A 130,601-nucleotide genomic window follows, 5' to 3' on the forward strand; every position below is an offset into this window, starting at 1 on the left:
GCAGCCATGCAGAAGATTGACAAGCGTGTGGGGGAGGTAGAGGAGAGAGTGAGCACTGCAGAAGACCATATAGTGCAGCTGCAAAAAGCAGAGAAAAAGTTCACTCAAGCAATAGCTGAATTGGCGGCGAAAAATGAGGACCTTGAGAACAGGTCCAGAAGAAACAATATTCGCATAGTAGGCATCCCTGAAAAAGCTGAAGGGAGGAATCCAACGGAATATATTGAAAACTGGCTGTTAGAGACTTTTGGAGATATGGCGCTAACAAAAGTGTTCGCGGTAGAGAGAGTGCATAGGGTCCCACCGAAACCACCTGTCCCTGGAGCGAATCCCCGTACCATGCTCGCTAAAATTCTAAATTATAGAGACAGAGACATTATCCTGAGGAAGGCCAGAGACATGATGGATCTGACAGTTGAAGGCCAAAAGATTGCTATCTACCCGGACTATTCTACTTTGGTGCAGAGACAACGGATGATGTTCACGGGTATAAAGAGACGGCTGAGGGAGCTGGGAGTGCAATACTCTATGATGTTTCCAGCAAGACTGAGGGTGGTGGCGTTTGATAAAATTCACTTTTTTCAGAAGCCGGAGGAAGCTACCCAGTGGATCGATATCAATGCTAAAAAGCTTAAAAGAAAAGGAGACTGAGACTGTGGGAAGAGTCTGATTTTGGTTATCTATTTGTCAGTGGGCATAGAGTCATGTGATTGACAAACTAGGGGGTATGGGTGGTGAAGAAGGGAGCTGGATTGTACTCAGTTAAAGTGAGAGTGTAATGGCTGCTGGGAAGGAGGGAGGAAGGGTAAGCGGCATATTTTAAGTGTATGCAGGCTTCTTGCGTGTGTAAATAATTCTACGTTAAAATACTTTGAGACACGTTATTTTTCAAAATGTCTGAAATCCTGTTATGTACAGTGGTGGGAGGATGGTTGGGAAGGTAATGCCAAACGGAGTGTTCGCTATGGGCGATGATGCCCCACTCTTGAAAAGAGGTGGAATGGTTAGATGTGAGGGGGGAAGGGTGGGAGGGAGAGATGGGAGGGGGGGGAGGGAAGTTAGACAGCTCGTGCTCAAAAAAGATGATACTTTGAGTGAAGATGAGCCAAGTGATGGGGGCCCGTTTTAAGATTTTGTGCTGGAATGTGAGAGGCCTAGGGGAGAAATCCAGACGTGCCGCGTGTTTGCAACATGTAAGAGACCAACGGGCCTCAATGATTTGCTTGCTGGAGACGCATTTGGTAAGGGAAAAGGTAGATGTCCTGAATAGACGGTGGATCCAGAAGGGATATCATTCTACCTTCTCCACGTATGCAAGAGGAGTCTCAATCTTGGTTCCAGCGGGAGTTCAGTATGAGGAGGTGAAGGTATATGTGGATGGGGATGGGCAGTACGTACTAATACAGTGTATATTGTATGGAGTGATGTTGTGTGTTGCCGCGATGTATATTCCGCCCCCCTACTCTAGCAGGAAAATTAGAGAAGTAATGGAGCGAGTGGAAAGATGGGGACCGACACCGTTAATAATTATCGGGGATCTAAACAACATCTGTGATGAATATTGGGAAAAAAATAAAAATACTCAGAATAGGTCGGAGGGACACATAACAACATTTGGCACCTATATACAGGAGATAGGTATGATTGATCTTTGGAGGGTCAGACATATTGGAGAGAGAGGGTACTCATGTTATTCACCGGCGCATGCCACGCTCTCTAGGATTGATATGGCTCTGGGTAACAGGATTTTGGACACGTTGGTTGGGGAGGTGAGATATCTGCCAAGGGCCCTGTCAGACCATAGTCCAATTGAAGTAGAGGTTAGATTGGAGGGGGCACGTTCGACAAGTGGGAGAGAATGGAAGATTCATCCCAATTGGTTACAGAGTATTGAGTTGGAAAGTATAGGACGGGAGGTGGCGGAATTCTTTCTCTTAAATGATGGAAGCACTGATGCTCTTACAATCTGGGATGCAATGAAGGCGTATCTGAGGGGACTACTGTTTAGGGACATTAGTAGGTGTAAGCGGAGGACGAGGGAGGCGGAAAAAGCGGCAGTTGAGGAGTTGAAGGAAGCAGAAGACGGGATGGCCACACTGGGAACCCCTGAGGCAGAGAGAAGGATGAAAAACGCACAAAATCATTTGGAAAAAATTCTGTTAGGCAAAGCTGAGAGGAAACGGGATTTCCAAAGGGTATTGTTTTATCAGGAGGGAGAAACAGTGGGACATATGCTGTCGGTAGTGGCTGCTGCTCAGAGAGGGTCTTCATATATACACTCTTTGGAATCTGCAAGTGGAGGTAATCTTGAGGGCCTTCGCGGACTTCTATGCAGATTTGTATTCCTCTCGGGTTGGTGAATCGGTCGAGGACACATTGACTTTCTTGGAGGGTCTGGATCTGCCGAGACTGAATGAGGCAGATAGGGAGAGCCTTGAGGCCCCTATCACTGAGGAGGAATTGAGTCGGGCATTGATGTCTATGGCTAATGGGAAGGCGCCTGGGGTTGATGGGCTACCCGCTGAGATCTATAAAGGTTTGGCAGAAGTGTTGATTCCTAGATTAAAAATGGTACTGGAGGAAGCTAGGTCCTGTGGGTGCTTGCCAGCCTCTATGAGAGAGGCCATAATAGTGGTTATTCCAAAGGAGGATAAGGACTTGGGGAAACCGGAGTCGTACCGCCCAATTTCTTTACTAACTATTGATGTCAAGCTTCTGGCCAAAGTGTTGGCTCTCCGCCTCTCTAGTGTTATTGCGAGTCTGGTGCACTCGGACCAATCTGGCTTTATGCCTGATAGATCAACGGCGATCAATTTGCGGAGATTATATGTAAATTTGCAGGTAGAGTCTGATAACTGTGGTCGAAGAGTGATTGCATCGCTAGATGCGCATAAGGCGTTTGACAGTGTTGAATGGGGATACCTCTGGCAGGTGCTGGAACGTATGGGGTTTGGTCCGCAGTTTGTGGCCTGGATACAGCTGTTGTATTCATTACCGTCGGCTAGAATTAGAGTAAACGGGGAGCTGTCTCGACCTATAGAGCTGGCTAGGGGTACTAGGCAGGGATGCCCGCTCTCACCCCTCCTGTTCGCGTTGGCTGTAGAACCTCTTGCTGCTAAGATTCGGCAGTCTGATAGGGTCCCTGGGTTTAGGTATGGGAAAGTAGAGGAAAAAATAGCGTTATACGCGGACGATGTTTTGCTGTTCCTGGCGGATCCAGACGATTCACTAAGAGGGGCAATTGAAATTGTTGAGAGATTTGGTACTGTGTCGGGACTAACAATTAATTGGGATAAGTCGGTTCTTTTTAGGGTGGATGACGTTGGAGAGAATGTGAGTGAGGATGTTGGGGATGAGAGGCTAAAGGTGGTTTCCCAATTTAAATACCTTGGAATATGGATTTCGGTGCCAATTGAGGAGTTCCTGCAAAGGAATTTGACTCCTGTTATGGGGGTACTCAAGGCGAAGGTAGATGCCTGGAATAAACTACATCTATCGGTCGTCGGTAGGGTAAATCTTATTAAAATGGTCCTGATGCCAAAAATTCTATATGTTCTACATAACGCACCAATTTGGATCCCTCGGGGGAAGTTCAGGCAGATTAATGCCCTCTTTAGAAGTTTGATATGGGGAAGACAATATCCACGTATTAGCCTGGAGACACTTCAGCGACCCAAGGAAGATGGTGGATTGGCTTTGCCCAACCCGGAAATATACTTCCTTGCGGCCCAGAGCCAGCATTTGAAGGGCTGGGCGCGAGGGGCGTCATCCAGTGCAGTACAACATCTAATGGAAGAGGTGACGGACCGACGACCGGTGGTCAGGTGTTTGGAGGATGGCTCCTTGGGCGCTTTGGGGAGAGTATACCCAACCCTGTTCCTGATTCGCAAATTATGGAATAGACTAAGGCAGATTTGCGGGGTTACAGGGTTGACTAGATTCACACCGATATGGTCTAACAACAATTTAAAGGAATTTGAGGCCTTGGGGGGACTGATGGAATGGCAGAATAAGGGAATTTGCTTTGTTCACCAGATAATCCAGCAGCAGGCATTGAAGTCCTTTTCCCAATTGCAGGTAGAATTTGGTCTGCGATCCACAGGGGAATATCAGTATGCGCAGATGAGACATGCCTTTAGAGCTCAGAATAAAAAGGTTGATATCAGTGTTCAAGATGATATAGTGTTGGAGTATGTGTGTGGTGACGGGACTACAAGGGGAGTTATTTCCACTCTGTATAAGGACCTTATGCACATGTTTTTGCTAGATTTCCCTATAAAGGCGAGAGCTAAGTGGAAGAGGGACGTGGGGCCGATGGAGAATGAAACCTGGGAATCGGTGATGGAGTGGGTTCCGCGACTATCCTTGAGTGAACCATATAGACTCTCGCAGCTATATATTCTGCATAGAGTATATAAATCTCCGGAAGTGCTATACAAAGCGGGATTGCGTGCCAATTCTGAGTGCCCGAGGTGTGCGAGTGAGAATGCAGGAATATATCACATGATGTGGACGTGTCCTAGGCTGGCTGCTTTTTGGGTGATGGTTTTGAGCCGGGTTGAAGTAGCTTATAAGTGTAGAGTTCTTAGAGATCCGATAGTATGCGTGCTGGGATATGTGGAAGAAATTGGAGTTGACAATACTTGGAAGATTGCAATCGCTAGGTTACTATACATGGCCAGGAAAGTAATAGCACGAAATTGGATAAATGCGGAACCACCTGCGAGAAGGGAATTTCTCCAATATGTTCAACATGGTCTAAAATTGGAAAAGGGGGTGTACAAAAAAAGGGGGAAAATAGAAATGTTTAATAAGATGTGGTCTCCTTGGCTTGAATTGGAATGAGGAGTATAGTCGTCGAGTTTCTTAAGACCTGGATAAGGATAAATTGCACGAGGCAGAGAAGGCCTCAGTGGGGTGAAGATTGGGATTGAGCTGTCCTAGGGGGGAGGGGGGTAGTTGGGGTAATGTTGGGGTTTATTAAATAAGAAAATGTGTATGTGAAATATTGCAATGTAAATGGCATTCTGATGTTCTTCTTTATATTGTTAATAAAAATCTATTTAAATAAAAAAAAAAAAAGTTAAAGGAGGGTCTGTGTGCCTTTATAGAATAATACACTGCTCAAAAAAATAAAGGGAACACTAAAATCCCACATCCTAGATATCACTGAATGAAATATTCCAGTTGTAATTCTTTATTCATTACATAGTGGAATGTGTTGAGAACAATAAAACCTAAAAATGATCAACGTAAATCACAACTCATATCCCACGGAGGTCTAGAGTTGGAATGATGCTCAAAATCAAAGTGGAAAATGAAGTTACAGGCTGATCCAACTTCCGTGGAAATGCCTCAAGACATGGAAATGATGCTCAGTAGTGTGTGTGGCCTCCACGTGCCTGTATGACCTCCCTACAATGCCTGGGCATGCTCCTGATGAGGTGGCGGATGGTCTCCTGAGGGATCTCCTCCCAGACCTGGACTAAAGCATCTGCCAACTCCTGGATAGTCTGTGGTGCAACGTGACGTTGGTGGATAGTGTGAGACATGATGTCGCAGATGTGTTCTGGATCAACACATTAGCTTTTAGGTTGAACTTGATGGACTTGTGTCTTTCAGCCTTAAAACTGTGAAACTATCCCTGTATTGATAATGTGTGCAAAACTGTAAAGCGCTGCGGAATATGTTAGCGCTATATAAAAAATAAAGATTATTATTATTATTATTATTATTACGGTTCAAGGGTGTAGGCCAGGGTTCCTTTGGAATTGGCAGAGATGAAGTGTTTTGCTCCAAGTCTATCTGAAGAAGCCTTTTCGAGCCAACGGTCTCAGAAAGACCCTAACATTAAGGAAACAGTATTTGTGAGAAACTAGGGTTTCTGTCCTCATGCGGTGTGCTTAGATAGTGCTGGTCTGCCTGCCAAATCTAACAGTATGGGAGTCATTAGTAGGATGTAAGCCAGACACTGTGCACCACCTATGTGTGACCAGCGCCCTATACAATAAGCATAAAATTGTTAAGCTGCCTAAATGGCGCTTCCATAAAGTTTATGCATCAAAGAGAAGAGAAACGTGGAAGCTATATGCCATAAAAATCTGAAATTTTATTAATACAAATTAAAACAATAGGACTGAAGTAAAAATGTAGTCAAGATAGGGACAATGGTGCAAAAAGTAGCCACATTAAAAGATACAATGCCACAGCAATATAGAATATATGTACTATGTAATATAGTAAATCCTAGACAGTTCAACAACTGCAGGACTGAGGGTATATATATATATCATCTTATATATGTGTATATCATCTTAAATATATCCCCAGTCCGAATGTAATAAAGTTATTTGTATCACATGCAGGAGTTCAAAAATAAGTATCCTTATTCCCAGATCAAAGCAGTGCCAGTGTCAATATCTTACAAAGAAACATGCCAAGTGGCAGACAATTCAGGCAATAAGGGCTAGGAGAAAGATAATGAATGTTGGTGGTATATGGGCACCCCGACGCGCGTTTAGCTTTTTCCAGGGGAAGCGTCCTACACAAGTCTTTTTCGTGTGCAGTTTTAATACTAAGCAATCACCCCCTCTTGAATTGGTAGGCTGTGCCACCTTAGTATGACACAAAGCAGCTTAAATTATATTGGGGCCCTTTAAAGAAGAAAAAGATGACAATGCGGCCCTTAGACTAAGAAAGGTTGTGCACCCCAGATAGTCAGCTGATGGTGTGATGTACTGAAGGGACTGTATAAAGAAAAGCTAAGAGGAGTGATGTTCTGAAGGAGAATGCAGAGATAAGTGATGTAATGTCAGATGGGGCTGTATGTAGGAGGCTGAGAACTCATGTACTGCACAATGGGGTTGTGTATATAGGGGGCTGAGAGCAATAATGTACTGTAGATAAAGGAGTGTATATAAGGGAGTTAAGAGGAGCGATGTACTGCACACTTTACATACGCTGCAGTATGGCACCAACATATTCCGCAGTTCTTTACAATTCAGAGAGGACTTGTACAGACAAAATAAGACATTACTGAGCACGCATAATCCAAAAAATACCAAGAGGAGTGAGGGTTCTGATCGCAAGCTTACAATCTATGAGAAAATAGAGGAGGCGCAAAGATAGATGGTAAAAAGTGCTTGTATTATAGCGTCCAGCCATCAATCTAATAGGGTATTCAAATATAAAGGAGCAGTATGGGGCTGTATATAGAGGGACAGAGAGGTGTAATGTACTGCAGGATGAAGCTGTATACAGAAGGGCAGAAAAGAGTGATACATTGCAGGATGGGGCTGTATACAGAGGGGCAGAAAAGAGTGATACATTGCAGGATGGGCAGTTTATAAAGGAGGTGAGAGGAGTGATATATTGTGGTGGGAGCTGTAAGCAGAGGGATGTGCTTTTTCATGTGACAAGGTAGAAGCTAAAGGAACAGGAGTCATACCATTTCCCATGAATGGCAAGTTATTCATTTAAATGATGAGAACTTTGCCATCCGCGCTCGGCCATGCCCTTTCCTGAGAAACTCCCAAAATGTCCCTCTTCAAAATGCTATCAGAGCTGGCTGTGACTGGCATAAAAATTACTAAACTTGAATTCTAACAAAACTGTTTAAAAGGAAATCTGTGATGTCCATCTACATCAGTGGACGGCATGACATGGATAAGCTGAGCACATTGATGCATGGGTTTGTTGGAAAAGATGCAGGATAACCTGTGGTGTAACTAGAGTCCAATGGGCCCCGATGCAAAACTTGGACCTGGGCTCCCACCTGCATGTTAGTCAGATGTATGGGCTCTTGTAGCATTCTAGGTCCTGTAAAGAAAAATGAATTCGCTCTCTATGTAATAATGTCCCCAATTCTGTAATAATGTCCCACATCCTGGACCCCTTCCTGTAATAATGTCCCCTGTCCTGGGCCCTTTCCTGCTATAATGTGCCAAGTCTTGGACCTTTTGTAGTGATAATATCACCCATATTGGGCCCTTTCCAGTAATTATGTCACCTGTCCTTGGCTCCTTCCTGTAATAATGTCCCCATCCTGGGCCCTTTCATAGTATAATGTCCTTCATCCTGCCCCCTTCCTGTAATAATGTCCTCCATCCTGGGCCCTTTCATAGTATAATGTCCTTCATCCTGCCCCCTTCCTGTAATAATGTCCTGCACCCTGGATCTCTTCCTATATTAATGCACCCCACTTTGGGCACTTTCCATTAATAATATCCAAATTCCTGGGCCCCTCCCAGTAATACTGTCGCTCATCCTGATATAATGTTCTCCATCCTGGGCCCCTCCCAGTAATACTGTCGCTCATCCTGGTATAATGTTCTCCATCCTGGGCCCCTCCCAGTAATACTGTGGCTCACCCTGCTATAATGTTCTCCATCCTGGGCCCCTTCCAGTAATACTGTCGCTCATCCTGGTATAACGTTCTCCATCCTGGGCCCCTCCCAGTAATACTGTCGCTCATCCTGGTATTACGTTCTCCATCCTGGGCCCCTCCCAGTAATACTGTCGCTCATCCTGGTATATTGTTCTCCATCCTGGGCCCCTCCCAGTAATACTGTCGCTCATCCTGGTATAATGTTCTCCATCCTGGGCCCCTCCCAGTAATACTGTTGCTCATCCTGGTATAATGTTCTCCATCCTGGGCCCCTCCCAGTAATACTGTCGCTCATCCTGGTATAACGTTCTCCATCCCGGGCCCCTCCCAGTAATACTGTCGCTCATCCTGGTATAATGTTCTCCATCCTGGGCCCCTCCCAGTAATACTGTCGCTCATCCTGGTATAATGTTCTCCATCCTGGGCCCCTCCCAGTAATACTGTCGCTCATCCTGGTCTAACGTTCTCCATCCTGGGCCCCTCCCAGTAATACTGTCGCTCATCCTGGTATAATGTTCTCCATCCTGGACACCTTCCAGTAATACTGTCGCTCATCCTGGTATAACGTTCTCCATCCTGGGCCCCTCCTAGTAATACTGTCGCTCAGCCTGGTATAATGTTCTCCATCCTGGGCCCCTCCCAGTAATACTGTTGCTCATCCTGGTATATCGTTCTCCATCCTGGGACCCTCCCAGTAATACTGTCGCTCATCCTGGTATAACATTCTCCATCCTGGGCCCCTCCCAGTAATACTGTTGCTCATCCTGGTATTACGTTCTCCATCCTGGGCCCCTCTCAGTAATGCTGTCACACATCCTGGTATAATGTTTTCCTTCCTGGGCCCTCCCAGTAATACTGTCGCTCATCCAGTTATAATGTTCTCCATCCTGGGCCCTCCCAGTAATACTGTCGCTCATCCTGGTATAATGTTCTCCATCCTGGGCCCTCCCAGTAATACTGTCACTCATCCTGGTATAATGTTCTCCATCCTGGGCCCCTCCCAGTAATACGGTCGCTCATCCTGGTATAATGTTCTCCATCCTTGGCCCACCCAGTAATACTGTCACTCATCCTGGTATAATGTTCTCCATCCTGGGCCCCTCCCAGTAATACTGTCACACATCCTGGTATAATGTTCTCCATCCTGGGCCTCTTCCATTAATACTGTCCCCCATCTTGATATAATGTCCCAATCCTGAACTCCTTCCAGTAATAATGTCCCCAGTTCTGCTGCTCTTCTCCAACACATTTTTTTTAAATCCCTCCCCGACAAGTAGCATCCTCTTCCAGTGCCGCTGTAGAGGCCGCCTGCTGATTTTGGCATGCTTGCCACGGGAGGTACTGTCTGCTCCTGGCCTCTGATTGGCTGGCAGGGTGTATTGGATTTGCGGTGCAGGGAGTCAGCGGGTTTCTGCACCACAATACATTTCACCTGAATGTGGGTTCTCTAACACTCATCCAGCTGAAATAGGCAATGCTGATGGTGGCCCCCTCCAGCACTGGTCCAGGTGTCCCCTCTGTGATCATTACACCCAGGGGCGGTCCTACCAGTGATTCACATCTCCATGCAGTTATGCAGGGAAGACAGTGAGTCAATAGTAGGACTGCACACTGGACTCCTACAGATATCAGGGAGTTCACTGACTTAAATGCAAGTTTTACTGAAACTTTTCCCACAAATGTCTATGAATCTGGTCATCCCTCCTGCTGCACCCCAGCCTGGCGCAGAGCAGATCTCACTGTCAACATCACAGATTTCCTTCAATGAATTTTGTGTAATTTTTATGTTACAAAAGTGATTGAAAAGATCCAGATCCATAAAAATAAGTAAATATATATATATATATATATATATATATATATAAGTGCAGCGCCCCAGGATCCTGGTCGTTGCAGTAGTGTCATTCTTCCACCAGGGGGAGTGATATTACATCTGAAGTCAATAAAGGAGATCTCTTTACCAGGTATCACAAACCACACAACACACTTCACACTCCAGGCCGCCAGGGGGAGCCATGTTTCTATTTATTAGGGCACTCCTCACAATTAGGTAAAACTGGTGGTTTGGACAGGAAGTTAGACAGAAGCGAGCTGCTGACAGGGGTGGGATTCTGTCAGAGGCCTAGACAGAAGGACACGGAGCTGCACCTGCTTACCAATGTGGCAGCATCCAAAGAAAGAGACATTGAAGGGAATTGCGTTTCTGAGAGTGAGAAACAAAGTCATAGCAAAAGGAGAGGAAACCAGAAGGAGTTCTGCCCTGTAAAAGGCTGCCTCCTTTCTGAGGCGCAGAAGCCGGTAGCCGGAACATTGAGGGTGTCATCGTCTCCAAGCCTGGCTCCAGAGACCGGCAGGACAGCTAGTTCCATATTAGTTGCCCGACCTTATACCCAGGAGGCACGTTGGCAACTGTGGGGGCCGGGGCGTGATAGGGTCCCTGTAAAAAGCCTCAGGCCATCAGTCATACGGGTTTGTCCTATCCTATCCATCAGGGGGACAGAGAGAGAAAGAGACATAACATCTAGAACACCTACAACAGTTGTGAGGACCTTACCGAGACGCACAGCAGGGAGGTACTACAACACTCAGGCGCTAGAGGAAGGCTACTGATTTCCATCTGGATAAGGGGACTCTGGATTTGCCTTCGGACCGGCCACACTCTGCTAGCCCTGTGATGTGGTGTTCTGGACTGTGGATGCTGAAGCCTTCAGTAAAAAGGTAAAGAGACTGCAACCTTGTGTCCTCGTTCTTCACTGCGCCTCACACCATCCACACTCTGGGAAGCCCTGGGGACATACTTCACCTGTGGGAAGGTACACCATCTAGCTGCCATAACATCACCCCAGCGGACCCCTAAGCAGCATCAGTCACCCTGACCGAATACCACAGGTGTCGTCACGAACATTATCCCTCTAAAGACTTTTCCCCCATTTTACAACGGACGCCCTAGGGCCACGGACCGGGTCAGCCACCGTGACATCCCCCTTGAGAACCGAAGTGCCCGACTCCGAGTACCCCACTGCCCTAACGGGGGCGCTCCAATATTTTGGCATCACGAACAGGATCTACTTAAGCCTGAAAATCGGGTCATGTGCGCCTAAGAACTGTGCCAGAATTGTATTTGAACTGTTTGTGCCGAAGGACTGTGTATTGCCATTTACCGCCAAATTTCCCGCCAAACCTGCCGCCATTACAGCACCACGAGGAGTGCAAGAGAAAAAGAAGGGCGTGGCGTTGTGGGCATGAACGAACTGGAAAGTGCGAAAAATAATGGCCGCCCAGTCCAAATATCTTTGTACCTTGAGGACGTGTCCATTGTTCTGTCCCCACATGAGGCGAATGGAGGTGTGGTTGATTAATAAGAGTTGTGAGAGAGAATCGTACCTTCGTATTTCCTCGATATGAGGCAGACAGGACCAATGCTGCTCAGCGTCCGAAGAGATGATGCACACCAGGAATTGTCCAATCTAGACTTGTTTATTTGGAAATCTGGACATACAGCCGATAAATGGTAATACAGTACTTTCTCCAGAAATGCAGGTGTGGCACCCCTAGGGGTATTTGCCACAAAAATAGTTACTGACACTAGACACAAATACTAAAATAGAAAAACTGCACTACCACCTCCGGCCAGAAGGGGGAGCTCCAGAGACTCCCCTTAATCCATTCTGGTCTGAGAGAAGAAATGGCAGTTGGGCTAAGGAGCTGAAAGTGAGAGGTCATACAGTTGAATCTCTAACAGCCCTGTGACTGTTACCAGGCCTAAATCACCGGCCTGAGGAGAAGAGGGATAGAGAAAAAGGACATTGTGAGAACCGGGTAGCATTAATCACTACCCAGAACAGGCGCAAAGACGGATACCGGATCCGTGGCTGTATTCATTATATATAATACAGCAACCGGAAAAACGTGAGGTGATATCAGCTTCACTAGGGCCGGACGCAGCAACAGACACAGAGTTCAGCGGTACTCCCAGAGGGGGTAAACCGATAAAAGGACTCGGGTTGCCCGTCGAACCAGGACCCGGAGGGGACAGATTGGGCCGGCAGCCAGTTCACATACAGCAGCAGGGCCACACAGAAATTGCGCACAATAAGAGGCGAAGACCCCGGCAGGGTCAAAGTAACTCAGAGTTCCCATACAGACTCCGGTGACAGGACTGGTTGTAAATCCTTTTATGTTAAAGTAAACTGGTTAAACGTTTCAGTGCCTCAGTCTTTCATTTGGACAATAGCCATCTATCCAGGATCGGGATCGTCACCGCTGGGAGAACCTGCTGCTGATCAAGTAAGTGCCTGTCCCCTCATGATACCCCTTACACTGTGCATTGCCTGAGGCCACAGCACCGGGTCAAGCCACCCGTGACATCCCCCTCAAGAGACAGACTCCATTGGTCCGGTGCTGGGTATCCCGGTCTCCTGGGCGTCACACAGGTGTAGACAAGGTACAGTAAGATGTAGCACCAAGTATGACTGCAACTGTGAGCAGCAAGAGAGAGTGTGGTCGAAAGACTGATGCCTTCCTAAGCCGGTTAAAGAGCGTCCTCTCACAACAGAAAGTAAAATGAAAATGAAATGGCTGCCAGAGGAAGAGAAGACTTGACCCCTGAACCAGAAGTAAAGACATGCCCACAAGAATAAATGAATAACAAGCTGCCATATGGAAAAAGGCCATTGGGTGGCAGCAGAGTAAAATACAGAGTAAAATATAATAACATACATGGAACAGCACACTCCCCGTCTGAAATTCCATAAGGGCTTTCACTATATTAATGTCCTTAAAATAATGTCCAACAACCTAGAAAATGAAACCAAACATGCATGCAATGCAATAACACAACTTTAAACAAGATAAAACGTTAAGTCAGTTTCTGAGATAATCCAAAGGAAAACCCATCTTCGGATCAGAGAAGCCGCACTAGGCCAAACTATCTCTGACCCACTGTAATCCAATGGACAAAGTACTAGTGCGGTGTTCTGTTCATAGTTTATCCTCCCAGAATGTCCTCGATAGTGAGTATTTTTTGGCAGACGTGCCAACCATGACAGTCTTTGTCTCCATATGAGATGAGATGAGATCTTGCAATGTGGACGAACCTTGCAATAGTCTTGACGAATTTCATCCAATTGGAAAAGCGTTTGAAGCGCTGACAACCGAGGGTGGAGGTTGGTTTAGCATTCGTGGCCAGAGCACTGACCTCGGAGCGGACTTCTGGATCGTCATCCGGATCCTGGATGCTGAAGACTTCCTGGACAAATTCACTTCCCTTCTGTTTCAGCAGAAACTTTGGACCTGAAAGCCAAGAAGAGTTAGCAAAAGAACTTATACACATAGGTCTAGTGGCATGGTCGGCTGGATTAAGTTCAGATGGGATATAGTAACACTGTTCAGGTTTGGAAGACCTTCTTATTCTCTCAATGCGGTTACTGACGTACACGTAGAAGCGCCTTGTTTGGTTGTAGATGTAACCTAAGACAACTTTACTGTCACTGTAGTATTGTACGTCATCTATGTGAGTGTCCAGCTCATGCTGAATGAAGTCTGTAAGTTCTACTGCAAGCACGGTTCCGCAGAGTTCAAGCTTGGGAATAGTGTGGTCAGGCATGGGAGCCAACTTAGCCTTGCCGAAAACGAAACCAACGTGATCTTGATTGTCGGATCCCGTCACCTTCAGGTAGGCAACAGCTGCAATGGCCTCCGTGGATGCATCCGAGAACACATGGAGTTCCGTCTTAGTGCTAGCAGCAAGTGAGATTCCGGCGTAGCATCTCGGTAAATGGATTTTATCCAAAGCACACAAAGACTGCTTCCAGGTTTCCCATTTCGATTCCTTTTCAGGAGGTAGTGGGGTATCTAAGTCCTTGACGGTTTTGGATAGCTGTCTCAGAAGGGATTTACCTTGTATGGTAATTGGTGCAACGAATCCCAGTGGGTCATATAGGCTATTTACCACTGATAGGACACCACGTTTAGTGAATGGTTTGTCTGCACAGTTGATTTGGAAACCGAAGGCGTCGGCTGACAGGTTCCACCTCAGGCCTAAGCTTCTCTGCACAGGCGGACGGTCTGGTCCTAGGTCTATGTCCTTGAATCCAGGTGCGTGGTCACTTGACTCAAAGGCTCTCATGACAGCCAGGCTGTTTGAAGCAATTTTGTGCAGTCTAAGCTTAGCTCGGTACAGCATATGTTGAGTCCTTTTAAGTAGGTCGATTGCCGCTTCTTCTGTAGGTAGAGATTTTAGTCCATCATCTACGTAGAAGTCTTTCTCTACAAAGTCTCTGGCATCTGTTCCATACTCGGACTCTCCTTCTAGTGCGGTTCTCCGCAGGCCATATGTTGCCACTGCGGGTGAAGGGCTGTTCCTGAATACGTGCACCGGCATGCCATACTCCACCATCTCTTTGCTGGGGTCATTGTCCTTGTACCACAGGAACCTGAGGAAATTCCTGTGGTCCTCTCTGACTATGAAACAGTGGAACATCTGTTCAATGTCGGCAGTGATGGCAATGGACTCTTTCCTGAACCTCATCAACACTCCTACTAGGTTGTTTGTCAGATTAGTACCTGTGAGGAGGACATCATTGAGAGATACGCCTTGATGTTTGGCGCTTAAATCAAAGACGACTCTAATTTGTTTAGGTTTCTTTGGGTGATATACTCCAAATGAGGGTAGGTACCAGCACTCCTCGTTTTCCTTTAAGGGAGGCGCTGGCTCCGCATGGTTGTTATGGAATATTTTGCCCATAAAGGTGACGATGTGTTCTTTCATCTCCGGTTTATTGCTTAGTGTGCGCTGGAGAGAGTTGAATCTGAACAAGACTTGTTCACGATTGTTCGGGAGCCTTACCCTGGTAGCTCGGAAGGGTAGGGGAAAAACCCAGTGATTGGTCTCGTCCTTAAGGAACTCATTGTCCATTATTCTGATGAATTCCTTGTCTTCCATAGACGGGGCTACTTTGTTGTCATCCTTAGTGGTACGAAACACCGATCTTCCCAAGTCGTCTGCATAGGGAGAAGGGATAACATCAGGCAGCTGTACAGGATCTGGAAGCTTTTCCTTCACCTCATAGTGATGAGGACATGGTTTGCAGAAAGTAGTGCGTCCATCTCGGCGTACGTAGGTCTTAAAGGAATGGACTCCTGTTTGGTCCAAGCATACATTTCCTATGACTACCCACCACAAGTCAAGTCTCTGGGCGTAGGGGGCGTAGTCAGGACCATTACACTGTTGGCGGACCTTATGTATCCTTAAATTATTTCTGCCGAGCAGAAGTAGGATTTCAGCATTTGTGTTCAAAGGTGGGATAACGCTGGCTAAGTGCCTTAAGTGTGGTTGGTGGAAAACAGCTTCCGGGGTAGGGCTCTCATCTGGTATTTGATCGCATTTGATTAGCGTAGGTAGGGGTATTTCTATGTCTTCATTGACAGGAGAAGCGATGAAACCTTGTGCTCTTCTGCCGCTAGTCTTTATGCGCCCCGAGCAAGTATTCAGAGTGTAGGGCATTGCTGGTCCCTTGATTCTAAAGGCTTCAAAGAACTTAGGTCCAGCTAGGGAACGATTGCTCTGATCATCAATGATGGCATACATTTTTACTGCCTTCTCTGGTTGCCCTTCTCTGATTAGGCATATCCTGGCACAGCATTTAGCACTTTGATTCTCCCCACATACCTCTGAGCATGAGCAGGAAACAGCTGTGGTGGACTTGGCGTGATTCTGTGGCTCCCCGCCATGGCTTGTAGCTGGACTAGAGGTAACTGCGACTGCTGGATCGCTGGTGGCTGAGGCTGGGTGCAAGGCTGATGGGTGTCTGTCACTGTGACACTCTTCACACTTAATGGGAGATTTACAATCTTTGGCCATGTTTTCTGATGAAGCGCAGCACTTGAAACATACCCCAAGTTCGCTGAGGATTTTCTTGCGCTCCTGCATGGTTTTTGACCTGAAGCCTCTACATTTGTTCAGTGAGTTTTTTTTGTGAATGGGACACTCACGATTGAAAGACTTATCCCTTGACGGAATAGTGTACTGCTTATCGGCAGTTACTGCAGGTGATGGCAGGTTAGTCTTTCTGACGCTTACACTGTTCCTCGAGTCCTTGCGTCTATGTGTGATGCTTTCATACCTTGATGAAGGTGTTGCTGGAACTGCAGTGTTAGACTCCAGGAAGTCGAGGCTAGGGTCGTTCCTCATTTGGGCTTGTTCGTCAGAACTGAATGAACGGATGAAAGGTGACGTCATGTGACCTTTTATACCTGGAGACGCACACTGCCCACTTCTCTTGCAGACTATGTGGCAGCCTTGAGACGATTGGGTTCACCCCATGGGCAGTGTCCAGGTAGCACAGTCCAGACAGACGAGGGTCGCTTTTAGCAAGTTCCAGCTCCATAAGCAGGTCATTTGAGTCCAGAAGCTTGTGAGCTTCCTTAACCCCTTCCCGACCTTTGACGCCACGTAGGCGTCATGAAAGTCGGTGCCAATCCGACCCATGACGCCTATGTGGCGTCATGGAAAGATCGCGTCCCTGCAGATCGGGTGAAAGGGTTAACTCCCATTTCACCTGATCTGCAGGGACAGGGTGAGTGGTAGTTTAGCCCAGGGGGGGTGGCTTCACCCCCCCTGGCTACGATCGCTCTGATTGGCTGTTGAAAGTGAAACTGCCAATCAGAGCGATTTGTAATATTTCACCTATTATAACTGGTGAAATATTACAATCCAGCCATGGCCGATGCTGCAATATCATCGGCCATGGCTGGAAACATTGATGTGCCCCCACCCCACCCCACCGATCGCCCCCCCAGCCCTCCGATCTGACCGGTACACTGCTACGGCTCCCCTCCGTCCTGTGCTTCGCTCCCCCCGTGCTCTTGTCCGCTCCCCCCGTGCTCCAGTCACCCCCCCCCGTGCTCCAATCACCCCCCCTGCACTCCGATCCACCCCCCGTGCTCCGTTCCACCCCCGTGCTCCGTTCAACCCCCCCGTGCTCCGTTCCACGCCCCCCGTGCTCCGTTCCACCCCCCCGCGCTCCGATCCACCCCCCCCATGCTCCCCCCCACCCCATCATACTTACCGATCCTGCCGGGGTCCGTCCGTCTTCTCCCTGGGCGCCGCCATCTTCCAAAATGGCGGGCGCATACGCAGTGCGCCCGCCGAATCTGCCGGCCGGCAGATTCGTTCCAAAGTGCATTTTGATCACTGAGATATAATCTATCACAGTGATCAAAATTAAAAAAAATAATAAATGACCCCCCCCCTTTGTCATCCCCATAGGTAAGGACAATAAAAAAATAAAGATTTTTTTTTCCCACTAATGTTAGAATAGGGTTAGGGGTAGGGTTAGGGGTAGGGTTAAGGTTAGGGGTAGGGTTAGGGCTAGGGTTTCGGTATGTGCACACGTATTCTGGTCCTCTGCGGATATTTCCGCTGCGGATTTGATAAATCCGCAGTGCTAAACCGCTGTGGATTTATGGCGGATTTACCGCGTTTTTTCTGCGCATTTCACTGCGGTTTTACAACTGCGATTTTCTATTGGAGCAGTTGTAAAACCGCTGCGGAATCCGCAGAAAGAAGTGACATGCTGCGGAATGTAAACTGCTGCGTTTCCGTGCAGTTTTTCTGCAGCATGTGTACAGCGATTTTTGTTTCCCATAGGTTTACATTGAACTGTAAACTCATGGGAAACTGCTGCGGATCCGCAGCGTTTTCCGCAGCGTGTGCACATACCTTTAGAATTAGGCTATGTGCACACGGTGCGGATTTGGCTGCGGATCCGCAGCGGATTGGCCACTGCGGATTTGCAGCAGTGTTCCATCAGGTTTACAGTTCCATGTAAACCTATGTGAAACCAAATCCGCTGTGCCCATGGTGCGGAAAATACAGCGCGGAAACGCTGTGTTGTATTTTCCGCAGCATGTCAATTCTTTGTGCGGATTCCGCAGCGTTTTACACCTGTTCCTCAATAGGAATCCGCAGGTGAAATCCGCACAAAAAACACTGGAAATCCACGGAAAATCCACAGGTAAAACGCAGTGCCTTTTACCCGCGGATTTTTCAAAAACGATGCTGAAAAATCTCACACGAATCCGCAACGTGGGCACATAGCCTTAGGGTTAGGGTTGGAATTAGGGTTGTGGCTACAGTTGGGATTAGGGTTAGGGGTGTGGGGGGGTTAGTGTTGGAGGTAGAATTGAGGGGTTACCACTGTTTAGGCACATCAGGGGTCTCCAAACGCAACATGGCGCCACCATTGATTCCAGCCAATCTTGTATTCAAAAAGTCAAATGGTGCTCCCTCAATTCCGAGCCCCGACGTGTGCCCAAACAGTGGTTTACCCCCACATATGGGGTACCAGCATACTCAGGATAAACTGCGCAACAATTACTGGGGTCCAAATTCTCCTGTTACCCTTGTGAAAATAAAAAAATGCTTGCTAAAACATCATTTTTGAGGAAAGAAAAATGATTTTTTATTTTCACGGCTCTGCGTTGTAAACGTCTGTGAAGCACTTGGGGGTTCAAAGTGCTCACCACACATCTAGATAAGTTCCTTTCTGGGTCTAGTTTCCAAAACGGGGTCACTTGTGGGGGGTTTCTACTGTTTAGCCACATCAGGGGCTCTGCAAACGCAACGTGACGCCCGCAGAGCATTCCATCAAAGTCTGCATTTCAAAACGTCACTACTTCAATTCCGAGCCCCGGCATGTGCCCAAACAGTAGTTTACCCCCACATATGGGGTATCACCGTACTCAGGAGAAACTGGACAACAAATATTGGGGTCAAATTTCTCCTGTTACCCTTGGGAAAATTAAAAAATTCTGGGCTAAATAATTATTTTTGAGGAAAGAAAACGTATTTATTATTTTCACAGCTCTGCATTATAAACTTCTGTGAAGCACTTGGGGGTTCAAAGTGCTCACCACACATCTAGATAAGTTCCTTTCGGGGTCTAGTTTCCAAATTGGGGTCACTTGGGGGTTTCTACTGTTTAGCCACATCAGGGGCTCTGCAAACGCAACGTGACGCCCACAGAGCATTCCATCAAAGTCTGCATTTCAAAACGTCACTACTTCACTTCCGAGCCCCGGCATGTGCCCAAACAGTGGTTTACCCCCACATATGGGGTGTCAGTGTACTCAGGAGAAACTGGACAACAACTTTTTGTGTCAAATTTCTCCTGTTACCCTTGGGAAAATAAAAAATTGCAGGCTAAAACATCATTTTTGAGAAAAAAAAAATTATTTTTTATTTTCATGGCTCTGCGTAATAAACTTCTGTGAAGCACTTGGGGGTTCAAAGTCCTCACCACACATCTAGATTAGTTCCTTTGGGGGTCTAGTTTCCAAAATGGGGTCATTTGTGGGGAATCTGCAATGTTTAGGCACACAGGGGCTCTCCAAACGTGACATGGTGTCCGCTAATGATTGGAGCTAATTTTCCATTTAAAAAGCCAAATGGCGTGCCTTCCCTTCCGTGCGCCCAAACAGTGGTTTACCCCCACATATGGGGTATCAGCGTACTCAGGACAAACTGGACAACAACATTTGGGGTCCAATTTCTCCTATTACCCTTGGCAAAATAGGAAATTCCAGGCTAAAAAGTCATTTTTGAGGAAAGAAAAATTATTTTTTATTTTCATGGCTCTGCGTTATAAACTTCTGTGAAGCACCTGGGGGTTTAAAGTGCTCAATATGCATCTAGATAAGTTCCTTGGGGGATCTAGTTTCCAAAATGGGGTCACTTGTGGGGGAGCTCCAATGTTTAGGCACACAGGGGCTCTCCAAACGCGACATGGTGTCCGCTAACAATTGGAGCTAATTTTCCATTCAAAAAGTCAAATGGCGCGCCTTCCCTTCCGAGCCCTGCCGTGTGCCAAAACAGTGGTTTACCCCCACATGAGGTATCGGCGTACTCGGGAGAAATTGCCCAACAAATTTTATGATCCATTTTATCTTATTGCCCATGTGAAAATGAAAAAAATGAGGCGAAAAAAGTACTTTTTCATTTTTACAGATCAATTTGTGAAGCACCTGAGGGTTTAAAGTGCTCACTAGGCATCTAGATAAGTTCCTTGGGGGGTCTAGTTTCCAAAATGGGGTCACTTGTGGGGGAGCGCCAAAGTTTAGGCACACAGGGGCTTTCCAAACGCGACATGGTGTCCGCTAACGATGGAGATAATTTTTCATTCAAAAAGTCAAATGGCGCTCCTTCCCTTCCGAGCTTTACCATGTGCCCAAACAGTGGTTTACCCCCACATGTGAGGTATTGGTGTACTCAGGAGAAATTGCCCAACAAATTTTAGGATCCATTTTGTCCTGTTGCCCATGTGAAAATGAAAAAATTGAGGCTAAAAGAATTTTTTTGTGAAAAAAAAGGTACTTTTTCATTTTTACGGATCAATTTGTGAAGCACCTGGGGGTTCAAAGTGCTCACTATGCATCTAGATAAGTTCCTTGGGGCGTCTAGTTTCCAAAATGGGGTCACTTGTGGGGGAGCTCCAATTTTTAGGCACGCAGGGGCTCTCCAAACGTGACATGGTGTCCGCTAAAGAGTGGAGCCAATTTTTCATTCAAAAAGTCAAATGGCGCTCCTTCCCTTCCAAGCCCTGCCGTGCGCCCAAACAGTGGTTTACCCCCACATATGAGGTATCAGCATACTCAGGACAAATTGGACAACAACTTTCGTGGTTCAGTTTCTTCTTTTACCATTGGGAAAATAAAAAAATTGTTGCTAAAAGATCATTTTTGTGACTAAAAAGTTAAATGTTCATTTTTTCCTTCCATGTTGCTTCTGCTGCTGTGAAGTACCTGAAGGGTTAATAAACTTCTTGAATGTGGTTTTGAGTACCTTGAGGGGTGCATTTTTTAGAATGGTGTCACTTTTGGGTATTTTCAGCCATATAGACCCCTCAAACTGACTTCAAATGTGAGGTGGTCCCTAAAAAAAATGGTTTTGTAAATTTCGTTGTAAAAATGACAAATCGCTGGTCAAATTTTAACCCTTATAACTTCCTAGCAAAAAAAAATGTTGTTTCCAAAATTGTGCTGATGTAAAGTATACATGTGGGAAATGTTATTTATTAACTATTTTGTATCACATAACTCTGGTTTAACAGAATAAAAATTCAAATTGTGAAAATTGGGAAATTTTCAAACTTTTCGCCAAATTTCCGTTTTTATCACAAATAAACGCAGAATTTATTGACCTAAATTTACCACTAACATGAAGCCCAATATGTCACGAAAAAACAATCTCAGAACCGCTAGGATCCGTTGAAGCGTTCCTGAGTTATTACCTCATAAAGGGACACTGGTCAGAATTGCAAAAAACGGCAAGGTCTTTAAGGTCAAAATAGGCTGGGTCATGAAGGGGTTAAGGTTGATCCTTGGAATGTTCTACAGTCTCTTGAATAGGGACTTTTCTATGGCTTCAGCGCTGCCGTAGGTTCTTTCCAGTCTCTGCTAGGCTGCAGCGAGACCTTCTTCAGCTTGCCCCACATAGACGGTCCTAAGACTCTTAATACGATTTGTGGATTCGGGACCCAACCATTTTACCAGGAGGTCGAGCTCCTGTTCCACGTATAGGTTGAGATCAGCAATGGCGGCCTTGAAGGTTGCTTTCCAGGCTCTGTAGTTCTCTGCACAGTCATCGAATTTTGATAGGCTAGTGCTGTTTAGCTCTCTGCTCACCATGAACCTGGCAAACTTGGACATGTCCGATCCTTCACTCCTTAGCTTGTGGTGACCCTCGGGCGTATAAGCTGTGTGGCATGGAAGGGTGAATTGTTCTCGGGTAGAATTATGTCACTGCAGGGTTGAGCTGTGGTTTAACCTCTGCAGAATCTGATGACTGCTGCTTGAACTGTGGAGGCAGGCTGGAGTGTGCCTTGCGGTCGTCTTGCGGTGATGACTGCTCCTGAGGGGGTGCATCACGGCGTTGGTCTTGGGTCTCTGTAGAGGCTGTGGGTAATACTGGTGCCATAGGTTGGGCTAACTTGGATGTTTCCGCAATGTTGGGTTGAATGTCGCTAGAGAAGGTGTGCGCTGCAGGTATCTGTTTCTGCACGTAGTCTCTGGTACGAACAGCTGGGTCGTCTTCTTCCTGTGGTCGCAGGCAAATTGGGTCGAGGTTTTGCTTCAATGCTTGCTCGAGTATTTTTGCTGCAGCTAGTGCGATTTCTTCCTCCATTTCTGTTTGAAGAATCTTTGCTCGAGCCTCTTTCTACTTTCCTTGCTTCTGCTTTTGCCTCTGCTTGAAGAATCTTTGCTCGGGCCTCTGCTTCTGCTTTTGCCTCTGCTTTTCTGGCTTCTGCTTCAAGAATCTTTGGTCGGGCCTCTGCTTCTGCTTCCTTTTCTGTGTATGAACGTCTTAGTTTGGATCGCTCTGCATTTAAACGGGCCTCTAGAATTCTGTCGCTGAGGGCTGAAGTTCTTGAGCAGGATGATTTGTATGACTGAACAGAGTGTTTAGATGAGGCTGACCTGTGCGATCTAGTTTCTTGCAGATGGGCGATACGAAGCTCCGCTTTATCTTTGGCATCTTGCACGGCGGCGTCCCTTCCTCTGTCAGTGGAATCTGCCTTGCTTAACTCTGATAGGGCTTCGTCTATTTTAGAGTCTTTTAGGAAGGCAGCATACTTTGCAGACAGTCTCTTGTATCTGCCGTGGGCCACGTCTAGCTGTCTTATAGTGTCCTGTAAACTTGCTGCATCATCTTTGTGGTGTTGGACGCTTGACATGAGAGAGGCGACCCGTTCCCATAGGTCGTCCAGGTTGTCACTGAACTCGTCCCTTGTGGAACAGTAATTCTCGAGGACCTTTAATGTTGGCTTGATGGAGCGTACTGGTCGTGGACCTGGGTCTGCTGCGGAAGCGAGCTCTGCTTCCCGGTCTTCATAATGGACAGTATCGGGTTGTATTTGCTCTGTTTCAGCATTGGGGAACTGCGTAAGGTCCTTTTCGGCCATTTTGATTTACGGTACGCTGTCTCTTTAAGAAACAAAACTTTTGAATCGGGGGCTGGAAATCGCGGTGCAGCTTAGTTGCGACCCCCTGATAAGATTCCCAACGTGTTTTTGGAGAATTGTCGGGTTCTGCGGTCCAACAATCTGCAGCGATGTGGTATAATACACAGAGTCTTTATGTACAATGCAGTCTGAGGTGATGCTGCAGGAGATTTCTTAGCAGAGCAAGGCTGCAGTATCTGAGCAGGCAGAGCGTGGGCACATGGATAGGGATATAAGGATGATTCTAGCCGGGCTTCAAGGCAGTCTTTCGACTGTTCTGTCCCCACCTGAGGCGAATGGAAGTGTGGTTGATTAATAAGCGTTGTGAGAGAGAATCGTACCTTCCGTATTTTCCTCCACGTGAGGCAGACAGGAGCAATGCTGCTCAGCGTCCGAAGAGATGATGCACACAAGGGATTGTGCAATCCAGGCTCGTTTATTTGGAAATCTGGACATACAGCCGATAACTGGTAATACAGTACTTTCTCCAGAAATGCAGGTGTAGACAGGGTACAGTAAGATATAGCACCGAGTATGACTGCAAGTGTGAGCAGCAAGAGAGAGTGTGATCGAAAGACTGATGCCTTCCTAAGCCGGTTAAAGAGCGTCCTCTCACAACAGACAGTAAACTGAAACTGAAATGGCTGCCAGAGAAAGAGAAGATTTGACCCCTGAACCGGAAGTAAAGACATGCCCACAAGAATAAATGAATAACAAGCTGCCATATGAAAAAAGGCCATTGGGTGGCAGCAGAGTAAAATATAACAACACATAAAAACATGTGGAACAGCACAACAGCACCCCTCACCATCCACCATCTACACTCTGGGGAGCCCTAGGGACACACTTCACCTGTGGGAAGGTATACCATCTGGCTGCCATAACATCACCCCAGCGGACCCCTAAGCAGCGTCGGTCACCCTGACCGAATACCACAGGTGGCGTCACAAACACTATCCCTTTAAAGACCTTTCCCCCATTTTACAACGGACGCCCCTAGGGTCACGGACCGGGTCAGCCACCGTGACATCCCCCTTGAGAACCGAAGGGCCCGGCTTCGAGAAGCGGGGCACCCCACTGCCCTAACGGGGCGGTCCATATATCTATATAGTTTATTATGAACACATAATATATGTCCCAGCTTTGTTACTGTGGTGACCATGTGATCAGCAGTTACTGGGAGCAGCTCCTGTATCGCCTCCAAGCTGATCTCAGTGATGGGCTCCATGAGAATCTCAGGGCCAGCTCCATTCACACGGCTGCCGGGACTGAGCTCTTCCATCAGGCAGGCAGGGTAAGCCCCAGCGGAGCGGACAGAGGCTCGGGCTACCGACTCTCTCGATCGCAAGGCGTGGCGAGGCCGATTTTGACCGGGTCGGCCGACATTAGTCTCATCTGTATGGGGAGGGGCTTCGGTCCTCAGACCCCGCCCACACTTCAGCAGCTAGGAACTGTCCGTGTAAACAAATCTACTGAGCGCGTCCCTAGCAACCCTCTCGCCCGCTCTTTTCTGGTAGGCTGAAGGCGTGGCCCCTCCGCCTGGCAACATTTTTTGCACGCCGATTGGTCAGTACTTCTGGCGGTCATATGACAGCGCGTTTTGATTGGATAACGCGTTCAAACCCGTTAGTCCCGCCTTTTCCGCTGAACTGAGCGCTGTCCCTGGGAAGGATGACATAAGAGGTGTGATCGTGTGAGTAGTCCGCCGTGCGGAGGGGACAGGGGACACTGTGCAGTGGTGCGGGGGGGGACACTGTGCAGTGGTGCGGCGGCCACCCGAGCGTGCCCCCCGGTCTGCGCACTGACCCGCGCTGCAGACACTCGGTGTGCCCGTCACACTGCTCCGCTGGCCGCCTGGCTCTTTGTGTGTGATGCAGGCAGCGAGTCCAGTGTACACAAACGGTCCACAGCTTGTATGGGGACTACAACCTCCAGCATACAGCTGTGCGGCACGATAAGGGTGGTAGTCTCTGTGCCAGCATCTTATGTGATCACATCGTGTCCCACCGTTACTGGGATCTCCAGAGAAGCTGCCCTCTGACTTGCTGATCGTGGGGTCGGTGGAAGCTAGGGTTGAGCGACCTTGACTTTTTTAGGGTCGAGCCGGGTTTCGCGAAACCCGACTATCTCAAAAGTCGAGTCGAGTGAAATCGGCCGATTATGGCGAAAAGTCGAGGATCGACCGAAACACGAAACCCAATGCAAAGCCAATGGGAATTTTTTTTTTTTCTCTCTCTCTCTCTCTCTCCTCTCTCCTCCGTCCTGCCCCTCCGTGTAAGGGGGATACAGGTTCCCTGCTCTGCCCCCCGGTGTGTGTCCCAGCGTCGGACCCCCGTATGATCCGTGACTTATTACTGATCGAGGATTGGCGACGATTTGTTTTCCCCAGAGAACTCGTCCTGAAAGTGCCGTGCTCCAGGTTTATTATGGGAAATGCCTTCAGCTACGTTCCCACCCGGATTACCGGCGTAACGGCCGTGGAGGCGGATATGAAGCTCGCACCGCACGTCAGTGGACGCTGAGTGAAGACGCACAGGGGCTGGCGAGCTCTATAAATCCCATCCACTTTGCTGGAACTGTAAGAACAAAAATGTGCAGCATCATAAAACGCACCAAAATCTCATCCTTGTAGCCTTAGAGCACCACTCCAGCCTGGTTTTTCTTTTTCAGTGCTGGAGTGACGCTTTAATAAATGTATGCCCGCTATTCCCGGTCATACACTCCCTCTCTGGCGCCCTCACTGGTTCTCTTGTAGTCAGAAGCTACAGCACAAGTTCTCAATTAAAGTCTATGAAAACCAGAACGAGGCTCATAGACTTATATTGAAAAGTGACTTCCGACGCACTGCAGCTGCCAGCCGGTCACCGACGGGAGCGACGCTGGACAACAAAGGCGGCAGTGCCCAGGAATTACATTTACAGCACCACTCCAACTATGCAATAAAAAAAAAAATGCTGGAGTGTTGCTTTAAAGGGAATCTATCAGCAGCGTAACGTTGGGGCAAAGAGAAGCCGAATCCTAGGATGTATCACTTAGATTACCGGGTGCAGCCGTTCTCACACAATCGGAGCTTTTAAATTTAGCAATGAAGCAGACCGGAGAGAACCCCTGTAAGGACGACCTGCCGCCAGGTTAGAAGAGGACAGTTTTGCTCTTATTTTATTCCTACTGCTCTCTGTGCATTGTTTGTGTATGTTCAGAGATATGGTACTTTTCATTTAGTGCTAATTCTTAGGGCTCGCTCACTGGCGTAGGTTTTCTCATGTGAGAAGATCAGACTGATTATGCTAGAAGAAGGTCTGAGGTTGTAGGTTGTAAGGCGATGTGCACACACTGCGGATTTTGCTGCGGATCCGCATCACTTTTCCATGTGGTGTACAGTACCATGTATACCTATGGAAAACAAAATCCGCTGTGCCCATGCTGCGGAAAAAAACGCACAGAAACGTAGCGGTTTATATTCCGCACCATGTCAATTCTTTGTGCGGATTCCGCAGCTGTTTACACCTGCTCCATAGTAGGAGTCCAGAGGTGTAAAACCGCAGGTGGAATCTGCACAAAAACCGCGGTAATTCTGTGGTAAATCCGCAGTGCGGTTTACCTGCGGATTTACCAAAATCAGTGTGGAAAAATCCGCACACCATTCTGCAGCGTGTGCACATCTACTATATTATTGTCTAAGGGTCACTTCCGCCTGTCTCTCTGTCATAGATATTCATTGGTCACGGCCTCTGTCTGTCATGGAAATCCAAGTCGCTGATTGGTCGTGGCAAAACGCCCACGACCATTGCCACGACCAATCAGCGACGGGCACAGTCCAGCGGCAACATGGCCACTCCTTCCTCCCCACAGTCAGTGCCCGGCGCCCGCTCCATACTCCCCTCCAGTCAGCCCTCACACAGGGTTAATAGCAGCATTAATGGATCGCGTTATGCCACGGTGTAACGCACTCCATTAACGCAGCTATTAACCCTGTGTGACCAACTTTTTACTATTGATGCTGCCTAAGCAGCATCAATAGTAAAACCATCTAATGTTAAAAATAATAATAATAAAAAAAAAAGATTATTCTCACCCTCCGACGTGGCGTCCTGTCCTCGGCAGTGCAAGCGGCAGGTTCCGGTGCTAAGGATGCTATGTGAGAAGGACCTTCCATGACGTCACGTTCATGTGACCACGACGTCATCACAGGTCCTGCGCTCATACCAACCCTGGACCGGAAGCTGCCGCATGCACCGCACACAGGCGACAGGACTACAAGGGGTCCCTCGGAAGGTGAATATATGTTTATTTTTTTATTTTAACTCTTTTTTTAACCTGTTACATATGTGGCTGTGCTGTATACTACGTGACTGGGCAGTATACTACGTGGCTGTGCTGTATACTACATCGCTGTGCAGTATACTACGTCGCTGGGCAATATACTACGTGACTGGGCAATATACTACGTGACTGGGTAATATACTACATGACTGGACAATACACTACGTCACTGGGCAATATACTACGTGACTGGGCAATATACTACGTGGCTGGGCAATATACTACGTGGCTGGGCAATATACTGCGTGACTGGGCAATATACTACGTGGCTGGGCAATATACTACGTAACTGGGCAATATACTACGTGGCTGGGTAATATACTACATGACTGGACAATACACTACGTCACTGGGCAATATACTACGTGGCTGGGCAATATACTACGTGGCTGTGCAATATATTACGTGGCTGTGCAATATACTACGTGGCTGGGCAATATACTACGTGGCTGGGCAATATACTACGTAACTGGGCAATATACTACGTGGCTGGGCAATATACTACATGACTGAACAATACACTACGTGACTGGGCAATATACTACGTGACTGGGCAATATACTACGTGGCTGGGCAGTATACTACATGTCTGGGCAATATACTACGTGGCTGGGTAATATACTACATGACTGGACAATACACTACGTCACTGGGCAATATACTACGTGGCTGGGCAATATACTACGTGGCTGTGCAATATATTACGTGGCTGTGCAATATACTACGTGGCTGGGCAATATACTACGTGGCTGGGCAATATACTACGTAACTGGGCAATATACTACGTGGCTGGGCAATATACTACATGACTGAACAATACACTACGTGACTGGGCAATATACTACGTGACTGGGCAATATACTACGTGGCTGGGCAGTATACTACATGACTGAACAATACACTACGTCACTGGGCAATATACTACGTGACTGGGCAATATACTACGTGGCTGGGCAATATACTACGTGGCTGGGCAATATACTACGTGGGCTGTGCAATATACTACGTGGGCTGTGCAATATACTACGTGGACATACATATTCTAGAATACCTGATGCGTTAGAATCGGGCCACCATCTAGTAGCCTCATAATCACCGAGGCAGGTTAACGATGCAACTGTTTGTTATTCCTTACGTCCATGGTCTTATGACAATTCCGGGTAGATAGCCACAATGCAATGCCCCCCCAGTCCACAAGATCCTAACCTGGGGCCGGTAGTTCCACTGCCCCCATTCCAGGCGATACCCACTGTCTCCCAACTTTTGTTTGGCCCACAGCTTTTGTGTCTCCTGCTAGTCTAGTCTGTAGTCACAATCCGTGGTCCTCCAGATGATGGTTTCCATAACCGTAGCACGTGTATCCAGCTCCTTCCAGAGGGCAAGTAGATGAAACCATATAAACTCATTTATATTTGCTTATGATACGTATTTGCAACTTTTTGCATGTGTCAGTACATGATAAAATGGTTGACCCATTGTTAGCTATGAAGAATAAATGTGCATCTGCTTCGTCTTCAAGTGCGCCCATGATGCACAGACTCTGCGCGCGGTGCACAGACTCTGCGCGCGGTGCACAGACTCTGCGCGCGGTGCACAGACTCTGCGCGCGGTGCACAGACTCTGCGCGCGGTGCACAGACTCTGCGCGCGGTGCACAGACACGGCACATGAACACTGCACATTTGCTCCCAGTTGCAGTCGTATGAAGCGCAAATGGTAAATGAGTCTGGGCAACAACAGATCTTATTATTTTTCTGATTTGTCCTGGGCTGCAACTAGTATGGAACGAGTGTAGCAAGGGCGATATTCATCAACATGTGGGATGACGGCATAAGTCACATGGTGACTAGGTATGAAACAATACGTTCAGATAAGTGCTTATCCAAATAACTATAGCATTTACCAAATAGCTGCCTCGGGAACAGGAAACCTATGGCGCTCCCGATAATCCGCTGTCCGGTGCCGCAGCTGCATGTGTCGTGCCTGCTTGTTGGGCTACACATATCACATATGTTAAATATCCAACAGCCCTATATGTGGTTTCTCCCTGGGAGAGGTTCAGGAAGGCCACGAACATACATTAGATAGTTGGCTGCGCAGCAGATTTCCTGGACATCTTCTTTACAGTACTTTATCGTTTTTGATGAGATTTTATCACTTAATGCTGCAAATACTCTCAATGGGTTTTACCCTTTGCAACAGAAGGGGCTCATGTACATGACCGATTTTTTTCTTTTTTTTTTTTCTTTACGAGAGCTATCCATGGTTCTCACCGTTAGCACTCATACCTATGATATTCTATGGGTCTGTGCACATGTCCAAATTTTTAATCGCACTGAGGAATCTGCGGAAAAAAAATGGAGACGCCCGATTTTGATCCGTGTATCGGATCAAAATTGACAATGCAAGTCTGTGAATAAAATCAGACCGCACTCGGATGACATCGATTTTCATGGACTGACAAAAAGAACAAGATGGTGAAATTTTTTTTTTCCTCCATGTCCGAGAAAAACTGATCAAGCTCTCATCAGAATAACCGGACCGGGTGTGTTATTTTACGCAGTTAGTGCAGATATTTCCACTGAAATTCTGCAGCATATATTATTGTTCCTTTGTAAATGTATCCTTAAAGGGAAGCCGTCATGGCGGATGACGCTATTACCCTGCAGATACAGGGTTAATCTGCTCATTAGTAGTGTTAGAAAGGTGCCGAGCTGCCATACTGAACTGCGGCACCTGGGAGAAAGTGAACTTTATTCCTCCTGAGAGCCGCTGGCTTTTAGTCATCTGCATATCTACAGTCACCGCTCAGCACTTTGACTGACAGCTCGCGGTGCAACGTACCAGTGCCGAGCAGGCCGTCAGTCATAGTGACAGGGCATGATTACAGCCACCTCTCGCTACGGACTGAACGTTATGGACCGCTCCAGCTTCTACTCGAAGACTGAAATCCCGCCCTTCTCTGTTGGTGTACCTCAAGGCTCTGTCCTTGGACCCTCTTTCTTCTCCATCTATACCTTTGGCCTATGACATCTTATCATGTCCCATGGCTTCCCGTACCACCTAAAAGATGACAACACTCAGATCTACCTCTCTGGCCCAGACGTCACCTCTCTGCTGTCCAGAATCCCAGAGCGTCTATTGCCCTTATGCTTCGTCTCATCATGGTTCCCAAAGCTCAATGTGGACTCATCAACTTTCCTCCATCACAATCTGCCTTGGAGTAACCCTCAACTCTACCCTGTCCTTCAAACCCCATATCCAAGCTCTTACCACAACCTACTGCTTCCAACTCAAAAAATGTTTCCAGAGTTCACCCTTTTCTCAACCCCTAAATCTACTAAAATGTTAGTGCATGCCCTCATCATCTCCCGCCTCTACTACTGTAACCGCAGACTTGTACTATATAATAAGAATGTAGCATCATGCGGTAGTGGACCAAAAACCAGTGTTGGTCGCTCAGAAATGCACCAGCTCTGCTTTCCTTGCAGCCGTGGGGTACAATTGTCTAAACATGCTAAATCGAATTTTCTGTGCAATGAAAAATAGTTTTTTGCGCAGACCCCGTCATATATTAGATTGTGAGCGGGTTACTGGTTGTCACTGCCATTCTATGACATAACGACATGTAATCCCCGTCTTTCTTGATCTTCCCATAGAGCGTACTGCCCTCCTCTCCGTATTGTCAGCGCGTTCTTACATACTGGTAAGATCTGTCGACACCCGGCTGACACATCGCGCAGTGACAGCTGTGCACGCACGTGACGGCGCTGCTTTCTTCTAGTCTGCATCACGCCTGGCTTCTCACTCTGGCTGTGTGGGAAGACGCACGGCAGGATTCTAATTCTTCACCTTCTGTCATCAGACTCGGACCATTTCTCAGTTTGGACTGGTCCCTTTCTCCTGTTACTTGTGTAGATCAGTGCAGGAAAGCTTGGACGCCTCAAGAAAATCAGTCTTGAGCAGTTTGGATTTGGAGCATCAGGATACCTAAGGGTGACGTATCCTCGAGGTTAGTCCTCACAACTTGCTAAATACTTAAGAAGGTGAATCTTTGCGTGTGGCCATGTTACTGCTGTGTGATAAGGTGCCCCTACCCTGCTAAGGGTTCACACTGCACCTCCAAGTGCCCCTAAGTCTTATATGAAGGCATGAAATGATATATATTCGGTTTTTTTTTTTTTTAGGGAAAACAGTCATTGGTTGCTTCATTTGAATAGAACTGATCTGCAGTTTTCAGCAGCAGCCACTACAAAGGGAACAGAGCTGTGCTGTCACCCCACTAGGGGCGATAACAGATGATTGTTAAGGGTCAAACCTCCAGCCATCTGATATTGATGACCTATCCTGACAGGACATCAATATCATAAGACCGACATGCCCTTTAAGAAAATGATCCAGTAAAGAGATCCCATTTTCTAACATAGTATAGCGCCACCTGGTGTTCAAAGTGTATACCAGTGTGCAGGTCCATGTAATGAATTGTGGACACACATGCTCCGTCATTTTCACTACAGCCAGGTTTCTGGTCACTGGATCAATATAGAATTATACGGCCATTGTGATATGAATTTTCAAAGTAAGTACATTCGCCTCACCAGCTTTACGAGATCTATTTAATGTATGCGGACTGAATTATGAACTCTGATGACAGATCTGCTTTAACATGTCTCAGCAATACTGTAAATAGTATTATAAAGTCATGTGATACGTGCGACAGATATTACATGACCAGTACAGTTCTCATCTGCTATGGGAACGTTTTATTTCTTTAATCCGTCTTAAATTATTTGTAAATTTCATTGTTGGGCAACTTGCAAGACACGTTTCTTGGTTATTTGTTGATTATTTTCACCCATAATGTTATTTTTCTGTCTAGGGACCACAATATTTTTAAAGATGGCGGCTTCAGTGGTACCACGATCCCCTAATTCTCCTCTGCACAGTGTTGCGCTGCTAAGCAAGTCCTTCCCCCAGCTCCCCAGCCCAAGAAGAAGACGACATGGTGGGCGAGCGAGGAGCCACTGGAATACAGCCAGCCTGACAGGTAACACTCACCACCGGTCTTAAAGGGGTTGTCCGGTCCAAATTGATAAGTCTACAGTCGCTCTGTGTGACTGCAGACTAATGAATCCCCCGGTGCACGCGCTGTGCGCTCCGAGGATTCGTCAGCTTCTGACCCGGGACTGGAGGGTATGTTTGCATTGTACATGCCCTCGTCCAGGGCATGGCCTCGCTCTCCATACACTTGTATTGAATGAGGTCGTGTCCCATCTAGTGACGTGGCCGTCCAGTGGGCATGGTCAACTAGAGGACGCGGCCTTGCTCCATACACCTATTAAAGAAGACCAGTCACTTTGCAAAAAAACCTAAATACCTTAGAAAAATCCTTGTCTAATTCTGCCACTATTTTGCGCTGTGCCACCACATTCCAGACATATTCACATTTCCTGCTTTTGGAGTACATTATGTGAAATTTCTGATTCTAGTCCAACTGGGCGTTTCTTCAGAGTCTTCTCTGGGGGTGTACAGTTTCACCCCTTCCTCCCAGATGCTGCCAATCACAGCCCAGCAGTGTCTGAGACTTCTAGATCTGCTGTAATTGGCAGGGTATTTTGAGAGGGGTGAAAGCGCACACCGCCCAGAGAAGATACTGAAGACATGCCCAGTTGGCCTGGAAATGTAGATTCCACATGTTACTCCCAAAGAGTAATAAGTGTGAATAGCTCTGCAATGGAACGATCTAGATCAAATCGAAAAAAGAGCTTCAGAATCAGGTGAGTGCAGGGATTTTGACAATGTATTTAATCTAATTTTTTAAGTAAGTCAAAGATGCGCTTTAAAGAAATTCGGAGTATCCAAAACTAGTCCTAACTGAATTTATAGTCCGCAGATACCATTTACATTGACGTCCTAGCAGGTTCCTGCCTATGAAATCTCATTATGTTATATATTTTTTCACAGGGGAAGACTGGAGCTCTTACAGTCTCTTTTCCACTACTAGCAACAATCTTTTGCGCTCACCCAGCGGTCTACCTACCCCAGATGACACCATCCACTCTCTACCATCATGTGTACGGAGCTCAAGCAGAGCTGTACTGACTGTGAACACCAAGACAACACAGGTATTACAACACACATCTAGGATCCAAGCGGTAACGTTTCTCCCTGCGGAGACTGATATGCCAAGGCGAGGAGACTTTTAAGCCTTGCAATGCTCCTCTGGGAAATAGGCAAATTGTCTCTTCAAAGCGAAAGAGGACTAGAATTCTAGTGCCACCTATTGGAAGTAGCAATCCTAACAGTCAATATCGACCTTGGCCTGTCAGTCTCAGCATGTCAGTCTCAGCAAGGAGAAACATTAACCCTTGGATCCCAGTCAGACGCCTCTCACCCAGCCAATACAGATCTCACACTTTGCACTGACGATAGGTAAGTCATGTGGCAAGGCTCGTTAAAGAGTCGATATTGATTGCTACTTCCTATATGTGGTGCTGGAGTTTTAGTCCTCTTCCTCTCTGAAGAGACCATTAACACATATCTAGGTATGCCGCCTGATATGTTACATAAGAATGGCGGTATTTGTTATATGAATATGCACACAACAGTCCGGGCAGCTCATTTATTTTCTTTGAAAACCAGTAGAAAATGTGATTCCCAGTTGAGTTCACTTGATGATGCAGAGCAATTAAGCAAGGATTATTAAAGACTTTTGATGTGGATTATGTATGCAGTGTGGGAGTCCAATAGGCTTATTTCCTAGGACGCTTCTAAGAACACTTTCACACATTTATTTACTCTATTTAAAATTAGCTTTTTAATTTCAGGATTAAACAACTTTCTAAATAGTCTTGATAAAAAAGTTTCCATTTTGCCGCTGTAGAGTCTGTGCCACTCCTTCATGTAGCTAAATGTTCTGCTGTTTCTGGCATAGATTAGTGATAAATTAATTTATTGGTAAAACCCCTTTAACCAGCTTAAATATTATATGCAAACAAGTGGAAATTGGCTTAATGACTAAATGCATCGACTTATAGCAACGTAGCACTTAAGAAAATTAGGATGGAAAATGTCTATTCCTTGATTCTTTAAAGGTTACAGAGATGACAAAACTAAGCAGTGCACATGAAAAATGATGCAGAGGCACCAATATCATCAGAAGATCGTAGAGTTTTGTTAAACCCCATAATTTGTGTTTTGTTTTTTGTTTTTAATCCTGGATTTTCAGTGGAGATCCCACCTCGAAAATCCACAGTGAAACCTCATCACTGACTTTCTCCACAGTAGTCATCTGTGTCTGTTCTTCATGAAAAAAAAAATGAGTGATTGATTAGAGATTGTTTTAATTTTCAAGTGTTCCTTCATCCGTTCCCCTTGTTTTGTAGTTTTCATAAGACTTCACTTGTTCATCCATCTGTTTATTCGTTCAAGCATTTATTCATAACTTGGTTTATTTGTGTTTCTTATATTAGCACGATATATTGTTTCTTTATGCATTTTAGGGTTTTCTTTTGTGTTTTTTTTTAAGGTTTTGATGGCAAATGATAAAGCCTGCAGAATGTTTGGGTACAGTAGTCTTGAGTTGATTGGCATGGGCCTGCCCATGTTGATCCCTGCTTCCAGCCACAGAATTTCTGAGACTCTGGAAGAAGAGCTGATAGAGGCGGATGGGATTTCCCGAGTACCTGGAGAAGTGGTAAGTGATATATACATATTCATATTTTTTTTTTTCTGAAAAAGGCAACTATTTGTTATTTAATACAGGTTAGTCTCCTATTCACTGATTTTCATGACCATTTTTTAATGATAAAAGGGGTTCAGGTCAGCAGTCACTCTGTGTGACTGTAGACTCGTGAACCCTCACACCGCGCGCTGTCAGGATTCTCTGGCACGTCACCGCATACTTGCGCGTCCTATCAATTTGCATGGATGAGGTCACATGCCGACTAGACGTGCGCGGCCTCGCTCAATACAAGTGATTTAAGTGTGGTTGTTGCAAATGGCATGCTTACAATCACATTATCGCCCGCTCCCAGCATCCTGACAGTGTGAGGATTCACGAGTCTACGGTCACATAAAATGACTGCACCCTTAAGTCCCGAGCCTGGACAACCCCTTTATTTTCAGTGCAGCGGTATTCTTTTGCACACTTGGCGCACAAATAAGAGATGCATGTTGACGATCGTAGCAGCAATTTGGTTTGTTATCATTTTAGTCTTTAAAATCAACACTTTTAACAAATAACTTTGCTTTGTTTCGTGAAAATGTGCTTTTGATTCAAAAATATATTTTTTTACTTCCTCTGCACAGGTTGAAGCGGTGCGAAATGGGGGAGAGGTGATAGTGTTATGTCTCTGGATACGAAAAGTAAAAAGCCAGTGCCTGCTGTTTCTGGATACAGTACAGATCATCAGCACAGTTCTATCTTTTCAACAGGATGTGAGTCTCTCTAAGCTTTTTTTTGCACAACTACGGCGCACCATTATCAATAGCTCCTCCGTTTTTGAGACATACGTGGGACATATCCCTTTCTATACAGTATGTCACATTTTGCCAGATTTTGTATATCTCCCAATTTTTTTTATTAGGTGTGTAAACAACCAGAGTCCCCTAAATTGACACCAGATTTCCATAATAAACCAGTCTGTGCTAACGATAAAAAGAAAAGTTTATTACCCCTTTTATCTTGGGTGAGCAGAGCTGCAAAGTGGTTACCACCTATAAAACAAATTGGGAATGAAATACTTTAGTGGATGTGGTCTTTGCTAAGAAGGTCTGGGTTGGAATGCTCTCTATCTGTTGTATTCGGTACTTTGGCAAGAATAATGGTCCGTAGGAACATGCCACCACCTTAAGACTGTCGCGCTTCTGGCATAACCTATTAGAAATGTGCATATTGCCGAAGACAGGTTGTATTTAAAGGGGTTGTCCAGTGAAAACAAACTGACTGATCGGTGTGTGGTGGGTTCCGACCGCTGGGACCCTCACGGATCGTCAGATAAGGGTGTTTTTGTCCCAAATGAATACTTTTATTTTAGTTACAAAATGGAGAGCCAGGTCAGACTGTTGACCACCTTTCCATTTATTCTCTAAGGGGTTGCCGTAGAAAGCTGAGCCCCAAAGGGAATGAATGAAGATGCCGATGAGCATGTGCACTTCTGCTCCATTCTATGAGGGTTAAGAGTTCCCCGTTCTGCCAAACACATTGTCAGATTCCCACCGATCAATGTGTTATTGCCTATCCTATGGACAGTTGATAACTTATTTTCACTGGAAAACCCCCTTTGAGTGTGTCGTCTGCTACTTGGACACTTTCTTCTCAATTACTGTATTCCACCATGGAAATAAAAAAAGCCTGTACTCCCCTTTGGTGCTGGACCTCCCCAGTGATGCCTGAACCGGGTCTCCTATGGATTGCCTGACAATCTTATGTCGTGTGAGCCCTGCAGCTAATCAGTGATCACTAATGGGTAGTGTCATGCTCCCTTCTATCAGACAAAACTGTCATCCAGAGGACATCAGACAGCAACAGTAGTTCTCACTTCCTCCGGATGTAAGTTTCGTCTGAAGGAAGGGATTATGAAACTGTCTCACTAGTGATCACTGATTTTCTGCAGGGCTCCCGTGACATAATACCATTACGGAAGCCCCAGTGCTGACTTCACTATAGCAGTACCAGAGGAGCGTGCAGGCTGTTTTTATTTTACATGGGGCAATTTGGTAACTGAGTATTGCACAACCCCTTTAACCCCTTGACATATGACGTATTTATACATGGTATCTCCCCATTTGATGCGGGCTTATGATGAGCGCATAACTTTTCTGGCACATTACATCTGGTTTCATTGTAGCCTTGGACACCGGAATGCCTCTTCGAGGACCATCAGGGATCATAAAGAGAGCATCTGCCCTCTGGAAGGGGGCGGTCCTAGAAAGGTGCAACCTGTTCAGAGATTGCTCTAGAGGGTGAACGGAGAGAGTAGGGCGATTTCCTCATTGAGATGAAAACCGGAGACTACCTTGGAAAGAAAGGAAGGAACAGGCCGCAAAACCACCTTATCCTGGTGCAGAATAAGGAAGGATGAGCAACATGAAAGAGCTGGCAGCTCCGAAACCCGCCTAATGGAAGTGATGGCTATGAGAATAAACATGAGAATTAGAAGTAGGCAGACTCAATAACTAATGGCAGAGGTTAGGGGACAGAAAGGAAGAATTGCTGCGGAGAGTGTTAGTCTGCAGAGCAGAGCTTACCCATAGGAGAGCTGAGGAACCGCAAGCTGACGAGGGTTCTGCGAGGCTGAGGGCTCAGGAAGGCCGGCTGGAGAGGCTTCTGAAGTAAAGTGGGCAATCTGTCTCAGTCCAGATGCCGAAAAATGGCGCAGCAGGGGGAAGAGGTGGGCCTCGTGTGAGGAAAGTAGGTGTGCAGTGCCGGGCGACACTGAGGGAGGAGGGGGGGGGTGTCCCTACTGGGTGCTAAAAAAAAACAAAAACCTGCGCGACAAGGAGGGGGGTGCGGGGATAAGCGCCGTAACTAGGCCGCACCGAAGCTTAGGTCTAAATTAGTGAGTGAGGGCGTCGCGGAAAGGTAAAAAGCTGTGGAAAAAAACTGCCCAGACAAACATGCTCACACACATGCTTCTGCACCCCCAGAGGCTGCCCCGGATTCTTCTGATAATATGCTATGGACTTTCTTCTTATCGCCTCTGGAAACCTGGAGTCCTTAATAAAGAGATGGAGAGGAGAGGACATCTGTGCTAAAAAAAAAAGGATATCTTTCCATCCCTGAAGATGTCTCTGAAGAATAATCAGACGTCTGCACCTCACTGGCTTGTGGGGCGTCTGTACTTCCTTAGACCATAAGACTTTGGTGGGCGAGCGGGCACGAGTAGGGGGCCAGGACCATTCTTCAGATCACCTGAGCACTCTTGATGTGTTAGGGGCTGGGGTTCTGCCAGATAGACATATGAGGATACGGGGTGTCAGTCCACATCATACTCTCTACTGAAGTACAGTGTGACTGTTCATGCTGTATCCCTCCAGAGATAGAAGAGAAGAGGACCTTCTGAAAAAGAAAAGGTAAAAAGTTACTGAAAAATGACAAAAACCAACGTAGATATGGGTCTAATGAAAGACCCGTCGTGTCCACCTCCTACTGACACTAAGCTAAAACCAAATATCCTAGTGCTGGTCGGTGGGGTGTATACTGCGGAGGAGGAGGTAACTTTTCTTTATCGCTTCATTGGGTGACACAGGTAACCATGGGTGTATGCTGCTGTCGCTAGGAGGCTGACACTATTCAAAAAAAGGAAAATAGCTCCTCCGCCGCAGTATACATCGACCGACACGCACCAAGTACCTCAGTTTGTGCTTAGCGTCTGTAGGAGGCGGACCTGGATCTGTTCCCAGATCCGCAGCTAATCCTTTTTCCTTACAGGTATTGTTGTTTTATTAACATTTTCCCTTTGTCTTTCAGATACAGCTCAGGGAAACGGTGTAATTTCTCACCCTGCCTTCCCATATTATGCGGCTGAGCGAGCAGTGTGGTGTCACCCACATCGCAACTCTCAGGCTATGTTCACACTTTGCAGATTCCACTGCGGATTTTTCCGCAGCAGAATTCCAAAATCCGCAGTGAAAACCGCAGCGCGTTTTCACTGCGGATTTATCGCGGTTTTTACTGCGTTTTCTTCTGCGGATTTTCAACTGCAGTTTTCTATTGGAGCAGCTGAAAATCCGCAGAAAAGAAGTGACATGCTGCGGAATGTAATCCGCAGCGTTTCCGCGCGGATTTTTCTGCAGCATGTGCACAGCGTTTTTTGTTTCCCATAGGTTTACATTGAAATGTAAACTCATGGGAAACTGCTGCGGATCCGCAGCGGTCAAATCCGCTGCGGATCCGCAGCAAAATCCGCAAAGTGTGAATATAGCCTCAGGCCGCAGGCAGGACACTATCCCCTGTCACCATCACGGGTGCTCCAGGGCTGATTCCGGTGGCTGGTCCTTGCCATTTCCCTCCTCCCCCTCTCCTCGGAGAGGGATGAGAGGAAGACGGTGGTCACCAGTGGTGACCTCCCCCCTTTTCTGAAGGGGTTGATGCCGTCTTCTACACTGTTCGGAGACAGTGTGGGAAGAAGAATTTTCATCTACAGCGACCCTCTCCACAAGGGCCCCTGGACGATCCTCACCTCATCTGCAAGTGGAGCCGGACATCTCTCAAGGTACTAGCAGTATGTCGCGCATTATGCGCTCCGTCCGCGTTCCCTTCGCGGGTATATTGCTGCCCGGAACCTTCTCTTTCTCTGCCTCACACTTTACCCCCGTCAGGATGCCGCACAGAATATGGCGTCACTGAACGACAGCGGCCTTTTTTTCTTCATCCCCCTCCTTCTGCCCTGGCCAGAGCCACGACCCTGCACTAAGCGCGCGTATTTATCGCGCGCTTTCTCCCTCATCATGGGATCTCCTCTCCCTACCTGGTGCACTACTCCGGCGGCATAACCAATAAAAGGGGCCCCTATTCCCTTATGCCGTGAGACGTGGCCAATTTTCATGCCCGGACTAGGACTTTTTGTTAATGCCTTTTTTCCGGTCCTGTCTCTGCGGGTGCCGAGCCTTCGCATAATGCCATGTCCTCTGTTGATTTAGCCCCCGGTTTTGGGCCTTCTCCAGACTCTTGTGTAGCCACGCCCCCTTACCGGGCCACGGCCACTCAGCGGTTGCCTTCCAATTAGCCACGCCCCCTTACTGGACCCTCGGCCTATCAGGGCATGCCGCATGCTTAGCCCTCCTTCGATGAGCGCGTTTTCTTGGCATAATTAGGGAGTGTGTTTTTCTCTATCCCTCTCTCCCGGTCACCGAGACACGCACACCATATAGTGTGTTTCTGTCTGCAAGGCGTGTGAGGATTCGTGCAGTGTCTGTCACCATCCACTTCCGGCTCCAAAGGGCACAGCAGGCGTCCATCACTAATCCATCACTGGATCTGGGGGACACTGCAGCCTGAGCAGTCTCAGCGTCGTCTCTGTTATCTGGTAGGACCAGCCCAGACTGGTTATTTTCTGTCTTCACAAGGGCTTAGCTCTCCCCAGCAGTAGCCCTAGTCCCTCACGCTTGCCCTATCTCAGGGAGGCCCATTCCTGTCCCTATAATCCACGACGCCTGTGCCATCTGTTAGAGAAGTGGTATTCGGACCAGCCCGGGATGAGAGCACTCCACTCCCTCCGGAGTGGGCTGTTGCCATGTCACAGTCGGTCTCAGACCTGACAAAGATTCACAGTCCCTGGTCCAGGTCCTGGAGCAACTTCTACATTTGCCTTCTGCCACCAGTGCTCCAAACACCTCTCACGGTGATTCGTACGCACCTGACCGCGACCTTACCAGGGTCAAATCGGGTATAAAGCAAAGAAGCGGGCTCCTCCCCATGCCCCCTCCTCGGTCTTCTGCCACCAGTGCTACGAACACCTCTCACTGTGATTCGCACGCACCTGACCCCGACCTTACCAGGGACAAATCGGGTACAAAGCAAAAGAAGCGGGTTCCGTCCCATGCCCCCTCCTCGGAGGTGGCTTTTGGGGTCGGATATGGATTCCCAGTCTGAGTCCTATACTGACCAGACCTAAAAGATGCAAGATATGCTCATTAGCCATCTTGGCAAATTGCCCAAATTCTGAACCTAAGGGAGGACGAGGCACCTGCTCAGGAGCACTCCGTTGTCTTCAAATGGGTAAAATGTCCTTCCCGGCATTTCCCTAATCACAGGGAATTTGTGTTGATTATGTCTAAACACTGCGAACACCCTGATGATATGTGCACACGTTCTGTTTTTTTTTGTGCGTTTTTTCGCAATAAAAACTCATTAAAAACGCATGCATTATGCATCCTATTATTTAGAATGCATTCTGCAATTTTTGTGCACATGATGCGTTTTTTCCACGAAAAAAACGCATCGCAGTAAAAAACAGCATGTTCATTAATTTTGCGGGGTTTTTTTGCGTTTTTCCTGCTATTCTATGCATTTGGAAAAACGCAAAAAATTCGCATAAAACGCATCAAAAACGCATGCAGATTTCTGGCAGAAATGTCTGGTTTTTGTCAGGAAAATTTCTGCCAGAAATCCTGACGTGTGCACATACCCTGAAAAACGCTTCCCAGGAAAGAAGAAGCTATTATCTTTCCCTTTAGCCCACACCTTGGTGATAAACGGGCAGAATTCCCTAATGTGGATCCGCCAGATTCTCGCCTGTCTTCCAAGACAGTCTTATCTCTGCTGAACAGTGCATTACTTAAGGATTCTACGGATAGATAGATTGAATTCTTGGCTAAGTCAGCCTTTGAATCAGCTGGCGCCTCTCTCTGTCCCATTTCTCCTTCGCCTCATTGGGGGACACAGGACTGTGGGTGTATGCTTCTGCCGCCAGGAGGCTGACACTAAGTAAGCTTTAAAAAAAAAAAAAGTTAGCTCCTCCTCCGTCGTATACACCCTGACACTGGCTACCGGAGAATCCAGTTTATGCTTAGTGTCTCAAGGAGGCACACCTCTGAGTCCTGTTCCTTTGGACTCCATTTTCAACGGTATGAATTGAAGGGGCGACGGATCCTTTTGAGGGTCCGATCTCCCCAAACCATCAACGGGCAAGCACGTGTGATTCCTTATCCACGTATCCTTTCCCGCTACGTGGGATTCTTCACCGGACTTGGCCCTGACCACCCTAAGGTATTGAGACCCTGGGCTGTACAGGTGCCCCTAGTTGTCCGTGTTTCCCCCCGGTTTTCTACACCCCTGCTCTGCTGCGGTGATAGATGGGGTGGTGGACGGTCCCTCTCCTTATCCTGGGCAGATAATGGAGATAGGGTTCCTGCACCGTCTTTTTTGCTTCGCCGGATGCTCTGGGGGGGCTCCTGACAGGGCACTCTATCTTTTGTTTTTACCTGACGCTGCTGGCATCTTGGCGGTACTTCAGGGTCCGTCGCCTGCGCCGTGTCCTGTGGTTGGGCTGGCGGCGCTGCGGTGCCGCCGGCGCCGTTTTCCTTTTTCGGCGGCCGGTTCTGCGGGGCTGTGGTGCGGCGCTGTGTGCGGCCGGTGCCGCGCTGTCGCTCCAGGTGCGGCCAGGTCTCCTGCAAGCATGGGGACAACTTCCGGGCAGCTCAGGGCCTGGGCTTCCGCCCAGCAGACTGCGCGGTTAGGCTCCTCCCCTTCCGGCGCGTCCACTTCCAGTTCTGCCTTTCCTCTCTTAGGGGGAACAAATTGAAGTCCCGGCTTCAGGCCTACTATAGGCCGCAGCGCAGTATGGCGGCCCCGCCCCCTGAAATCGGCTCGGAGGGCTCTGAAGAGGATAAAGGCAGCATCTTTTTGCTCCGCAGCGTGTGTCCGGATCCGTCGCTACAACCGTGGGGACACAGGACTGGGGTAAGTGCTTCTCCCTCCAGCTGGCTGAAGCATTATTTTTCTCCCAGTCTCTGGCCCTGGGTATAGCTTTACGGATCACTATGTCTAGAAGAGTTAAGTCTCACATGGTTCTATTTACCGGTTGTGTAGATTGTCGTGCCCCATTCCCGCACGCCCAGAGTAATTGCCGCTGCGAGGCCTGTGACTCTGAACGTGCCCAGGAGCCCCCCCCCCTGCCAGTTCCCCAGCAATCCCTCCGGCTCCTGCCCCTCAAGATTCTGGGGCAGCTCCGCCGGAATGGGTCACGTCCTTGTTGCAATCCATGGCGTCCCTTACTGAAGCAATCAAATCCCTTCAGACCCCGGCAGTCAGGGCCAGCAGTCCATCTGCCTCGGAGAGGGCCTCTGGGTCTCAGGAGCCTTCGGCCTGCAGGGGCCGTGCTCACACTAGACAGACGCGTGGAAAGCGGATTCGCACTGCGTCGCCCAGGCCTTCAGGTGCCTTCCCCTGCAGAGAGCGGGGAAGTTGAGACAGACTATGAGTCTGAAGGGTCCCTTAATTTTGAGAGTCCTGGTTTTCAGGAGTCAGTAGATAGCCTCATTGAGGCTGTCAATCAGTTCCTGGGGATTGAGGACGAGCTCGCCTCATCCTCAGATCATAAGGTCTCATTTAAGCGGGCCAAATGGGCCCATAGGGTATTTTCCTCTCATCCGGAATTTGAGGACCTGATTCGTCGTAACCAGGAGCACCCGGACAAACGTTTTTCAGGGCAGAGGGCTCTGAAAGCTATGTATCCCTTTGCTACTGAACTTTGTAGTAATTGAGCGGAAAATCCTGCTGTGGATCCTCCGGTGTCCCGTTTAGCCTCTAACACATTATTATCTCTCCCTAATGGCTCGGCTATTAAGGATCCTACGGATCATCTTATAGAGAGCTTGGCTCGCTCCGTTTTTGAGGCTTCAAGTTCAGCGCTTTTCCCTTCTTTCGCGGCAACCTGGGTTGCTAAGGCTATGATGTCTTGGTCAGAGTCTTTAACAAAGGCTCTTCAAGAGAGTGATTTGTCAGCAGAATTGGTGGAAATGTCATCTCAGATAGCACTGGCTGGTAGTTATCTGATTAATGCATCCTTAGATGCTGCAGATTGTGCCTCTGTGGCTAATGCTATTGCTATTAGAAGGGCTCTCTGGCTAAGAACTTGGCGTGCTGACTCTACCTCTAAAAAATCGCTTACAACTCTACCGTATCAGGGTGGTCGCTTGTTCGGTGAAAAACTGGATCAGCTGATTTCGGATTCCACAGGAGGGAAGAGTAAGTTTCTTCCTCAGCAGAGGATTAGACAGCCTTTTCGCCACCAATTTCAAGCTCGTTTCAGACCCTTTCGCAATGCTAGATGGGCCCCAGCATCGAGTTCTGCTGCGCAGGGTCGACCCAATCTGGACCGAGACGCTCGGATCCCCTATTCGGCCAAAGAGGGGGGAAGAATGCGTTCCCAGAGGATCTAGGGCTCAAAGGTATTCAGCCTAGTGACTGGAGGCCTCCTCGGAGTACCTCCAACATATTAGGCGGACGTCTGCTTTTGTTTCTCCAGGTCTGGCTTCAAGTAATCCACGACCGGTGGGTGGGAGAGCTCGTATCTTCAGGTTACAAGATAGAGCTGGTCCGTCTACCTCCTCCCCGGTTTTTCCCATCCCGTCTTCCCAGGTCTGAGTCCCTCCGACAAGACCTGTACAACTCCATAGAGTCCCTTCGTCTCAGCGGAGTGATTTCTCCAGTTCCAAGGGAGGAAAGGTTTCAGGGCTTTTATTCCAATCTTTTTGTAGTCCCCAAAAAGGACGGAACGGTAAGGCCTATTCTAGATTTAAAACTTTTAAACAGGTTTGTCCGCGTTCGTCACTTTCGGATGGAATCGCTCCAGTCAGTCATTGCCTCACTAGAAAAGGGAGAGTTCTTGGCCTCGATAGACATTCAGGACGCCTATCTACATATTCCCATCTTTCCGCCTCATCAAAGATTTCTCCGGTTTGCCTTAAACAATCTGCACTTCCAGTTCACGGCTTTACCCTTCGGGCTGGCCTCCGCTCCCAGGGTGTTCACAAAAGTCATGGCAACTGTGGTGTCCATTCTGCACTCCCGGGGCATAGTTGTCTTGCCTTACCTAGACGATCTACTGATCAAAGGGTCGACTTTTCAATCTTGCAGGAAAAATGTCGGCATCACCCTGGACACCCTTTCTTGTCTAGGTTGGCCAATAAATTTAAGGAAGTCATCCCTTCAACCATCTCGGAGGATCTCATTTCCAGGCATGATCTTCGACACCTCTCAAGCCCTTTCAATCCTCCCCCAGGACAAGGTCCTTGACCTTCGGCGGGAAGTGAGGAAGGGCATGATGGTTCCGGCTGGAATCAAGGCTCATTCAACTAGAGCAGTGGGGGCTTCCTGGGCCATTCGGCACCAAGCCTCAGCAGAACAGGTTTGCAGGGCTGCAACCTGGTCTAGTTTGCATACTTTTGTCAAACATTATAATGTCCACTCCCAGATCTCTGCGGATGCAAGTCTGGGTAGAAGGATTCTTCAAGTGGCACACTTATAGAGAATCATTATCCGGATAATTATTACCGGTGAGTTAATTTCCCTCCCAGGGACTGCTTTAGGACATCCCACAGTACTGTGTCCCCCAATGAGGCGAAGGAGAAATAGGGATTTTTGTGTTACTCACCGTAAAATCCTTTTCTCCGAGACGCTCATTGGGGGACACAGCTCCCTCCCTGGTAGCCTGTTGGCTGCTTTGGCTGTATCTGATTTTGTTGGACAGTAGGATCTTTTCTAGACATAAGTTTTCTGTATTTATGCTGTTATATCATTTTTTGTGTTTTGTTCTCCTACTGCTTTTGCACCAAACTGGATTCTCCGGTAGCCAGTGTCAGGGTATATACGACGGAGGAGGAGCTAACTTTTTTTTTTTTAAGTTTACTTAGTGTCAGCCTCCTGACGGCAGAAGCATACGCCCACAGTCCTGTGTCCCCCAATGAGCGTCTCGGAGAAAAGGATTTTACGGTGAGTAACACAAAAATCTCTATATTTGCCTCCACCTGGGTATAAAAATCCATGTCTACCTGAGCAAGAATGCTTCATTAGGGTATTCCAGGCTTCTTCGGATGAGATGCCAAATCGGGTAGATCACTGCCCATGCCGGCAAATGTCTCGTGACCGCTTCCTTTTGATGTGGCTGGTTGATCCGCCACGGCTACCAGCAACATCGCTGCTATACGCCATATTCTCTGGTCTCTCTGGTTTTGCCTTGCAAGGCCCTAGACCTTTTGGATCCAAGCTGGATCAAATAATTTTGGATGTCCCGGCGGGAAAAGCAACTCCCTTTCCCGGTCCAAGTCTAAAGTCTTTAATAGAAAAAGGATGCCTCAATCTCGAGACAAATAGTGACTTCTGGCTACAAAATCGACTTTTCTTCTCCTCTAGGAAGACGTTTCCTTCTGTCTCACCCGCCAAGACATACGTCGCAGGCCCCAGGGGTCCTTCAGGCCGTCTTTTTCCCTACCATGCACAGGAGCGATCGTACCCGTCCCCAGGCATCAATGTTTTTTTTTTCGGGGTTCTACGATATTCTTTTCATAGTCCCAAAGAAAGACGGGCCGCCCTTTCCGTTTTTTGACCTCAAGCGCTTGAAATGTCACGTTCGGATCTGCCTTTCAGGACCGAGTCCCTACGTTCGGTAATCACTTCCATGGAACTGGGACAATTTCTTCACTTTCTTGTTTGTGTTCAGCATCAGAAGTCCCTATGGTTTGCGATCGAGGAGGATCTTTATCAGTTCACGGCCCTCCCTTTCGACCTGACCTGGCCTCTGCTCCCAGACTATTCACGTCATGACAGCGGTCATGGACTTCCTTCATTCCAAGGGGATTCTCATATTTCCCTACTTGGACGATCTTCTGATCAAGGAACCGTCCCGCCGAGACTGCGACCAGAGTCTTCAGTTTTCTCTGGACGCTATGGTCCATCTCAGCTGGATTACCAACAGACAAAGGTTTTCCCTCACCCTTGCCCAGCACCTGGTGTTTCTAGATTTAAGGTTCGACACGACCCAAGCCCATGTTTTCCTTCCAAAGGAGACGTTTTCTTTCCTCTTCCAGGGGACCCGTACTCTAAAGCGACCACCTTCTCCCCCCCCTTCGGTCTTGCAGGAGAGTTCTAGGGAAAAGAATTGCCACTGTGGAAGCCTTTCCTTTTGCCCATTTCCATGCCAGTCCTCTTCTGCTGGCTTTCTGGTCATCTTCAAACAAGAGGTCCGTCTCCCAGGACGGTCCCGTGCTTCTACCTCTCTTGGTGAGGCAGTCCCTCACCTGGTGACGCTATTGGCATCAGTCTTATGAAGAAAGTTCTTCCTTCCTCTCCAGTGTCAGGCCAGTCTCCTCAGTTGGGGAGCTGTTTTTTCTTCGTCACACAGCGCAGTGCCGCTGGAATGCCCAAGAGGCCGCTCTCTCCCATCAATCTCCCGGGATCAGGGAAATTTCCTTTGCTCTTTGCCACTGGCATACCCTCCTTCCGAGCCAGCCGGTCTGCATACAGTCGGACAACGCCAGCACATTCTGGGGGTAGAAAATCGGGCAGCTGATTTTCTGAGCCATCAGGTCCTCGCTTCGGGCGAGTGGTCGCTCAGCCCTGCCATCTTCACCCAGATATGCAGAAATGGGCTCCCCGGACGTCGTTCTCAGGGCGTCTCAGATGAACCACAAGGTTTCTTTGTTCATTGCCAGGTCCCGGGATCCGCTAGCCATCTGTTACGAGGCTCAAGTAATATCGTGGCCACAATTCCAACTGCCTTATTTTTTTCCGCCTCTCCCTTTGAGTCGTGAAAGGGTTTAAGGCAAAAGGGATCCCTGTAATCCTGATAGCTCAACTGGCCAAGAAGTGCCTGGTGAACATACTCATGGACACCCCCTGGAAGCTTCCAGGCCATCCAGATCCTCTCTCTCAAATCCCCCTCTTCCACCAGAGTTCACAGTCTGAGTTTAAGAGCATGGCCGTTTAAGCCATAGTCCTGAGGGAGGCTGTTTTTTCCATCAGGTCACTCAGACCATGTTTAGCGCCAGAAAACCAGCATCCTTGCGTATCTACTGCAGATACTAAAAGGCTTTCTTCTGGTGGGAGTGAGGACAAGGGTTTAGTCCCTATGCCCTGTTCTCTTCCTTCCATTCTTGGTCTTCTACAAGTGGGTTTTGATAATGGTCTATCGTTCTGTCAATTCTTTTCCAACGAAATCTGGCTTCTCTTTCCCAGGTAAAGACCTTTCTTCAAGGAGTCGCCCACCTGGCACCTCCTTATCGTCTTCTGATAGATCCATGGGATTTTAACCTTGTCTTTGGCGTCCTCCTGCTGAGCCCATTCAAGACATCACGTTTTCTCTCCTGTTATGGAAAGTTGTCTTCTTAGTTGCATTATGTCCATCAGGAGAGTTCCCGAGTGAGCAGCATTGTCCTGCCATTCCTCGTTCCTGATTCTACATCAGGACAAGGTATTTCTCAGGCCTGTTCCTTTCTTCCTATCTAAGGTGGTCTTTTCATTTCACATTAATGAAGACATTGTCCTTCTCTCTCTGGTCCATCCCGCTGGAGAAGTCCCTCCACAAGATGGATCCTGTTAGAGCTATACGAGTCTACTTTTCAAGGACTGATCCCTTTCGTCAATCTGATGCCCTGTTCGTCATCTCTGAAGGTCGCCGTAACGGACTCCCAGCTTCTCTGTTCACTATTGCCGTTGGATTCGTTCAGCAATAATGGAGGCATACCGCGTTCAGGAGGATCAACGTCCTCCGGGGATGAAGGCTCACTTTACTCGGCTTTGAGGCCTCCTGGACTGTTTGTTACCAGTCCTTGGCTTTCCAGATTGTAAGGCCGTGAACTGGTCATTTTTACAGGGTTCATAGCGATGCCCCGTCTGTTGCAGGCCTGGGAAGGAAGGTGCTACAGGCAGCGGTTATGCAACGGCCGACCTGAGTCTGTCTTTTTCTTTGCATTTTACCTGTTCCCCACCGTAGGGACTGCTTTGGGACGTCCCATGGTTACCTGTGTCCCCCAATGAAGCAATAAAAAAGAGGGATTTTTGGTACTCACCGTAAAATCTCTTTCTTGGAGCCTTCATTGGGGACACAGCACCCTCCCTAATTGTTTGTGCCATCATTGGGCCTGTGTGCCATTCGTTGTTGGTTGGTACATATGTTCAGTTTTTGGTTGCTTCTCCTACTGCTTTAACACTAACTGAGGATTCTTGGTGCCTGTTGAGGATGTATGCTGCGAAGGAGGAGCTATTTTCCTTTTTTTGCATGGTGTCAGCCTCCTAGTGACAGCAGCATACACCCATGGTTACCTGTGTCCCCCAATGAAGGCTCAGAGAAAGAGATTTTACGGTGAGTACCAAAAATCCCTCTTATTTTGTGCATAGTTTCCTCCTAGTGGCAGCAGCATACACCCCATGGTCCTGTGTCCCCCAATGAAGCGAGAGAGAAGAAAAAAGTTATGGCTCTGGGTAGGAGGGGAGTGGAAAATGGCCCAAGGGTTAACGGTGTTTTGGATATTTTATTACATTAGAGTAAAGCTTAGTGAACCTCTTTTATCCAGAGGGACCGGGCTGCTTATAATGACATAAGGATACATTTTTGTTTGTTGTAAAGTGTCGTGAGAATAGAAATAATCTTTGTATGATCTATAATGCTGTGTAAATGTGGATTTAGATATTCTGTTATCTCATCACAAGAGTTTTATTAATAATGTCCTCTTCTGTGTCTTCTAGGGTAGGATTGTGTCTTGTGATCCTTCTTGTGCACAATTATATGGCTATATGGATCCAGAGGAGCTTTTGGGTCAGCATATTACAGACTTAATGCCAACGATTCACATCCCCCGTCATAGAAAGGAGATGTCACAGGTACTATAAGGAGAATCCCCGGCCGGCCAACAATAAGAGAGAATGCATAGCATGACATATAGTGATGAGCGAACGTGCTCGGATATCGTGTTATCTGAGCATGCTCGGGTGTTATCAGAGTATCTTCGGCGTGCTCGGAAAATATGTTCCGACTCCTCGCGGCTGCATGATTCTTGGCTGTTAGGCAATTCCCCATGTGTTATGGCTGTCTAACAGCCTCAAAACATGCAGCCGCGGGGAGTCAAACATATTATTCGATCACGCCCAAGATAGTCCGATAACACCAGAGCATGCTCAGATAACACGATATCCAAGCACATTCACTCATCACTAAATGACATATTAGACAGAATAGCAAAGGTTGTAGAATACAAGTCCCCGGTCTGATCATGAGTCGGGGTCAGACACAGAGACTTTTTTCTGTCTGTATTGTAATACATCATGTTAAAGGGAACAAATGTAACCTGACTCCATTAACCTGCAGATATGAGGTTATTGTTCTGACAACATGCGGCGTCCGTACTGAGGTCCCCACCGCCAGGAGGAAATGAACTTCAATTCTCTCGGCAGACTCACTCTGTTACAGGGGTGGTGTTTTCATGGTTTTAGTCATCACTTAGTGTATAGAGAGCGGCCGCTATAACCGCACCCTTGGCAGTGACTGACAGCCGCTCAGCATTAGGGCCGGCTGTGACTGAAAGAGCGAGCCTTCCGGGAAGAATAAAGTTCATTTCCTCCTGGCAGTGGGGCTCTAAGTGCCAGCGCCAAAAGGTGTCAGAACATTGTTAACCTGTATATTCACCCAGTATCTGCAGGTTGCTAACATTATTTTACATGACAGGTTCCCTTTAAACATCTGTGTGAACAATTACAATTTATTGTACCCATATATACCTATATAAATTAACAAAAACAAGCTCATCATTAGTGCTGCGGGTGTGACGGTAGCTAAAAACGCTAAATCTGACACATAAAGGGAATGTATTGCATATACATTTTTACTAATTAAAACTAAATACTGTATTCTCCTCAAACGTTTTTTAGGATGTTGTGATCAGTATAACAGAAAGCAGTACATGCCCTCGCACTATCTGACATTGCGACACATTAGCGCAGAACACCCTGTGTAACAGAGCCGAAGGTTTCCATGTGACATGTAAAGATAGGAAATGTTTGGCTGCCGCGTCATCCGATTATCTTTTCCCACAGCTTTTCTCTTAATCCTGCGTGATAATCCATTTTCTGCTAAAGTATCATTGAGATTTTCGCCTATTGGTAGGAAATAAGTGCGGCACCTGAAGGTGAGGGGTGTTAGTTCTATTAAAGGGTTATCCCCATCTTCATAGATGGATATTGTCTGATAGTGTTTGTAAAAAACAAAGACTTTTGTAGATTACTGCTCCTTAAAATGTATAGCTTTTCTTGCGATATGAATGTTTTTCTTTTGTTTTCAACTTGTTACCTAGGAGATCGACTACCGCTGTTGTCTAGCTTGTAAGCACTGCCCTAAAACTGCCTGGGATTAGGAGGTAATGGCGCCCCCCTCCTCCCTAGTGATCTCACCAGCTTCAAAGTAGTGCTTACAAGCTCAATAGAAACACATTTGTAAGTGCTGTACTTATTCTGCTGTGTAGCAGAGGTGGTTGGTTGTCAAGACAACTAGGTGGAAAGAACAGAGAAGTGTTAATATCTCAAGAACGGCTGAAAATTTTGACAAGCAGTTAATTGCAAAATTTCTTGTATTTACATGCACTATCCTATAATAGCCATTACTTGAAGATGGCAAGAACCCTACTTCATAGATTATGGTGTTTAAAGATGCATAAAAGCCAGGTGATAAAGAGGATTTATATATTGAGGTTCTTTAGTCAAAAATCTTTCTCTAGGTTAGATGCTAAATGCAGTCATGGGGCAGTTCTGCTTGTACTTACCAAGGTTGCAGCCATATTGGCTAGTTTACCCACATCAACTGTATTATCTTCACCTCATTTCTTTCTGGTGCAGTTATATGGGAGTCGTGCCCTCTTGCAATACTTACAACTATCCCTCTGTAAGGTTAGGGAATTTTATTTATATAGCGCCAACACATTCCGCAGCGCTTTACAAATTATAGAGGGGACTTGTACAGACAATAGACATTACAGCATAACAGAAATACAGTTCAAAACAGATACCAGGAGGAATGAGGGTCCTGCTCGCAAGCTTACAAACTATGAGGAAAAGGGGAGACACGAGAGGTGGATGGTAACAATTGCTTTAGTTATTCGGACCGGCCATAGTGTAAGGCTCGGGTGTTCATGTAAAGCTGCATGAACCAGTTAACTGCCTAAGTATGTAGCAGTACAGACACAGAGGGCTATTAACTGCATAAAGTGTATGAGAACATGATGCGAGGAACCTGGTTATGTTGTTTTTTTTTAATGGGCCACACAGGGATAGTTAGGTTAATGCGTTGAGGCGGTAGGCCAATCTGAACAAATGAGTTTTTAGGCCACGCTGAAAACTGTGGGGATTAATCGTATTAACCTGGGTAGTGCATTCCAAAGAATCGGCGCAGCACGTGTAAAGTCTTGGAGACGGGAGTGGGAGGTTCTGATTATTGAGGATGCTAACCTGAGGTCATTAGCGGAGCGGAGGGCACGGGTAGGGTGGTAGACTGAGACCAAAGAGGAGATGTAGGGTGGTGCTGAGCCATGGAGTGCTTTGTGGATGAGGGTAATAGTTTTGTACTGGATTCTGGAGTGGATGGGTAGCCAGTGTAATGACTGGCACAAGGTAGATAGTGACTTGTAAAATTGCTGCTTACAACAGGTTGCACTATACTGTAGAGTTAAAGGCCTCTTTCTCTCTAAAGAGGCAATTTGCATATTAAATTTCCCAGAGCAGCATTGCATGGTGAATGAGCCTCCTTACATTGACATGCCAAGGCTGGTATGTCACTTTCCACAAGGAGAAACGTTACCCATTAGTCCTCAATCCAGAGCGTCTCATACAGCCAAATCTGTTCTCATACTTTGCACTGACGAGGGCCAATACCCTGAAACACCGTGTCTGCAAATTGAGATTCTGATTTGGTTTTTATCCGAAGTCATATTGTAAGACTAGTTCGATAGTGATGTGTAGGAATGTTGCTTGCAACAGGTGGCGCTATTGAGTTCAAGTCCTCCTCCTCTCTGAAGAGGCAATTTACATGTGAGGAGGGCGGAATTATCAGATCGCTGCTTTCATCTAAAGTCACGCCTTGGAAATGACAGCGGTCATCTGCTCCATTCATTGAGTTAATACTATTAGTGCTGAAAGCCTCTTATGGTGTGTTTAGTATCACAGCGTAAAAGGGTTGTCTGGCTAAAATAAGCTCTTACCTATCCACTGGATAGGTGATAACTTGCTGATTGGTGGGGGTCCGACTGCTGGGACCCGCGCCAATCAACAGAATGGAAAATTTATAAAGCAGCAGGTTGGATGCCCGAATTCCGATCTGTTCCTTCTCTATGGGGCTGCCTGAAAAAGCCCCAGAGAGCATCTAATACACAATCTGATGAAGGAATTGGCCACAATGAACCTCGGTTTAGGAGAAGCCAATTGTGCTGAGCAGAAAACATTAACATGCACCAATGGTACCTATAAAAAAAGTGTGCAATAAACGTGACTTTACACACCGTGGGGTAGATGGCAAATCCAGCTATAAAACGGATAAATCAGTGTGGCTTAGGATGAATATAGCATAGAATGAATAAATGGATATACGAATAAAAATCTGTGTGGGGGGCACAATCTGATTTAGCCCACCCTTGCAATGTAAGAGAAGCAACAAATGCTTCATACAATGTTTGCATAGAAAAAACACTACGACCCCCAAGACATTGCCTAGCTTTAGCTTTCCGGGATCGCCACCACCAGGCCAGGGCTCCCTGATCGCCTGACTGCATCTTCACGCTTCCTTTTCTTCCCCACGGACGTTTCATTTTTGATTCTGTAACGTTGGTGGAGACGTTCCAGTAATTTGATGCATGAAGCGGTGGATTGTTTTCTTCCAGAGCATTCAGCAGCAACGAGTGGTTGGAGTGACCCGTAACGGAGCTACGTTTCCTCTGAGTCTCACCCTGATAAAGGATTTTCCTGACGAGGTGACTCCAGTGGATGAGTACTACGCCAGCCTCAGTGTCCTGTCTTCTATCAGCGGCCTCATCACTCTCTTTCCGGATGGAATCATCCAGGGAATTAATGGAACGTTTTCGCGTTCCCTTTTTGGATATGACAGGACGCAGCTTTTGGGAAAGGTAAGAATGCTGTTTGTGCCTTTTATACCTTATTTCTCTGTAGTGGTTTACATTATAGAGCTGTTGTAGCTTTTCTGGGGGACGCCGCACACAAAGACCCCAAATATAAAAAAGCTCTGAAAGGTTTAGTGTTGGAGGATCTGCGGGGATAGTGTAGCTTCTGCTTATGTGAGCACTGCAGCCAATCACTAGCTTTAGCATCTTTACGCCCTCCTGAGCCCAGTGATTGGCTGCAGTGTTCACCTGTGATCAGCTGCATGGAAGTTTTGTCCTATTTGTCTTAGAATCTCTGTGTCCTTTCTCCCAGAACATTTCCTTTCTGGTTCCTGGATTTTACCATTATATGCGAAGTGCTGAGGACGAGGCTTCTTTTCTGTCCCCTCCAGAAGAGGCACAAGTCAGAAGCAAATCTTGTGATATTATTTGCAATGGTGCTGTCGGTAAGAATGATGCCGTAAAATGAGGCTATTTACTTATAAGACACCTTTATTACTACTTATTATTAATGTCAGGTACTACTTCTAATTTATTTCTAGATTTACAGGGGTTGTTCACTTCTTGGACAACCCCTTCTCATTCTTCATGTCTGGCCCCGTTAAAATAAACACACACATACTCCCCTCCGGTGTCGGCGGCGCTTTCCCGGTGCTCATTTGACATTATGTCACGTGATCCCTGTACCCAATCATCACTGGCGTCACTGTCCCCGCCTACGGACAAATCGAACATCATGAGGAAGTCAGAGCAGCCACAGCCCAGACTTCCTGTATCAATACCTCCGGAGGCGGGGACTGTGACGCCAATGATGATTGGCTGCATGGCTCGTGTGATGTAACAACCTGTCATGAGCCCCGAGAGCGCGGGTGGCGGCACTGCTGGAACGGCATCGGAGGTGAGTATAGGTATTTTTATTTTAACGGGGCCAAACGTGTGAGGAATGAGGACGGGTTGTGCTACTAGTGTGCAACCCCTTTAGTAGCAGATGCCCGTTCCTTGCCGGGATATTACATATTGTTTGTGCTCTGACTTATAGAGAAATCTGTACAGAAATGCAAGTCTGAGGACCTGCTGACGACTGGGGAGGGATACCAGCACCCTGCTTGCTCTATAGTCCTGAGCCCGTCCTCTCCGCTATCTGCGAGGTATCCTTACTTATCTCTTTTATCAATATTTTTACATAGAACAGCGAAATTGGGTACTACAGATTACATTTGTCTTGGGTTGTAATATTCTAATGTTTTTAGACAGTTTGACACTGGTTAGCGTATGACATCTATAAAAGGAATATGTCAGTAGGTTTTTACTATGTAAATGTAATCTGACAGCAGCATGATCTAGGAGCTGAGATCCTGATTCCAGCAATGTATCAGTTTACTGGGTGCAGCAGTAGTGATAGAATCAGTTTTGCAACATTCACCGGTCCAAGTGTGGTACAAATTCTTTATTGCAGCCTTAAGCCATCTCGTTCACGGCCCGGGACGGTGGAACAGGAAAGGAGGTGAGCAGGATGTGACGACGGCCGTTTCGCACCTACGTCAGCGCTTCAACCCGTTGAAGCGCTGACGTAGGCACGAAACGGCCGTCGTCACATCCTGCTCACCTCCTTTCCTGTTCCACCGTCCCGGGCCGTGAATGAGATGGCTTTTTAAGGCTGCAATAAAAAATTTGTACCACACTTGGACCAGTGAGTGTTGCCGTATTGTTCTTCATATTTCCTGATGGTTTACTTTTTTCTATACGAGCACCTTTACCGTGATGTCAGGCTCACGCTTATAACTGGAGGGACCGCTGCCAGTCCTTGATCCGGCAGCAGCTGTGCGGTCGTGCTTTTTTTCTTCTTTTTGTGATAGAATCAGTTTTGTCTGTTGCAGATCTAGCACAGCTTGAAATGTTGAGCCCACAACACTGAGTGTCGGCTTTCCCTGTACTTGGATACATTGAAAGAGAGCTGCTAATCAATGCTGGGGGCGTTGCTGGACCAGGAAGCACAAGGCCGCTAGTCAGATAGTGATAGTCTCCTGCTGATAAAACACTGATTTAACTGAAACAGCCTAGTAAGTGACACATCACTGGATCCAGGGACTCAGCTCCTACACCATGCTATTCCCAGATCACATAGCTAAAAAACTTGCTTACAGATTCCATTTTAAAGGGAATCTTTCATTTCTTTCATGCTGCGCGAATCAAGGGTTGCAGAAATCAGAGCCTGGTTGCTCGATGGCAGCCAGGTATGTCTAACTCTGAAACACTCCAGATTTTCAAAGAATACATAATATGAAGATTTGGCCGCAGACCATAAGGAGAAACATGAGTAGTCCAATGATGTCTCCAGGCAGCTTCCACCTGCCTCCATCTATCTTAATATCAGAGAAATAAAAAATTCCCAAAAACCTGCCTAGATATACAGAATGGAAACTAATCCACTAATGACCCTGGCATCAAAAGAACTATGGAAACAATCTAAATATATACACTATCCATCATTTTATTAGTATGAAAAAAATACAGGTGTTTCGCACAAAATTAGAATATCATCAAAAAGTTAATTTATTTTAGTTCTTCAATACAAAAAATATAGTCATTACAAACAGAGTGATCTATTTCAAGTGTTTATTTCTGTTTATGTTGATGATTATGGCTTACAGCCAGTAAAAACCCAAAAGTCATTATCTCAGTAAATTAGAATAATTAACAAAAAACACTTGCAAAGGCTTCTTAAGCGTTTAAAAAGGTCCCTTAGTCTGTTTCAGTAGGCTCCACAATCATGGGGAAGACTGCTGACTTGACAGATGCCCAGAAGGCAGTCACTGACACACTCCACAAGGAGGGTAAGCCACAAAAGGTCATTGGTAAAGAAGCTGGCTGTCAAGAGTGCTGTATCCAAGCATATTAATGGAAAGTTGAATGGAAGGAAAAAGTGTGTTAGAAAAAGGTGCACAAGAAACCGGGATAACCGCAGCCTTGAAAGGATTGTTAAGAAAATACACTTAAAAAATTTGGGGGCGATTCACCAGGAGTGGACTGCTGCTGAAGTCATTGCTTCAAGAGCCACCACACACAGACGTATCCAGGACATGGGCTACAAGTGTCACATTTCTTGTGTCAGGCCACTCATGACCAATAGACAACGCCAGAAGCGTCTTACCTGGACCAAGGAGAAAAAGAACTGGACTGTTGCTCTGTGGTCCAAGGTGTTGTTTTCAGATGAAAGTAAATCTTGCATTTCATTTGGAAATCAAGGTCTGGAGGAAGAGTGGAGAGGCCACAATCCAAGCTGCTTGAGGTCTAGTGTGAAGTTTCCACAATCCGTGATGGTTTGGGGAGCCATGTCATCTGCTGGTGTAGGTCCACTGTGCTTTATCAAGACCAAAGTCAGTGCAGCCGTCTACCACGAAATTTTAGAGCACTTCATGCTTCCCTCTGCTGACAAGGTTTTTGGAGATGGAAATTTCATTCTCAGCAGGACTTGGCACCTGTCCACACTGCCAAAAGTACCAATACCTGGTTTAAAAACAACAATATCACTGTGCTTGATTGGCCAGCAAACTCGCCTGACCGTAACCCCATAGAAAATCTATGGAGTATTGTAAAGAGGAAGATGAGACACCAGACCCAACAACGCAGACGAGCTGAAGGCCGTTATCAAAGCAACCTGGGCTTCCATAACACCTCAGCAGTGCCACAGGCTGATCACCTCATGCCACGCCGCATTGATGTAGTAATTGATGCAAAAGAAGCCCAGACCAAGTATTGAGTGCATCTACTGAACATACATTTCAGTAGGCCAACATTTCAGATTGTAAAATCATTTTTCAAGCTGGTGTTAGAAAGTATTCTAATTTACTTAGATAATGACTTCTGGGTTTTCATTGGCTGTAAGCCATAATCATCAACATTAACAGACATAAACACTTGAAATAGATCACTCTGTTTGTAATGACTCACTTTTTGTATTGGAGAACTGAAATTAAATTTTGATAATCTAATTTTGTGAGAAGCACCTGTATATCAAATAAATACTAATATGAAAAAAAAATACTTGATTCAAAATTAGGCAGGAAGAGACCAACATGTAAAAATAACGACAAGACCAAAGACACAATCGGGCTTGAGAACACACAGTTGATAACATATACAGTATAATTCATTGTCTGTAATAAAGTGCCAATAAATTGGAACAAAAATTGAATAAATAATGGAAGTAAATGAGAATATCTATATACGGCTGGATGAATAAATAAAAGCCTGTCGGACTTAGCAGTGATTTACATCCACTATTGCACTTAGGATATTCTATATTCTCCTAATATTACCGCAGGCTTTTATTAAATCTTTTTTTATGATCTTTTATTTTCTAAGCCTTTCATTATTTATTTGAATATTGTAACTTTATTACTAACAATGAATTGCAAATACTAATTATTGCCTATATAACTGTATGTTCTCAAGCCGGATCGTGTGCTTAGTTATTTCTATATTATTATGTGCAGCTGTATTTGTATCACATTTCATCTTTAGATATTAGCCTTTTATTCTCCTCCCATCTACTTTTTTTTTATTAATACTTTTTTGTGTGTTGTTTTTGTCTTTTTTCATATTAATAAAATTGTGGATATTGTGTAACTTTAGATTGATCTGCTCTTTTTTTTTAATTTTTGTGCCATGGTAATTTAAAATTGTGCCTGGGGAGCACAGAAATTATTGTCATTACACAGTTACTAATAGGCGGTGTTTAGATTTACAGAGAATAACACTTATGTGCTGGGAATGGGGACCAAGAATCCTTTTTTTCTGAATCGATGGTGATCTCCTTGGTCAGATTCTCACCTTCTGACTCCCGGCATGATGAAATTCCATGCCCTATTTTAAATTGTTTGTTCTCCCTGGAGATGGACAGAGGAGCCTGGCAGCACCTTACTCCACACTGAACACACACATGCACGCTCAGCGCAACCGAATGTGCATGTTAGGGCCAGAAGGAAGTTATGTAAACGGGGTAAATTGGCAAAAGTCTGAGGTTTCTTCTATTTGACCATTTTGCTCTCTTTTATGCAAAATGACAAATGTGTTTCCCTCTCTATTGAACATGAATCTAAAGTTTGTTGTCATACAGTTTTCTGTCTATGCATGTAAATAAGAAAGTACGGGAGAAGGTGATGTACGATGAGTGAGATGGTAATGATGGACATCATTGTGACTCCTTCTTCTTTGCCTGCTTAGGACAACTACTGGCCACCATAAATCCGCCTATGGAGACCCTTGTACCATGAATCTGCCTACATGCTGCTTCTCACCTGGGACACCTACACAAGATGAGCTGTGGGAGCAAGATCAGGAGACCGAAAAGTGCAACTTACATGACCTCCTTCCAAACTTGGGAATGGAGCTGGACTTGGCACCTCTTACCCACTGCCTGCAAAGTATGAACTTAACAGGCAGCCGGAGTGAGCAGGCAACACCTTGTGCAAATAACTCCATTTTGTCTTCTACTTGTGCCTCCACCATGAAGAAAACACAGTCTCCTCCTATGGGCAATGCCTCGCCAGTTACAGTACAAGTCGCTCCATCACCTGCTTCTCCAGTATTGCCAGCTGTCGCTCTTCCTGAAGGCTCTGATCTCACCATTAATGCCCAAAACCATGAAGATGGCACAAGCAGCACCCCACCTTGGAATTGCACTAGCACAGAACCTTGTGCACCCTGTCTTGATAGTTCACTTGTAATGTCAAGTCCTCCTCCATTGTATCACAGTAGTCCAGTCACTGAGAAATCGCAACCTTCACAAAATACGTCCCCAAGGAATAATACATCCCCATTAGCCAGTGTAGTGTATCCAGACCATAGTGAAGAATGTGCTGGTCATGAAGTCCCGTCCAATAGTATTGAGCCTGAGCCCGACAATCCCTCAGTCTTGAGATTGCGTCTTTCTAGGAACTCTTACTCAGAGCAAGAGTCTTATGACTCGTCCAATGTATCTTCAGGACAAGCTTCAGGCCACGATGAAGAGGTGCAGGCTCCAAGGATGGAGTTTTCCCATGCCACCTCTACTCCTGCTAAAGATGACAGTACCCAATCACTGATGGTGACGCCATGTGCCAATAAGACCCACGCTCGGGAGCTTTCAGCTCAATACATAAACTCGGAAATTAGGGAAGGAATTTTCACTGGAAGCTGCTATCACCGGGACGGCTCCAGACTTTGTAAGAAGCATTGTTATTTATCTGGCATAAGTCATAATCTGCATTTAATTAACAATTAGGGCTCGTTTAGATCACATGACCTGCAACGTTAAATGATCAGCCTATTAAACAATCAGCGGTCATTTAATAGGCTGTTATGACAGGAAGACCGCATCTCTCCTGCACACACAACAATCTAATAGATCATCACTCAGTGTCGCATGGGCTGTCATTATTCTCGATAGCACAGAGGTTATGTTTACATTGGATAAATGTGCTGCCGAGAACAAGCCAGGCAATAGATGATTTCAACCGACAAACGTTTTGCTCATTAGTCAGATAATTGACAGCCTGTTTATACTGCCTGATTATTGGGAAACGAGTGCTCCTAAGAATGCTCATTCCCCATAGTGCAGTGTAAATGAACCCTTATTACAGTGCACAATTGTTTTGTTAGTGTATTTGACATATTGTATCAAGTCAAATTGGAAGAATAGTTTTGTTGCCCATAAAAAAATTACACATAGTTGCTATGTAAGAGCTAAACTTGATATTACAGACCAGCTTCTATTATGAATTGCATGGTTGGCCAGATATTTGAATAGCCGCCATACAAAGCTGTATTTTGCGGGTGCTACATTTGGGGTCAAAGGGAGCCACGGATGTACGCTGCACCAAATGGTTGACATTAACAGTTACAACTTTTAGAAAAAAGTTGGCTCCTCCTCAGCAGGCTGCACTCTCCTACTGGCATTAAGCTACATTGTTTAGCTTAGTTTCACGATGTAGGCAGACATGGGTCCGACGTCTCCAGACAAGTTCTGCCAATGGTGTTGTTTACTATTTTTTCCTGTTTTTTTCCTCCTTTAGATATGGAAACATAGGGGAAAAGGCCTGTGTGTGATCCCAACCAAAAAGATGGAGAGTACAGTTTGCCAGGGGTCATGCTGTATACTCTCACGTCTGAATGGCAGGAACGTTTCTTCTCCTAACGCTGTTGGCATTCAAGTACTTTTGAGGACGGTCCTTGCACTTGGTATCCTGCCCGCCTGCCCCCCAGAGCCTGGCGCTTTGCATAGAGCGAAGACCAAGGTCAAGACCTGGACCACTGGATCAAGCCTCTGAAGGACAAGAGAAGAGTAGATATTAATCCAATATCCCACTGTGTAGCGTTAACGCCTAGCCTACGTCCCCTGCTGCAGTCTCTCCTCGCAAGCTCGACATTTTCCCTCTCTGGTTCTTCGCATGTCGGTTTTTTTTGCTTTTTTCTATCTTCCACTATCCTTTTCAAAGTTTCTTTTGGCTCAGCCTCTTTTCCAGTCCTCCTCTCTCCTTTCACGGCCATCCTGGTGTCTCTGATGGAGATTAAATTTAGTCCAGGGCTTCTGTTGCCACCTGGTGGAGCGTGCTCCCTATCTCTTAGCCAATAAGGCTCTCACGTTGGCTTTCTTCCCGCTCTGCAGTATCCCTGCTCCTTTTCGGAAGGCCAATCTCTCACTCTGCACGCATTCACTGTCAACGCCATAGTTTCCAGCGCTTACTCTCTTGCGTGGATCACGATCCCGATCCTTCAAGCACTCTTCCGCACACTTGAAGCCAGGACTTAAGGGCTGGAAGGCAATATGCCCTGGGAATTAACATTGAAGCCTCAAATAAGACTCCTCTATCCTGGCCTCATTAACCCCTTTCTCTCCTGTTCCTTTATTTCTTTTATTATTCTTTCTGTCTCTCCTCCATCATCTCTGGCCTCATAGAGAATCATGCCTGCACACTGACGAGTGCCTGCTGGTTGCACATTTTGCCTGCGCGTTATGTAAGCGCAAATTCTCGTAGGACCAACCTATTGCGGTCTGCGCTGCTTGCACTCCATCTTCTCCGGTACAGGAGCCCCCTTGGCCTGTGACAAGAAGTGCTCCCTCTACTCAGCTTTGACTTTTATCCTCCTTGTCTGTAACAGAACTGACCAAGGTTTCCCAGACCTTGGTCGCTATCATGGACCTGATATCCATGTCTACTACCACACTAGGTACCCTGACCACTGCCCAGAGTGAGGCAGACTCACCAGCTACTCCGTCAGCACGTCAGCGGTCTAAGTGGCCTAGAGTGAGTTATTCATCTCAATCTCCTAGACCACACACATCAACTCGCTCCTTCTCCCTAGAGGCTCTGTCACCTCAGATATCGAATCAAAATTCTCAGACTCTGATCTGAATTCTGATTAGGCCATAAAGCTGAGAGACTTGGTTGACAGTCTTAATATCTATGAAGAATTTGGCACTGAATTGATGCTGACTTCTATAGGTACTATTCCTTTAGTGGTGTTCCCAATTTCCAGACACACTGTATCCTTTATATAGTTTCAGCATTGAGTCCTATATTCTTCTATGGTAATACGTATATCTGAAGAAGGTCTAAACTGAGACCGAAACGTCATATATGTTCACTGCTTGCAAATAAATTATCTTTTTTCTACATCAATTAAGTGCCAAGTTCTTCGTAGATGTTATATTACGGATTGGGCTCAGCACCTGCTGTCAGGAGTGGAGTGCTCTAGTACTACATGGTTGTCAGTTTTGAACGTACTGTGAACCTATCCATCAACGAGAAGGAAGCGGATCACCCCCTACGTACTCTGTGTACTTCAGGAGGGTCAGATATGCCTCCAAACGTTTTTCTAACTGCTCCAAATTCAGCAAGATATTGGCCAAGGAGTGGGTGCAACCTGCAAAGCGTTTCCGTAGATTTAAATGTATAGGAGATTTTGTACACTTCTCCAGCAGATATTATTGCCGCTTGGTCCAATTCTTTCTCAGTGGACACTCCAGTGTCTAGGTTATCAAAAACTACAGCCTTACCAATCTCTGACGCAAACTTGCTAAAGATCTCTACTCACAGAAGAATGGAATCCATGGCCATGTTCGCTTTTGAAGCTGCAGGCTTGGCCTTGTTTCCTGCTTTTGCTTCTGCCTTGGTTTCAAGGCAGTCACTGCCTGGGCAAAACACCTGTTCCAAGACATCATATCCAGGGCTCCAACTTCTGAATTGGCAGACCTCGCAGATAAGATTTCCCACCCATGTAAGTATCTCTGCTCAACCTCTTTTGATTCGGCCAGCTGTTTTGCTCAAGTTTCAAGCAACATTGCAGCGATCTGTCAAGTTCTTTGGTTTAAGTCTTGGAATATGGACCTCACACCAAAAAGATCTGTTGCTAGTCTTCCCTTCTGGTGCTCTGTTCTGGGAAAACTTTGAAAAGATAATTTTGAGATCCATAGGTGGTAACAGCACCCTGCTCCCACAGCTTAGATCTACGCAGTCTTCGTCCAACCAAAATCCACATCAGTTTCACTCCTTTTGTCAGTTCTTTTCCAAGCACAAAAGGACCTTCTGCCTCCAAGAAAAGGAGAGGCCATCATTAGTGATTGTTTATTAGTCAATCCCCGCATGTGTTGCGGCTGTTCAACCGCTGTGAAACATGCAGCCGCGGGGACTTGTGCATGCCCGAGATACTCGGATAACACCTGAGCATGCTCAGATAACACAATATCAGAGCACTCTAGCCCATCACTGGCCATCATCAATCTGACTCCATCCTGACATGCACATAACAGTGCCAAGTCCCTAAAGACCAGAAGCAACAAGTATTTTTTCCTCATGATGAGGCACCCCCCCACACAGAGGATTTTGGACATTCAGGATGCATAAGTCCACATCTCCATTTTTCCAGCACACCAGACGTTCCTCTTCTTTGCTGTCAATCAATCCCACTTTCACTAAGTGGCATAGAGCATGGTTGTTGTTGGGGCTCTTTTGCATGTCAAGGGGATAGTGGACTTTCATTATTTGGATGACATACTTGTCAAGGCTCCCTCTTACTCAGAGAACCTCAAGAGTCTGCAAATCACACTGGACACACTTGATTCATGAATCGTCAACCAATCAAAACATTTTCTGATCCTTCCTCTGCTCCTTCCTGGGAATGGTGTTCAGCGCCATCCTAGTGAAAGTTTTTCTCCCATAAAACAAAATGTTGGCATTAAATTTCGACATCCAATATCTGAACTGTCCTTTGCAACCTTCCATTATGCTTCTGCATGAGCTTTCTAGGTAAGATGGTGGCCACTATCGAGGTGATCACACTTGCTTGATTCCATACCAAATCCTACAAGCCTTGATCTTTCATTGGGATAAGACTATCCTTTCCTTAGATTTTTCTTCCCCCACACGTCAGGCAGTCTCAGATCTAGTGGTGGGACTCTCCCCTCATTCTCAGTTGTTCCTTCCTTCCTATTCATTGGCTGATTGTGATGACTGAAGCCAGTTTTCTCGGTTGGGGAACTGGTGTTTCACTGACCCTGCACCGTAACTTTCAGAAGCTTTACAAAACTCCACTTTCTATCAACGTCCTAGAACTCAGAGTAATTCATCTGTTACTTTTCCATTGGCAGGGTCTGCATGTCCGAACATCAGCCATCAAGGAGAGACTCTTGAGTCATCTAGCAATGATTGGAAAGGTCTCACAGATTATCTAGTGGTCGGAACAAAGAATTCTGGCAATCTGAGTTATCCACATTTTGGAAGTATACAATTTGGCCATAGACTTTTAAGTAACAAAGTGTTAACTACAGGGTAGTGGCTCTTGCATCAAACTGTATTCAATCAGATCTTCTTACAGTTGGGCACTCCAGACATCGATTTGATGGCATCCAGGCACAACTGCAAAGTTCCTTGATTTTATGGTCCCAATTTCCACTCCCTTATCTGTTTCTTCCTCTTTCTTTGCTACCCAAATTGCCCAAGAAGATCAAGTGAAAAGAAATTCCTGTCTTATGGCCACTGACTGGTCCAAAATATAATGGTACGTGGAACTTGTTAACCTCAGATGTCCTTTGGAGATTTCTGGCTCGACGAGAGCTACTTTCCCAGGCTCTTCTACTCGAATTCTTTGATGCTTAATTTACCGGCATGGTTGTTGAAGCCACAGTTCTAAAATCCTCAGGTTTTTATGAGCAGGTTGTACAGGCATAGCACGGAAACTATCCTGTTTTGTATTTATTGTTGTACCTGGAAAGCCTTCTTATTTTGATTGCAAATCTTTTGAGGTCACCCCGTTTTGTTTTTTTTCTATCCTGTTCCTCCTCTCCTTCCTGCAGTTGGGTCTTGAGTCTGGTTTAGCCCTAGGGTCCCTCAAGGGCCAGATCTCGGCCATGTCTATTTTTCAGAAAGATCTGGCTTCTGAGCTTCAAATCAGGACTTTTCTTCAGGAAGTGGCCACTCTGCTCCTACTTACTTACTGACCTCCTTTGGAGCTCTGGGACCTTAATTTGGTGCTGAACACCTTACAGTGTCCTCCTTTTGACCCTATTCACAGCATTTCTCCACTCTAGCCTTCCCAGAAGGTGGCGTTTCTGATTGCAATCACTTCCATCAGACAAGTATCAGAACTGGCGGCTCTGTGCTGCCACTCTTCATTTCTTGTCCTTCACCTGGACAAGTTGGTTTTGTATCCAGTTCCCTCTTTCCTTCCCAAGGTGGTCTCTTATTTATAAAGAGATACTTTTATCATTGCTCCGTCCTTCTCCCTGTAATCCAGCGTTGGGATCCTGCTTTGAGACATGCCATGGTTTCCTGTGTCCTCCAATGACTTGCCAGAGAAAAGAGGATTTTGGACCTACCATAATATCCCTTTCTTGTAACCTTCATTGGGGAACACCCTTTTGTTCCTGTTGCCCCGTTGGGCATGTATGTATTGGTAATTTTCGTCTGCTTCTCGAACTGTTCTTCTGCCTAACTGATTAGCTTGGTCGCCAGTAGGCGGGTGTAGCCTGCGGAGGAGGAGCCAACTTTATTTTCTTTGTGTTGTAATACTTTGTGTCAGCCTCCTGGCAGCAGCAGCGTACACCGTAGTCTCCTGTGTCCCCCAATGAAAGCTACCAGAAAGGGATTTCATAGTAAATACAAAAATTTTTTTTTCCACTCTGATCTTGATGAGGGGATGGGGTGGAGTGCAAGGCGCCTGGTTCATTAAGAAACTCACGCCTCTGAATCAAGCAAGGCGCGAAGTGGCATCCACCTCACCACAAATCTTACTCTAGGGACTGTAGTAAGATTTGTGGCCTAAAAAACGCAGCAGTTTTTCTTGAATTTGACAATCCGGGTTTGCTACTCTCCATTCCCATCGCAGCTCCACCCACTTTATCAGAGCTGGGCGAGAATGATGTAAAAACACCAAGTCTCAACATTTTTTGCTCAGCCTTGCATTGCTCAAAAATATTGCAACTTCTTTACGACAGAAATTTGGAATAAAATCTTTGATTAATCAGGGCCGTCATAAAATGTAAAGTTGAGTATCGCTTCCCCTTTAAATAGAATCAATAAGGTTTTGCTGTGTAATCTGAGAGCAGTATTATGTAAGGGCAGAAAGACTTATTTCAATGTATCATCTGCTGATCTGCTTGCTGTTATTTTCATACAATCACAATTTCTCTGCTGCGGAGCTAGCAGTGCTCGGAATGCTGAGCCGAGGTAACCCCACCCCCACCATTGATTGGCAGCTTTTTGTGTACACCGTATATTGACCGATTGCATCGAAACACGCAGCCTAGTAAGTGACACATCGCTGGAATCATGCTCTCTGCCCCTTCGTCATGCTGCTCTCAGATTATACAGCAAATGCTGCAATGTTGACAGATTCCATTTAAAAATGAAAATCCCTGTTCACAGTTTTTGTTCTTTCTGTCGGGATGTCTGAATTTATAAAAGCAACAATAGAAAATCCTCCAACTCTGTTCTTCGGCTTAGGCTAGTTTCACATTTGCGGTTAAGTCCGCAGCGTATCATCCGCAAGCGCATGCAAACGTCTGATAACGCAGCGTTTTTTATCTGCATCAGCTTACACATGATGGTAAAAAAAAACCGCAGCGTTTGCATGCGTTTTTACATGTGTTTGCGCTTTTTATGCGCATGCGTTTGATATTTCCAGGAGGGTGTGTCTTTAATGAGCATGTCTAAATCCGTTCCTGGACATGCGCAGTCCGAAGCAAAGACATGTGTACGCATGCGTTCCCATAGACAGTAATGCGTGTTTTTTTGCCGCATTCCTTGCGCTAACAACTGCATACGTTTCTAGGCGGCAAATTGACGCCTTTAAAATTACTACATGTTGCATTTACCGCGCCAAACCGCAGACGACGAAACGACGCATGCGTCGTCAAACGCGGCAAAACGCAACCGATCGCAGACACATGCGTCCCTAATGTTAAATATAGGAAAACACAACGCATGCGGATAAATACGGAAGAATCACTGCGGACACAACCGCAAATGTGAAACCGGCCTTAGACATGTTGGAGTCCTGAGTGACCCAGTTGTAAGTCAGTGGGCAGCATTCAGTGGGATCCGACAGATGACTGATCAGCCATCGCTGTAGAATAAATGTTCTACTGATGTGAGCAGCCTTACAGGGTTCACTTTCCAGCATCATTTTTAAAAAGTCAATGCTTTTCTTATGAAAAAAAAAAGTAGACGTGATGCTTATTAAATTTGTTTTTTTTTTTTTTTGTGACCTGCAGATATTCAGCTGGAAGTGCATGCTGCGTGCTGCTCTGGCTTACCATTGTTCAATGTGTGGGTTTGTAAAGATATGATGCAGGGACAGAGAGAAGCAATTGCCAGAACTCGACTTCTGCTCTCCAGTTTGGCTAGTTCATCGCAGTCCCTTCTGGAGCAGTCTGAGCGCAGTCTTGGAGAGGTGGGTGCCAACACTTATTAAACCATCTACAGACTAAGGCCGGGATCACACACAGCGAGATATGGCCGAGTCTCGCAGGTTAATACCAAGCTCTGGCACCGGCACTCCAGAGCGGAGCGTGCGGCCGCACAGCAATACATGGAGCCGCATGCTCCGCTCCGGAGTGCCGGTGCCAGAGCTTGTTATTAACCTGCGAGACTCGGCCGTATCTCGCTGTGTGTGATCCCATCCTAAGACAAGGGCTACGATGATTCATGCATCTATGCCAACCAAATGACTAGTGTAGTAGTGACCCTGTGCAGCGTTACTACCGCAGCAGAGCCTCCTGCACATATCTGATGACTGGAGTAATGCTTTGGCTGTGACAGTAAGTGGTGAGACCACATCTCCATGTCACTACTACAGTATATACTATTACCGTATATGTATTTTCTGATAACTGTATACACTTGCAAACTCCTTTGCACCCAAATATGCACATAAAGGAACCACATGTGAACAGTGTCGACAAGAAAAATCTTTGCAAGATCAATGAAACCACAAAATCTTAACATTGAAGGGTTTTATTGTGGATATTTCATTACAATTATTATTTAGTCATTAATTTGTATTAATTAGTATTTTTATTTTACTAAATCAGTTTTGCTCTCAGTTTTTTATTATCTCCCCCATTGTGTGCACATTTTAAGAAATGAAATCATGACGCAGATTTTACATGGAAAGATTTTTTTTGTCACCACTGTATCTTCATAAAAATCTGCACAGCAGTCTTAGGTACAGATAGTTTTCTATGTTGATTCTTTTTTTTATAAAATTAAGGAATCACTTACAGGAGTCGTTGTTCTGAACGAACGTACTGATGACCTAGAGAACACACAGTAGGCTGACATTTACTAAGTTTCATAGCTTTAAGCTTTGCTGTTGCGTAGACAGGTTCAGCAGAGTCTCATTAGGTGGGAAGGGATGCAATGACATATGGCCATTATAAGATACTGCTGCAGTCCTGTATTAGGCAGCTCACTCTATATACATATATAGTGGCATGGAAATGTTTGGGCGCCCCTGGTCAAAATGACTATTATTGTCACTAGTTAATCAAGTTGAAGATGAAATGATCTCTAAAAGGCCTAAAGTTAAAGATGACACATTTCCTTTGTATGTTAGGCAAAAAAAATATACGTATTTTCATCTTCTACATTTTAAAAATTACAAAAAGGAAACTGGGTAAATGCAAAAGTTTGAGTTAGTACCTAGTAGCACCCCCTTTTGCAAGTATCACACCTTGTAAACGCTTTTTGTAGCCAGACAAGAGTCTTTCAATTTTTGTTTGAGGGATTTTCATCCATTCTTCCTTGGAAAATTCTTCCAGTTCTGTAAGATTCCTGGGTTTTGTTGCATGCACTGCTATTTTGGGGTCTAGCCACAGATATTCAATGAGGTTCAGGTCAGGGGACTGTGAGGGCCATTGTAAAACCTTCAGCTTGAGCCTTTTGAGGTAGTCTATTGTGGATTTTGACATGTGTTTAGGAACATTATTAATTTATAGAAGCCATCCTCTTTTCATCTTTTCATCTTCAGCTTTTTTACAGATGATGTTTTGCATCAAGAACTTGTTGAAATTTCTTTGAATCTATTCTTCCCTCTGTGAAATGTTCCCTGTGCCATTGGCTGCAACACAACCCCAAAGCATGTTTCACCCACCCCCATGCTTAATTAATGGTTGGCGAGATGTTCTTTACCTGAATTTATGTGTCCTTTTTTCTCCACACATACCTCTGATCATTGTGGCCAAAGAGTTCTGTTCTAACCCCATTAGTCCACAGGACTTGTTTCCAAAATGTATCAGCCTTGTTTTGATTTTTTTTGCATAATTCTGACACTGAATTTTATGGTGCGAATGCCGGAGAGTTTTTATTCTGACTCTTCCATAAAGGCCATATTTGTGCTGGTTTCTCTGAACAGTATAACAATGTACAACAATTTCAGAGTCTGCTAAATCTTTCTGAACGTCTTTTGGCTGCTGTTCTTTTGGCACAAGGTTACAGGAGGCAGGTTTTTTTTTATAAAGCTGGGAAATTTGCATCATATAGCCGTTCCTAACAATGATTACTGAACAAGCCATAACCCTAAGGCTAATTAAGGTCTGAAACCTTGGTCAAAATTATCTGAGCATCTCCAAAGTGCCCAAACTTTTGCATCAGCCTATTTTCCTTTTTGTAAATTTTTAAAACGTAAAAATGTGACTATATATATATATATATATATATATATATATATATATATATATATATATATATATATATATATATATATATATATATATATATATATATATATATATATATATATATATATGTGTGTGTGTGTTTGTGTCCTCTTCATCTTTAGCCCTTTAAGAGTTAATTTCATCAACTTTTTAAACTGAAAAATCACAAAAATTGAGCTTGGTTTAAGGTGGTATACATGCAGCACATAAACGCATGTTCACATTGGCCATAAAGCATACAAAACCTACAAGAAACAAAATTAAACAAAAACCCTGCTGTAACTAAATAAGCAAAAAGCAAAAGTGCATTTAAATAACATAGGGTTCTTAGTAACACTGTTTTTGATCAAAAAAAGCATAAAAGCCATCCCACCGCGTCAAGGTGCACTGATCGGGACGGTCCTACACTGTCTAATATTAATACCTTACCATGTGTCAGAGTTGACCTCAATGTGTGAATATGGGCAGACAAAAGGACCGGGTCCCGACCTGTGGACACCAGCCTGGAGAAGCCTTTAAATGTAATTTCCAGCCCAGGAGAGGGATGCCACACCCCAGCTTGCACAGAGTGCAAAAATGCGAAACCTACCAGAAACAAAAATGAGCAAAAACCCTGCTGTAACTAAATAAGTAAAAAGCAAAAGTGCATTTAAATAACACAAAGTTCTTAGTAATACTGTTTTTGATCAAAAGTAGCATAAAAGCCATCTCCCCGTTGACGAGCCGATTTTCCTTTTTGTAAATTTTTTAAAATGTTAAAATTTGACTATATATGTGTCCTCTTTATCTTTAGCCCTTTAAGAGATCGTTTCATCTTCAACTTTCTTAACTGGTCACAGTAACAGTAATTTTCACTAGGGGTGCCCAAACGTTTTCGTGCCACTGTATATCTAAATATGAGTGAGCGGACGTCTATGGCCTTATTCCTGGTTTATCCTTGAGAACTTCTTCGGATGAAGAAATGTTCTCTTTTGTTTTATTGTCCAGGACATTTTACTGTTTCTCATTACAGCTGATCCGCAGCAACGCTGAAGCCGGACACTGCACAGAAATCCAAGATCTCCAGACGCTTGGTGCCTGCGACGGTCAGTACGAGGAGCAATATGAGACACTGTTCCCTCTCGGTAAAGGAGCCTTCGGCTTTGTTTGGTCTGCAAAACACCAGGAAGATGCAAAGGAGGTGAGTGTCCCCATGCAGTCGTTCTCTCTACTGCAAACTCGCTGTTATTTTCGTTTTAGAGCTTTGTGAACCATTTTGATTTGTTTGCTGTTTTCATTACCCTTTTGATCCTTGCTTTCCGTCATGTTATTGTGATTTTATGATTAATATCTTTAACCCCTAATGATGTCGCCAATTTTTGCTTTTGTGGGTCCATTTTTTTCTTCCATTTTTCAAAGAACAATAACTTTTTCATTCCTCCAACATATAAGATCTTGTTTTTTTGCGGTACAGGTTGTAGTTTTGAATGACTCCATTCATTTTACAATATAGTGTAGGGAACAACGGCAAAAAAGAATTCCAAGTGCGGAGAAATTGTGAAAATAATACAATTATGCAATTATGTTTTTTTTTTTTTTTTTTCATTTTATTTTTACAACATAAATTGTGCCGTAAAAAATGACCTGAGAACGTGATTTTCCAGGTCAGTACAATTACGGTAGTGCCGCTATTACTCTTTTAATTACTTTAAAAAGATTCTGAACATTTGTAAAAAAAAACAATTGGTATGTCTCGCTATTTTTCAAAACCCATACCTTTTTTATGTCAATGGAGCTGTGTGAACACTTGTTTTTTTGTGTGGCGAGCTGGTGTTATTATTGATACTATTTAGGTCGCTTCTTATTGCACACTGCAGGTTTGTAGTTTTGATACTTTTTCCTTTTTACAGTGTTCACCGATTGGGTTCGCTAATTTTATATTTTGATAGATGAGACTTTTACGGACATTCTGATGTCAAATATTTATGTATTTTTTTATTAGTTACATTTCTTTATGGTTAAAAAGGTTGTTTAGTTACATTTTTATGCCTTTATTAAAAAAAATAAATTTAAAATTGTATTATTTTCTTTACTATTTATTTCCCTTAGGGCACTTGAACCCACAATAGATTGATTGCTTGTACTATAGACAGCCATAGCCCTGTATTGCTGTATATAGTGCAAATCACAGTCCCTTGTGGTGCTCCCACTGTTGGAGGAGAATTAACATCACAGGCACAGGAGCTTTCTGCCGGTCCCTACTGTTATGGTCATTGGGCAAACGAATGAACACCAGGGCTGTATCACAGTTTTTAAATGCCACTGTTGGTGATTAACAGTGGCACTTAAAAGGTTAGTATCAGCAATAGTTCTGATAGCCGCTGTTAAAATTAGGTTCCTGCTATATAATATAGCCGGCATGTGCCCTATGTGGAACAGGCTCAGCTCTTGTGCCTTCTCCCAACAACCTGACACGCTCAATGTTTTTTATATTTGTCATGGATCGTTAAAGGGGTTGTCCGGCCTCAATCTACACCTCTGCAGTCACTCTATGTGACTGAAAACTTGTGAATCCTCACATTGCAAGCACTATGGGCTGTGAGGATTCTCCGGTACCAGCGCTGAAAGCAGTTCAGGCAACCAACCAAGTTCAGGCAACCAAGCAGTTGGTCATGTGACCACAAGTATGCGATTTGCATACTATCGGCCACATTCCGACTAGACGTGCCTGGTCTCGCTTAATACATGTGCTTTGAGCGAGATTGTTCACGTCTAGTCTGCATGTCACTACATGTATGCAAACCACATACTTTCGGTCACGCATCCCCCTCGTTACTGGTGGCGGCATTGGAGTAACTACAGACTTGTAGCTTAAGGCTGAACAACCCCTTTTGAGCAATTGAGAGAGCATGTAACCTTTCATTATGAAAAATCGCAAACAGTCTAAGAATTGGTCAGACATGACCTTGTCATGTTGGCACATGGATGAAGAACGTGTTGAGACCCCCCACAGTGATGGTGGTGCGCTGCACGTAGCCGGGCTTTCAGGAAGAGACAGTGCACGCTCCACAACTGTAGACAGTTTAGATACATGATTAAATTCCACTGAGAACATTGCTTGATATTTCCAGGAGTTATTGGGCAGAGGTGCAGGCAATGTCTGGTTTGTGTGCAGACGGCATTGCCTGAATTGGGGATCCCAGACCCCCGTCCTGCCTGCTGAGCTTACGTAATATAATTACAAAAGTGTCTTTCTGTTACAACAGGTTGTAGTGAAATTTATCCGTAAGGATCGTGTGCTGGATGACTGCTGGGTCCAGGATCCTGAGCTTGGGAGAGTTACACAAGAAATTGCTATTTTATCCAGATTACAACACCCCAATATCATCATGGTGAGTATTAGAAGAGTATTCCCATCTCCAACATCCTATCCCAGTATGTAGTTAGTGTGATAATAATAGTAGCTTAGATATCCATGGTTATGACTAGGGTTGCTCGATCCGATCATGTAAAATCGGAATTATACCGATTTTCACTATGATCGGAATCCCGAATTCCGAATCCCGATTCCGATCTTTGAATGTGATTGGAAATCGGAAGTGCATAATTTTTTTTTTTTGCACAATGCTTGTGATTGACACATGAACCACCCAATGAAGAGCCTGTGTAATGTGGGCACATCCAGTTCGGGAGGGGGGAAGAGTGTGGGCGGTGCGTGGGCGGAGACAGTGCGTGTCTGTGTGTGCAGGCGGGGCCTGTGTGGGACCATCGGGGGTCTGTGTGGGCCTCTCCGTCTGTGCGGGCTGCCGGGGGTCTGTGCAGGCCTGTCGGGGGTCTGTGCGGGCCTGCCAGGGGTCTGTGCATACATACTACATGCATACAACATACATACTACATACATAATACATACATACTACATACATACTACATACAATACATTCATACATTACATACAATACATATATATAACATACAGTACATATAACATAGAGTACATACTCACCATCACTTGTCACTTTGATCCCCGAAGCCAGTGTCACCTGTAAAAAATATTAAAATAATTAACCATATACTTCCTGATCCGCAGAAATCCATGAGTGTCCCACGACGATCTCCCGTGGAGAGCAGCAGCATCAGCTGATGCGACCGCTCTCTAGGGGCTCCAAGAATACAATGACGGGTGGAAGGTATCCTTCCGCACTGTATTCCTCCGCCACTGTAAAAAATAGTCCCTAGTCTCACTTTTGGCACTGCTGTGTGAGAAAGTTCCCACGCAGCAATGGCATAAAGTGAGACCAGTGAACTACAGTTACCTCAGTGATGCACTGCAGGAACCATTGTCTCCTGTCAGTGTGTCACTGGAGGTCCTATAGAGCAGTGACATCACCCAATGTCACTGTTCTATAGGGGAGATCGTCATGGGACACTTGTTATTAATTGAACTCCGTCGGACAGGGAGTATACGGTTTATTTACGTTTTTTGCAGGCGCTGAAGTATGGTAAGTATGGTTAAATTAAGAATAAAATACTTTTTTCTGGCTGTGTCTTTATTTTGTTTTTAACTCTTTGACTACTCTAGGATTAATAATGGATAGGCGTCTTATTGACGCCTCTCCATTATTAACCCAGCTTAATTATTATTATTATTATTTATTATAGCGCCATTTATTCCATGGCGCTTTACATGTGAGGAGGGGTACACATAATAAAAAAAGATACAATAATCTTGAACAATACAAGTCACAACTGGTACAGGAGGAGAGAGGACCCTGCCCGCGAGGGCTCACAATCTACAAGGGATGGGTGAGGATACAGTAGGTAAGGATAGAGCTAGTCGTGCAGTGGTTTGGTCGATCGGTGATTACTGCAGGTTGTAGGCTTGCCGGAAGAGGTAGGTCTTCAGGTTCTTTCTGAAGGTTTCGATGGTAGGTGAGAGTCTGATATGTTATGGTAAAGAGTTCCTGAGTAGGGGTGATGCGCGAGAGAAATGTTGTATGCGATTGTGGGAAGAGGAGATAAGAGGGGAGTAGAGAAGGAGATCTTGTGAGGATCAGAGGTTGCGTGCAGTAAAGTACCGGGAGACGAGGCCACAGATGTATGGAGGAGACAGGTTGTGGATGGCTTTGTATGTCATGGTTAGGCTTTTGTACTGGAGTCTCTGGGTAATGGGGAGCCAGTGTAGGGATTGACAGAGGGGAGAAGCTGGGGAATAGCGGGGGGACAGGTGGATTAGTCAGGCAGCAGAGTTTAGAATAGATTGGAGGGGTGTGAGAGTGTTCGAGGGGAGGCCACAGAGTAGGAGGTTACAGTAGTCGAGGCGGGAGATGATGAGGGCATGGACTAGGGTTTTTGCAGATTCTTGGTTTAGGAATGTACGGATACGTGAAATATTTTTGAGTTGAAGGCGGCAGGAAGTGTAAAGGGCTTGGATATGCGGTTTGAAGGAGAGATCAGTGTCGAGGATTACCCCGAGACAGCGAGCTTGTGGGACTGGGGAGAGTGGGTAGCCGTTTACTGTAATGGATAGGTTCGTTGGGGGGGTCGCGTGAGATGGGGGAAAGACAATGAATTCTGTTTTGTCCATGTTAAGTTTTAGAAATCTAGTGGTGAAGAAGGATGAAACAGTGTACAGACATTGAGGGATTCTGGTTAGTAGGGAGGTGATATCTGGTCCAGAGATGTAGATCTGTGTATCATCAGCATAGAGATGATACTGAAAGCCGTGAGATTCTATGAGCTGTCCCAGGCCAAAAGTGTAAATGGAGAAGAGCAGGGGCCCTAGAACTGAACCTTGCGGGACTCCAACAGATAGGGGGCGAGGTGAGGAGGTGGTGTGTGAATGGGAGACGCTGAATGTTCGGTCAGTTAGGTATGATGAGATCCAGGATAGGGCCAAGTCTGTGATGCCAAGGGATGAGAGGGTCTGTAGTAATAGGGAATGGTCCACTGTGTCAAAGGCAGAGGACAGGTCCAGGAGGAGGAGGACAGAGTAGTGTCGCTTGCTCTTGGCGGTTAATAGGTCATTGGTGACCTTAGTTAGGGCAGTTTCAGTGGAGTGGTGTGACCGGAAGCCAGATTGTAAGCGGTCGAAAAGGGAGCAGGAAGATAGATGGGAGGACAGTTCAAGATGGACGTGTTGTTCCAGTAGTTTTGAGGCATAGGGGAGAAGTGATATAGGGCGATAGCTAGATACAGAGGATGGGTCAAGAGAGGGCTTTTTTAGGATAGGTGTGATGGAGGCATGTTTAAAGCTTGAGGGGAAAACACCAGTTGTTAGTGATAGGTTGAAGAGATGGGTTAGAGTTGGGATGAAGACTGTGGCGAGGTTTGGGATGAAGTGGGAAGGGATCGGGTCAAGTGCACAGGTGGTGAGATGCAATCTTGAGAGTAGAGTGGAGAGTCGATCTTCTGTAATAGTGGAAAAGTTGGTTTTGGAAGTGGATGGCTGGGAAGTCGGGAGGAAGGGCTCTGGGGGTTGTTGACTAAAACTGTCTCTGATGTTCTCAATGTTACAATAGCAAGGTGACATTAACCCCTTATTACTCCATATCCCACTCGGGAGTGGGAAGAGAGGGGCTAAGTGCCGGAATTGGAGCATCTTTCAGATGCGCCATTTCTGGGGCGGCTGCGGACTGGTATTTGTAGCCGGGGGGGGAGCAATATCCATGGCCCCTCTCTAGGCTATGAATGTCAGCCCGCAGCTGTCTGCGTAGCCTTTCTGGCTATAAAATATAGGGGGACCCCACGTAATTTCTTTTTTGGGGGTGGGGGCCTATTTTAATAGCCAGTAAAGGCTACGCAGACAGCTGCGGGCTGATATTCATAGCCTGGGAGGGGCCATGGGTATTACAAACTTCCCAGGCGTAATCCGGTGCTAATACAACTCTATGACAAAAAACGGATCCGGCGGAAAAAAAACGATCCATTTTTTTCAAAACTTGCCGGATTGTGCCTGATGGCTAAAATCTAATGTGTGAAAGCAGCCAGATATATGGATAGATACATCTATCTATCTACAGATATATCTATCTATAAATATATCTATAGATCGATATAGCCATAGATATATAATAGAAAGGCCAATGTTTCTTAATGAGCGTTTAATTAAAAAAAAAAAACGGAAAGAAATGGCGTGGGCTCCCGCGGAATTTTCTGCACCAGAGGGGGAAAGCCGACGGCCGGGGGCCAATATTTGTAGCCTGGGAAGGGGGTAATACCCATGGTCCCTCCCAGGCTATGAATATCAGCCCGCAGCTGTCTGCGTAGCCTTTACTGGCTATTAAAATAGGGGGACCCCCCAAAAAATTGATGTGGGATCAGCTGTGGGCTAATATTCATTGCCTAGAGAGGGGCCATGGATATTCCCCCCCCCCCCCCGGGTGGGATATGGGGTAATAAGGGGTTAATGTCACCTTGCTGTTGTAAGGTAACATTAAGCAGGGTTAATAATGGAGAGGCGTCAATAAGACGCCTATCCATTATTAATCCTAGAGTAGTTAAAGAGTTAAAAACAAAATAAAGACACAGCCAGAAAAAAGTATTTTATTATTCTTAATTTACCCATACTTACCATACTTGATCGCCTGCAAAAAACGTAAAATAAACCGTATACTCCATGTCCGACGCAGTCCAATTAATATCTAGTGTCCCACGACGATCTCCCCTATAGAACAGTGACATTGGGTGATGTCACTGCTCTATAGGACCTCCAGTGACACACTGAGAGGAGACAATGGCTCCTGCAGTGCATCACTGAGGTAACTGTAGTTCACTGGTCTCACTTTATGCCATTGCAGCTTGGGAACTTTCTCACACAGCAGTGCCAAAAGTGAGACTAGGGACTATTTTTTACAGTGGCGGAGGAATACAGTGCGGAAGGATACCTCCCTCCCGTCATTGTATTCCTGGAGCCCCTAGAGAGCGGTCGCATCAGCTGATGCTGCTGCTCTCCACGGGAGATCGTCGTGGGACACTCGTGGATTTCTGCGGATCAGGGAGTATATTGTTTGCTATTTTAATATTTTTTACAGGTGACACTGGCTTCGGGGATCAAAGTGACAAGTGATAGTGAGTATGTACTCTATGTTATATGTACTGTATGTTATATATACAGTTATATGAAAAAGTTTGGGCACCCCTATTAATCTTAAGCTTAATGTTTTATAAAAATAGTTCAATGAGGTTAGAAAACCAAAAAAAGTGCTTTAGTAAGGGTGGTTTCACACTTGCGTTTTTGTCTGCAGCGTTTTTTGCACAAAAAAACGCATGTGTTTTTTCCCCTATATTTAACATTGAAAACGCATGCGTTTTTTTGTGTACGCGTTTGGTCGCGTTTTCAATCGCATGCGTTTTTTTACTGCATGCGTTCATTTTCAAAAATGCAACTTGTAGTATTTTTGAGAGGCGTTTTTTGGACACAAAAAAACGCATGCGTTTTCATGCTTTTTTTTGGGTCAAAAAACACATTGGAGTCAATGGGAACGCATAGTAACATAGTTAGTAAGGCCGAAAAAAGACATTTGTCCATCCAGTTCAGCCTATATTCCATCATAATAAATCCCCAGATCTACATCCTTCTACAGAACATAATTGTATGATACAATATTGTTCTGCTCCAGGAAGACATCCAGGCCTCTCTTGAACCCCTCGACTGAGTTCGCCATCACCACCTCCTCAGGCAAGCAATTCCAGATTCTCACTGCCCTAACAGTAAAGAATCCTCTTCTATGTTGGTGGAAAAACCTTCTCTCCTCCAGACGCAAAGAATGCCCCCTTGTGCCCGTCACCTTCCTTGGTATAAACAGATCCTCAGCGAGATATTTGTATTGTCCCCTTATATACTTATACATGGTTATTAGATCGCCCCTCAGTCGTCTTTTTTCTAGACTAAATAATCCTAATTTCGCTAATCTATCTGGGTATTGTAGTTCTCCCATCCCCTTTATTAATTTTGTTGCCCTCCTTTGTACTCTCTCTAGTTCCATTATATCCTTCCTGAGCACCGGTGCCCAAAACTGGACACAGTACTCCATGTGCGGTCTAACTAGGGATTTGTACAGAGGCAGTATAATGCTCTCCTCATGTGTATCCAGACCTCTTTTAATGCACCCCATGATCCTGTTTGCCTTGGCAGCTGCTGCCTGGCACTGGCTGCTCCAGGTAAGTTTATCATTAACTAGGATCCCCAAGTCCTTCTCCCTGTCAGATTTACCCAGTGGTTTCCCATTCAGTGTGTAATGGTGATATTGATTCCTTCTTCCCATGTGTATAACCTTACATTTATCATTGTTAAACCTCATCTGCCACCTTTCAGCCCAAGTTTCCAACTTATCCAGATCCATCTCTAGCAGAATACTATCTTCTCTTGTATTAACTGCTTTACATAGTTTTGTATCATCTGCAAATATCGATATTTTACTGTGTAAACCTTCTACCAGATCATTAATGAATATGTTGAAGAGAACAGGTCCCAATACTGACCCCTGCGGTACCCCACTGGTCACAGCGACCCAGTTAGAGACTATACCATTTATAACCACCCTCTGCTTTCTATCACTAAGCCAGTTACTAACCCATTTACACACAATTTCCCCCAGACCAAGCATTCTCATTTTGTGTACCAACCTCTTGTGCGGCACGGTATCAAACGCTTTGGAAAAATCGAGATATACCACGTCCAATGACTCACCGTGGTCCAGCCTATAGCTTACCTCTTCATAAAAACTGATTAGATTGGTTTGACAGGAGCGATTTCTCATAAACCCATGCTGATATGGAGTTAAACAGTTATTCTCATTGAGATAATCCAGAATAACATCCCTCAGAAACCCTTCAAATATTTTACCAACAATAGAGGTTAGACTTACTGGCCTATAATTTCCAGGTTCACTTTTAGAGCCCTTTTTGAATATTGGCACCACATTTGCTATGCGCCAATCCTGCGGAACAGACCCTGTCGCTATAGAGTCCCTAAAAATAAGAAATAATGGTTTATCTATTACATTGGTTTATCTATTTTTGTGCATGCGTTTGCATGCGTTAAAAACGCATGCATTTTTCTTAAAAAAAAAAAACATAAAAACACACTGATAAACCACCCCACACCATAAAATTGATAAAAGGATCCTACCCCTAACCCTACCCCTAACCCCAACCCTAACCCTAATCCCTTTAAGGGTTAGGATTAGGATCCCTTTAGGGGTAGGGTTAGGGTTAGGATCCCGTTAGGGTTAGGATCCCTACCCCTAACCCTACCCTTAACCCTAACCCTAGCTCTTTCTGTTTATAGTGGGTTTTTTACTTTATTTTGATGATTGGCAGCTGTCACAAATTTATCTGCATGCGTTTAAAAAACGCAAACGCATGAAAAAACGCATGTAAACGCGTCAAAACGCCGCGTTTTTTTACCACATGCAAAAACGCATGCGTCAAAAAAACGCAGCGTTTACATGCGTTTTTTCACCATGCGTTTTTTTTTTAAAACGCATGCGTTTTGAAACGCAAGTGTGAAACCAGCCTAAGTCAGTAAAAAGTAGGTAAGGGTATTTAAAACAAGAAAATGATAAGGGCGCCCATACTTATGCACCTGTCAAATTTTGTTTGAATGCAGATTGCACATTTTCTGTTAGTACAATAAACCTCATTTCAAGGCAGAAACATTACTGTGTCCAACAGTTATTAGATATATGAAACTGAAATAGCTGTTGCAAAAAAAAACAATTTTTTATAAAACATTAAGCTTAAGATTAATAGGGGTGCCCAAACTTTTTCATATAACTGTATGTATTGTATGTAATGTATGAATGCACTGTATGTAGTATGTATGTTGTATGTATGTAGTATGTTGTTAGTATGTATGTTGTATGTATGTAGTATGTATGTAGTATGTATGTTGTATGTAGTATGATATATGTATGTATGTATGTTTGTGGGGGGTTTTTTTTACATTCAACACATTAGCCGGATGATGGGACTACTACTGTACCATCAGTGGCTAATGTGTCAATCACTGTCATTGTAGCAGGCATAGCCGGATGGGACTTGTAGTCCCATCGGACGATGCCTGCACACACACACAAAGACCCCCAAGAGGTCCGCACAGACCCCCGAGAGACCCGCACAGACACCTGACAGGCCCGAACAGACCCCCGGCATTCCTGCACAGACCCACGGCATGCCCGCACAGACCCACGGCATGCCCGCACAGACCCCCGGCATGCCCGCACAGACCCCCCAGCAGCCCGGACAGGCCCGCAGAGACCCCCGGCAGGCCCGCACAGACCCCCGGCAGGCCCGCACAGACCCCCGACAGGCCCGCACAGACCCCCGACAGGCCCGCACAGACCCCCCGGCAGCCCGCACAGACCCCGGCAGGCCCGCACAGACCCCCGACAGGCCCGCACAGACCCCCCGGCAGGCCCGCACAGACACCCGGCATCGCGCACAGACCCCCAGCAGGCCTGCACAGATCCCCGAGAGGTCCGCACAGACCCCGGAAAGTCCGACACAGACACACACAGTCTCCGATTTTTTATCCCCATTGACTTCAATGAGGATCGGAATTCCCAATCGCCGATTTTCAAGTGTGATTGGACCGATCCTTTCCGATCCGATTTTTAGGTTGATCGATCAACCCTAGTTATGACCACTCATGTAGGGATTTGTTATGGATACCTAAGCTTCTGCAATGCCCTGCACATGGGGTAAGCAAGTTAGAATAACTATACTACATTTCAAATTGGAGTTATTTGCTTATATTATCATTATTACATCTAGAATATATTGGGTTAGGATAGTGGAGCTATTGTTTGCTTGTTTCAGTATGGCGATTTGGGATTATGACTCTTTTTATGACCTGTCAGTTGTGGAGCATTGGACTCTCTTATTGTCTCCCTACTTCAGCTACAATGACTGAGTCTTCATGGTCACATAACATAACATAGCAAGCCATCTTGAGTCTCTGTGGTCACTATCCGGTAGTTTAGGGTGACATAACATCAGAGATGTCATTGAATGATGGAGTTCATAGGAAGGAACATCATTGAATTCTTGGCAGAACATTGGACAGAGAAAGTCCAACCTGTGATGTGACCTTCCTCACGTCAAAAAACTTGTGCCACAACGTAAAGTTTCTTCCGTCCTTGTAAATTGATGGAAAGAAAAAAGTTAAGTGCAGACACAATTCATTGAGAACACCTCCGGTGTAGTGTAAGTGATTCTTTACTGTAATTATTGCATCCCAGGTCCTTGGCGTATTTGAGAATGACAAGTTCTTTCAGCTTGTGATGGAGCTCCATGGTGATGCACTTGACCTCTTTGACTTCATTGACAATCAGCCGAATTTGGATGAACCTCTGGCCAGTTATATCTTTCGACAGGTGAGGTCCTCTGTAGAGTCTGTTCTAAATGAATGAAGAGACTTAATTTATGGTAAGATGTAGGAGAAGACATTAGTCAGTGGATGTGTGGGCTTCTCGCTCAGATTTCTTAGGGTTTGTGCATACGTTGCAGATTTTGCAGCAGTTTTCCTTGAGTTTACAGTACCATGTAAACCTATGGAAAACGAAATCTGCAGTGCACATGCTGCAGAAAAAAACGTGCGAAAACGTTGCGTTGTTTATTCCGCAGCATGTCAATTCTTTGTGCGGATTCTGCAGCGGTTTACACCTGCTTCATAATAGGAATCTGCACCAAAACCGCGGTACATCCGCAGTGCGGATTTCCTGCGGATTTACCAAAATCAGTGCGGAAAAATCCACACACCTTTCCACAATGTGTGCACATACCCTAACACTTGTAAAAGTTTCTCTCTACCTATAATGCAGCATTGCAATATACAGGTCCTTCTCAAAAAATTAGCATATAGTGTTAAATTTCATTATTTACCATAATGTAATGATTACAATTAAACTTTCATATATTATAGATTCATTATCCACCAACTGAAATGTGTCAGGTCTTTTATTGTTTTAATACTGATGATTTTGGCATACAACTCCTGATAACCCAAAAAACCTGTCTCAATAAATTAGCATATTTCACCCATCCAATCAAATAAAAGTGTTTTTTAATAACAAACAAAAAAACCATCAAATAATAATGTTCAGTTATGCACTCAATACTTGGTCGGGAATCCTTTGGCAGAAATGACTGCTTCAATGCGGCGTGGCATGGAGGCAATCAGCCTGTGACACTGCTGAGATGCTATGGAGGCCCAGGATGCTTCAATAGCGGCCTTAAGCTCATCCAGAGTGTTGGGTCTTGCGTCTCTCAACTTTCTCTTCACAATATCCCACAGATTCTCTATGGGGTTCAGGTCAGGAGAGTTGGCAGGCCAATTGAGCACAGTAATACCATGGTCAGTAAACCATTTACCAGTGGTTTTGGCACTGTGAGCAGGTGCCAGGTCGTGCTGAAAAATGAAATCTTCATCTCCATAAAGCATTTCAGCCGATGGAAGCATGAAGTGCTCCAAAATCTCCTGATAGCTAGCTGCATTGCCCCTGCCCTTGATGAAACACAGTGGACCAACACCAGCAGCTGACATGGCACCCCACACCATCACTGGCTGTGGGTACTTGACACTGGACTTCAGGCATTTTGGCATTTCCTTCTCCCCAGTCTTCCTCCAGACTCTGGCACCTTGATTTCCGAATGACATGCAAAATTTGCTTTCATCAGAAAAAAGTACTTGGGACCACCTAGCAACAGTCCAGTGCTGCTTCTCTGTAGCTCAAAAGTGGCTTTACCTGGGGAATGCGGCACCTGTAGCCCATTTCCTGCACACGCCTGTGCACGGTGGCTCTGGATGTTTCCACACCAGACTCAGTCCACTGCTTCCTCAGGTTCCCCAAGGTCTGGAATCGGTCCTTCTCCACAATCTTCCTCAGGGTCCGGTCTCCTCTTCTCGTTGTACAGCGTTTTCTGCCACATTGTTTCCTTCCAACAGACTTACCATTGAGGTGCCTTGATACAGCACTCTGGGAACAGCCTATTTGTTGAGAAATTTCTTTCTGGGTCTTACCCTCTTGCTTGAGGGTGTCAATGATGGCCTTCTTGACATCTGTCAGGTCGCTAGTCTTACCCATGATGGGGGTTTTGAGTTATGAACCAGGCAGGGAGTTTATAAAAGCCTCAGGTATCTTTTGCATGTGTTTAGAGTTAATTAGTTGATTCAGAAGATTAGGGTAATAGGTCGTTTAGAGAACCTTTTCTTGATATGCTAATTTATTGAGACAGGTTTTTTGGGTTATCAGGAGTTGTATGCCAAAATCATCAGTATTAAAACAATAAAAGACCTGACAAATTTCAGTTGGTGGATAATGAATCTATAATATATGAAAGTTTAATTGTAATCATTACATTATGGTAAATAATGAAATTTAACACTATATGCTAATTTTTTGAGAAGGACCTGTAGTGTAAGATTTCATGGAAAGCAGAAGAAAGAGTGGAGATAACTGTTAAAAAAAAAAAGTGGTGGACAACCCATATAATTATGGAATTCCTACTAAAATGCACGTATTTGGTGCCAAAAAGAATAATTTTTTCAATGTTGCACCTTTTCCTTTCATAGTCTCATTGTTTCTCTGCACATTCAATTTTGATATGGTCTGTGCTCATATATGCGCTGAGAAGAGCTCAGAAAAAGACAGACAAATGAGTAGGAAGCTGCCATTGCACCGTCACTGACGGATTCTCAGATAACCCATTCTACAGGCAGCTATAGTCAGTGCAACGCAGAGGACATAGATGGCAGACACATTTTTATTGAAACCCAATTATAAAAATGGTATTTAGCCAAAATTTAAGTAACAAAAGTGGCCAAGCCTTTAAATTGCATACCTTTTGTATTGATAATTACCGTATATACTCGAGTATAAGCCGAGAATTTCAGCCCATTTTTTTAGGCTGGAATAGCCCCTCTCGGCTTGTACTCGAGTCATACCCAGGGATCGGCTGGGGAGGTGGAGTGGCAGCGGTCTAAGCATACTCACCTGCTCCTGGCACGGTCCCTGCTTCCCCGGCGCCGGCAGCTTCTTTCTATAGTGAGCGGTCACATGGTACCGCTCATTACAGTAATGAATATGGACCCCACTCCACTCCCATAGGGGTGGAGCCACATATTCATTACTGTAATGAGCGGTACCATGTGACCGCTCACTACAGGAAGAAGCTGCCGGGGAAGCAGGGACCGTGCCAGAAGCAGGTGAGTATAAGCAGTGCGCTATATTCACCTGCTCCCCGTTCCACCGTCGCCAGCCGCCGCTGTGTCTTCTGTATCCTCTGCACTGACGCTCAGGTCAGAGGGTGCGGTGACGCGATTAGTGCGCGCCACCCTCTGCCTGAGCAGTCAGTGCAGTGGACGGGGAACGTAGCGGCGGTGGAACGTGGAGCAGGTGAATATAGAAAGTGCCGGGGGCCTGAGCGACGGAGAGGTGAGGATGTGATTTTTTTTATCGCAGCAACAGCAAATGGGGCAAATGACTGTATGGAGCATCTTATGGGGCCCATCATGAACTGTATGGAGCACTATATGGGGCTCCTGATTCAATATGGATATTCAAAAACACTTAACCTACTGATGTCTCAATTAATTTTACTTTTATTGGTATCTATTTTTATTTTTGACATTTACCGGTAGCTGCTGCATTTTCCACCCTTGGCTTATACTCGAGTCATTAAGTTTTCCCAATTTTTTGTGGCAAAATTAGGGGGGTCGGCTTATACTCAGGTCGGCTTATACTCGGGTCGGCTTATACTCGGGTCGGCTTATACTCGAGTATATACGGTACCTTTCTTTATCGCCTCTCATTGGGGGACACAGGAACCATGGGTGTATGCTGCTGCCACTAGGAGGCTGACACTATGCAAATAAAAAAGTTAGCTCCTCCTCTGCAGTGTACACCCCACCGACTGGCATTAAACTCTTCAGTTTAGCTTAGTGTCAGTAGGAGGTGGACACGGGTCTTTCTTTAGACCCTTATCTACCTCAATGTGCGTCGTTTCTTTTCAGGTTTTTTCCGGATGGGATACAGGGTGAACAGTCACACCTGTAGTCCCTCAAGCGGACTATGAGTACGGCGTGTACTGCCACCCCGTATCCTCATAGATCCCTCAGCAGGACCAAGAGCCTGGCACACAAGCGTGCTCAGAAGTCCGGTCCTGGCCCGTCCCCCACCCACTCGCCCACCAGAGCCTGTCGGTCGGAGGAGACGAGGACGTCCATCAGCAGCTCCTATGGACGTCTGATACCGTCTCAAGGTTAGTAGCAGACGACGGGGGATTTTACTAGGTAAGTATTTCACGGGGCCTGCTTGCGGCACACTCCTGCCTGCAGTTTTTCCTTCAGCGGTCGCTGGCTCCTAATTTAGGCCCCGGCCTTTCCCGGGGCCTACTTGCGGCGTACCAGCTGCCCTCAGCGTTCCCCCCTCAGCGTTCTATGCGGCGGCCTCTCCGGCGGCGCTCACCTCCACAGCCAGCTGGGGCCTATTCCGCCGATTCTTCTCCGGCGGCAGCGCTCCCTCCCTTATATGCGGCGGCTGCCGCGCCGCTCTGCCGGGCAGCGTCTGCGCCGCGGGGATCTTCCCTCCGGTCACTGGCTCCAAATTTAGGCCCCGGCTTTTCCGGGGCCTACTCCGGCGACTCTTCTCCGGCGGCAGCGCTCTCTTTCTTTCATGCGGCGGCTGCAGCGCCGCTCTGCCGGGCAGTGTCTTCGCCGCTCTGCCGGGCAGTGTCTGCGCCGCGGGGGTTCTTCTCAGCGGGCACCGGCTTCTAATTTAGGCCCCGGCTTTTCCGGGGCCTACTTCCGGTGCCGCGCTCCGCCCACTTCCTTCTTCATCGGGCGGGCTTTTTCCCGCCCGACATACTGTGCCTGCTCATCGGCGCCCCCCTGTCTGGCTCCGCCCCCTTCCTCCAGGGACAGAGTCTGTGTGTGCTCACCGCTTCTTAGCTGCAGGAGCTCACGCAGCGCGCCCCACACCTTCGCCACTGCATCCTCCGTGGGCACAAAATCTGCACAGAATCCAGCACCTCAGGGCAGGAGTTCTCCTCCGGCAAGTGGGACATCTTCCAGGACGGGTCCGTGAGTAGCTGCACTGCAGACTGACACCCCCCTCTGCCCCACTGTCCCCTAACCCACTGGCATCTTCAGAGGACCTCTCAAAATGTCTACCTCTAAAGGGGGCCGCTCTCGCCCCCCTACTTCTTCTTCTGCCTTAGTCACGTACTTTGCTTGTTCGTCCTGTAACAGCAAACTTCCCTCAGGTCAGTCCTCCCCGCTGTGTCAGTCCTGCAGCAACCCGATTGTTCCCACCGCCCAGGATCCCCCGGCTGTTCCGCCCGAGAGTGATCCCCCCATCCCAGGATGGGCCGCCTCTCTGTCACAATCGGTGGCCGATTTAACACGGGTATCTCAAACCCTGGTGTCCGCGCTGGATCGGTTACCCCTGCAGACCCCGGCCGTAGCCAGCGGGTCACAGGAACCGCCGCCAGAGCTCTCCTTGATAAGCCACAAAAGGTCCAGACAGGAACGTCGGTCTGAGTCCTCTTCGCGCTCCATCTCGCCGCTCGGCCCTCCCCCGCGGTTGGTGTCCCACCGATCCTCCTCCCCTGAGTCAGGCGAGGCATTATCTGATGCGCCTTCGGAGGATACTTCGGAGCTGGATCCTAACCAAATCGCCACCATGAGTGAGACAGTCCAGAACCTCATTGGGGCAATAAACCAAACATGTGGCATCAAGGATCCCTCTACGGAACCCGCAGATCAGGCGATTTCGTTTAGACGGGCCAAACCACCTTCAAAATTTTTCGCTCCTCATCCTGAATTCGAGGAAATCGTGTCCAGAGAGAGAGAGAACCCCACTAGGCGTTTTCAGAGGGGAAAACGCCTGGGTGTGTTATATCCTTTTCCTCCAGAACTTACCGCCAATTGGACGGCCTCTCCCTCGGTGGACCCCCCTGTTTCCAGGCTGTCCACCAACACGGTGCTTCCTCTGTCCGGCGGAGCATCTCTGAAGGATTCTAACGATAGAGTTATAGAATCCTTCGCGAAATCTGCTTTTGAAGCGGCTTCAGCGGCTCTATGTCCAGCTTTTGCGTCCACTTGGGCTTCAAAATCCATCTCAAAATGGGCCAAGGATCTTCGGCGAGGTATCCTGGATGGGGCGCCTCCCGCGCAATTAGCGGAACTTGCCAACCAGATTTCCCACGCTGGTGAATACCTGGTTTCCGCCTCCCTGGATGTCGCGTCTTGTGCGGCTCAAGCTTCCAGCAATGCTGTTGCCATCCGCCGGACCGTTTGGCTCAAGGCCTGGCAGGCGGACTTGTCATCCAAAAAGTCCCTCACTAGTCTGCCCTTCCAGGGCTCTCGCCTCTTTGGTTCCCAGCTGGACCAAATAATTAAGGACGCCACCGGGGGTACAAGTTCTCTTCTCCCCCAGGCCAAGCCTCGTCCCCCTCCTCCTAGACGACCGTTTCGTTCTTTTCGGCCTTTTCGTCGCTTCGCTGCGTCAAACTCCTTTTCCCAGCAGCAACAGAGGCCACAGGCACGTCAAGAGAAGAAGGCGGTGTCCTTTAGGCCCACTCCGTCCTGGCGTCCTCGTTTCTCCCAGGGTAGATCCTCCAGGCCCAGGACTGGAAGATCCACCTCGGCATGACTCTCGGCAAGACTCCAGCCCAACTCCCAGATTGGGTGGCCGTCTTCTCCTTTTCAGGGACGTCTGGATTTCCGCAGTAGAGGATGCATGGGTCAGGGAAGTTGTATCCTCGGGATACAAAATAGAATTCGCTTCCCGACCTCGGGATCGTTTCTTCCAATCCCGTCCTCCAAGAGACCCCGCTCTAGTTCCGGGCTTCTTCTCAGCCATCGCTTCTCTGCTCAAATCTGGGGTAATCGTTCCCGTCCCAGAAAAAGAACGCTTCACGGGTTTCTACTCGAATCTTTTTGTGGTACCGAAAAAAGACGGCAAAGTTCGTCCCATTCTGGACCTCAAATTGCTGAACAGGAGAGTTCGCCTGAGACACTTCAGGATGGAATCCCTTCGTTCAGTAATTGCTTCCATGGAGGCTCAGGAGTTTCTATGCTCAATAGATATCCAGGACGCCTACCTCCATGTCCCGATATTTCCCGGACATCACCGTTTCCTGCGCTTCGCAGTGCAACGAGATCATTTTCAGTTCGTCGCTCTGCCGTTCGGTCTTGCAACCGCGCCAAGAGTGTTCACAAAGATCATGGCGGCGCTGATGGCCATCTTGAGAGTCAGATGCTTGGTCCTATTTCCATATCTCGACGACATCCTCATCAAGGCTCCGTCCTTCGCTCAGGCCCACGAAAGCCTGTCCATTGTTCTCGACACCTTAGCCCGTTTCGGGTGGCTGGTAAACCGGAAGAAGTCCTGCCTTATTCCTTCTCAGCGCATCATCTTTCTGGGCATGCTTTTCGATACTCGTCAGAGCAGAGTCTTCCTTCCCACAGACAAGAGATCCTCTCTCTGTCGGGACATACGCTTGCTCCAGGGTCCTCGACCTCCCTCCCTCCGTTCGGCCATGAAGGTTCTGGGGAGGATGGTAGCTACATTGGAAGCGATTCCCTTCGCCCAATTCCATTCGCGACCCCTTCAGCAAGCCATTCTGTCTCAGTGGGACAGGTCGGTCTTCTCCCTGGATCGACCGATCAAACTCTCCTTTCGGGTCAGGCGGTCTCTCAACTGGTGGCTGACGTCACCTCTCATCTCCCAGGGCAGGTCCTTCCTTCCGGTTCACTGGCAGGTGGTGACAACGGACGCCAGCCTGCTCGGCTGGGGTGCGGTTTTTCGCCACCTGACGGTCCAGGGCCGCTGGTCGCTGCGGGAGTCATCTCTGCCGATCAACGTCCTCGAAATTCGGGCCATCTTCCTGTCCCTCCGCCACTGGGAAAGGATCCTCAGGGGCCTTCCAGTCCGGATCCAGACGGACAACGCCACGGCTGTGGCATATGTCAACCATCAGGGGGGGACTCGGAGCTCCTTGGCCCTTGCCGAGGTATCCAAGATCCTCCTTTGGGCAGAGGCAACGGTTCCGGTGATATCCGCGGTGCATATCCCCGGCGTGGAAAACTGGGCCGCCGACTTCCTCAGCCGCGAGGGCCTCGCGGCAGGGGAATGGTCCTTGCATCCGGAGGTCTTCCATCAGATTTGTCTTCGATGGGGAACTCCGGATGTGGATCTCACGGCGTCCCGAGTCAACAGGAAGGTTCCGCAGTTCGTCTCCAGGTCCCGCGATCCTCTCGCAGTGGGCGTCGATGCTCTGGCCATTCCTTGGTCACAGTTCGAGCTGCCCTACCTGTTCCCACCCCTTCCATTACTTCCCAAACTGTTGAAGAAGATCAAAGCGGAAGGGGTGCCGGTCATCCTGATCGCCCCGGATTGGCCCAGGAGAGCTTGGTTCGCGGAGCTCGTCAACCTTCTCGCAGACGCTCCCTGGCGCCTTCCAGACAGGCCCGATCTGCTGTCCCAGGGTCCGATCTGCCACCCGAATTCTCGGTCGCTCAGTTTAACGGCGTGGCTGTTGAGACCGCGGTTCTAAGAGCGTCCGGCCTTTCGGACCGGGTGATTCACACCATGATTCAGGCTCGGAAGCCTTCGTCTTCCAGGATCTACTACCGCACCTGGAAGGCCTACTTCCGGTGGTGCGAGTCCAACCGCGTTCCGCCTATGGTTTTTTCCCTGCCTTCTCTTTTGGCCTTCCTTCAGGCAGGACTGGATTCGGGCCTGGCTCTTAGTTCCCTGAAGGGTCAGGTCTCTGCGCTTTCCATCCTCTTTCAGAAGACCTTGGCCTCTCGGCCACAGGTTAAGACCTTCTTTCAGGGGGTAGCCCACGCCGTCCCGCCGTACAGGGCCCCTGTGGAGGCATGGGACCTAAACCTGGTACTGGACGTTCTGAAGGTTTCTCCCTTTGAACCTCTTAGGGAGATTCCTCTATCAGTTTTAACATGGAAGGTAGCCTTTCTTGTGGCCATCACGTCCATTCGCCGCGTTTCCGAGCTGGCGGCCCTGTCTTGCCGTCCTCCGTTTTTGGTCATTCACCAGGACAAGGTGGTCTTCCGGCCCCCACCTTCTTTTCTTCCTAAGGTGGTTTCCACCTTCCACCTCAACGAGGACATCGTTCTACCTTCCTTTTGTCCAGCTCCGACTCATCCTCTGGAGCGATCATTGAACAAGCTGGATCTTGTCAGGGCTGTGAGGATCTATCTGGACAGAACGTCCACTTTCCGGAAGACGGATTCCTTTTTCGTCATTCCTGATGGCACGCGCAGAGGCCAGCCGGCTTCTAATGCGACTATTGCTCGATGGATCAGAATGGCAATCTTGGAGGCTTACCGGGTCAAGAACAGAGTGCCCCCTCCTGGGATTAAGGCTCACTCTACCCGGGCAGTCGGCGCCTCCTGGGCGGTGCACCACAGGGCTTCCGCCCTACAGCTGTGCAAAGCGGCAACTTGGTCTTCCATCCACACGTTCGCCAAATTTTACAAGGTCCATACCTACGCATCGGCGGACGCCAGCCTAGGCAGAAGGATCCTGCAGGCGGCAGTGGTGAGTCCTCTGACCTGATGGAAGTCTGTTTTTCCCGCCCTTGGGACTGCTTTGGGACGTCCCATGGTTCCTGTGTCCCCCAATGAGAGGCGATAAAGAAAACAGGATTTTTGGTTGCTTACCGTAAAATCTGTTTCTTGAAGCCTCCATTGGGGGACACAGCTCCCTCCCAATGTTTTTTGTTATATGTTCTCTGACTGTTCTCACGTTTACAGTTCTCAAGTTTGTGGTTATGGTTTTTCAACCTTGTTCTTTCTCCTACTGCTTTCTCACTAACTGAAGAGTTTAATGCCAGTCGGTGGGGTACACTGCAGAGGAGGAGCTAACTTTTTTATTTGCATAGTGTCAGCCTCCTAGTGGCAGCAGCATACACCCATGGTTCCTGTGTCCCCCAATGGAGGCTTCAAGAAACAGATTTTACGGTAAGCAACCAAAAATCCTGTTTTTCATTGGTCCAGATGGTGCCAGATAGTTTTCTATGAAGATTCAGTCATCTAGAATATTTGCTAATCTGGAATTTAACAGGTCCTATTGATGTCATTCATAATAAAGGAACACAACAGGATTTTTGATACTGTAAAGTCCCTTTTCTCGCGTTGTAGGAGCCCCAGATAGGATGCCTTGGCGCTTGTGTACCGGCAATAACAGTATTGGCAACCCAAGTGGAAGCGAAGTCCACTGCACTGCCTTCCTGTGATTTCCTATGTCCCCCAGGGAAAAGTTATTTATTTAATTTTTTTATTTGAGGTTCTAACTTATATTTTTTGTTGTGCTTCCAGCTGGTGTCGGCAGTGGGTTATCTACATAGTCACTCTATTTTGCACCGTGACATTAAGGATGAAAACATTATCATCGCTCCTGACTTCACGATAAAGCTGGTCGACTTTGGATCTGCAGCTCGTTTGCAGCCAGGGAAGCTGTTCTCCACGTTTTGTGGCACCACTGAATACTGTGCGCCAGAAGTGCTGCTCGGCAATCCGTACGTCTGTTCGATTTTGGATTTCACTTGTTCTTATTGCGGCTTTATAAATCCACCAGAGGTTTGCGCAGACCCCACCTATTGTACCGTTTCATTAAAGTTTGCCCATAGTAGAACAATGAGCCGGAACAACCTATTCTTGTGCATTATATGAAACGATGGCTAAATCCTAGCATAGAGTGAAGATACATAATGTACCAAACATCGCTTGTCCGTTTACTATTAGGAGACCTGCAAATTAAAGGTGCAAACCCATTAAAAGGGTAACTATTGATAAAAAGGAAAGTCCAGCAAAAACCATGAACTCTTGATATCTGGAAGCTGAGATTCTTTTCTGGCTTTTTCCTCATTAACAAATTGAATGGAATTATTATAATAACATTTGATTGAAAATTCCTATATTTTCATACAGTCCCCAGAGTAGCCATCACCAACCGTGGTACATTTGGACACATACTAGCTTTGAACAGGGTCTTATCCTTTGTTTCATGTGTAGTTAAATGTTTAGTTAAATTTGCATAAGATTATATTGTCCTCTATTGGAATTTTGCTCAAATTAATTTTACTCTGTCGCCTCATTGGGGGACACATTTTTTACTAATATTATATGCAGAAATTCGCCTCATCTGGTATAATATCAGGCAGGAATATAGCCGGTCCATACATCACAGTCTGCACATGGACTATGTTTCACAGATGTCTGATTTCAGCCTTACACTGAAAATATTTTCTGCGTAGTTATTCTCACTGGACAATTGTAAGTGGAATCTAGTACAATTGCAGCGGTTTAAATGTTGGTATTGTTATGTGCCATATATAATTTCTGTATGTCTATTGTATGTTCTCATCATCTCCCGCCTCGACTACTGCAACACCCTCCTCTGTGGCCTCCCCGCTAACTCTCTTGCACCACTCCAGTCTGTCCTCAACTCTGCTGCCCGGCTAATCCACCTCTCTCCTCGCTACTCCCCTGCTTCTCCCCTCTGCAAATCCCTCCACTGGCTCCCAATTCCCCAACGAATCCAGTTCAAACTACTAACACTGATCTACAAAGCCATCCACAACCTGTCTCCTCCCTATATCTCTGAACTAATCTCCCAATATCTTCCCTCACGTAATCTTCGATCCTCCCAAGACCTCCTTCTCTCCTCCACACTTATTCGTTCCTCACACAACCGCCTCCAAGATTACTCCCGAATATCCCCCATCCTCTGGAATTCCATGCCTCAACAAGTCAGACTATCCACCACCCTTGGATCCTTCAGATGGAATCTGAAAACCCATCTCTTCAAGAAAGCCTACTGCCTGCAATAACCATTCTGCCACCTCGCCATCGCCAGAGCCGCCGCATCGCCAGAGCCGCCGCCTCGCCATCGCTGCTGCCTCGCCCCTACCTTCTGCCTCTTCCCCACTATCCCATAGAATGTAAGTCCGCAAGGACAGGGTCCTCTCCCCTCTGTATCAGTCTGTCACTGTAAACGATATCTATAACTCTGTATGTACGGTAACCCCTTTCTCATGTACAGCACCATGGAATTAATGGTGCTATATAAATAATAATAATAATGTTCTTTTATTTTCTTTATTATCATTATTATTATTAACATTTACTGTACGAATCTGCCCGTTCATTCCAGTCTGCTTCATTTTCAGGTATCCAGGCCCAGAACTGGAAATGTGGTCTCTTGGGGTGACTCTGTACACATTGATATTTGGAGAGAATCCTTTTTGTGAGGTGGAAGAGATACTGGACGCCGAGCTGAATCCTCCATTTTCGGTTTCTCAAGGTTTGAAGCCTTTCCTATTCATAGGAATCGCGTTTCTATATTGCAGATGTGTTTGCTACTTTTAAATGGTTATTCCCAAGTTGTGCCTTGAGCAGCTCAGAGCTATGCAGTCTCCTTACAGGGTCCTTGCAGTCTCCTTACAGTGTCCTTACAGTCTCCTCACTTTCTGGTTTCCAGCAGGCTGGGCTCTCCTGCTTGAGTGACCATTTCGGTGAATACTATAACGCTCAGCACAAGTTCTGATGTAACGCATTCAGCTATCAGTGGTTTGTCCTGAGTACACAGCTATCAGTGTATTCACACATAGAGATAACAGGGCATTTGTACAAGCAAACCACTCCAGACAGCTAGAGCCAGGATTAGGAGACCTTCTGTGAAATCTGCAGGTTAAAGGCCCCTTCACATTAAGCGACGCTGCAGCGATACCGACAACGATCCGGATCGCTGCAGCGTCGCTGTTTGGTCGCTGGAGAGCTGTCACACAGACCGCTCTCCAGCGACCAACGATGCCGGTAACCAGGGTAAACATCGGGTAACTAAGCGCAGGGCCGCGCTTAGTAACCCGATGTTTACCCTGGTTACCATCCTAAAAGTAAAAAAAACAAACAGTACATACTTACCTAACGCTGTCTGTCCTCCAGCGCTGTGCTCTGCACTCCTCCTGTACTGTCTGTGTGAGCACAGCGGCCGGAAAGCAGAGCCAGTACAGGAGGAGTGCAGAGCACAGCGCTGGAGGACAGACAGCGTTAGGTAAGTATGTACTGTTTGTTTTTTTTACTTTTAGGATGGTAACCAGGGTAAACATCGGGTTACTAAGCGCGGCCCTGCGCTTAGTTACCCGATGTTTACCCTGGTTACCAGTGAAGACATCACTGGATCGGTGTCACACACGCCGATCCAGCGATGTCAGCAGGGAGTCCAGCGACGAAATAAAGTTCTGGACTTTCTTCAGCGACCAACGATCTCCCAGCAGGGGCCTGATCGTTGGTCGCTGTCACACATAGCGATTTTATTAACGATATCGTTGCTACGTCACAAAAAGCAACGATATCGTTAACAATATCGTTATGTGTGAAGGTACCTTAAGTGATTTATAACTGCATCTTTTCAGAAGGTGAGAGGGAGGTAAGCATCTAACTGAAGATCAATAGACTGGAGAGAGCTGACTGGGATGTTTAGAGTTAACCCATCTCTCGGAATGTTACTACTGTGCACTGTCTGGACAAGCTCTAGTGGCCAAGCGCCATGGGAACCAGCTGTACGCTATGAAAGATAAAGGCTCTCATTGCAGGAGAATAACAGCAGATTCGAAAAAGCAAGCCAATTGCAAACTTGCTTATTTTCATGCTGACTAATTAAAGCAATTTACGAACTTGAGAACAGGAGTGCCTGAAAAGAACTGTACCCACAGCAGACACCGCTACTTTTAGAGCGTTCATTTTTCTCCTCATTCCAGACTTTGATTATTGAGAATTTATCAAAAATCCATCCTAGTGTCTGTCACATTGGCCGAGTCCTATTTAATCTACTGGAAATAGGGCTGTGACCCCTTTACTATCTCAAATGGCACCAGACAGGGGTGCCCCCTATCACCCCTACTTTTCAACTTGGCCCTTGAACCCCTAGCCGAACACATTCGTAGCAATGCCAAAATTAAAGGTATCCATACCCAACACAAGGAACACAAAATAAGCCTATTCGCAGATGATATTATTTTGACTTTAACTGACCCCCAAAACTCTTCATCTGAGGTTTTTAGTGAGCTGGACAAGTTCTCAGATTTATCCAACTACAAAATCAACCAGTCAAAATCGAACATCCTTCCCCTTAATCTTGACACTAAACACACGGATGCAATAAAGGATAAAACATCCCTTCACTGGTGCAACAGAGAGATTCCTTACCTAGGTATTACTCTCTGTAACAATCTCCACCTTATGGTGAAGATAAATCTGAGAAATTTGACAGATTCAATAAGCAAAGACTGCTTAATCTTTAAAGAAAAAAATCTCTCTTGGTGGGGAAAAAATTATATCCTTAAAACACATATCCTTCCAAAAATTCTATATGTTCTCCGATGCCTCCCTCTGCCTATCCCGGTCATACTCCTAACAAATATCCAAACCTTGTTCAAAACCTTCTTGTGGGGAGGAAAAAAAGCTAGGACTTCTTCCTCATCATAATACAGGAAGAAAGGGAATGGTGGGATGGGCCTTCCTAACATTATTGCCCATTATCAAACCCTTCTGATTAAACAAAGTGTCCATTGGATTTCCCAACGTGAACCTCCGGCCTGGTTTGACTTGGAATTATTTTTAAATAATGGCAAACAGTTAAGTAATATCATCACTCAAGCAATCTCAAACCATCTTCCTAACTTCAACGCTCACCCTCTATTCCAGGCCATTGCCCAAGCTTGGCGTAAATTCTCCAAACCAAGCAGACGGACACACAAATTCTCCATTCTTAAAAACATACCCCTTACTCTTATCTTTAGTCTCTCTAATATAACCCTCCCTACAATTTGGCCAGAATTTAAAATCACTAAATTGGGAGATATCCACAACGGCTCCAATTTCTTAGACTTTTCATCCCTGAGGAAAAACTTTAACATTCCTCACTCCTTTTTCTTAGAATTCATCCTCTTAAAAGATAATGTCCTCGCTTTTCTTAATTCAAAAATGAACTTTACCCACTCCTCAATAAAAGTCTTACTCAATCCTCACCATAAAATCTTCTGGAGTCATGGTTTTCTCTATGACTCTTTCTTTTTTTTTTTTAAAACATCATTTTTTTTTTTTTTAAATTCGTTTATTAACCATAATGTTGAAAGAACAACAACATAATACACAAATTTATACTCCTTAGTATTACATACAATATTGAGTACGTACAATGTATACATAACTGAATATCATAGTGTGTGTCCAACATATCTTTTACTCCACTGAAACCGTACATATCTGACGTGGAGTCATGAAAAATTTACAGTTATTAAATCTTAACTATAACTGTATCTTACTAACTACTTTCTGCCGCCTAACAATAAACCTACGTCCCTTTCTGCATGATACCTAGAAAGAATTGACACTTTGCACTAGTATAAATAACCATGAGTTATAAAGTGAGGTGAGAGGAGTTCCAGCCGCTCCAGATCTTCTCAAATTTACCCGGGCATCCTCTATTTTGATACAGTGTACGTTCGTATGGGATAATCGAATTTACTAACTCAACCCAGGCTCTGAGTGAGGGACACGAACCCCCCATCCACCGCATTGCCACCACCTTCCTTGCCATGAAAAGTGACTCTCGTAAGAAAATTGCAACGTGATGACCCCAAGTCTCCTCGTCCCACACCCCAAACAAACAATTTAGTGGCTCAAGAGGAACAGGGGCCAATACTATAGAGGAGAGTAATGAGGTCACCTCCTTCCAGTATTGAAGAATGACCGGGCAGCTCCACATCATGTGAACAAAGTCCGCATCTGACAGGTGACAGCGCAGACATTCCGCAGAGTGAAGTCGACCCATTTTAAAAAGCCGCACGGGAGTTAGATATGATTGGCATATTATGTATAATTGTGTCATTCTGTTATTAACCGATGGGGATACCTTCATCGGGGACTCTAAAATTTCCTCCCATTCTTCTTCCTGTGTGTCAGGGATGAGTCTCTCCCATTTCTCCTTAATGAGTCTTATAACTGATTCCGCACCTACTGATATCATGTAAGTATATAAAGAGGAAATGAGGCCCTGGGGTCCCTGGGATTTGAGGATCCCTATTAGAGGCAGAGACGAGATTGTGCGGCCCGTAACCACCCCCCTCATATATGACTGGAAAGCTGATCTTAATTGTAAAAAACTAAAAAATTGGGATCTCGGAATATCATGTTTAGTCTGCAGCTGTTCAAAGGACACAAAGGTCCCCCGGTCATGTAGATCCCCCACCGAGGTAACACCATGCATCACCCAGAAGGCGGTGGACGGGTGATTCAACAGCGTTGGAAAATAGCTATTTCCCCAAAGGGGCATTTCAGCTATAATATCTGTATATCCAACAATTTTTTTAATTTGTCTCCAAATTAATCTCGCCAGTCGAAGCATGGGCAGCGGATGAGGGGTGATCATTCTCTCCGATTCTAGAAAACCCAATGGACACTCCACCCGAGCAGAATGAAGCAAATGATGTTCAGAGTTAGGGAGATAACCACCAGGCATCCACGTGACCAATACCTTAGCCTGCCCCGCCAGATAATATAGAAAGAAGTCCGGTAACGCCGCTCCACCCCCCTGCTTAGGTCTCTGTAAAACAGAAAGTTTAAGTTTGGGCCTAGATTTTCCCCATATAAAGGAAGTTATTAGGGAGTTTAAATTAGTAAAGAGGAACTTAGGTACTGGTACTGCGCTATGTTGCAAACAATAATTAAATTTAGGGAGCAGAACCATTTTGATTAGGTTGATACGGCCCGCAACAGACAGTGGGAGTTTGCTCCATGATGCAAATTTGGATTTGACTAGTTCTAGTAAAGGATAAATATTAAGTTGTAAATCGGAATTGCTACTTTGGGACATATAAATACCCAGATACTTAAAATTTGATACGACCGGTAGTGAGGACAGAGTTTCAAGATTTAACATGGGAGTATGAGAGAGAGGTAGTAGAGCAGATTTGTCCCAGTTTATATACAGGCCAGAATATTTACTAAAGACGTCTATGATAGCAATTACTTTGGGCAGTGTTTCCTTTGCCTTATCCATGAATATTACCATATCATCGGCATATAGGCCGATGGTATCCACCCGACCCGCTATATCTATGCCTCTGATATCCGGGGAGGATCTCATACGTATTGCCAATGCCTCTATTGCGAGAGCAAAGAGAGCCGGTGAGAGGGGGCATCCCTGACGAGTTCCCCTAAACAATGAGAGGGACTTAGAGATGGAATTATTTATGATTATGCGCGCCTTAGGTTTCATATATAATGCCCTGATCCACCCTAGAAATTTATCTCCAAAGCCATACCTCTGTAGGCATGCTGATAGGAAGGGCCATTCAAGAGAATCGAAGGCCTTGGCCGCATCCAAGGATGCTATTGCCCAATTGTTATCTGACATCAAAGAACTATATTGGATTATGGATTGAACTCGCCTAATGTTAATAGAAGTATTTTTGCCAGGCATAAAGCCAGTTTGATCTGGATGGATAAGGTCCAATATGATGGAATTCAGTCTAATGGCCAAAATTTTAGTGAAAATTTTATAATCTACATTAACTAACGATATGGGCCGATAGGAGCCACAATCCAGAAGGTCCTTCCCCTCTTTTTTAAGTATAACAATATTTGCCTCATAAAAGGTATCAGGCATGCATCCTCCCTCCCATATGCCCTGGAACACCTTCAGTAGGAGTGGTGCTAGTATACCCCGGTATCTCTTATATAACTCAACAGGAAACCCGTCCGGCCCAGGAGCCTTCCCAGAGGACATGTCCATTATGGCATATTCTACCTCTTCCAAAGTGAATGCAGCATCCATAAGTTCTCGCTGAGTGGGATTCAGTGTGGGGAATATTATATCTGATAAATAATCTAGACATTGTGAAACGCCGAGGCTACTTTTGGAACTATATAATGATTCATAGTAGTCATAAAAACATTGAAGTATTTCTTCGGTCGTGGACACTAATGAGCCGTCTGGCGCACGAATCTGTAATACTGTATTAGATGTATTATGTTGACGTACCAGATAGGCTAGGAATTTACCGGTTTGATTCCCCAATTCAAAGTATGACTGACGCGTGAAGAACAGCTTACGTTTAGATTTGGTGTCCATGTGCTGAGTGTATAATCTCTGTGAGGTCAACCATTCAATTCTATTGCCATTGGTTTGGCTGGCTATATATGCGGCCTCCGCATCTTTCAGTCTCTGTTCCACCCCGTCGTCCTCCCTCAAGGTCACCCTTTTTATGTATGTAATTGTGGAGGACAGGCATCCCCTCAAGTATGCTTTGAGGGTGTCCCAGAATAAATTGGTGTTCTGGGGCTCTGGGTGAGACGATATGAAACAATTTAACTGATCCTCTGTTCTGTCGTTATTATCCATTAGTTTAAGCCAAAAGGGGTTCAGCTTCCAGACCATGCCACTCCTTGATTGTCCAAATTTGAGTTTAAGTATAATCGGGCTATGGTCCGATATCCCCCTATTACCGTGTTCCACGTTATCCACCCATGTTACCAGCCCACTAGAACCAAATATGTAATCTATGCGAGATAGGGATTGTCTAGTAGATGAGTGACAGGTGTATCCCCGCACTCCAGGGTGACGTATCCGCCACAGGTCAAGCCATCCACTACTCTCTATAAATGATGCCAATTGGGTCGGGGCCGAAGAGGGGGGCTCCCCAGATCCCCCGTCATCTAGTCTCAATTTATCAAGGCTATTATCCATGACTAAGTTAAAGTCTCCCATACAAATGACTTGTGCGTCCGGATAATTTAGAGCAAAGCTCATTGCCATCCGGAGAACTGACATACTAGCAGGGGGAGGGTTATAGACACATAAAATCACATATTCGCTAGAATTGATTAATGCATGCACAAATACAAATCGGCCATCAGGGTCTCTTCGAGCCTCCTTAGCTTCCCACCTAACATCTCTATGTATTAACAATGAAACTCCTCTCGAGTAGCTGGTGTGGAAAGCATGTATGTACCATTGTACCCACGGCTTCTGTATATATCGGGCCGTATCCCTGGTCAGATGAGTCTCCACAAGGGCTATTATGTGAGGGTGGTAGTGCCTGATTTGCGAGAAAACCTTAATTTTCTTTCGGGGGGATTTGATGCCTCGTATATTCCACGTCATGCACACTATTTCAGACCCCATGTCTATTCATCCAAATATGATACATGCTATTATTCAGGCAAAGATCAAAGGTGGTACATAGGAAGCAATAGCATTGTCGACGGCAGTTTCTACTTAAATAACAGAGAAAACCAGTAAAAGAAGAAAAATTGAACAAAAACCAAACAGTATAGGAGCAACGTCCTGTGCTCCCATTGTTAAAGAAATAAGGGGATACCCCTGCTGGATTCAGCGTCCGGTATAGTTGGTAATCTGGACTTCTCCAGAGAGAGCTCCTTATTTAGTAATCCAAAGAGTTCTACTTGACTAAACATATTCAGGATTCCTTTACTCAAGACTCCCCATGAGATCGTAGCCATTCGGTCACCTCCGCCGGATCCGTGAAAAACACCGAAGAACCCTTGTAGACAACACGGAGCCGGGCCGGGAAGACCATTGAATAGATGATATTTTTGTCTCTGAGTTGCTTCTTGATCTCCATAAATCTGGCCCTTTGTTTTTGAAGTTCCACGGAGAAATCCGGGAAGATCGAGATTACAGCATTATCGAATTTAATAGGGCTTTTCTGCCGTGCCAACCGTAAAATAGTATCTCTATCCTTGCAATTGAGGATCCGTGCCAGAAAAGGTCTAGGAGGGGTCCCGGGAGGAAGAGATTTTGTGGGTACTCGATGGGCTCTTTCCACAGCAAATGTCGATGAGAATTCATCTCCCAGAGAAGATTTGAGCCACCCCTCCAGGAATGCCTCAGGTTGTTGACCCTCTGAACGCTCCGGCAGACCAATGATACGGATATTATTCCGGCGTAGTCTGTTCTCTAGGTCATCTGCCTTTTGTTTCCAGGCATTTATAGAGCCGGCTACTTTTGTCAACTTGGCCTCCATGGGTGTGATGGTATCTTCCACATGTGATACCCTCTCCTCTACTTCTGTAATGCGTCCCTTCATAGTCTGCATATCTTGACGGAGACGTCCCACCTCGGTGTGTACATCCTCTATCTTCTCAGTGAGAGATGTTCTGATTAGGGAAATAGCTTGCATTAACTGGTCCGACGCTTGTTTAAGCGTCAGTTCCTCCTGTTCACTTCCCTCAGTACCATCAGAGGGACGATTTTTGCGTTGCATTTGAGAGGGGTTATTTCTCAGGTTACGTGTGTTATCAGAGGGATCCATTCTGGCAAATTCCTTCAGTTTATCAGCTGCCCCTGAGCCCTTAGTGCGCTGCATGATTAGCAAGGTCAGAGTCACAGTATATATATATAAGCCCAGCAAAGTTATCACAGGATGGTGATTGCAGCAAACTGAAGTTTAAGTTATAAATGGGGCAATCTCAAAGTTCCACTGGGGTGCCACGCACCAGGGAAGGTTCACTGTGCCTGCAGTGTCAGCAGCCAAAAGAGGGATCCAAAGCCCTCAGGGGTAATGGCACCGAGAAGTGGAGTGTCTTATATATGAGGAGCGCAGGGCCCAATCTTCCAGGGCACACACCGCGCGTCCTCCCAATGTGTCCCGGATATGTGCTCGCACCCCCACTCCTACAGTGCTGCAGAGATATTAAGATGGCGCCGCGTCTTCAACTGCCGAAGCGCGCGCTCTGAGGGTGACAGCCGCCCCACACAGGCACCACCTTCGCCCCAGTCTCTCACTCACCCGGTGCACCGCTAGCTCTCAGCGCTCACCGCTAGTGTCGGTAATCGCCTGGTGATCAGAGCGCAGCCCTGTCCCGATTCAGAGCGGCACCGCGCTTCTCCTCGCAAAGCACGCTCTGCCCAAGATGGCCGCTTCCCAGCCGCGGGTCCCGAGATCTTTAGTCCCCGCAGCTCCCCGGCCAAATCGATCTCTCGGCAGGGTCCCGGAAAGTCGCCTGGAGTCTAGGGGGTTCGGCGGTGGTGAATATATCACCGTATGCAGGGGTCTTGGTGCAGGATATTCAGAAGGATTGGGGAGCTCTCTCGCAGTGCGTCCTCTCTCCTTCACTACATAGCCACGCCCCTAAAACATCATTTTTATTGGTTGTTTTTTTTTTTTTAAACAAATAAGTACAATACATATTGCAAATGTTGCTTTAAATTATTACATAGAAATAAAACAAACATTAATCTTTGTAACACAAATAGTATTAACATATTCCCTAATGTCCACATCTAACCAGCTTCAATGATTGGAATCCGACAATCAAATCCAGAACATACACCAACTGATGCATTTATCATGTGACAAATTTTAATTTATCCAAACTACCACTTAAATCTTCTAACAAATACCAATCTGAATTAACAAAGGACCTCATTATCTCTTGAATTTCCCCTGTCGACAATAAGGATTCTATGAACACTCTCCATTTTTAAAAAAAATCTTTTCGTCATCTTATCTTTATCCCTTTCTGCTTCTCTTTTTTCTAAATATAGGACAGCCATTAGTCCTGCTTTAATCTCTTTTCTTTATCGCCTCTCATTGGGGGACACAGGAACCATGGGTGTATGCTGCTGCCACTAGGAGGCTGACACTATGCAAATAAAAAAATTAGCTCCTCCTCTGCAGTGTACACCCCACCGACTGGCATTAAACTCTTCAGTTTAGCTTAGTGTCAGTAGGAGGTGGACACGGGTCTTTCATTAGACCCTTATCTACCTCAATGTGCGTCGTTTCTTTTCAGGTTTTCTTCCAGAGGGATACAGGGTGAGCAGTCACACCTGTAGTCCCACAATACGGACTATGAGTACGGCGTGTACTGCCACCCCGTATCCTCATAGATCCCTCTCCAGGACCAAGATCCTAGCACAGAAGCGTGCTCAGAAGTCCGGTCCTGGCTCCGTCCCCCACCCACTCGCCTACCAGAGCCTGTCGGTCGGAGGAGACGAGGACGTCCATCACAGCTCCGTGGACGTCTCATTCCCCTCAGGTTAGTAACGGCGTGGGATGTTTAGGTGAGTATTTCCCCCTGGCGGGCTCTCCATTCCCCCGGGATTTTTTTCTCCAGATGTCCCCCGGTCCTCCCTCATGGCGTTTGTTTTGGGGGGATCCCAGGGACAGCCACGGGGGCTGTGGCTCTTTTTCCTCCTGGGCTCTCCTTCATTGGCGGCCGCACAGCCACGGTGTCTCCCTTGTGGAGTCTCGGCCTGGCGGGCTGCCGCGCCGCTCCCCCTTGCGGTCTCGCTTCTCGGCGGCCGCGGTGTGTCCTGTGTCTGCACGGCGTCCTTGGCAGGGTGCCGTGCCGCTTGCTTTCTGCGGCGCTCCGACGCCGCCACTCTCCAGCGGCGCTCCGGCGCCGCGATTCTCTGGCGACGCTCCGGCGCCGCGATTCTCCGGCGCCGCGATTTTCCGGCGGCGCCGGCCTCTAGTTTGGGTCCCGGCTTCTGCCGGGGCCTGCCTCTGGCGCCGCGGCCCCGCCGGTTCCGTTCGGACAGCCTTGGCGGACTGCCGCTCTTCTCGGACTCTGCGGCGCGCTGCTCCGGCGCCGCGGTTCCCTTCTCCGGCGGCGCCGGTCTCTAATTTAGGTCCCGGCTTACGCCGGGGCCTACTTCCGGTTTCTCGGCTCCTCACTTCCGGTTCTGCGGGCGGGCTTCTTTCCCGCCCGACATACTGCGCCCTGCCCACCGGCGCCTCTGCGTCTGGCTCCACCCCCTTCCTCGTGGGTCCCTCGGCCGGTGTGCACCGCTTCTCACAGCAGCAGCACTCGCATCTTCTGTGGCTCAGCATCGCAGAATCAGCACCTCAGGGAAGTTCTCCGCCGAGGACAAGTGGGACATCTTCCAGGACCGGGTCCGTGAGTAGCTGCACTGCAGACTGACACCCCCCTCTGCCCACTGTCCCCTAACCCACTGGCATCTTCAGGGTCCCTAAAAATGTCTACCTCTAAAGGGGGCCGCTCTCGTCCCCCTACCTCTTCATCTTCTGCCTTAGTCACGTACTTTGCATGTTCGTCCTGTAACAGCAAACTTCCCTCAGGTCAGTCCTCCCCGCTGTGTCAGTCCTGCAGCAACCCAATTGTTCCCACCGCCCAGGATCCTCCGGCTGTTCCACCCGAGAGTGATCCCCCCATCACAGGCTGGGCCGCCTCTCTGTCCCAATCGGTGGCCGATTTAACACGGGTATCTCAAACCCTGGTGTCCGCGCTGGATCGGTTACCCCTGCAGACCCCTGCCGTGGCCAGCGGGTCGCAGGAACCGCCGCCCGAGACCTCCTTGCTAAGCTACAAAAGGTCCAGACAGGAACGTCGGTCTGAGTCCTCTTCGCGTTCCATCTCGCCGCACGGCCCTCCCCCGCGGTTCGTGTCCCACCGATCCTCCTCCCCTGAGTCAGGCGAGGCATTATCTGATGCGCCCTCAGAGGATATTTCGGAGCTGGATCCTAACCAGATCGCCACCATGAGTGAGACTGTCCAGAACCTCATTCGGGCTATAAACCAAACCTGTGGCATTCAGGATCCCGCTACGGAACCCGCAGATCAGGCGGTTTCGTTTAGACGGGCCAAACCACCTTCAAAATTTTTCGCTCCTCATCCTGAATTCGAGGAAATCCTGGCCAGAGAGAGAGAATCCAACCAGACGTTTTCAGAGGGGAAAACGCCTGGGGGTGTTATATCCGTTTTCACCAGAACTTACCGCCAATTGGACGGTCTCTCCCTCGGTGGATCCCCCTGTTTCCAGGCTGTCCACCAACACGGTGCTTCCACTGTCCGGCAGAGCGTCTCTGAAGGATTCTAACGACAGAGTTATAGAATCCTTCGCGAAATCTGCCTTTGAAGCGGCTTCAGCAGCGCTATGCCCAGCCTTTGCTTCCACCTGGGCTTCAAAATCCATCTCAAAATGGGCCAAGGATCTACGGCGAGGTATCCTTGACGGGGCACCTCCCGCGCAATTGGCGGAACTTGCCAACCAGATTTCCCACGCTGGTGAATACCTGGTTTCCGCCTCCCTGGATGTCGCGTCTTGTGCGGCTCAGGCTTCCAGCAATGCCGTTGCCATCCGCCGGACCGTTTGGCTCAAGGCCTGGCAGGCGGACTTGTCCTCCAAAAAGTCCCTCACTAGTCTGCCCTTCCAGGGCTCTCGTCTCTTTGGTTCCCAGCTGGACCAGATCATTAAGGACGCCACTGGGGGCACAAGTTCCCTTCTCCCCCAGGCTAAACCTCGTCGCCCTCCTCCTAGACGGCAGTTTCGCTCGTTCCGGCCTTTTCGTCGCTTCGCTGCGTCAAACTCCTTTTCCCAGCAGCAACAGAGGCCACAGGCACGTCAAGAGAAGAAGGCGGTGTCCTTCAGGCCCACTCCGTCCTGGCGTCCTCGCTATTCCCAGGGTAGATCGTCCAGGCCCAGGACTGGAAGATCCACTTCCGCATGACTCTCGGCAAGACTCCAGCCCAACTCCCAGGTTGGGGGGCCGTCTTCTCCGTTTCAGGGACGTCTGGATTTCCGCAGTAGAGGATGCATGGGTCAGGGAAGTTGTGTCTTCGGGATACAAAATAGAGTTCGCCTCCCGACCCAGAGATCGTTTCTTCCAATCTCGTCCTCCAAAAGATCCCGCTTTGGTTCCGGGCTTCTTCGCAGCCATCGCTTCTCTGCTCAAATCCGGGGTAATCGTTCCCGTCCCAGAAAAGGAACGGTACACGGGTTTCTACTCGAACCTCTTTGTGGTACCGAAAAAAGACGGCAAGGTTCGTCCCATTCTGGACCTCAAATTGCTGAACAGGAGGGTTCGCCTAAGACACTTCAGGATGGAATCCCTTCGTTCAGTAATTGCTTCCATGGAGGCTCAGGAATTTCTATGCTCTATAGATATCCAGGACGCCTACCTACATGTTCCGATATTTCCCGGACATCACCGTTTCCTGCGCTTCGCAGTGCAACAAGATCATTTTCAGTTCGTCGCCCTGCCGTTCGGCCTCGCAACCGCGCCAAGGGTGTTCACGAAAATCATGGCGGCGCTGATGGCCATCTTGAGAGTCAGAGGCTTGGTTCTGTTTCCATACCTCGACGACATCCTCATCAAGGCTCCGTCCTTTGCTCAGGCCCACGAAAGCTTGTCCATTGTTCTCGACACCTTATCCCGTTTCGGATGGCTGGTCAACCGGAAGAAGTCCTGCCTTATTCCTTCTCAGCGCATCATCTTTCTGGGCATGCTCTTCGACACTCGTCTGTCCAGAGTCTTCCTTCCCAAGGACAAGAGATCCACCCTTTGTCGGGACATTCTCTTGCTCCAGGGTCCTCGGCCTCCCTCCCTCCGATCGGCCATGAAGGTTCTGGGGAGGATGGTAGCTACCTTGGAAGCGATTCCCTTCGCCCAATTCCATTCTCGACCCCTTCAGCAAGCCATTCTGTCTCAGTGGGACAGGTCGGTCTTCTCCCTGGATCGGCCGATCAGACTCTCCTTTCGGGTCAAGCGGTCTCTCAACTGGTGGCTGACGTCTCCTCTCATCTCCCAGGGCAGGTCCTTCCTTCCGGTTCACTGGCAGGTGGTGACAACGGATGCCAGCCTGATCGGCTGGGGTGCGGTTTTTCGCCACCTGACGGTTCAGGGCCGTTGGTCGCTGCAGGAGTCCGCGCTGCCGATCAACGTCCTCGAAATTCGGGCCATCTTTCTGTCCCTCCGCCATTGGGAAAGGATTCTCAGGGGCCTTCCAGTCCGGATCCAGACGGACAATGCCACGGCTGTGGCATATGTCAACCATCAGGGGGGGACTCGGAGCTCCTTGGCCCTTGCCGAGGTGTCCAAGATCCTCCTTTGGGCAGAGGCAACGGTTCCGGTGATATCCGCGGTGCATATCCCCAGCGTAGAAAACTGGGCCGCCGACTTCCTCAGCCGCGAGGGTCTCGCGGCGGGGGAATGGTCCCTGCATCCGGAGGTCTTCCATCAGATTTGTCTTCGATGGGGAACTACGGATGTGGATCTCACGGCGTCTCGGATCAACAGGAAGGTTCCACAATTCGTCTCCAGGTCACGCGATCCTCTCGCAGTGGGCGTCGATGCTCTGGCCATTCCTTGGTCACAGTTCGAGATGCCCTATCTGTTCCCACCCCTTCCATTACTTCCCAAACTGTTGAAGAAGATCAAAGCGGAAGGGGTGCCGGTCATCCTGATCGCCCCGGATTGGCCCAGGAGAGCTTGGTTCGCGGAGCTCGTCAACCTTCTCGCGGACGCTCCCTGGTGCCTTCCAGACAGGCCCGATCTGCTGTCCCAGGGTCCGATCTGCCACCCGAATTCTCGGTCGCTCAGTTTAACGGCGTGGCTGTTGAGACCGCGGTTCTAAGAGCGTCCGGCCTTTCGGACCGCGTCATTCACACCATGATTCAGGCTCGGAAGCCTTCGTCTTCCAGGATCTACTACCGCACCTGGAAGGCCTACTTCCGTTGGTGCGAGTCCAACCGCGTGCCGCCTATGGTTTTTTCCCTGCCTTCTCTTTTGGCCTTCCTTCAGGCAGGACTGGATTCGGGCCTGGCTCTTAGTTCCCTGAAGGGTCAGGTCTCTGCGCTTTCCATCCTCTTTCAGAAGACCTTGGCCTCTCGGCCACAGGTTAAGACCTTCTTTCAGGGGGTAGCCCACGCCGTCCCGCCGTACAGGGCCCCTGTGGAGGCATGGGACCTAAACCTGGTACTGGACGTTTTGAAGGTTTCTCCCTTTGAACCTCTTAGGGAGATTCCTCTATCAGTTTTATCTTGGAAGGTGGCCTTTCTTGTGGCCATCACGTCCATTCGCCGCGTTTCCGAGCTGGCGGCACTGTCTTGCCGCCCTCCGTTTTTGGTCATTCACCAGGACAAGGTGGTCTTCCGACCTCCACCTTCTTTTCTTCCTAAGGTGGTTTCCACCTTCCACCTCAACGAGGACATCGTTCTACCTTCCTTTTGTCCAGCTCCGACTCATCCTCTGGAGCGATCGTTGAACAAGCTGGACCTAGTCAGGGCAGTGAGGATTTATCTGGATAGAACATCCTCTTTCCGGAAGACGGATTCATTTTTCGTCATTCCTGATGGCACGCGCAGAGGCCAGCCGGCTTCTAAAGCGACTATTGCTCGCTGGATCAGAACGGCAATTTTGGAGGCTTACCGGGTCAAGAACAGAGTGCCCCCTCCTGGGATTAAGGCTCACTCTACCCGGGCAGTCGGCGCCTCCTGGGCGGTGCACCACAGGGCTTCCGCCCTACAGCTTTGCAAAGCGGCAACTTGGTCTTCCATCCACACGTTCGCCAAATTTTACAAGGTCCATACCTACGCATCGGCGGACGCCAGCCTAGGCAGAAGGATCCTGCAGGCGGCAGTGGTGAGTCCTCTGACCTGATGGAAGTCTGTTTTCCCGCCCTTGGGACTGCTTTGGGACGTCCCATGGTTCCTGTGTCCCCCAATGAGAGGCGATAAAGAAAACAGGATTTTTGGTTGCTTACCGTAAAATCTGTTTCTTGAAGCCTCCATTGGGGGACACAGCACCCTCCCAATGTTTTTGTTATATGTTCTCTGACTGTTCTCACGTTTACAGTTCTCAAGTTTGTGGTTATGGTTTTTCAACCTTGTTCTTTCTCCTACTGCTTTCTCACTAACTGAAGAGTTTAATGCCAGTCGGTGGGGTGTACACTGCAGAGGAGGAGCTAATTTTTTTATTTGCATAGTGTCAGCCTCCTAGTGGCAGCAGCATACACCCATGGTTCCTGTGTCCCCCAATGGAGGCTTCAAGAAACAGATTTTACGGTAAGCAACCAAAAATCCTGTTTTATCCCTGGGAGTGTACTAGCCAACCAATATTGCAAAATTAAACGTTTTGTCACCAAAGCAATAGTATGGAACAGATCATGTAACTGACCCCCTCTTGTTTTGCCTGTCGTATAATGAAACAGCCAGCACATCGGGCTAGAATCCACCCAGATCCCACACATCTGTAGATACATATCTTGAACCATTGTCCATAACTCTTGTGTCTTGGGACACGACCACATGCCATGCTCCATATCTGTTCTTGATGCGCCACATTTGGGGCAACTCATCTGCCTATCAGGGTTCTGTGGAGTTGGCGGTATATTAAAGCCACATATTATTTTATGCATTATTCTAAATTGGCTATCCCTCCATTGCTCATTTATGATATGTTCCCTTACCAATTTCCATCCATGTAGTATTTTATGCTCAAGTTCTTCATCTTTCATGTATTTTTCCCATTTGCAAAACACTTTGTCTGTCCCTGATGGTCGTAATACATCTCTCAACAACCCATATATCGAGGAGATCGATATTTCCTTAATGTCTTTAGTGACTAAGTCTCTCCACACATCTGAATCAACCTCCTTGCTTACATCTTGTAAGAAATCTAGTACATAATGCTTCAGTTGACTATATAGCATCAAATGGAATCCCGGTAGCTCATATTTGTCTAATACCTCAGATCCCGTCAACCAGCGACCTTCCTGTAAATGTAGTAAATCTTCTAGTGTCTGTACTCCTTTTCTAGACCATTCTATGAATAATTTATTTTCCCTTCCCAATTTAAAGGCTGGAAATGACCAAGGATTCAGGTGCTTTGACACTCTCCATGACATTTTCAGTTTTTTCCTTACTGCTTTCCATGTAGCAATAGTGTCTTTACAAATAACCGAGTGTTTAATATTTGGTGGTAAGTATGACAGTGGCGTGTGAAGCAATGCTGTCAAATCCCATGAGCCACAAAATTCCGTTTCTAGTGTATAATCTGTATAGCGTCCTGTCTTTTTAATCCAATCAACTACATTCCTCATTAAGCACGAGAGATTATACCCTCTAATATTCGGCAACCCTACTCCTCCTCCCTCTTTTGGACGCATTAGTGTTCTCATAACAAGTCTCGCTCTTCTCCCCCTCCAAATAAATTTAGAAAAAGCCCTATTCAATTTGAGAACATCTACGTGTCGGATTAGCATTGGAATAGTCTGCATTGGATATAATAATCTCGCAAAGCTTGTCATCTTAATTAGATGACAGCGGCCTAGTAGTGAGAGGGGTAGATTTCCCCATCTTTCCAATTCTTTCTCTATTTTGTCTATAATAGGCTTATAATTAAGATCATACATCTGTTTCGGCGAACTTCCCAAATGTATTCCCAAATATTTTATAGATGTTGTCGCTTTCGGGATTCCCATTATATTATTTCCCTGACCACGTTTCACATTATTTCTCATGAACAGAATTTCACATTTAGTCTTGTTTAATCGAAAGCCCGAGAATTCTCCAAATTTTTCAATCTCTAATAGTAACCTAGGAAGATCTTCTTCTGGATTTCTCATAAACAAAATTATGTCATCTGCAAACAAAGCAGTTTTGACCACCTCCTTTCCCACCTTTATCCCTTTGTAAGAGCTATGATCAGTTAGGTACCTTGACAAGGGTTTCTATGACTCTTTCAACAATGACGATAGTTTGTCAAAAAGCCCTTATATGATCACCTGGGAAAAAACCCTAAAATCCACCTTTTCTCCTGAGCAATGGGAAGAAGCTCTCTCCAAAACGTACAACTCCACAATCTCATTCCCACTTCAAGAAACATACTTTAAAACTATTAGTAATTGGTACCTTACCCCGGCAAAATTAGCACACTTCGGTCCTTCAAACTCATCCTCACCCCTTTGCTGGAGAGACTGCGGCTTCAAGGGAGACCTATTACATATGCTTTGGGAATGTCCTAGAGTCAAAATAGTCTGGTCTAGGATCTCTACCACTCTCAATAAACTCTCTAACAAAACTTTAACCCTCACACCTCAAATGGCCCTTCTTTCCCTTAACTTGGACGAACTAGACTTGGCACTCCAACCCATTTTTATTCATCTTTGTCTTGTAGCAAAAAATCTCATCACTTTCCACTGGAAAAACAAAATACTCCCAAATCCAGAGGTTATCCTACACCTAGTCCAGCAACACAGATCACATGAACTGAAATTTGCTTTGATTAGCAATCAGTTTGCAAGATTTTACAAAAAATGGAACAAATGGGACATGGCCTTTCCGTCCCCCATTACTTAATTCCCTCACCACCAAATTCTAGGTGCAATACCATTTAATTGTATATTCCGTGTACTATCTAACGGTTCAATCCTGGTTAAATATTTCCTCACATATGATTGGCCTTAATTGGCTTGCAATCTCTCGTTTGTTTATTTGTCTATGTGTTGGTTCGCAGTTGTTTCGTTTAAACCTTATGACCTGGACATTATGTACCCTATAAGTGTATATCACTGTTGCTATAATGTTGCATTGCTATTTTTTCCCTATGCCCCTCCCTTCTCTCCCCTCCCCCTTATTACCCCTGTGACAAAACACTCTGGGATCGCCTTTGCTGGGGTCAAAGGACACGTGGTTTGTGCATTGAATCTGAGGCGTACAGCAGGTTTCTGAGCAGGCTGACCTCAGGTCAGATTTATTAACGTGAAAGCAACACAAAAAACAAAACATAAAAATAAATCCTAGCCTGTCCGGCACTAACTAAACAAATACGTTGCTATCTCAACAACTGGGGGGGCTTCTCCCACCCAGCTAACATCATACAGATCTTGAGCAGAGCTCTTCACTCACGTTTGTCTCACACAGGCAGGCAATCTGCGTGCCCCAGGCAGACACTGGAAACACCCAGCTGGTCATCTTTTATTCCTGCAATCATTAACCCATTAGCACCCTGAAGATACTGAGTGGCCTAATTCACATAGGACAAACACCTGGGCGAGATATACCTGCCTCCATCTACCACACCAGCATGAGTCTTACATATCCCCCCCCCCTTGCTCAGACCACTCCGGTCGAGCAAGAACACTTTTGAAACAGTGCACTCGGGATAGGGCATCGGCGTTCCCCATCTGCACCCCAGGTCGGTGCTCCACCGTAAAAGAGTAAGCCTGCAGGGCAAGGAACCACCTGGTTACCCGACTATTACGGTCCTTGTGGAGGTGCATCCACTTGAGAGGGGCATGGTCGGTGACCAGCCTAAACTTCCTACCAGCCAGGTAATACTTGAGGGAGTCGAGAGCCCATTTAATGGCTAGGCACTCTTTTTCAACCACGGCATACCTCTGCTCATGTACATTCAGTTTCCGACTGAGATAGAGGACCGGGTGTTCGACTCCGTCCCTCACCTGGGAAAGTACAGCTCCGACACCAGTATCAGAGGCATCAGTTTGTACCACAAACTCGCTGCTGAAATCAGGAGTCACTAGTACGGGCTGAGAGCACAAAGCCCGTTTCAGGCTGTGGAAGGCCTCTTCAGCAGCTGAGGTCCATTTTACCATGACGGAACCCTTCCCCTTGGTAAGATCCGTCAAGGGAGTAGCCATGGCTGCAAAATTGGGTATGAACCGGCGATAATAGCCGGCAATCCCCAGGAAAGCCTGCACTTGTTTCTTGTTCACTGGTTGTGGCCAGCCCTGAATTGCCTGTATTTTGTCGATCTGGGGTTTAACCACTCCTCGGCCAATCACGTAGCCCAAGTATCGGGCTTCTTCAAGCCCGATGTGGCATTTCTTGGGGTTTGCCGTTAAACCTGCATCTCGCAGGTCATCAATCACGGCTTGTACCTTCTGGAGATGAGTTTCCCAGTCCATGCTGTAAATTACGATGTCATAAAGGTAGGCAGAAGCGTACTGTCTGTGAGGCCTCAAGACTCGATCCATCAATCTCTGGAACGTTGCGGGAGCTCCGTGAAGTCCAAACGGCATATAGACATACTGGAACAGACCTTCCGGTGTAGCAAATGCCGTCTTCTCTCTGGCCGCCTCGGCCAGAGGAATCTGCCAGTACCCCTTTGTTAAATCCAGGGTCGTAATGTATCGGGCTTTACCAAGCCGGTCGATCAACTCATCGACCCGGGGCATAGGGTACGCATCAAATTTAGAAACTGCATTCAGTTTCCTAAAGTCATTACAAAACCGGATGGAGCCATCCGGTTTAGGTATCAACACAATTGGACTGGACCAGGCGCTCTGTGACTCCTCAATGACTCCTAAGTCCAACATTGCCATCACTTCCCGGGAGACGGCTTCACGGCGGGCTTCCGGAATCCAGTAGGGCTTCACATGAACAGTGACGCCAGGCTCTGTGACAATCTCATGTTTCACCAACTTCGTCCGGCCAGGTTTTTCGGAGAAAAACTGTCGGTTCTGTAACAAAAATTGCTTAACCTCAGATTTTTGTCGTTCTGAGAGAGTCTCAGCAACCTGCACCTCTGGTACAGTAGGTGAACAAACCGGACGGGGCAGATCCGCCGTTAGGGCAGAGCGGTCTTTCCAGGATTTTATCAGATTCACATGATAAATCTGTTCCGGTTTTCTCTTACCCGGCTGGTACACTTTATAGTTCACCTCACCAACTCTTTCTCGGACCTCAAATGGGCCCTGCCATTTCGCCAGGAATTTACTATCCACCGTAGGGATTAGGACCAACACCCTATCGCCGGGTGCAAATGTACGGACCTTAGCGCCTCTATCATAACTTTGCCTCTGGGCTCCCTGGGCCTGTAACATATGGTCCCTAACAATGGGCATGACAGCGGCAATACGATCCTGCATTTGTGTTACATGGTCGATCACCGTTTTAAAGGGAGTGACTTGAACTTCCCAGGTTTCTTTTGCGACGTCCAGCAGTCCCCGGGGACGACGGGCGTACAACAGTTCGAAAGGCGAAAATCCTGTGGAAGACTGGGGAACTTCCCTAATGGCAAACAGCAAATAGGGTAACAAGTAATCCCAGTTCTTCCCATCTTTGTCTATCGCCTTCCGGAGCATCTGTTTTAAGGTTTTGTTGAAGCGCTCAACCAGGCCATCTGTTTGAGGGTGATAGACAGACGTACGCAACGGGTCTATTTGTAAGAGCCTGCAGAGCTCCTTCATTACCCTCGACATAAAGGGAGTCCCCTGGTCGGTGAGTATCTGTTTTGGAATTCCCACCCGACTAAACACTTGTACCAATTCCTTGGCGATAGTCTTGGTAGCTGTGTTACGCAAAGGGACGGCTTCTGGGTAACGAGTGGCATAGTCCACGATGACGAGGATATGTTGGTGCCCACGTGCGGATCGGGGAAGGGGCCCAACCAAATCCATCCCAATTCTCTCAAAAGGGACCCCGATGATAGGAAGGGGTACCAAAGGGCTACGGAACTGAGATTTAGGGGCCGCGATTTGGCACTCTGGACAGGACTCACAATAGTTACGCACATCACAATGTATTCCAGGCCACACAAAACAATGCAATATCCTTTCTGTGGTTTTCTGTACCCCCAGATGTCCCCCCATTATATGTCCGTGGGCCAAATCCAGTACCTTCCGCCGATAAGGTTTGGGTACCACTAACCGTTGCACTGTGTCTTCCCCTTTTTTTTCTACCTGGTAGAGCAAATCATTTTCAAGAACCATATACGGGTACGCTAGCCTAGTGTCAGGTTCTACGGGTGCCCCATCTATCATTTTTACATTTTTCCTAGCCGGAGTCAGGGTAGGATCTTTCATTTGCTCGCTGTGGAAGTCATCCACCTGGACTCCCAAATCTGGCAGGCAGGGTGCCGGATGGCTGTCTGCCTCCGCCTCTCGCTGAGGTTCCTCAGTTTCCTCTGTTTCCCCCGCCATGACGGAGAAGGGGTACTGAAGGTTAGATTCACTAACCTCCCCAGCAACATCTTCCTGTGGGGTCTCCTCTAGGGACTCGGGACCTCCAGATGGCATGGGAGAAGATTCACGGGTACAGCTACCGTGAAGGAGCAACTGATTCTCCCACAACTGCCAGAAATAGGGAAAATCCCTGCCCAGGATTACATCATGTAACAATGCGGGAACGAGTCCCACTTTGTGCTGCACTGACCCATAGGGAGTAGAAATCCATATGACCGCTGTTAAGTACGAGCGGGTGTCACCATGCACACACGTCACAGAAAACTTGTCAGACGGACCAGACGGAAGTGCCACTAGACTAGCTTTCACCAGAGTCACCACACTTCCAGAGTCTAGTAATGCCACAACATTTTTCCCATCAACAGATAATTCACACAGGTGTTTCACTGTATCATTTTGACCCGCATTCACACTCACTAGCTGTGTAACCAAAGACATGCGTTTTCTAGAGTCTATAACGTCGCACTGCATGGGTTCAGCGGTAACAGGACAGTTCGCAGAAACATGACCCTTCTCATGGCAGCGGAAACACCTAACAGGTCCCCTACTGAGACCACCGTCCAATACTCTTGGTCTCGGAGTGCGAGCAGTCCCGGACTCCTCCCCCACAGTTTTAAGCGATTTTCCTTCACCCGTGGTCCCTGGAACAGTCTTACCGGTTCCACGAGGAGGAGGCACAGTCCGGGGTTTGGCGGTGTCGTCGGGAAGTCCTTCTGCCACGGAATAACGCTCGACCAACTCCACAAGTTGATCCGCTGTCGTGGGATTTCCTTGGCTTACCCACCTTTTCAGCGCTGGGGGTAGTACTCTCAGGTACTTGTCCAGGACAACCCGCTGGATTATTTCGGGTATTGTCAGTACCTCGGGTTGCAGCCATTTCTTTGTCAAGTAGATCAGGTCGAACATCTGAGACCGCGCTGGTTTATCTTGCTGGTATGTCCACTGATGTACCCTCTGTGCACGGACAGCCGTCGTCACACCCAGCCGGGCCAGGATCTCAGCTTTCAGCTTCTCAAAGTCCTGAGCGACCTCCGGGTCCAAATCATGGTAAGCTTTTTGGGCCTCGCTGGAGAGAAACGGGGCAATCAAATCGGCCCATCGTGCCTTCGGCCACTTCTCTCTCAATGCCGTCCGCTCAAACGTTGTCAGATATGCCTCGACGTCATCTTCTGCAGTCAGCTTTTGCCAGTATCGACTCACATGGATCCTTCTGGACTCTGCTTCCGGGTCAGCGTCAGGCATGCTCACCAGGCGCTGCGCCACCTGTTGGAGAAGTTGGCGGTCTGCAACTGTCATGTCCAGTAACTCCTTCAGCTGTGCGGCCATCAAGCGATTAGCTTCGTGCTGTGCGGCAGTGGCCTGCTGCTGTACGGCAGTGGACTGTACTAAGGCTTTCACCACGTCTTCCATGCTGTCGCCTGTGCCACGGTATGCCCGCGTTCTCCACCACAATGTGACAAAACACTCTGGGATCGCCTTTGCTGGGGTCAAAGGACACGTGGTTTGTGCATTGAATCTGAGGCGTACAGCAGGTTTCTGAGCAGGCTGACCTCAGGTCAGATTTATTAACGTGAAAGCAACACAAAAAACAAAACATAAAAATAAACCCTAGCCTGTCCGGCACTAACTAAACAAATACGTTGCTATCTCAACAACTGGGGGGGCTTCTCCCACCCAGCTAACATCATACAGATCTTGAGCAGAGCTCTTCACTCACGTTTGTCTCACACAGGCAGGCAATCTGTGTGCCCCAGGCAGACACTGGAAACACCCAGCTGGTCATCTTTTATTCCTGCAATCATTAACCCATTAGCACCCTGAAGATACTGAGTGGCCTAATTCACATAGGACAAACACCTGGGCGAGATATACCTGCCTCCATCTAGCACACCAGCATGAGTCTTACACCCCCTTTTTCTCCTCCCCCCCCCCCCCCCCCCACCATCCTATCCCGCCCTTATTCCCTTTTCTTGCCTGCTATTTTAAAATCCAAATAAAATCTTTGGAAAGGAAATAGGGCTGTGTGGAGAGATATTTTACTATCTAATTATTTTGCCTTTCAGAACTACATGATCTTATCTCTGGTCTTCTTCACCGTGATCCGGAGATACGTATGACTCTGGATGAACTCCTCAGGGACCTTTGGGTGACGCAGCCCGTCAACCTTGCCGAATATACCTGGGAGGAGGTGTATCCACCCGCTTGCACCCAAATTGGCGAGTAAATATTTTTTTTTCTTCCATCTGATAAGGTCCATCTTTTGTACAGGAGTATATTCACATACACAATGCAGGGGGTTTTAATAAAAAAATAATTTGTATATTAGATGTATACGATATAGATACCGCTATAAGAATCTATATCGATTCTGTTTGTACTTCTATTTGCTTATGTTGGGGATTTACTGTTCATTGCTTATTAAGTTTAGAACATGTGATTATTAGAGTTGGTACTATTTGATTCGCAGGACCCGGGACATCGGCCACTTCAGTAATTTGTGACTGCAGGACGGAAGCCCAGAGAACAGCCTCTGTCTTGACTGCATCCGCGGCTCTTCCTTTGTTTAGCCGTTCTGGCATCACATTAGTGTTGCAGCACGATGCACATTTGCTGTCGCACCAGACTGGCTGATCAAAGGATGCCGTGGTTGCTGTCCGGTAAGAAAGGCGATTCTTAACTGGGTTTTCCCACGAACAAAGTTAATTTTAATCAATAGAGCTTGGAATAATAATAAATTCCACAATTGGATGTGTTTTAAAAAAATGTTCCTGTGCTGAGATAATCTTACAAATGTGCCCCTGCTGTGTACTGTGTAATGGCCGTGTCTGACCGTGCAGGAACATGTACCAAGAGCTATGGAGGGTTACCAATAATAAAACTTAGCTTTTAATAGACAAATCTAAAATATAAGAACCCAATAAACAAACACAAATACATATATACAGTGCTCAAAATAACCAGTGCTCAAAGAATAAAAGAATGGAACAGTCTCACCATTCAGGACGGACACATCAATATGGTCAATACTTCAGCCGGTGAGGCAATGGAGAGTCATTATCCAGGGGAAAGTCAGTAGGTTAGGGCACAAAAATACTATCTACCCTGAAACCCCTGTGTAACTCCTGTCCTTACAAGGACAGGCCCCAAATGGACCCTGCTATGGACAACCACCAAATGTATGTATGTGGACAAATAAACTTCTTCTCCCTACGCGTTTCATCACCGATGTAGGAGACTCATCAGGGGAGTATAAATATATGTGCTCATAGGCACAAAAGTCCAAGCGAGAACAATACAACGTCCGTTTATCAAAGTTCAACACGGGTCCCGCAGTGGCTGAGTACCCATCAGCAAGGTATGGCTGTCTGTGTTTGCAGTCCAAGGTGTATCCTCAGGAACATGGTCTGATAATACCACAGATTACATGCCAAAAGTGCAATGTTTTATGTAATCTGACAGCAGAATGATGTAGGGGCTGAGGCCCTGATTCCAGTGATGTGTCACTTACTGGGCTGTGTGTTGCCTTGTCAATAATATTAGCATTTTATTAGCAGGAGATAATCACTACAGGACTAGGTGTCTTGTGCCTCCTAGTCAACTGCTGTGTGTAACCCCACCACTGATTAGTAGCTTACTGGTTATGCACAGTGTACACAAAAAGCTTCTAATCTGTGGTCAGGGTTATACACAGTTCAGCATTCTGAGCTCTGCTGATAAAACGGTGATTGTATCAAAATAACAGCATGCAGAACAACAAGTGACACATCGCTGGAATAGGAGTCTCGGCCCCTACATTGTGGTGCTATCAGATTACATATCAAAAAAACTGCAGACAGATTCCCTTGAAAGGGGCTTTCCAATCTCCTAACTATAGCTAGTGTATGCGATCACTTTGTTTGGAGTCTCCTGCCATTTCTGAGAATAAAGGGCATGGTGTGGTGTCCTCTTTTCAGTTCTGCACAGCTGCCCCTAGTGATATGCCATATCTTTAGGATGGTTGCATTTCATTTAATTGATCCCCGATATGTTCTAAATGCACGTAGGGAAAAAATCCTCCAAGATCCTAAAATCTCCATATTTTAATCTTCAGAAGGTTTTAATAAAAACTTCTTTCTTTTTTTTGCATTTGTGTTTACAGATGAAGGATTGAAGCCGATCCCCGGCAGCCAGAGCTCTGATTATAGCGGGGAAGTTGTAAAGGACGCAGAGTGATTACGTCTCCAATGGACGTACAAGAAGAAATGAAGAAATACTGCTCGCTCTTGTCTCAGTGACACAAAAAGAAAACCAGAAACAGTTTAAGACTTTACCCAGATGTCCTTGTGCGAGCACAACCACAGACAATGTGACGCAATCAGCTGTTGGATCCAGCGCCCCACATCTGCGTGTGTTAGGGCCCACCAGTGCTGGAGATTGGGCGATCATTTCTGGCAGTGCAGTGGCCTCCAGCCCTTTGTGCTTTATAATACCATCATGATAGCAATGAGCATTTAATGGAGTAAAATTGCTCCAAAAAAGGGGGGTCTCCAATAGTTGAGAGCCCACTGCAGCATTTCTCATGGCTTTCCAAGTAGGAATGAATTGGCTGCAATCATTTAGCTTTTGAACTGTACATAGGACCCCATTGTTTTTTCGTTTTGGGGGACAGGAAACGTTATTCCGCACTTTTTTCATATGTTCCTTTCTATATGTTGCTGGAGAAATCTCACACTAAAAAGCACTTTCTCCACTTCTAGGTATACGATAAAATCTGAATAAGCCACCTTCTCGGTGTTGGTGCCAAGAAGCCATTACTTTACCGTTAGTTCTAATGTCCGAATGCCATAATATATTGTCCTTAGCATTACCTGCAATGGAGTGTTACCAGACTCTGGATGAATACGGACCTGGAAAAGATTGCTATACATTTGCAGAATAAGTGGCTTTGGACCTTACAAGGTACTAATCTCTCATTGCGCACAAAGTGGGTGCTAAGACTTTGCAGGTGACAGTGTGAAAAGTTGGTGCCAAATTTTGTATACCGGACATTAGATTCATGATTTATTGACTTATTTCATATATGGGTTTTTTTTTAATTTCCATATGGAAAGCTATCTATATTTTTACATGTTGTTTTATATTGTTAGACCTGGTAAGCATTTGTTGTTAACCAGTTGAACTCTAAATGTTTTTATATTTTACCACTCTTAGCAGCTTATGCGCACGTATTTTACATTATTTATCCAGGTTATCCGGTTTACTGACCATAGCTACAACATTGACTTGTGAGAAAATATGTGTTTGTTTCTATTTATCTGTGTTGTAGAAATGGAAGTGCACTCAAACAGCAATAAAGAGTGCCATTGCAGTACAGGTCCAGGCATATTGGGGGAGATCCTACTGCTCTGATTTTTGCGTCATCCTAATTCTGGCACACTTTCATCTCAAGCGGTTGTGAAGCATTATTGCAACAAAGTGTGGACTCCATTTATGATCTTCAAGGGAATCTGTCAGCAGGTTTTTGCTAAGTTATCTGAGAGCAGCATGATGTGGCGAAGGAGACCGTAATTCCAGTGATGTGTCACTTTCCAGGCTGTGTTTTGCTGTTTCAATAAAATCAGTGTTTTATCAGCAGGAGATCATCACTACAGGACTAGTTGTCTCATGCCTCCTAGTCAGTTGCTTTGGGTAACCATGCCCCCACCGCCGAATGCTGCCAATCAGTGCTGTGGGCAGGGTTATACAGGGCTCAGTATTCCTAGGTCTGCAGCAGAGAAAAAAACTGTGATTCTATAAAAACTGCTGCAATCAGTAAACTAAGTGGCATATTGCTGGAATCAGGGTCTCTTTCCTTACATCATGCTGCTGTCAGATTACTTAGAAAAAACTTGCCGACAGATTCCCTTTATTGGCTTGTAAACATGGCATATCACAGATAATGGAGATCAGAACAGGATTGTGCTTGGCAGTAAGTATATGGCTAACCAGTGCCATTGTATGACCCATGTGTATTAGCTGTAAAACAGGTTTCTTGAGCTTGGTTGTTAGTCAATATTTTGTGTGAACTTTTCCCACATTTGCGCTAATTTACCAAGTTCCATGCTCCAGAATTCTGGCTTAAAGGTTTTGCCCACTAATGTACAACCAGTTCTTAATAGCTGCCAGTCTGTTGCAGAAAATTAAAAAAAAATACTGTATACGGTACTTGCCTTCTGGACCGGTGACGTTCACAGCAGTTACATAGGATTGTTATGTCACGTGACTCCTGCAGTCATTCAGCAACTTATGATTGGCTGCAGCCTTTAAGAAAACAGGATTTTTGGCTACTCACCATAAAATCTGTTTCTCAAAGCCTTCATTGGGGGACACAGGAACCATGGGTGTATGCTGCTGCCATTTAGGAGGCTAACACTATATACATAAAAAGTTAGCTCCTCCTCTGCAGTGTACACCCCACCGACCGGCACTAGGTTATCAGTTAGTGAGAAAGCAGTAGGAGAAATAACAAGTAAAAGAAACAAACTCAAACTGTAACAATATAACACAGTAACCAGAGCTAATAAACATGAGGGGGTGCTGTGTCCCCCAGTGAAGGCTCAGAGAAACAGATTTTATGGTGAGTAACCAAAAATCCTGTTTTGTCTATTGCTTAATTGGGGGACACAGGAAACCATGGGACGTCCCAAAGCAGTCCCTGAGGTGGGAAGTGCAGAAACTCCGTTTAGGTCAGAGAACTCACCACCGTCGCCTGCAAGATCCTTCTACCTAGGCTGGCATCCACCGAAGCGTACGTATGGGCCCTGTAAAATTTGGCGAACATTCCTACTAGTTCGGATCAGGAGACCTGTTCTTAGGGCTCATTTCCACTTGTGATAGACAAATCGGTCCGTAATCTGGACCGAAAAAAGGGATGAAAAGTATGCGTTTGTCATGCGAGTTCAATGCGATTTTGTAATCGCACCATCCGTTTTACATCCGTATGTAATCCGTTTTTTTTCTCTGCAACTATTTTTATACAGTCATTTACAGGACTATTTACAGTGTTCTATGACACATAATGGTAAGGTATCCGTAAAAAACGGAATACGGATGTTCCGTATGCCCTGCGTTTTTTTTTATCGCACCCATTGACTTGCATTGGCGAGTCTCGCATGCTGCGATTTTTTTCTCAGTCCGATTTCGGCTGAGAAAAAAATCGCAAATGAAAAGACACCTATTGAATAACATTGGTCCGAGTGCAATCCGATTTTTTATCGGATTGCACTCGTTCGTTTTACTCGCAAGTGGAAATGAGCCCTAAGTCCGAGCATCACGGTCCATGTTACACGGAGGCCTGAATGACGCTTTAGATCAGTGGTCCCCAACTCCGGTCCTCAAGAGCCACCAACAGGTCATGTTTTCAGGATTTCCTTAGTATTGCACAGGTGATGGAATTATTGCCTGTGCAGGTGATGCAATTATCACCTGTGCAATACTAAGGAAATCCTGAAAACATGACCTGTTGGTGACTCTTGAGGACCGGAGTTGGGGAACACTGCTTTAGATACAGCATCAACTCTTAGCCATACGCAGCAAGTAGAGAATTTGGGCCCCTTCACCGAGCTCCACACTGCAACCAGAGATTCACCCATGATGGATCTGATTCATCAAAGTTCAAAAGCTTTGAAAAGTTGCAAAGATTTTCCGACTTTTGGCATTTTCTCACCAATTTGAATCAGCTCTGCCAAAATGGGAGAAGTGATTTGAGACGGGGTGTGACCATGGAATGTTTGAGGCTGTAAAATCCAGGTCAGGGGACCTGCAGCCGGCAATCTGTACATCACGGACCATGCAAAGACAATATTGCATGGGCATCTGAATGAGGCTTTATACTTATTTTAAAAGATTTTTACCCAAGAAAATGTCAGCTCACATTTTGCATCCTAAGGATATGTTCACATTTTACAGTTATGATGCAGATTTTTCAAGTTGAAAATCTCCAGTGTGTTACAATACCACTCATCCTCAGACATCTGTACGTAGCTTGTCCTGCAGTGCGGATTTTAAGTCCACGGCCAATCTGTCGCAAAATGTAAAACATTTCTGATACAACCGCAGCATATGCCACATGTCTGATGGTTTCGGCACTCCCTTTAGGTGATGGTTAGAAAGCAGAGGGTGGTTATAAATGGTATAGTCTCTAACTGGGTCGCTGTGACCAGTGGGGTACCGCAGGGGTCAGTATTGGGACCTGTTCTCTTCAACATATTCATTAATGATCTGGTAGAAGGTTTACACAGTAAAATATCGATATTTGCAGATGATACAAAACTATGTAAAGCAGTTAATACAAGAGAAGATAGTATTCTGCTACAGATGGATCTGGATAAGTTGGAAACTTGGGCTGAAAGGTGGCAGATGAGGTTTAACAATGATAAATGTAAGGTTATACACATGGGAAGAAGGAATCAATGTCACCATTACACACTGAACGGGAAACCACTGGGTAAATCTGACAGGGAGAAGGACTTGGGAATCCTAGTTAATGATAAACTTACCTGGAGCAGCCAGTGCCAGGCAGCAGCTGCCAAGGCAAACAGGATCATGGGGTGCATTAAAAGAGGTCTGGATACACATGATGAGAGCATTATACTGCCTCTGTACAAATCCCTAGTTAGACCGCACATGGAGTACTGTGTCCAGTTTTGGGCACCGGTGCTCAGGAAGGATATAATGGAACTAGAGAGAGTACAAAGGAGGGCAACAAAATTAATAAAGGGGATGGGAGAACTACAATACCCAGATAGATTAGCGAAATTAGGATTATTTAGTCTAGAAAAAAGACGACTGAGGGGCGATCTAATAACCATGTATAAGTATATAAGGGGACAATACAAATATCTCGCTGAGGATCTGTTTATACCAAGGAAGGTGACGGGCACAAGGGGGCATTCTTTGCGTCTGGAGGAGAGAAGGTTTTTCCACCAACATAGAAGAGGATTCTTTACTGTTAGGGCAGTGAGAATCTGGAATTGCTTGCCTGAGGAGGTGGTGATGGCGAACTCAGTCGAGGGGTTCAAGAGAGGCCTGGATGTCTTCCTGGAGCAGAACAATATTGTATCATACAATTATTAGGTTCTGTAGAAGGACGTAGATCTGGGTATTTATTATGATGGAATATAGGCTGAACTGGATGGACAAATGTCTTTTTTCGGCCTTACTAACTATGTTACTATGGTTGCAACTTGTTTCGTGACCAAAAACATATGTGCAACCGGTCTATGACTTGCTGAAATTGCAGAAAGCTCATCTATGACTTGCATCGAAATTATTGGGGCAATGTCGATTGTGACTTGCAACCTTTGACCAAACATCCTACAAAATTGATTTTTTTGTCATGATTGTGTGCAGGCAACAATTTTACTCTTTAACTACTACTGGTTAGAATGACACAATGCAACACCACAATCTCTGTGTAGGACCACAAGTGTTTCCCTGTTGCCCCAGGAGGCATTTATGAAAAGCAGTCTTGCCCAACTCACTATTATACCCTTCCTGTAGATAATGTGGCAATGGATATGTCTTGTGACAGGAAGCTGTTATACACACACACTTTGTTTTATTTTCTTACAATAAAGTTGTGCAATTTAATTGCATTATCTGGTATGTAAATAATACAATGGTCTGAATGGGTCTGTATCTGCTGGTGGGACGTTTCAGCCAGAGATCTGCAGCGTCGGCGGCTGCTGTTCAGGGATATGTACAGTCGCGGGCAAAAGTTTTGAGACAGACACATTTTTACAAAGTTTGCTTCAGTGTTTTTAGATTTTTGGTCAGATATTTCTGTGGTCACTGAAGTACAGTTATCAACATTTCAGACGTTTTTAATCTTTTATTGACAGCAAGTTTATGTAAAGACTTAATATTTACTGTGTTGACCCTTATTTTTGAAGACTTCTACAATTATCCTTGGCAGCTGGATATCGGCTTCTGGCCAAATCCTGACTGATGACCACCCATTTTTGGCTAATTAGTGCTTGGAGTTTATCATAAGTTTTGTGCTTTTTTTTTGTCCACAAGGTTTTTGAGGATTGAGCAGAGTTTTCCAATGGTAGAACCTGGCCATGGACCCAAAATTTCCATGTTTTGCTCACTGGCTGTCTTGGTTATCACTTTTGCCATGTGACATGGTCTCCGTCATGCTGGGAAAAGCATTATTCATCACCAAATTGCTCCTGGGCTGTTGGCCGAAGTTGCTCTTGGAGGATATTATGAATCCACTCTTTATTCATGACAATTTTCTATGACAAAATAGTGAGAGAGTGCTCTCCTTTGGATGAAAAGTCTCCACACATGAATGGACTCAAGATGCTTTACAGTTGGCATGACACAGGACTCATGGTAGTGTTGGTTCACCTTTTCTTCTCTGGACAATCATTATTCCTGATGATCTAATCAGTAAAAAGGGGGCTTCATCAGAGAAAATAACATTATTATTTATTTATATAGCACCATTAATTCCATGGTGCTGTACGTGAGAAAGGGGTTACATACAGAGTTATAGATATCGTTTACAGTAAACAGGTTTACAGTGACAGACTGGTACAGAGGGGAGAGTGTTATGATAAGGTAATTCAGTACCACAATGGACATAGAGGTCAGAGCACATACAGTGACCTGACAATAACCCAAAAACATAGAACGAGCTCTGAGACGTGGGAACTCTGCTGACTGCAATCCCTAATCCTCTCCAACCACACTAGAGGCAGCCGTGGATTGCGCCTAACGCTCCCTATGCAACTCGGCACAGCCTGAGAAACTAGCTAGCCTGAAGATAGAAAATAAGCCTACCTTGCCTCAGAGAAATACCCCAAAGGAAAAGGCAGCCCCCACATATAATGACTGTGAGTTAAGATGAAAAGACAAACGTAGAGATGAAATAGATTTAGCAAAGTGAGGCCCGACTTTCTGAACAGAGCGAGGATAGGAAAGGTAACTTTGCGGTCAACACAAAACCCTACAAAAACCACGCAAAGGGGGCAAAAAGACCCTCCGTACCGAACTAACGGCACGGAGGTACACCCTCTGCGTCCCAGAGCTTCCAGCAAGCAAGAAAAAACAAATAGACAAGCTGGAAAGAAAAAAACAGCAAACAAAATAGCAAAGCGGAACTTAGCTATGCAGAGCAGCAGGCCACAGGAACGATCCAGGAGGAAACAGGTCCAATACTAGAACATTGACTGGAGGCCAGGATCAAAGCACTAGGTGGAGTTAAATAGAGCAGCACCTAACGACTTCACCACATCACCTGAGGAAGGAAACCCAGAAGCCGCAGTACCACTTTCCTCCACCAACGGAAGCTCACAGAGAGAATCAGCCGAAGTACTACTTGTGACCACAGGAGGGAGCTCTGCCACAGAATTCACAACAGGAGAGGACCCTGTCCTTGCGGACTTGCATTCTATGGGATAGTGGGGAAGAAACAGAAGGTAGGGGTGAGGCGGCAGAATGGTTATTGTAGGCTGTAGGCTTTCCTGAAGAGATGGGTTTTCAGGTTCCGTCTGAAGGATCCGAGGGTGGTGGATAGAATTCCAGAGGACGGGTGATATTCGGGAGAAATCTTGGAGGCGGTTGTGTGAGGAACGAATAAGTGTGGAGGAGAGTAGGAGGTCTTGGGAGGATTGGAGATTACGTGAGGGAAGATATTGGGAGATTAGTTCAGAGATATAGGGAGGGGACAGGTTGTGAATGGCTTTGTAGATCAGTGTTAGTAGTTTTAACTGCATTCGTTGAGGAATTGGGAGCCAGTGGAGGGATTTGCAGAGGGGAGAAGCAGGGGAGTAGCGAGGAGAGAGGTGGATTAGCCGGGCAGCAGAGTTGAGGACAGACTGGAGTGGTGCAAGAGAGTTAGCTGGGAGGCCACAGAGGAGGGTGTTGCAGTAATCGAGGCGGGAGATGATGAGAGCATGCACAAGAGTTTTGGTAGATTGTGGGCTGAGGATGGAACAGATTCTGGCAATATTTTTGAGTTGGAGGCGACAGGAGGTGCCAAGAGCTTGGACATGAGGTTTGAAGGACAGGGCAGAGTCGAGAGTTACCCCGAGGCAGCGGATTTCTGGTGTGGGAGAGAGCGTGATGCTGTTTGCCATAATAGATAGATCAGGTAGGGGGGATACGTGAGGTGGAGGAAAGGTGATGAATTCGGTTTTGTCTACATTGAGTTTAAGGAGGCGAGAGGTGAAGAAGGAGGATATGGATGACAGACACTTCGGGATTCTGGACAGCAGGTAGGTGACATCTGGGCCAGAGAGGTAGATCTGAGTGTCGTCTGCATACAGGTGGTACTGGAAGCCTTGGGACTTTGAGTTGTCCTAGGCCAAGGGTATAGATGGAAAAAAGTAGGGGCCCTAGGACAGAGCCTTGAGGGACTCCAACAGAGAGAGGGCGGGATGAGGAGGTAGTGTGGGAGTGGGAAACGCTAAATGTGCGGTTGGATAGGTATGAGGCAATCCAGCACAGGGCAAGGTCTTTGATGCCAATGGAAGAGAGAATCTGTAGCAGTAGGCAATGATCGACTGTCGAAAGCAGAGGACAGGTCAAGAAGGAGGAGGATGGAGAACTGTCTGTTAACTTTGGCTGTGACTAAGTCATTAGTAATTTTTGTCAGGGCAGTTTCGGTGGAGTGGTGGGGGCGGAAGCCAGATTGGAGGTTGTCAAGAAGAGAGTTAGATGAGAGGTGGGAGGAAAGTTGAGCATGGACATGCTGCTCGAGGAGTTTTGAAGCAAACGGGAGCAGTGATATGGGGCGATAGCTGGGCATAGCAGTTGGGTCAAGGTTAGTTTTTTTGAGGATGGGTGTGATGGTGGCATGTTTGAAGGCAGAAGGGAAGGTACCGGAAGAGAGCAATAGGTTGAAGAGATGGGTTAGAGCTGGAATGACCGTGTTAGTGAGGTTGGGGAGCAGGTGGGAAGGGATGGGGTCAAGTGCACAGGTGGTGAGGTGTGATTTGGAAAAGAGGCGCGTAAGCTCCTTCAGTGATGTTGGAGAGGGAGGTTATTAGGGAAAGGCAGAGGTCTGGTATATGGAGTGGGGTGGTGGACAAGTAAAGGTTTGCCTTGTTTGGTCGATCTTGTTTTTGAAGTAGGTGGCAAAGTCCTCGGAAGAGATGAAGGGAGTTGGAGGTGGCAGTGATGGGTGGAGGAGAGAGTTAAATGTGCTGAACAGTTGTTTTGGGTTGTAGGATAGTGAAGATACAAGATTAGTGAAATAGGTCTGTTTAGCAGAGGTGAGGGCTGATTTGAAGTCAAGTGTAGCTTGTTTGAAAGCAGTAAAGTCGTCTAGCAGGCGTGTTTTCTTCCAACGCCGCTCTGTGACCCTGGATGCTTGTCAAAGTTTTTTTGTGAGATTGTTATGCCAGGGATGCCTATTGGTTTGTCGCACTCTGCCATGCATGAGAGGGGCGACTGAGTCTATGGCTGATGTGAGGGTGGAGTTATAGAAAGCGGTGGCGCTGTCCGTGTCGTGGAGTGAAGATATGGAGGACAGGGGTAGGAGAGAGTCTGATAGTCTGTGAATGTCTAGGTTTGCGAGGATGTGGTAATGGCTGTACCTGGGGGGCAGGTAAGGAGGACAAGGATGAGAAGGTGAGTAGATGGTGGTCAGATAGTGGGAAGGGAGAGGTTGTGAGATTAGATAAGTAACAGAGGTGGGTGAAGATGAGGTCTAGTGTATGTCCATCTGTGTGGGTAGTTGTGAAAGACCACTGGGTGAGTCCAAAGGATGAAGTAAGGGCCAGTATTTTGGAGTCTGGTGGGTGTCAGTAGGGATATTAAAGTCGCCCATGATGATGGTGGGGATGTCGGCAGAGAAAGTGAAGGAGCCAGGTGGAGAATTGGTCGATAAAGGCAGTGGCTGAGCCAGGTGGTCGGTATATGACAGCTATTTGCAGATTGGAGGGAGCATAAATACGGACAGAGTGAACCTCGAAAGAAGGGAGGATCAGGGAGGGTGGGGGTTGGATACGGATGAAGGAGCAGTTTTTAGAAAGAAGGATACCCACTCCTCCACCATGTCTGTTGCCAGAGCGAGGAGAGGCCACCGTAACTCAGTGCTGCAGGCGAGGCTGTGTCAGGGGACGTCAGCCAGGTCTCAGTGAGGGCCAGGAAGGAAAGGTTGGGGGAAGTGAAGAGATCATGGACCATGTGGAGCTTGTTGCAGACAGAGCGGGCATTCCAAAGTGCCCCAGAGAGAGGAAGCAGGGTGGTGGGGTCAGTGGCACAGGTTTTAAGTGTGAGGGGTTGCAAAAGTTTCTCATAGTGTGAGAAGGATAGGTTGAGGGTTAGTAATGTATGAGGTGGAGGCAGGATTGGG

At 46.6% G+C, this 130,601-nt stretch overlaps 1 protein-coding gene across 2 annotated transcripts; it reads left to right on the forward strand.

Annotated features, from left to right (window-relative positions):
- The first annotated feature begins 25,028 nt into the window (after positions 1-25,028).
- Positions 25,029-121,547, forward strand: PASK (PAS domain containing serine/threonine kinase). 2 transcript variants are annotated; one of them, XM_069727721.1, is made up of 18 exons: positions 25,029-25,078; positions 32,587-32,754; positions 33,672-33,832; positions 35,236-35,403; positions 36,018-36,146; positions 49,897-50,031; positions 54,069-54,311; positions 54,619-54,751; positions 55,345-55,453; positions 59,532-60,511; positions 68,059-68,237; positions 71,516-71,683; positions 73,749-73,874; positions 82,725-82,859; positions 92,831-93,030; positions 94,684-94,817; positions 118,336-118,488; positions 120,411-121,547. In XM_069727721.1, exons 2-18 carry the CDS (start codon positions 32,607-32,609, stop codon positions 120,482-120,484), a joined length of 3,375 nt encoding a protein of 1,124 aa, XP_069583822.1. In that variant the 5' UTR covers positions 25,029-25,078; positions 32,587-32,606; the 3' UTR covers positions 120,485-121,547. The 2 variants fall into 2 exon arrangements, with proteins under 2 accessions (XP_069583822.1, XP_069583823.1); XM_069727722.1 differs by having other exon boundaries at positions 118,336-118,492; positions 120,411-120,528.
- Positions 121,548-130,601: the final 9,054 nt, after the last annotated feature.

Source organism: Ranitomeya imitator, chromosome 5 (genome assembly GCF_032444005.1).
Source record: "Ranitomeya imitator isolate aRanImi1 chromosome 5, aRanImi1.pri, whole genome shotgun sequence".
NCBI classification, from domain to species: Eukaryota; Metazoa; Chordata; class Amphibia; order Anura; family Dendrobatidae; genus Ranitomeya; species Ranitomeya imitator.

Coding starts and splice junctions, on each gene's coding strand:
- PASK (XM_069727721.1), top strand. CDS start 32,607: ATGGCGGCTTCAGTGGTACCACGATCCCCTAATTCTCCTCTGCACAGT. Junction 35,404..36,017: donor CCCGAGTACCTGGAGAAGTG/GTAAGTGATATA, acceptor TCCTCTGCACAG/GTTGAAGCGGTGCGAAATGG. Junction 54,752..55,344: donor TATTTGCAATGGTGCTGTCG/GTAAGAATGATG, acceptor TCTGACTTATAG/AGAAATCTGTACAGAAATGC.